We start from the raw sequence: 140948 nt of genomic DNA on the forward strand, positions 1-140948 counted from the left end.
ACTGTGAGTTAAATAAACCTCTTTTCTTTCTTTCTTCCCATTCCCCAGGGGATTGAACCCAGGGGTGCTCTACCACTAAACTATTCCTCAGACCTTTCTATTTTATTTTTGAAACAGGGTCTTACTATATTGCCATCAGTCCTTGAATTTGCAATCCTCCTGCCTCAGCCTCCTGAGTAGCTACCATTACAGGCATGTGCCACCTTATCCAGCTTCAACCTCTTTATAAAGTGCCCGGCCTCCGGTATTTTGTTATGAAAACATAAAACAAACTAAGATGCATAACTATACTAGAAAGGCGATCTGGCAAGAGCTTAAATCTTGGTCAAAGATGTGGTCAGTGTTGAACCATGACCTGGCTCCTACCCTTTGATCTACAGCATATGCATGCCACTGGCCAAATCCAACCTACCAATTCTTGGAAGGAGTGGAAAGAGAATCTAAAGATTCAAACAGAAAAAAAAATTATATATATATATATATATATATATATATATATATATATATATATATATATAAAATTCTCAACTTCAACTTGGCTTCTAAAAATTAGAGCAAGCTGGGTGTGGTGTCACACACCTATAATCCTAGTGACTCGGGAGGCTGAGACAGGAGGATTGCAAGTTCAAAGCTAGCCTCACCAACTTAGCAAGACCCTGTCTCAAAATAGAAAATGAAAAGGGCTGGGGATGTTGCTCAGTGTTTAAGCCCCCCTGGGTTCCAACCCTGATATCAAATAAATAAATAAATAAACAAACCAGTACAATTTATTACCTCATTGAGTAAGATTTCCTGACACAGGGCATACCCATGGCTGGTATATTCAGTGATGTTGTGGAGGACCCAGAGTCCTGTCTTTTTTCCTCTATATTCCCCAGACTAGATTCTGTCCCAGCCAGGAGAATGCTACTACAGCTCCAGGGACAACATTCAGACCCAACATTGATCAGAAAAAGAGAATGGGAGTCTGTTTATGGAAATGTAGGAGCTTTTCTTGGAAGCCTCACTATAAAATTGCTCTTGTATCTCATTGGCTAGAACCACATCACATGTCTAGGCTGGACTAATCCCTACCCAGGAGAGGGTGCCTATCCAATCCTTGCCTGGTGTCTCAAGCCTGTAATCCCAGCGGCTTCGGAGCCCGAGGCAGGAAGATTGTGAGTTCAAAACCAGCCTCAGCAATTTAGTGAGGTCGCAAATAACTCTGTGAGATCCTGTCTCTAAATAAAAATACCAAAAAGTGCTGGGGATGTAGCTCTGTGGTTAAAGTGCCCCAAGTTCAATCCCGGTACCAACAAAAAAAGACTTGCCCTTTAGCTGGGGATAGCCTCAGTTGGAGGTGGGAACATAGATGTCCAGGCAAAAATCAGGATTTTGTTAACAAAAAAGATGGGAATGTGGTGGCCTGTATGCCTGTCATCCCAGTGGCTCCCAGTGCTGAGGCAGGAGCATCACCAGTTCGAGGCCAGCATAGGCAATTTTGCTAGACCCTTTCTCAAAATAAAAAATTAAAATGGGCTGGGGATGTATCTCAGTGGTAGAGCACCCCTGGGTTTCATCCCCTTTCTCCCTCCCTCCCTCTCTTCCCTCCTTCTTTCTTTGCTTCCTTCCTCTTTCTCTCTTTCTCTCCGTCTCCCTCCCCTCCCCCAACAAAAGGGAGTAAGATATGTGAAAGCAGAAGTATACGAAAAAATCTGCAAAACAATTTTTAGGTTTTTAGTAAGTTGGCATTAGCAGTAAAGATGCTGGGCTTATCTGGTGCCTGCGTAGGATATTATTATCAGCAAAGATGAGTAAAATGCAATATTTATTTACTCAGTAGATAAGAATTGTGGTTTTGTTTTTTTTTAATTTTTGTTTTCTTTTTTTAATACATAAAAACATCATACAGTGCAAAGAAATACAAAATTTATCATAAGTTTTTTGATACTTGTCTGAAGGTAACTGACAGCAATGGCTAAGATAACCATGCTGCTAATTTACCTCTAAGTTTGTTTATCACATCAGTATGTTTTGATTTTTAGATGAAAAGATGTACTTAAGGTAAGCAGGCCCATTTAGAGGGGATCCAGGAAGAAAACTGAACTAATGGTAAGTGGACCAGGATAGATGTTTTCACCACAGAACATAGACTGAGGGCACAGCAGATGCTAAAAGGGCAAGTTACAAGGGGGTAATAGGGATTTGCTCTGTTAGTCTGGGTCTGTATGACCAAGGTCAATTAAAAAAATTTTTTTTTTGTTTTTGATATTGGGGATTGTTGAACCCAGGGGTGCTCTACCACTGAGCCCATTTTATTTTAGACAGGGTATCACTAAGTTGCTGACACTGGCCTTCAACTTGTGATCCTCCTGCCTCAGCCTCCCAAGTAGCTAGAATTACACCACCATGCCCAGCTCCTTTAAAAAAAATATATTTTTTAAGGCTGGGGCTGTAGCTCAGTGGTAGAGCACCTGTCGCACATGCTCACATGTGTGAGGCTCTGGGTTCAATCTCAGCATCACATAAAAGAAATAAAGATATTGTGTCCATCTACAACTAAAAAATATTTTTAAAGAAATATCTATTTATTTTTGTTGTTGTTGTTGTTGTTGGACACAATACCATTATTTTATTTATTTATTTATTTATTTATTTATTTATTTATTTTTATGTGGTGCTGAGGGTTAAACACAGGACTGCTGAGCCACAACTCCATCCCCGCCTTTTTTTTCCAACAGCAAAAAAGAACAAAGTCCTTTCTGTAATCAGGAATACCTACTGCTCAGATTGCAAGGACTTGTTAAAGTGAAGAAAAAACTTTTTAGGTTTTAAGACCAAGGCAATTATTTAATGCTGTTAGCTTGAGTTAAAATGTAATAGAGGTTTTGGGGCCGGGGTTGTGCCTCAGTGGTAGTAGCACTTGCCTAGCATGTGTGAGGCCCTGGGTTTGATCCCCAGCAACACACACACAAAAAATAAATAAATAAATAAATAAATAAAATAAAGACATTGTGTCCATTTACAACTAAAAAAAATTTATTTACTTACTCAGTAGATAAGAATTGAGGTCTTGTATTTGAAATTTTTAATATTGACTGTCAGCAAAGGCAAGGCATGTCCAAGAAGGTGAAATGCATTTGTGAAATTGTGGTGAGCCCAGGTCCTTTGAGTATATCTAGTTCCCTAGAAGAAAGTGAGTGTCTCTTTTTCACTGATTTATCATGTCCAAGTAATGGGCTTGGGACAAGCATAATTGTAATTTATTTTAGCAGCTTTGTGGCCCTTAAGGGCAAAGAAAGGCAGATTAAGAAATCTCTTTTGAGGCCTTTTAATGAGGGGGAGGCCAACAGAAGGCTGCTAACATATTGGATGAGAACAGTTTCCAGGGAATGTTATGTAAATCATTTTTAAGAATTAGGAAGTACAGGAGTTCCTTGCACATTAAACATGGACATCTAGATTGTTCCCTCCAAACCCCTGCTAAAGTAGTTTATAGTAAAGTATTTTTTTAAACTATAAATCTATTAGGATAAGAAGAGAAGGGATAACAATAATTAGTTTGGGGAAAGTTCAAGATCAAGAGGCCTATATATATGTTGAGTGCTTATCCTATGGCAGAAGGGAAAGAGGGCAAGAGGGAACAAGAGAGGGACAAATTCACTTATTTTCTTTTTTCTGGGGATTGAACCCAGGGGTGCTTTACCACTGAGCCACAACCCCAGCCCTATTTATTTATTTATCTTTGGTGCTAGAGATTGAACTCAGGGACCACTTAGCCCCCAGCCCTTTTTATTTTTTATTCTGAGACAGTGTATTGCTAAATTGCTTAGGGGCTCTCCAAGTTGTCCATGCTGGCCTTGAACTCCAGTCTCAGCCTCCCAAATTGCTGGGATTACTGACAGGCAACACAAGGACAGGCTCCAGATTAACTTTTATAACAAACCCATTTCCATGTTAATTAAACCACTTCTGTGATAATGCATCAATTTATTCATGAGGGCAAAGTCTGAGTCAGAATAATGAAGAAGTCCCTTCGGTTTTACCCTCACAAAAAGGAATCCAAATCAAGTGTGCTAGCCCATGCATGCCTGTAATCCCAGTGGTTTGGGAGACTGAAGCAGGAGGATCACAAATTCAAAGCCAGCCTCAGCAATTTATTGAGGCCCTAAGCCACTTAGTGAGACCCTGTCTCAAAAAATAAAAAGGGGGTTGAAGATACAGCTCAGTTGGTAGGGTGCTTGCCTAGCATGCACTAAATCCCTGGGTTCAACCCCAGCACCACCTAAATAAATAAATAAATAAATAGGACCGGGAAGTGGTTCAATGGGTAAGCACCAAGTTCCATTCCCAATACCAAAAAGTACAACAAGTAATCCAAAGTAACCTGATGTTAACCAATTATTTTTCTACTGTTCTCTTTCCTTGTTCCTACCTTACAAAACCTACCATTCTGCTGTTGCCCGGTGGGAGCCATCATTTAGTTCTGTAGAATGCTGCTTTATTTGTGAATTCTGAATTAAAAAGTCAATTAGGAAATTTGCTAATTTGTACAATTTTTTTTTTTTTTTTTTTTTTTTTTGCTACTGGGGATTGAACCCTGGGATATTTTCCCAGTGAGCTACATCTCTAACCCTCTTTTCTTATTTATTTATTTATTTGTTGGCTTATTTATTTATTTATAGTTGTAGATGGACATAATACTTTTATTTTCTTTATTTTTAATATGATATGGAGGATTGCCCAGTGCCTCACATGTGCTAGGCAAGTGCTCTACCACTGAGCTACAGCCCCAATCCTTAGTTTTTTTAGTTTGAAACATGCTTAGTGAGACCCATTAAATTGTTGAGGGTCATGCTAAGTTGCTGAGACTGGCCTCAAACTTGTGATTTTCCTGCCTCAGCCTCCCAGGTCTTTGGGATTTCAGGCATGTGTCATGTGTCATCATGGCTGGCTAATTTGTATGATTAATATTCAATTTATTTGTATTAATTTATTTGTATTAATATTCAATTAATTTGTATGATTAATTTTTTTTTTGTACTGGGGATTGAACCCAGGGGCACTTAAACACTGACCCACATCCCCAGCCCTTTTTTATATTTTATTTAGAGACAGGGTCTCGTTGAGTTGCTTAGGGCCTTACTATGTTGCTGAGGTTTGATTTGAACATGTGATCTTCCTGCCTCAGCCTCCTGAGCTACTGGGATTACAGGTATATGCCACGGTGTCTTGCTTAACAACTAATTTTTAAAAACCAATTAAAGTTAAAACTAAATTTGTCGTGTGTCTTTTGACAAAGCCAAATTGTCATCAAATGAGGCTACGGCATCATTGTTCTTTTGGATATAGAATGCTTTCCACTGAGGCTGCTTGAAACAAACTGGAGCTTATCAGGTAAATACTCAAAGGCAAGGCGAGGAAGAATTGGCTGGGGACAGACAGGAGACAAAAAGAAAAAAGTGACAGTTGATGGGGGGAATAAAAACTTTGGTTTTTATTCTAAAAGATTTTCTTTAAGGAGGGCTGGGGGTGTGGCTCAAGCGGTAGCGAGCTCGCCTGGCATGCTTGCGGCCCTGGGTTCGATCCTCAGCACCACATACAAACAAAGATGTTGTGTCTGCCGAAAACTGAAGAATAAATATTAAAATTCTCTCTCTCTCTTAAAAAAAATTTTTTTATTTAAGGACCTGTAGCTCAGTGGTGGAGCACTTGCCTCCCATGTGTGAGGCACTGGGTTCAATCCTTAGCACCACATAGAAAGAAAGATATTGTTTCCATCTACAACTAAAAAAATATTTTAAAAAATAGATTTTCTTTAAGACTAAAAAAAAAAAATGGAGGACAGAATACGTTGGTTGGAGATAGGGGCCACTTCAGGAGAAGCTGGCATCTTGTGGCTCCAGGCCCTTCCCCTCCCCTTTCCTCTTATCAGCTCGAGACAGAAACTAAAAACCATCCTGTCAGGCTGATAAAAGGCTAAGACAGGAAGAAAAAAAATGTTTGTGTGTGGGGGGTGCCCTATGTAGAGGAAGAGAAAATAAAAAGTAAAAAAATCATGTATGTATGGGCTGGGGATGTGGCTCAAGTGGTAGTGCACTCGCCTGGCATGCGTGCTGCCCGGGTTCGATCCTCAGCACCACGTACAAACAAAGATGCTGTGTCCGCCAAGTACTAAAAAATAAATATTAAAAAAAATTCTCTCTCTCTCTCCCTCTCTCTCTCCCTCTTTAAAAAAAAAATCATGTATGTATATAATATCTATTTTAACATAAACACAGAATAAATTATACATGACACATACTTGTAACCCACATGTATCACATATAATTTATCTCTCTATATGACATTGTTAAATAAAAATTACAGGAGACAGAGTAAATTCCTGCATTGGGCCCCAAAATGAAGTCACTCATGCTGAGGTTCTATGTCTGACTTTCCTGGAAATACAGAGAGCTAGAAAGAGAGAGAAAGAGAAACAGCCAAGTTTCCTAAACAGGCAAGTTTCAATTGGCATGAAACTTGCTTTCATCCTTTAATCCTTTAATCCTTACAAAAAATAATCTGAGGTAAACTGATGTTAAAATGAATCAGCTACTTTTCTATTGTTGTATTTCTTTGTTTGCCTTACAAGGAAATTTACTTTGAAAGGACCAATCCACTTTTTGTTGTTTGTTTCTGCTTTCTTCAGTCTTTCTCTGTCTATAAAGCCAACTTTTTATTTTTTTCCATATTTTATATCATATCAGTGCATTAATAGTTGTACATAATGGTGGAATTTATTATTACATATTCATACATGCACAAAATATTACAATGTAATTTGATCATTATCTTTCTCCAGTATTCCCCTTTCCCTCCCCTCCTCCCTTGTGTCTTTCCTCTACTAATCTCCCTTCTGTTTTCATGAGATCTCCCCAACTTTCTTTTCCTTTTTCTTCTCTAGCTTTCACATATGAGAGAAAACATACAAGCCTTGACCTTCTGAGTATAGCTTATTTCACTTAACATAATGTTCTCAAGTTCCATCCATTTTCCTACAAATGACATAATATTTGTCTTTATGGCTTAATAAAACTTAAGTGTATATTACCACATTTTCTTTATTCATTCATACACTGATGAATACATAGGCTGGTTCCATAGTTGGCTATTGTGAATTGTATGTTATAATCATGGGCTTGCATGTATCACTATAATATGATGACTTTAATTCTTTATCAAGGAGTGGTATAGCTGGATCATATAGTGGTTCCATTCTTAGTCTTCTCAAGAAAAAACAGCCTCTTCTGCTGGGCCCATTAGAACATTCTTTCAATTTTGGGGGGGAAGGCAGGAGTGCCAGATATTGAACTCAGGGGCCCTCAACCACTGAGCCACATCCCCAGCCCTATTTTGTATTTTATTTAGAGACAGGGTCTCACTGAGTTGCTTAGTGCCTCTCCATTGCTGAGGCTGGCTTTGAACTTGACATCCTCCTGCCTCAGTCTCCAGAGCTGCTGAGATTACAATCATTCAATTTTATAGAATTAAGTGTTGCTGGATCCTAGAATTGAAAAAAAAAGGCTAATTAAGATCTTTAAATTGTTGTAATTTTGTCATTTGACAACATATAACTACATTAAAATAGAGGCCCTTAATTTGATTCAATTGGAAATCAAAAATTCCTATAATAATATTTCTATACTGAATTTATACGATTTAAAAAGGGGACACTGTTTAGCTTTTGTTCCTCTACAACCTAGGTTCTAAGTTAACTTTAGCTTTCCTAAAAAGTACCAATTGACAAAACTTTATGGGCTAATCAATATTGGGGCACAAATTGCAGTGCCCCAATAATTATACATATTATACCTGTATGGGTATTTCACCGAATTTAAACATACGCCCCCTATAGTCTTAAAATACGTATGTAAGCCAGGCATGATGTCACACACCTGTAATACCAAAGACTCTGAAGACTGAGGCAGGAGAATCCCAAGTTTGAGGTCATCCTGTGCAATTTAGTGAGACCCCCATCTCAAAATAAAACAAACAGGAATTGGGATGTAGATCAGGGTGGAATGCCCCAAATTCAATTCCCAGTAATGCAGAAGAAAAATAAATTAAGCCTAAAAAACTTTAAAAGGTAACTTCATGTAAAGAATGGATGTACCTCACTTAAATTGTAGTGTTGCTTAAATTCCCCAGTCATGGTACCCAGTACCCTAAAAGAATCTTATATTAGGCTGGGGGTGTAGCTCAGTGGTAGAGTGCTTGCCGTCTGTGTGTAAGGTTCTGGGTTCCATTGCTAGCACTACAAAAGAGAGAGAGAGAAAGAGAGAGAGAGAGAGAAGGAAGGAGGGAATGAAGAAAAGAAATAGAGAAAGAAAGAAAAAGAAAGGAAGGAAGGAAGGAAGGTTCATTGATCTCTACCTTTGGTGCAGACTTAGGAGAAAAACAATCCTATCAGATTAGGGGTCCATTCTTATGACTTCACTTAACCTAATTACCTCCTCAAACGCCCTATCTTAAAAAAAAAATATCCACATTAGGTGCTAGGATTTTGACATATGAAATCGGGAAGACACGAACAGTTTGTTCATAGTGGGTGCTTTTTAATGGATCACTACATTCTCTCTCTCTCTCTCTCTCTTTCTTTCTCTCTCTCTCTTTCTCTCTCACTCTCTCTCTCTCTCTCTCTCTCTCTCTCTGTACTGGGATTTAACTCAGGAGCAATTTGCTACTGAGCTACATTCCCAACCCCCCTCTTTTTTTTTTTTTTTTTTTTTTTTGAGGCACAGGGTCTCATAAGTTGTTTAGGACCTCACTAAATTGCTGAGGCTGGCCTTGACCTTGACCTTGTGATTCTCCTGTCTCAGCCTTTTCCAAGCTGCTGGGATTACAGTTGTGTGCCACCATGCCTGGTTGATTACTATATTCTTCTTTCTGTGTTCCCATTCATTAGGACTCCTGCACCTGGTATCTAATATTACTAAAATTACTGAATCTAACCAATCAGCAACTTGTAAATAATTTGCTTTTATAGTTTTGGTTAGTATGATATGTTCAGGATCTATTTCGACAAGCTTTCAGCTGTAATTTGCCTTTGTCTCTGAAGGAACACAATGTCCATTTTCTAAGCTCAGGGTACAGTTTACCACCACATAGAGTTTGATCTTGTCTGCACTGGCTTTTCTCCAGGAGCACAGGTGTGACATTACACTGATGATGTTCTTCAAGGAAACTTATCTGACCCACCCATTATAGACATATAAATCCAACATCTTTTGGGGGTTCTCGTAGCAGCATATTGCTCATTTACAAGTTTCACTTTCAAATTAAAAATCATCAGGCAATCCCATTAGTACTGTCAGAAACTCTTGTACTGAAGAGGCTTTGGCAACCTCTTCTCAGGCCTCCTGCCATCTCCAAACCACATATGATGACCAGAAGTTGCCCCAGGGCTTCTGATGCAAGAAACTACTTACATTCTTTGCCTCCTGCTGTATATCATTAAATCAAAAATAAGTAGCTCCATACTGGGTTCTCCGGGAAATAGAGGCACTTGCAGACCTTGAGCCTGTGACCCTCCATACCTAGCTGCCTAGTATATTTCAGATCATGGAAACTGTACCTCACAAGCTCAGCACAGCCTCCTTAAGATTGAATGAAGCCCAACCTGGACCCTATAGTATTACATTCCACCTACATTAATCGGTGGCTTCCTCTGTCATTAGTCTCTTGCCAGATATAATGTTGCTGGAGAAACTCAGTCTCCTGCAGATCCCCTGGCTACCTGGAAGCCTCCTTGGGATTAAAGGATTGGACAGCAATTGAACTCATAGACAATATGAATCCCACTGCCAGGCGTCACATGTGGTAGAGCTCAGTGGAATGTTGCTGCTTTCCAATTCTTAACCAGGACATCCCTGATAAAGAGCAAGATGGAAGTATCATCACACTAGGCCAAACTTCTAGCAGTCCTCTTAGTATGGGATGATTTGGTCGGCAAATATGCCGTTTCACATTTATTAAAAACTGTTGGACCATTACCTTAAAATTGTCTCCTTCAAGGTAAAGGACACTGAGAACTCTTGTCTCACACTCTTGTAAATCAGAATCACAAGATGTCTCTGCATGTATTGAGGCCACAATACAAGCCCTTAACAAAACACTCCTTGTTCCATTTGGAGTTACTGGCATTACAGGGAGGAACCAAGATATTTGTTTCTCTTTTCAAAATTTACAATGTTGGGCTCTTGGAAAAGACATTCAATAGAATTTTTATGTCTCTAAGAGGTCCCAAATAGCTGGTTTCACTGAGAGACATAATAGTCTCTTCAAATAGCTTCTTTCAAAATTCCAGCCTGACAAATAAACCTCTAAATGAAACTCTGTTTTCTGCTGGCATTATCTTATTATTATTTTTTTCTTTTGGTACTGGGGATTGAACCCAGGGGCGCTTAAGCACTGAACCACATACTCAGTACTTTTTATTTTTTATTTTGGGAAAGGGTCTCACTAAGTCGTTTAGGGCCTTGTGAAGTTGCTGAGGCTGGCTTTAAACTCACAATCCTCCTCCACAGCCTCTTGAGTCGCTGGGATTATGGGTATATGCCACGGCACCCAGTATTAATTTATCTTTATACATTTTTTTCCACTCTTGAGGATTGAATCCAGTGGAGCTCTACCACTGAGCTACATCCCTACCTCTTTTTATTGTTATTTTGAGGCAGCATCTCACTAAGCTGCCCAGGTTGACCTCAAACTTGCAATCCTCCTGCCTCAGCCACTCAAATCACTGGACTTTTTATTCTTTTTGTAGATTGTCCATACCTTTACCTTGTCTATAGTCTGTTTCTTGCTTGGCTATTTTGCTATTAAAAATATGCTAATTTTAGCTAAGTGTAATGGCACATGCCTGTAATCCCAGCTACTTTGGAGGCTGAAGCAGGAGGCTTAAAAGTTTGAGGACACCCTAAAAAATAATATAAAGTAAAATAAAATAAAAGGTTTGGGGATGTGGCTTAGTGGTAGAATGCTTGACTAGGAAAAAGAAAAAGTAGAAAAAAAATTGACAGATTTCACATAGAAAATGTCCCTAATAAAGCAGAAACATATTTGTGGGGTTTTTTGTGGTACTGGGGATTGAACACAGGGTCTCACATGTGCTAGTCAAGTGCCCTACCACTGAGCTATTTCCTCCAATCTTTTTATTTTGAGATAGGGTCTAAGTTGCCCAGTCTGTCCTCAAACTTGCAATCCTCCTGCTTCAACCTCTTGTGTATTTGAAAGGATTATCAGGTTTTGTTTTATTTCTACCAGGGATTGAACCTAGGGGCGCTTGACCACTGAACCACATCCCCAGCCCTTTTTTTTTTTTTAATTTTTGAGACAGGGTCTACTAAATTGCTTAGGGATTTGCTATGTTTTTGAGGCTGGCTTAGTGATCCTCTTGCCTCAGCCTACCAAACCACTGGGATTACAGCGTGTGCCACTGCACTGGCTTTTTTTTTTTTAGTTGTAGTTGTTAATACCTTTTTATTTATTTATTTGTTTTTATGTGGTGCTGAGGATCGAACCCAGGGCCTCGGAAGCGCTAGGCGAATGTTCTATCGCTGAGCCACAACCCCAATCCCAGATCAGCTTTTTGAAAAATAAATTTCATTGTGTATATTTAAGGCATAATACATATATTTGTGTATATATACAGATAGTAAAAAGATTACTGTCGTCAAGAAAAAAACACATCCATCATTTCAGTTAACCCTTCTTTTTCTTTTTGCGATGAGAGGCTAAAAAACTACTAAGCATGAATGCAATATATGGAATATTTTTATTACTTATAGTGCTAATGTTGTACATGAGACCTCTAGATGTGTTCATTCTGTGTATCTGCATCTTTGAATCCTCTGAACTACCTACTACCTCTCTGCACTCCACCAGTGTTTTCTCTATATCTGTATATTTGAGCTTTTTTTAGTTTTTATATTTCTCATATAAGATCATGCAATATATATATTTTTAATATTTATTTTTCAGTTTTCGGCGGACACAACATCTTTGTTTGTATGTGGTGCTGAGGATCGAACCTGGGCGCACGCATGCCAGGCAAGCGCCCTACTACTTGAGCCACATCCCCTGCCCCAAGATCATGCAATATTTTTATTTTGAGGCAGGATCTCGCTAGTTGTTAAGGGCCTCACTAAGTTGCTGAGGCCGGCCTCAAACTTGTGATCGTTTTTTGCTGCAGCCTCCAGAGTCCTGGGATTTCAGGCGGGCGCCATTACATCCAGCCAACGCTGAGATTTGCAATCCTGTCACAGACCGGATCCCAGATGCTTGTTCCACATAAACCCTTCATCAATACTAAGCAATACAAAAAAAACATAGACTCCACAACCAGCCCTAGAGGCCCGGGATTTACTGTCACTTGACCTTCCTTTTTGGACTCTGATTGGGCTTCCTACAGTCATGCCCCCAGGGGCGGGAATAACTGCCAGTGGCAATGTTATTGGTCAACTGCCTCAGGACGTAGCCAATCAGAACCCTCCGACTTGTGGCGCGCAGTGGGCTGGCGCCCGGCGCGGAGGCCGTGGTGGCGGCGCGCGGAGTTTGGATTCTGGTTCGGCCCAGCAGTATCGTGCGTGAGGGGTGAGTGCCTTGAGCCGCTTGTGAAATTACGTGTGGACTCTCATGGGCCTAGTTCCTTTCCCGGCGGACCGGCTCAGAGCTAGAGGCCTCCCTGGTTCCCCTGTTGTTTACCGGTTCTCTTAGGCTCCCCGAGGCCTACCGAAACAGAGGCCCGGGGAAGAGGCCAACCTTGCCGGGTCCCTCCCGGCGTCGGTGGCAGAGCCGGGCCTACCACGCATCCTGTTGACCACGTACTCCCGTGGCTAACACAGTAATTGCGTAGAGTAACCGCGGCGGGATCTTGACCCCGAGTCTGGCACTGCCCCCATTTCCCTCCCGAGGGGAAATTCCAATGCTTTGCTCTGTTTGAGTGTCTATTGTGTGCCATGTGCCTCGCCCCGATTATCGTGCAATTGTAGCTTTACTGCACTCCTGCAAAGCGTTATGGTTAAGAACAGACAGCATCAGATTGCCAGGGTTTGAATCCTGGCTCTTGACGCACTAGCTCTATTCACATGTTACTTAGTTTCCGTCAGTCACAGGGAAAAAAAATGATCTTCCTGAAGTTTTATTAGGATTAAATGATTTAATACATGCAGTAAATGCTTCGAAGAGTTCCTGGAACACGGTAAGGGTTCTGTTATTACCCAGAAGTAGGGAAATTTGTCTTCATTTTAGGCATGAAGAATTTGAGCCACAAAGAGATGATCTCATAAATGATACAGATCTGAACTAAAAGCTGCCTGACCCCAAAGCATCAAACTCACATCATCAGACTTTCTTCCACACCCCTCTGCCTTTAAATCAGAAGGTTAAATGTTGGTATGCGATGAAGTAGGCACCTGAAAGCGCCTGATGCCACCAATTTAGATAAATAGGCACTCATGTACCACAGTCTAAGGGGCAGGAATGAGAGACTGGGTGAGAGATCAGAAAACAAAGGGTGCAGGTAGAACTTTGGAGAATAGATTCAGTTGAATCAACATTTTGTTAGATGGGCTGGTATACTGTCAGAAAGTTGCTTATAGTTTACTTGGAGGAAACGAGATTTCTAGGTCTTGAGTCTTTTTGAGGGGTGATGGTGGTACTGAGAATTGAACCCTCTGCCACTGAGCCACACCCCAGCCCTTTTTATTTTATTTTGAGAGGGTCTGAAAAGTTGCAGAGCCTGACCTGGAACTTGCTATCCTCTGCCTCAACCTCTGAATAGCTGGGATTACAAGTATGTACCACCATGCTCTAAGTCACTTTCAAGGCCGATCACCAAAACAGGCACCTTATCCATATAATTTGTAATCCTACCAGTAACCCAAAAAGGTAATTATTGCTTTCATTTTACTGATGAGGAATCAAGAGTTGAAAATTAGACAAAGACCATCATATTAATGTGTAGTAAAAGAACAATATGCAGGGGAATAATAAGAATAATCAGTATTAACTATGGGAGGTAAGGATGGGAAGGAGTGGGATTTCATAAAATCTGAAATGTTTTTTGCCTTTAAAAGAGGAATAGTGGGGCTGGGGTTGTGGCTCAGTGGTAAGAGCACTTGCCAAGCACATGTAAAGTATGAGGTTCAATCCTCAGCTCCACATATAAATAAATAAATAAGGGTATTGTGTCCATCTACAACTTAAAAAAGGAATAGGACAGAATTTAATTTCTTTTATATATATATATATATATATATATATATATATATATATATATATCTTATATATTTTAACTGTAGGTGGACACAATACCTTCACTAGTGCTTCGGATCAGACCCAGTGCCTCACACCTGCTAGGCAAGCACTTTACCACTGAGTCACAACCCCAGCCCGGAATTTAAGTTTGGTTGGAAGATACATGAATATCACTCTGTTTTTCATACTTTTGTATATGTATCTTTTTTAAGTTTTTTTTTTTTTTTTTTTTAGTTGTTGATGGACACAGTACCTTTATTTTATTTATTTATTTTTATGTGATGCTGAGGATTGAACCCAATGCCTCACACATATGAGGTAAAGGCTCTACCACTGAGCTACAACCCCAGCCCCTGTATATTTATTTTTTTCAAGGGAAGAAGGGATAGAATAAAAAGGTCCAAGGTAATTGAAAAATAATTGTGGGAACTTAGTGTTCAAAGCCTCTGGGGGGATCTCAATAACTTGTAGGATAAAATCTCAACTCCTTAGCATAGATTAGGCCTTTGAGCAGTCTGTTTCTCTAACCACATACTCTGCGATCTCCGTTTTAAGTGCACATAGTGCATAGACCACTCTTTACAAACTCAGTCCTGTCTGGAAGGTTCCACTTTTGTTTTAAGATCCTATTCAGTGTTCTTTGAAAAGCTTCCCTTCCCTATGATTTTTCTGTTTTTCCTTCCTCTGAGAAACCATAATGCTTTTAAAGACTTTATTGTCAGACTTATCCCATTACATTGTAATTACTTGTTGGCATGTCTGTTTCCACTAGTTTAAAAGCAGTAATTATGTCTTGCTCTTCTCTACTTCAATGCCTACTGGGCTGCCTGGCACCAAGAAGTTACTGGGTAAATATTAGCTGAATGAAAAATAAAAGTGAAGTGAATAGAAGTTCTTGGAGTCATGACGTATTTATGTTGTTCTCTAGAATGGCAAGGAAATATTTGAGTTTACTTTGTTTAAAAATTCTATGTTACTGAAACATTCTCGGTATCATTTCAGAAAAACATTTCTGGCCTAATCCAATCGTTCAGTCACTTTACCTGTTTTCATTTTTCATGAATCCTTTCTACATTTTAGCTATAAAATAAACTGTACATATTTTCTTAGGTAGCTATACTCATAGTGTACTCATAATTTGTTATTTTCCTTTTTTCAGTATTAAATTATTCTATGTAACTATTCAGTCTTTCTGGTTGTCATTTATCTTGTAAATTATCACAAAATTCTTCTTGGTGTGAAATGGTGCCTCATGCTATTAAAAAAAGTCAGACATTTTCCATCAGTTTATTTAATGTCTATATAATTCTGGTGAACTATGTGTTTATTTACTTATTTATTTTGATCATTTGTTCATAGATACTTGGATGATCTTAACATATTTTTATTTTTTGTGATGAGGATTGAACTCAAGGATTCACATATGCGAAGCAAGTGCTCTACCACTGAGCCACATCCCTAGCCCACATATTTAATATTAATCCTTTATTTGTTATTTGTATGTAATTTCTTTCTTTTTTTTTTTTTTTAAAGAGAGAGGGGGAGAGAGAGAGAGAGAGAATTTTTAGTATTTATTTTTTAGTTTTCGGTGGACACAACATCTTTGTATGTGGTGCTGAGGATCAAACCCGGGCCGCACGCATGCCAGGCGAGCACGCTACTGCTTGAGCCACATCCCCAGCCCAGGACTCATCTTCTTTTACTAAAACTTTATTCTCTGTGATTAGCAACTTCTTATTCCCTCATCCTCCTATAGCACACCTGGCAACCACCATTCTTCACCTCTCTGATTTTGACTATTTTAGATATCTTATACAAACAGAATCATGTAGGATTTGACCTGTGATTAGCTTATTTCAAATAGCAATATGACCTCAAGGTTCATCTGTGTTGTTTCATATTGCAGGATTTCCATCTTTTTATAAGGCTGTGTAATAGTCCATTGTAGCCAGGTATAGTGGTACACACTTGTCCTCCCAGCTACTTTGGGAGGCTGAGGCAAGAGGATCACAAGTTCAAGGCCAGCCTGGGCAACTTATGAGATCCTGTCTCAAAATTTAAAAAAGCTGCTGCTGTAGCTAAGTGGTGTAGTGTTTGCCTAGTATACGAGAGGCCCTCCGTTCAATTTCCAGTACTACAAACAAAAAACACCCCAGGGCTTGGGTTGTAGCTCGGTGGTAGGACACTTGACTAGCATGTGTGAAGCACTGGGCTCAATTCTCAGACTGACATATAAATAAATAAAATAATAATTTTAAAAAAGAAGTCACATTATTTATTGAAAAAAAAATTCTATTGTATGTGTATACTACTGCAAGGGAAATCCCATATCCTGGGTCTGGGCATACCTGTAATCCCAGTGATTTCAGAGGCTGAGGCACAAGTGTCATTCGATCAAGGCCAGCCTTGATAGATATGCTGGTTCAAAGTAAAGTTTTTAGAAAGGGCTGGGGATGAAGTTCTGGGTGAGAGAGAAATCCCATATCCTCTCTCCTCTATAACCACATAAAAGTTCATTTCTGACATAATGATTATGTTATGCATAGCAATGAACTTTTCCCCCACAACAATAATTCTTCATGTCTCCATCCGGTAACCACTGACCATCTACCATTTGACTCAGTTCTGTCACTGTAGACACCCCCTGCCCCCATATTAAGAGCTCATTCCCACCAGACTGTACCTCCTGCACTCTTTGCTTCTGCTTCAGACTTCAGTCATGAGTGGTGGATCCCCACATTATCCACAACTTCTGTCCAGATTGACTATAAATCAGAACCCCATTTGGGTTTCCATATTTTGCTAAAACAGGTCACAGAACTCCAGGGAGAACAGTTTGCTTTCTAGATTACAGCTTATTAGAAAAGAATACAACTCAGACAGCCAGATGGAAGAGGTAAGGAATGTGGGAAAGGGACATGAAGCTTTTATGCCCTCTCCAGGTGTACATCTTCACCAACCCAGAAGCTCTCGGAGTCTCATCCTTTTGGGTTTTTATGTAGGCTTTGTTGCCTAGGCATAATTGATTATGTAATTGGCCATTAGTAATTAAATCAATCTCTAGCACCTCCCTGCACGCCCCTCCCTAGAGGAAGTGTGTTTTAAATGTAAACTATTGACAACAAGAGTATGATGATGCATGTTTGCAGTCCCAGCTGCTTGGAAACTGAGGCAGGAGGATTGCAGAGTTTCACAAAGTTCCTTAGGGAAACACTAAATTGCTGAGGCTGGCTTTGAACTTGCAATCCTCCTGCCTCAGCCTCCTGAGTTCCATGCCCAGCAATACCTCAATGCTCATTTTTTTTTTTTTTTTTTAGTTTTAGGTGGACACAGTATTTTTATTTTTTATATTTATGTGGTGCTAAGGATCGAACCCAGTGCCTCATTCATGCTAGGCAAGCCCTCTACCACTGAGCCATGACCCTGGCATACCTCAATGTTTTTAAATGGTTTTTTCATTAGACTTTATATATAATCTTGCTTTTTGGTTGTTTTTTGAAATTTTGCATCTCCATATAAATCTGAACTTAGCAATTAAGTTCATGTAGGAATAAACGTTAGCATTTTGACTGGAATTGCATCAAGTCATACATCAACTTGGGAGAACTGCATTTTTTTTTTTTTTTTACCCTGGTATTGGGAATTGAATCCAGGGGTGCTCTACCATTGTACCACTTCCCCACCACTTTTTCTGTTTTTATTTTGAGACAAGGTCTTGGTAAGTTGCCCAGGCTGGCTTCAAAATTGCTATCCTTTTTTTTTTTTTTTTTTTTTTGTGGGGAGGGGTACCAGGGATTGAACTCAGGGGTACTCAACCACTGACCCGCATCCCCAGTCCTATTTTGTATTTTATTTAAAGACAGAGTTTCACTGAGTTTCTTAGTACCTTTCTTACTTTTGCTGAGGTTGTCTTTGAACTCATGATCCTCCTGCCTCAGCCTTCTGAGCTGCTAAGATTATAGGCATGGGCTGCCATGCCTGGCAAAAATTGCTAACCTTTTACTTTAATCTCCCAAGTCACTAGAATTACAGGCATATGCCACCCTCCCTGGTTAGAATTAACATCTTCACAGTATTGTTTTCCAATCATGAATATAGTTCATTTGTTTATTTGTTTCTTAATAAAAATAGTGATATACTGTTTTCTGAATAGATATAATGGCCATAGTTTTTATATATTTTGGGGAGTATTTAAATTTTGATTTTATTATACATAAGGTTTCTGAAGTTTTCTAGCTGTTTATTGCTGATATATAAAAATAGAATTAATGTTTGTATATTGATCTCATATCTAGCAGTTTTCATAAATAGTTGCTATATCAAATTACCACAGTTAGTGGCTTAAAAAGACACAGATTTATCTTACTGTTCTGTAGTTTAGAAACTGACTGTGTCTTTAGAAACTTACTGGCTAAAATTGAGGCGTTGGCAGGCTGCGTTCCTTTTTGAGGGCTTTAGGGGAGAATGCACTTTCTTTCCCTTTTCAGTTTCTGGAGGCTAATCACATCCCTTAGCTTGTCTTGTTCCCCCTGTTATTAGAGCCAGTTAACACTGGGCTGAATCCTTCTCAAGTTGCCATCTCTGATTCTGTCACATGATTCTCTTTCCCACTTAAAAGGGTACTTATGATTATATGGGGACCAACTGCATAATTCAGTATAGTTTTCCTGTTTTTCTTTCTTGCCTTGGTTTTATTTCATTTTGATCCTATTTAAATAAATATTTAAATACTTTTGCTATGCTTGACAAACTTCCCAAAATCAAATTCTTTTTTTTTTTTTTTTAAAGAGAGAGAGAGAGAGAATTTTTTAATATTTATTTTTTAGTTTTCGGTGGACACACATCTTTATTTTTTATTTTTATTTTTTATGTGGTGCTGAGGATCGAACCCAGTGCGTGTGCCAGGCGAGCGTGCTACCTACCGCTTGAGCCACATCCCCAGCCCCTAAAGTCAAATTCTAAATAAAGTCTTTTCATTCGAGAGCTAACTTTGAGATTTCCAGAGGGGCCCTGGAAGTACCAAAGGCATGTATTACACTTACATTCGTATGAGTACATTGGGTTTCTTTGGTATTGGGGATTGAACCCAGAGGCACTTAACCACCAAACCATATCCCTAGTCTTTTTTATTTTTTATTTTTATCTAGGTTCTTTTTTTTTTTTTAAGAGAGAGAGAATATGAATTTTTAAAATATTTATTGTTTAGTTTTCTGCGGACACAACATCTTTATTTTATTTGTATGTGGTGCTTAGGATGAACCCAGCGCCACGCGCATATCAGGCGAGCGCTACCGCTAGAGCTACATCCCTAGCCCCTGATCTAGGTTCTTTTTTTTTTTTTTTTAAAGAGAGTGAGACAGGGGGAGAGGGAGAGAGAGAGAGAATTTTAATATTTATTTATTTATTTATTTTTAGTTATCGGCAGACACAACATCTTTGTATGTGGTGCTGAGGATCGAACCAGGCTGCATGCATGCCAGGCGAGCGGGCTACCACTTGAGCCACATCCCCAGCCTTGAGCTAGGTTCTTGATAAGTTGCTGAAGCTAGCCAAACTTGTAATCCTCCTGCCTCAGTTTCCTGAGTTGCTGGAATTAAATGTGTACCACCCCTTTTGATTTTTTATTTTGAGACAGGTCTCTCTAAGTTGCTGAGACTGGCCTTGAACTTGGGATTCCTCTACTTTTGCCCCCTGAGTTGCTGGGATTATAGTCATGTGCCTCTACACCTGGCATGTATGAATGTATTATTATTAATATTTTTAACCATTATGTGGTGCTGAGGATCGAACCCAGTGCCTCACATGTGCTAGGCAAGTGCTCTATCATTGAGCTACAACTCCAGTCCCATATGAATGCATTGTTAATATGTATTTCAAAATTGTAGGAGAGTCCTAAAATTTTCATTTGTCTTGATACATGTTTTTGGTTTTCTTTTCAATACTGGGGATTGAACCCAGGAGGCATGCTATCTCTGAGCTACATTCTTAGCCCTTTTTATTTTATTTTGGGACAGGGTCCCCCTAAATTGCCCAGGCTGACCTGGAATTTGGGATGATCCTTTTGTCTCAGATACCTGTGTACCTGGGATTACAGATATGTTACCACCCCTGACTATCTTACTCTATGTTGTGTCATAATTGTAATGTTAAATTATTGTATGTTGCAGAAATAACGATTTCTTTATCCTTTGTGAATGGTCATTGGATCTTTAATCATGGCTGTTTTAGTCTTGCCACAGCTAAATTGCTTCATTCTGATGCCTTTCTGGAAGGTTTTGTAAATAGCTATCTTTTTTTTTGAGGAGGGTGGGTATCAGGAATCTCAGGGGCACTTGACCACTGAGCTACATCCCCAGCCTTATTTTATATTTTATTTAGAGACAGGTCTCACACTGAGTTGCTAAGTGCCTCGCTTTTGCTGAGGCTGGCTTTGAACTCTCGATCCTCCTGCCTCAGCCTCCTGAACTATTGGGATTATAGGTGTGTGCCGTTGCGCCTGGCACCAAAAGCTATATCTAAAAGTGCAGTGTCATCAAGGAGGTTCATAGAAACTGAAAAGTATTGTGACAAATACAGATTTCCAATGACTTTGGACTGGGTAAGAATTTTTCAAAACTCTAATGAAGAAACCGATGGGTTCAAGAAAATGCTAACCAAAATTTGAAGAAGAAAATTAATTACCATGAGTATAAATGAAGTGATAAAAAAGTATAATTTAAAAAATGAAAAAAATGTGTTATCTAGTCTTCCTATTTTAAGATCAGCTGTTTAGCAGCCTTAATTCCATCTGTGATAATAATTCGCTTTTATCACATAACCAAACTTATTCACGGCTTTTAATTGTTATTATGTAGACTTTGGATCATAGGCTCCAGGGCATTATTCAGCCATTTACACTCACTTAAGAATTTTAATAATTAGCCAGGCACAATGGCTCATGCCTGTAATCCTGGTGGCTCAGGAGGCTGAGGCAAGAGGATTGAGAGTTCAGAACCAGGCTTAGCAATTTAGTGAGTCCCTAAGTTACTTAGTGAGACCCTGTCTCCAAATAAAATATAAAAAGGGCTGGGGATGTGGCTCAGAGGTTAAGTACCCCTGGATTCAATCCCTGGTACACACACACAAACACAAAAGAATTTTAATAATTAAACTGAAGATTTTTCTAAAGCAACATTTTTTTTGAGAGAGAGAATTTATTTCTTGTTTTTTTTTTTAATATTTATTTATTTTTTTAGTTATCAGCAGACATAACATCTTTGTTGGTATGTGGTGCTGAGGATCGAACCTGGGCCACACGCATGCCAGACAAGCGCGCTATCGCTTGAGCCACATCCCCAGCCCTTATTTCTTGGTTTTCGGTGGACGCAACGTCTTTATTTGTATGTGGTGCTGAGGATCGAACCCAGGCCGCACGCATGCCAGGTGAGCATGCTACCGCTTGAGCCACATCTCCAGCCCCTGAAGATTCTTCTAGATCTCTCTATGTACAGTCATATCATATGTGACTCCTAATGGTTTTGCTTCTTTTCAATTATTGTACTCCCCCTCCCCCCTTTTTGGCACTGGGGATTGACACAGGGGCAGTTTACCACTGAGCTACATCCCCAGCCCTTTTCATTTTTTATTTTAAGACAAGATCTCACTGCCAAGGCTGGTCTCAAACTTGTGATCCTCCTGTCTCAGCCTCCCAAGTGGCTGGGATTATAGCTATGTGTCACCATGCCCAAAAGTTATTGTACCTTTTATTTGTTTTTCTTATTTACTGCTCTGGCTTGGATTCCCAGAGCATAAAAGTGGTGATAATGGGCATTCTTGATTCTTGTATTGAATTTTTTTTTTAACTTTCCTCTAGTCAGTTTTAATGAATGGTAGTTATTGTATAATTATACAAGTTCAGGGTGAAGATTTTCTAATAAATCTTCTCTAACACTAAAATTGCTTCTTTTTCATAGCATCCAAAGGCCTACTCTGAGATGGGAGAAGACTAGGCCCTGAGTTTCTTGGAAGAAATCTTTTATTTTTAGAAAATTTTTTAATATTTATTTTTTAGTTTTCGGCGGACATAACATATTTGTTTGTATGTGGTGCTGAGGATCGAACCCGGGCCGCACGCATGCCAGGCGAGCGCACTACCACTTGAGCCACATCTCCAGCCCAGAAATCTTACCTCTTTACAAAGAGATAGCACAGGGAGAGCCAGTTCTAGACCCAAAGAAGGTTTTATAGGCAATAAACATGCAGTTCTATTCTAAAAAATGAACTACTTTTTAATCCCCAGGTAATTTTCAAAAGTGCAGTGGTTTATGAGGTTTTTTGTTTGTGTGTGTGGCAGAGGGCCTTGGGCTCCTCTGGGAACCTTTCCTCTCCCTCTACCAACAATGGCAGTGAGCCAGGGCTCAGTTGGCCTTGGCCTTCTTGTACCAGTTGTGCTTCTTGATCACTGGGCCCTTGTTGTGAAAGGCCTGCAGAAGCCTGTGTGACAGCTTCTCCAGCATCAGCGCTTATTCTCTCCATCATTCAGTGATCATCCATTACATGGCTAGGAAGCAATAACGCTAGTTGGCTAGGGGCAAGGGGACCTGGTAGAATGGCAACCCTTAAGGATGGTACCAGCCCAGTCACAGACTCATTGTTTTTTAGTGCTTGATGGAAGATGGTTTAGGGGTCGTGTTTGATGTTTGCTTGTTCCTCTCCAGAAGTAGCATTGTACTTCTCAAACTGCTTGCTTTTTACAGATTCCAGAGTCTGGTTCATGAGGGATCTGGCCAGTACTTTGTTTCCTCTTTTTATCATCATATTGGTGAATTTACTGATCACTACATCTTCAAACACAGTTTGTTTTTGTCATTGGGGCAGTGTTGATGAGCTGAATTTTCTTGAGCTCCTGGTCATATTTCTCCTGCTCAGTGAGCTCAGTCACAGGCTTGTGGTAATGTTCTTTGTCAATTAGGGATTCCCCAAATTCAGGACCACAGTGGCTCCACATTACCTGGGTTTGCCTTAGAAGTGGACAGACAGTACACTGCATGCCTAGTGTCAGGCCCAATCAGCCTCACAGAGACTTCAGTGTGGGGCTCTTGTATTATTCTTTTTTTTGTTTGTTTGTTTGTTTTAAAGAGAGAGAGAGAGAATTTTTTAATATTTATTTTTCAGTTTTTTCGGCGGACACAACATCTTTGTTTGTACATGGTGCTGAGGATCGAACCTGGGCCGCACGCATGCCAGGCGAGCGCGCCACCGCTTGAGCCACATCCCCAGCCCTTGTATTATTCTTGATCTAAAAGGAAAAGCTTTCCAAAGTTCAATTTACTGCAGATTATTATATTTTAAAATATATATCCCTCTGTCAGGTTAGGGGAGTTCCCTTCTGTTTCTTGTTCAATAAGTGTTTTCGTCATGAATGGATTTCATTGTGAATGGATGTTTAATTATTCTGTTTATTTTGTAGATCTTGGAAGTGATATTTATATGACTTTCTGCTTTCATTTTATATTGTGATGAGTTTTATTAGTTGATTTTTTTCTAATGCTGAACCAACCTTGCATTACTGAGATAACAGAACTTGGTCATGGCTTATTTTATGTATGCTGGATTTGGTTTGCTAATTTAGTGTTTGAAATTTTTGCATCTATTTTTGTGAATAAGAATTAGCCTGGAATTTTTCACAGTTGAACTGCCCTTGAAGGATTCAGTTTCAAGATCATGCTAGCTTTGTAGATTGAGGTGGGAAGTTCCTTCTTCTATACTTTGGAGTGGTTTATGTAAAATTGGAATCTTTTATTGCCATAAATGTTCATAAAAATTAATATATATGGTCTTGATGTTATCCTTATGGGTAGAATTTTTTTTTTTACTGTAGATATAACTTCTTAAGTTTCTGTTTCTTTTTGTTTGTTTTGACAAGTTAATCTTTTAAAAATTTACCCATTTCATATAAACTTTAAAATTTATTGCCACAGTTGTTCATAACAACCAATTATTATGTGTTCATATCTATGCTGTATGCAAAGATTCTTTTCAGTCCTTAAATTATTTGTGTATGTCCTTGTTAGCTTTCTGCCACTATAACAAAGTAATTAAGATAATTAACTGCTGAAGCCTGGCCGGCTGGGCAAAATAACAGGGGTTGGGGGGGTGGGGGGGTGACGACGAGCAACTTGTGTAGACTGATACAGCAGGAGTAGGAGCCGTTTATTGTAGGACAGGAGCCGTATTTATACATTCCACACAGCTTATCTAATTAATATAAACTAGATACAGCAGTCAACCAATAAGGAATCTCCACACTTAATGGCTTGCTGGCCTTACTTCACAAACCACTCCTCTGGCATTTTGCCAGGCGCCATCCAGACTTGTTTACCAACTCTAACAATTCCCCCTTTTGTTTAATTTAAATAACGACCATAGTGGTTTTTACACAAACACCATAAATAATCTGCTACAAGCAGAAGGGGAGGAAACAAAATGCCACAATACCAAGCCAATTGACGGCTCCATGCAAGAAGCCCTTGGAAAAATTATACCAGCAATAACACCGTTAGCAAAGATACCGAGTTACAATTTGTTGTAGATTACAGTTTGTTGTCTCAGTCCAGGTAAAACAGTGTCTCAATAGATTAACTCACAGTCCAGGTAAATCACAATCCAGGTAAGTTCTGCAGGCAGCTAGCTTAAGTCACAGTCCAGGTAAGTTCTGCAGGCAGCTAGCCTAAGCTGTAGCAGCAGAAACAGCAACAGCTCTGAAGTCTCATCTGTTTCTCAACCGAAGTTTCGTTCGGTTCTCAGCAACACTGTAAATTCTTCCACCCTCGTCTTCACCGGCACTGGGATGAAGGCAGGAACTTCGAATGGCTAAAGAAAAATCCTGTAGTATTCCAGCAGGCACTAAGAAAACAACCTTCTGAACAATTTAGTACATTATCTCAAGGTTTTTTTTACATTTGAAATAAGCCTTAATAGTGCTCATTACTCATTAGCTTTCAGGTGTGGGAGAACCATTGTAGCTTAGTTATTGGAAATGATGAAACTTCAGGGATGCTGGTAGCTCTTCTGCTGGCTATAGCGTCCCGTCCAGGGCAGCTCCAGATGGCCCTGGGGAGTGTCCCGGACTCAAACTTCTTCCGAGCACAGGGAATAAGAGCCCGCGAGACTGTGCCTCCAGGTCAGGTCTAGTTTTGGGCTCGCGGCACTGGAAGAGCCGGCTTTCACTGCTTGAAAAGTCCTTACGCGGCAGACTCTAACAATTAACTTATGAAGAAAATAGGTTTATGGTGGCTGTTAATCTTAGAGGGTCCATCTATGATTGATTGGTCCTGTTTCTTTGGGCCTGTGGTGGTACATCATGGTGGGAATGTGGCAAAACAAAAGTGCTCGCTCATAGCCAGGAAGCAAAAACATGAAAGCAATTAGGTTCCCATGGTCCCCTTTAAGGCCATGTCCTGTGTGACCTTAAGACCTTCCACTAGATCCCACCTCTTAAATGCTATAACACCTCCCAATAGAATCAAACTGGGGAGTAAGGCTAAGCCACAGGGACAATTAGGGGATACTTATCCAAACCATACTAGTGTCTTTTCTGTTGGTTTTGATAAGTCTTCACAGAACAAACTTGGTTTATTAATCTCCTCTGTTATATGTTTATTATATTTTACTCTTTTTTCTATAAGTTCCTTTTTTTTCTATTTTCTTTAGGTGTATTTTTTCATTTTCTAATTTCATTAGTTTCTGCTCATTAATTTGAAAATTAATTTTTTTATACTGGGGATCAAACCCAGGATCACTTTACTACTGAACTATATGACATGCCCCACCCCCCAGCTTTTTTAAGTTTTATTTTTGTTTTGAGAGAGGGCCTCAGTGGCAGAGACTGGTCTCGAACTTGTGATTCTTCTGCCTCAGCCTCCTGAGTAGCTAGGGTTACAGGCAGGCATCACTGTGCCTGATTTGTTTATTTTTTTAAGCAGCTAACTTGATATAAATGTATAGTAAAGTATATACATTTTTAATGTGTACATTTTGATCCATTTTACACACATGCATTATCATCACCACTATAATCAAATTAATGAACACATTCATCACTCCCATAAGATTCCTCATATCTCTTTGTAATTCTCCTCTTTCCCCTGGTCATTAATCTGGTTTCTGTCACTACAGTTTTTGATAAATGAAATCATAGAAGATTTTTTAAAATTTGATTTCTTTTACACATAAATCACACTTCTTTTTAGCATAATTATTCCATCAGTTTTTGTGAACCAAGTATAAAATTATATACAAATTAGATAAAGATAGCACATACACAAAAAGAAAACTAAAGATACATCGTACTTATAAATATCTATGAAAAAGTTCTAAAATATTGCCAGATAAAATCCTGTATAACATTATAAAAATATTAGCTCATGACCAAGTAAGATTTATACCAGGAATGAAAAGATGGTTCATTATTAGAATCATTAATACTATTTGCCATGTTGACAAGTCTCACAAGACATGGTATATAATTACTGGAGACATTTTTATTAAGATCAAGGAAGAGGAAAAGATATCAATTTCAATCATTTGACATTGCACTGGAGGCTTAGCCAATGTAATTAGATAAGGGAAATCAATCAGAGGCATAAGATTTAGAGAATAAAAAGTAATATTGTCCCTGTTTGCAGATGATATAGTAATATATCTGGAATACTACACATGATCAATATGAAAAGCAACGCAAGAAAGAATGTCATAAACTAACAATAGGCAATTAACATTCAGAAGGCAGTAGTCTTAATATATACAGATAAACAATATATAATGATGGGGGAAATCCCATTACAGTGACAATTAAAAGAAATAAAATATTTAGGAATTTAAAATCATGTAGAACCTAAATGAAGAAATGTTTAAAATACTTCTAAGTAACACAAAAATTGCCTTAATTAAATAAAAAGACATCCACACTTCCAAGATAGGACAACACAACATCATAAAAATAACATTTCTAGAATCTCAGTAAAAATACCAGTATAGGGCTGGGGTTGTAGCTTAGTGGTAGAGTGCTTGCCTACCAAGTGTGAGCCCAGAGTTTGATCCTCAGCACCACATAAAGATAAATAAAATAAAGGTATTGTATCCATCTACAACTACAAAAAAAAAATTTTTTTTTAAATCAATATAAAATATTGGTACTAGATAAGTTGATTCCAAAGTTCATATAGGAAGAAGAAAACATGCAGCAGCTAGGGAAAATATTACAGAGATTAGACTTTTAGATGTTGAAATAAATTACAAAAACCCTTTTCATGAAAATATTTCCATTTCTTACCTATCAGATTTGTAGTAATTAGAATATTTAAGAACCAATGTGAGACTATGGGAAATGTAAACTGATAAAACCTTTTTTGGTTTTAGCAAAGAAATACAATTAAATTTGAACTATTCTTTGTAGTTTTTTTGTTTGTTGTGTAGTAATAAGAGTGTAATTTGGTAATATCTTACAAGTTACATATGCATATACACTTTGGCCTAGCAATTCCATTTGCAGGAATTTTCCATATATTATATATATATATATTTTTTTTTTTAATTAATTAACTTTTTTGCAGTACTGGGGATTGAACTCAGTGGTGCTCTACCACTTAGTTACATACCCAGCCCTTTTTATTTTTTTAGAGTACCAGGGATTGAACTCAGGGGCACTTGACCCCTGAGCCACATTGCTAGCCCTATTTTGTATTTTATTAGAGACAGAGTCTAACTGAATTGCTTAGTGCCTCCTAAATTGCTGAGGCTGGCTTTGAATTCATAATCCTCATGCCTTTGCCTCCCTGGTATTACAGATATGGGCCACCACGCCCGGACTTAATTTTATTTTAAGACAGGGTCTTGCTAAGTTGCTGAGACTAACCTCAAACTTGTGATCTCTCTTGCTTTAGTCTCAGGAATCCCTGGGTTTACAGGTGTGTACTTCTGCCCAGCTCCTAAAGATATATTTTAAACAGTAGGAAAGTATGAGTACACAAAGTTATTTATCACAGCATCTGTAATTGTAAAATATTGTGGAATCCTTAAATGTCCAAACAGAAAATTTGTTGAATAAACATCCATACAATAATGTACTGTATAGCTGCAAGAAGAATGAGGAAAATCTTTATAAATTGATATAAAGTGATTTCTAATACAATAGTAGAAAAGTATGTATATATATATTATACTGCCTTTTATGTAAGAAAGAAGGTGAAATGATAGATGTGAAGGCTAAACCAGAAATTAATGAAATTGATAGCCCTAAGGAGGTAGACAAGGAAAGAAATGGGGAGGCTGCTTCTCTGGAAAAAAAATCTGTTTATGTAGTTTTGAATTTTGAGAGTGTATCAGTGCTTTATGTATCAAAACGTTAAGTTAATCCAGTACCACACACACAGAAGTTAAATCCACAAGAAGGGTATAAACACAAACTAATAAATCTATTTCAAGTAGTTAACATAATCACACTGAAAATGGGTTGAAAGGACCAATCAAGTAACTTTTGAGTATAATAATTTGATTATATAACCACAATGTAAAGAAGAAATCTGGGCTAGGGTTGTGGCTCAGTTTAGAGCACTCACCTAGCATAAATAAAATATTGTGTCCAACTACAACTGAAAGTGTGTGTGTGTGTGTGTGTGTATGAAATTCAATTGAAATTAAACTATTCTTAGTAGGTTTTTTGGTTTATATAGTGATAAGAGTTTAGCAATTCTGAAATACTTCCTATAATTCAGGATTGTGCAAATGAGTAAATATGTGATAGTTTTTTCTTCTAAGGTTTTTTTTAATTTCTTTCTTTAATGTTCTGAATTTTCATTGTAGAGATCTTTCACCTCTTTCTTTAATTCCCAAATATTTTTTTTGCAGGGGGGTGGGGGTGGCTATTATAAATGGTGAGATTTTCCTCTTTTCTCTTTCAGAGGATTTGTTACTGATGTACAGAAATGCCTTTGATTTATAGGTGTTGATTTTATATTTTGCTACTTTGCCAAATTCATTTATTAGTTCCAGAAGTTTTCTTGTGTAATTTTTTTGGATCTTCTAGGTATAGAATTATGTCTTTTCCTATTCATATGTCTTTAATTTCTTTCATCTAATTACTTTGGCTAGAGTTTCAAGAACTGTGTTAAATAGTAATGATGAAAGAGGGCATCGCTGTCTTGTTCCAGTTTTTAGAGGGAATGCTTTCAATTTTTCTCCATTTAGAATGATGTTGGCCTGGGCTTACCATAGATAACTTTTATAATGTTGAGATATGTTTCTGTTACCCCTAGTTTTTCTAGTGTTTTGAACATGAAGGGGGCTATGTTTTGTCAAATGCTTTTTTCTGCATCTATTGAAATGGTCATATGATTCTTTAAGTCTATTGGTGTGATGAATTACATTTCTTGATTTCCTTATGTTGAACCAACCTTGCATCCCTGGGATGAACCCCACTTGATCATGGTGCACTATCTTTTTGATATGTTTTTGTATTTGATTTGCGAGAATTTTTTTTTTTAAAGAAAGAGAGAGAGAGGGAGAGGGAGAGAATTTTATTTTTTAGTTTTTGGCGGACAAAACATCATTGTTTGTATGTGGTGCTGAGGATCGAACCTGGGTCGCACGCATGCCAGGCGAGTGTGCTACCGCTTGAGCCACATCCCAGCCCTTTGCCAGATTTTATTGAGAATTTTTGCATCTATTTTCATTAGAGATATTGGTCTGAAGTTTTCTTTCTTTGAGGTATTTTTATCTGGTTTTGGAATCAGGATGATACTGGTCTCATAGAATGAGTTTGGAAGTGTTCCCTCTTTTTCTATTTTATGAAATAATTTGAGGAGTATTGGTATTAGTTCTTTGAAGGTCTTGTAGAACTCAGCTGTGTGTCCACCTGGTCCTTGGTTGGTAGGCTTCTGATGGTATCTTCTATTTCATTGCTTGAAATTGATTGTTTACAATTGTGTATATCATCCTGATTCAGTTTGGGCAAATCATCTGACTCTAGAAATTTGTCAATGCTTTTGATATTTTCTATTTTATTGGTGTACAAATTTTCAAAATAATTTCTAATTATCTTCTGAATTTCTGTAGTGTCCATTATGATATTTCCTTTTTCATCACAGATGTTAGTAATTTGAGTTTTCTCTCTTCTTTTTTTCATTAGCATGGCTAAGGGTTTATCAATTTTTTTCAAAGAACAAACTTTTTGTTTTGTCAATTTTTTCATTTGTTTCTTTTGTTTCAGTTTAATTGACTTCAGCTCTGATTTTAATTATTTCCTGTCTTCTGCTTTAATTATTTACTGCTTTTGGTGTTGATTTGTTTCTTCTTTTTCTAGGGCTTTAAGATGTAATGTTAGGTCATTTATATGTTGACCTTAGAAGAAAGAGTATTTGTTGCTACTTAAAAGAAAGTGTATTCACTCGTTGATGGATGAAATATTCTATATATGTCTGTTAAGTCTAAGTTTTCTATTGTATTATTGAGTTCTGTAGTTTCTTTGTTTAGCTTTTATATGGAAGATCTATTCAGGGTGAAAGAGGTGTGTTAAAGTTACCCAGAATTTTTTTTTAACTTTTTTTTTTTTTTAAAGAGAGAGGGAGAGAGAGAGAATTTTAATATTTATTTTTTAGTTATCAGCGGACACAACATCTTTGTTTGTAGGTGGTGCTGAGGATCGAACCCGGGCCGCATGCATGCCAGGCGAGTGCGCTACCACTTGAGCCACATCCCCAGCCCAAGTTACCCAGAATTTTTATGTTGTGGTCTATTTGACTCTTGAACTTGAGAAGAGTTTGATGAATGTAGATGTTCCATTGTTTGAGGCATATGTATTTATAATTGTTGATGTGTGGTTCCCTTAAGCAGTATGAAATGTCCTTCTGTATCCCTTTTGATTAATTTTGGCTTGATCTTTATTTGATAAGAGGATTTAAACCCCTGCTTATTTCCGCAGTCCATGTGAGTGGTATGTTTTTTCTCATCCTTTCACCTTCAGTCTGTGGGTGTCTTTTCCTATGAGATGAGTATCTTGAAGACAGCATATTGTTGGGTCTTTTTTTTTTTTTTTTTTTAATTTGCTAATCTATGTCTTTTGATTGGTGAATTTAGGCCATTAAACATTCAGAGTTATTATTGAGATGTGGTTTGTATTGTCATTTTTTGTTTATATTTCATATTTAATTTGACTTACTTTCTCCTTTGATTAGTTTTTCCTTTAGTGTAATACCTCCCTTTGCTGATTTTCATTGTTGTTTTTCATTTCCTCCTCATGGAATATTTTGCCGAGGATGTTCTGTAGTGCAGGCTTTCTAGTTGTAAATTCTTCTAACTTTTGTTTACTATGGAAGATTCTCATTTTTGTCATCAAATCTAAAGCTTAATTATCCTGGATATAAGATTCTTGGTTGGCATCCATTTTCTTTCAGAGCTTGATATATATTGTTCTAGGATCTTCTAGCTTTCAGGGTCTGGGTTGAAAAATCTGCAGATATTCTAATTGGTTTCCCCCCTATATGTTAATCTGATTCCTTTATCTTGTGGCTTTTAAAATTCTCTCCTTATTTTGTATGTTAGATGTTTTCATTATAATGTGCCTTGTGTGCATCATTGTGATTTTGTACATTTGGTGTCCTGTAAGCCTCTTGTATTTGATTTTCCAATTTATTCTTCATGTTTGGAAAATTTTCTGATATTATTTAATTGAATAGATTGTTCATTCCTTTGGTTTGGAACTCTGTGCCTTTCTCTATTCTAGTAATTCTTAAATTTGGTCTTTTTGTTAACCCATAATTAGTGTTGCTGGTTTGTTTTTTTTTGGTTAGACACACTACCTTTATTTTGTTTATTTATTTATTTTTATGTGGTGTTGAGGATCGAGCCCAGGGCCTCACGCATGGCAGGTGAGTGCTCTACCACTGAGCCACAACCCCAGCCCTGTTATCCCATAATTCTTGAATATTCTGCTCATAGTTTCATACCACATACCATTGTGTGGTCAATGTTATTTTCAAGAATATATATTTTGTCTTCATTGTCTGATGTCCTGTCTTCCAAATGATATCATCTGTTTGTGATGTTTTCTATTGAGCTTTTAATTTTGTTTATTGTCTCTTTCATTTCAAGGATTTCTGTTTTTTTTTTTCAGAACCTCTATTTCTTTATTGAAGTAATCTTTTGCTTCCTGTATTTGCTTATGTAGCACTTTATCGAAATGATCTCTTGCTACTTGTATTTTCTCTCTTATATCATCCTTTAATTCACAGAACATTTTAATTATGTACATCCTGAACTCCTTCTCTGTCATTTCTTCTATTGTGCTGGCCATGGATTCTAGTAATGTAATATCTCGGTTTGTTGGGGGCACTTTCTTCCCTTCTTATGTTGTTTGTGTATCTTCCCTACTATCACTGCAGATCCGAGACTTTACAGTTTTTACCCTATAGGCTTACAATGTCCCTGCAGATTTCCAATGCCTCTCCTTTAAGGAAGAGAACAATGTGAACAGATTCTAATTCAAACAGTATACAACCTTAAACCAAACAGCTGCTATTTAGATGTTTATAGTTTTGTCACAATATACAGAAATGGGGGGCTGGGGTTGTGGCTCAATGGTAGAGTGCTCGCTGAGCATGTGTGAGGCACTGGGTTCAATCCTCAGCACTACATAAAAATAAATAAAATTAAGATATTGTGTCCAACTACAACTAAAAAAAATTAAAAATAAATAAATAAATACAGAAATGGTAAGTTCAGTTATTACCTACAATATAAACAGTAGCTTTCCAAAAGAGTCTACAGTTTCTGATGGTGGACAAAGAATGGGGAGTGAGTTGTAGGATGAGATTTTTAAGGGGTAGGATCTAATATAGTTATTAGATCTTAGAAAGCATGAAGAGAATCTAAAGAAGTTGGTTAGTAGCAGGAGAAGAGAAAGTAATTTTGGGGAGATAAGTAAGTGTGAAGACGCAGAGTTAAAAAACAAACAAACAAACATAAATATTAAGAAAAGTAAAGAATGTAAAAATAGGAGATTAAAAAAATATACAATACCACTGTAATATACTATTCCAACATCTCCGTCCTCAGTAGCCTAATTCATGAAAAGTACTTGATTTCACAAATGTTGGGGATATGAGGGTGGGAGAAGAGAGTGAGAGGGGAAAAGAAAAATCTCAAGGAAGATACAAGGATTGTTTTTGTTGTCGATGAGTATCTTTCCAGGTTCCCTTCTCATCCAATAGATGAGGTTGTCTGTTTTCTGGTATCTCCACTGTCAGGATGCTGAAGGTTATTAGGATGGAAGGGTTCGTCTTGGGGGTATGGCTCCTGGAGGTGGGGTATAGTACTTGCCCATCACCAAAGGGCAATGTACTTTACAAGGATCTACTTTGAGGCCCACTTGTGTGATATGGGCGCCTGGCCTTATCTTCTTATAGACCTCGAAATTCCTGGTCCCTAATTTAGTCTCTAAACTATACTTCACTCACCCCCTCCCTTTCTACTTCCCAATCAAGAACATTTTTCTCCTGAGGTCTTGTGGGCTGCATTCTGGGGGATGCGCATCGGTCACGGAAAGCTATTTTATATTGGGCAGTTTAGGACCCAGTTTTGTGACCTGGTTTTGTGAGCTAATGACCGGACACGTAGCCGGAGGCACTGTGCAGAGTTACCGACTGCCAGGGAGAGAGGGGAGTTGGAGACTTTTGGTACCTTGATATTGTTTCTAATCCCCAGCCTATATTCCAAACTGGTAGTTGCCCCAACTAAAGATGGTGATGAAGGTGTCCCAAGATGGAGGTGACTGCTTTCAGCGTTGGGGTGTCATGTAGGATAGGGCCAGGCCGTGTTGTTGAGCAATGTGTTCAGAGATACAGCTCTATGGCATGCAGTATTGTGGCTGGTGGCTGTCACCGGACTCAGTGCAGTGCCCCCAGGTGCAGGCTACCATGTATAGGGGACTGTGGCAGTGTTTGCAGTGCCCCCAGAGGGAGCAACTAGAGGAGCCCCATGCTGGTAGATGGTGATCCATACGGGAGTGGCAGCTGGAGTTCCTTTGCCTGGGTTGCAGCTGTGTATCCTGCATGGTTGCTAATGCCGGTGGTCCTACTTGGGCACCTGGAGGACCCGCGTGGACAAGTGACCGATAGTCCTGTGCTGATGCTGAGGCCTGGAGACCTGCATGGGAGCAGCTGTCAGGGGTCCTCTAATCACAGAATAACAGTATTCCCACTACTTGAATCCCAGGTCTCAGAACGACACAGAATGCAGCCTCCCTTAGCCCACCATCTTGGATCTATAATATTTTTTTTAATACATAAAAATGTTTATAAGCTGGGCGCATTGGCGCACACCTGTAATCCCAGTGGCTCGGGAGGCTGAGGCAGGAAGATCGTGAGTTCAACCAAGCCTCTACAATTTAGTGAAGCCCTAAGCAACCCAGTAAGACCCTTTCTCCAAATAAAATATAAAAAAGTGCTGGGGATGTGGCTCAGTGATTAAGCACCCCTGGGTTCAATCCCTAGTGCCCCCAAAAAATAAAAAAATGTTTATAAGAGAACACTATGAGCATTTGTATACCAACTAGTATGATTTGAGGGTGTCCACTAAAGACCCTTATTCCTCAGCAGGGAATAGTAGGAGGTATTTGGGTCATAGGGACAGAGCTCTCATGCCTCTCTCATAGGACTTCTGCTCCATTTTCTCTCCTCTGCACATGTGCCCTTGCCCTTTCACCAAGAGGGCCTCATCTGAAACCTAGCAGATATTGGCTCTGTGCTTTTGTATGTTCCAGCTTCCAGAACTGTGTAAACTTTCCTTTAGGTGGGCTGGTTTGGCTTATGCCTGTAATCTCCATGACTTAGGAGGCTGAGGCAAGAGGATCACTAATTTGAGGCCAGCCTCAGCAATTTAGCAAGATCCTTAAGCAATTTAGTAGAACCCTGTCTCAAAATAAAATATTAAAAAAGTGCTGGGGATGTGACTCAGTGTCACCCCTGGGTTAAATACCCAGTACAAAACTTTACAAAAGACCTAGGCTCAAGTATCTTTTATAGTACAGACAATAGATACCACATATCCAAAACATTTGATAAAGAAGATAAAATGGATAAGTTCTAGAAACATAACCACCAAGTCTGAATCATGAAGAAACAAAATCTGAATGGACCCGTGACTTAAGGAGATTGAATCAGAAATCAGGAGCCTCCCAATGAAGAAAAGCTCAGAACCAAATGATTTCACTGATTTTTAACAACATTTAAAGGAGGCTTAAGCCAGGTATGGTGGCCCATGCCTGTAATTGCAGCAATTCAGGAGGCTGAGGCAAGAGGATGATCACAAGTTCAAAGCCAGCCTCAGCAATTTAGCAAGGCCATAAGCAACTAAGTGGGACCCTGTCTCAAAATATATTTTTTACAAAACGGCTGGATATGTGGCTCAATGGTTAAGCTCCCCTGTAATCCACCTACCCACCCTCACCCCTGCCAAAAATAAAGAAGATTTAACCTAATCCTCCTCAGATTCTTCCAACTAATCATATATGATAAGGGACTAATATATAGAATATATAAACAACTATAGCTCAACAAATAAAAAAAAATTGCCTTAAAAAGTGGGTAAAGATCTTAAACAGTCATTTTTTTTTTTTAGAGAATATATGCTATGGTCAATAAGCATACAAAAAGATGCCCATTTTTACTGATCATTAGTGAATTGCAAATCAATCAGGAGATACAACCTCACAGCCATTAAAAACAAAGTCAGGTGCAATAGTGCACACTTATAATCCCAGTATGTGCAAGCCTGAGGCAGGAGCATTGGAAGTTCAAAGCCAGCCTGAGCAAAATATTAAGACCTTATTTCACCAGGGATGTGGCTCAGTGGTATATACTAGCATGCACAAGTTCCTGAGTTCAATCCACAGTATCACAAACAAACAAAAAAACCAAAAAAGCAACCAGAAAATAATAAGTATTGCTAAGTATGTGGAAAAGTTGGAAGCCTTGTTTGCTATTGAAAGAATTGAAAAGAACTGAAAACCAGATCTAAAAAAAAAAAAAAAAACCACTATACCCACGTTTATAGCATTATTATTCACAGTAGCCAAAGGTAGAAGCAACCCAGACATCCTTTGATAGATGAAAAGATAAATAAGATGTAATATTAGTATACAATAGAATGTTACTGATCTTTAAAGGAGGGAAATTCTTTTTTTTGTACCAGGGATTGACCTGGGGGTGCTTCACTATTGAGCTACATCCTAGTCCCACCACCTTTTTTGTGGATGGACACAATACCTTTATTTTATTTATTTATTTTTATGTAGTGCTGAGGATTGAACCCAGTGCCTCACACATTCTAGATGAGTACTCTACCACTGAGCCACAACTCCAGCCCCTAGCTGGAGTTTTATTTTTTATTTTGAGACAGGGTTTCACTAAGTTAGTTGCTTAGGGCCTTGCTAAATTACTGAGGCTGGCTTTGAACTTGGGATCTTCCTGCCTCAGCCTCCTGAGCCACTGGAATTACAGGCGTCAGCCACCATGCCCGGCTTAAAAGGAGGGAAATTCTTACACTTGCTACAATATGGATGAACCTTGAAGATACTGTGCTAAGTAAAATAAGTCAGTTACAACAAGATAAATACTGTATGATTCCACTTATAAGAGGTGTCTAGAAAGTCTAACTCAGAAATTGAAAATAGAATGATAGTTGCTAGGGACTGAAAGGAGGTGGTAATGAGAACTACTTGTTTAATGGATATCGTTTCAGTGTCAAGAATGAAAAACTTCTGGGGTGAATATGACTATATGTAACACTTCAGACTTGGACCTTTAAAAATGATAATGATGAGAAATCATGTGTTATGTTATATTTACCACAATAAAAAAGGACTTGGGCAACCAGAAGAATGAGAAGTTATACCTCATTTATGTATGATGTGTCAAAATGCATTCTACTTTCATGTATAACTAATTAGTACAAAAGGTGGGGGGCATCTTGAAGGAACTGTATTTCCACTGGCCAAATAGGATGTTTTGAGCATCAAAATACAGCTTTCCCTTGGTACCTATTGGGGATTGTAGTTGGATACTCCTTAGATTCCAAAATCCAAGGATGTCCAAATTCTTTATATAAAATGGCCTGGTCTCTCAGTGGCAAGCTGTTGTTTTAATACTGAGAATGAACCCAGGGCTTCATTCATGCTGGGCAAGTGCTCTACCACTGAGCTGTTTTCCCAGCCCAAGGTACAGGTTTATGAGAATCTCAAAATGTCATTATTTCTCGTTACTTCTAAAATAATAGCTTTATGGAGACGTATTTCACATATCATAAAATTCACCCATTTTATGTGTACAGTTAAGTGTCTTTAGCCCAAAGAGAAACCCCACACCCTTTGCCATCTTCCCCAAATCCTCTCATCCTTCTGAACCCTAGGCAATCTTACTCTTTTTTCTGTCTCTGCAGATTTTCCTATTCTTGTTCATTCCACATAAATGGAATCGGAATCAATACATGGTTCTTTGAGACTGTCTTCTTTCACTTAGCATAATGTTTTCAAGGTTAATTATCATTTTGTATTTATTAGTACTATATTCCTTCATATGATCAAATGACACATTATGTACACATACACATTTAATTTATTCACATCAGTTGAGGGCTATTTGCCTTGTTTTCACTTTTGGGTTATTATGCATAATGTTCCTGGGAACGTTTGTGTATTTGTTTGAATACTTATGGTTTAGATCTGGAATGTCCCTCAAAGGCTCATGTGTTGAAGACTTGGGCCACAATGCAATAATCTTCAGAGGTAGGGATTAGGGAACTGATTGAATCATGAGGACTCTGATCTCATTGATGGATTGATATGTTTATGGGTTCATAATCAAATGGACTATTGAGGTGGTAGAAACTGTAGGAGGTGGGACCTAGTTGGAGGAAGTAGCTCACTGCTTGTGCCCTGGAAGGTTATAGCTTGTCTCTCTCCTTGCTTCCTGGCTGCTATGAAGTAACCAGCTTTGTGCTGCTACACCGCTCTGGCCATAATGTCCTGCTTAATCATAAGCCCATAGCAACAGGCCCAAATGGACTAAACCTCCGAAACCATGAACAGAAAATAAATCTATATTAGTCAGGGTTCTTTAGGCAAATAGAACCAATTATATATTAAAAGGGAATATATATCACATGATCAGAGGCTGGATAGTCCTACAATGGTGCCTATAACACTGGAGAGCAGGAGAAACCAGTAGTTGCTCAGTCTAAGAAGCTGGAAGCCTCAAAACCAGAGAGATTGATGATACAGTACCAGTCCCAGACTGAAAGCCTAGAAGCTCCCTGGAAAGTTTCTGGTTTGAGTCCATGTTGAAAGGCTGAAAAAGTTGAAGTCTGATGGGTTCATGGGTAATGACAGCCATGAAAGATGCACCTATGCAAGAAGAATTGAGTTTGTACTGCTGGCAAACGTCCTCCTTTCATTTTTGTTCCATCCAGGTCCCCAGCTTATTGGACAGAGCTGCTCACATTCAGGGTGTGTCTTTCTTCTTCCATTTGCTGTCTCACATGTTAGTCATCTCTGGAAGCACCCTTGAAAACACCCAACGTGGTGTTTTATTAATTTTCTAAGTATATTTCTCAATCTAATCAAATTGACAATCAAGATTAACTGTTACAGGGCTGGGGATGTGGCTCAAGCGGTAGCGTGCTTGCCTGGCATGCGTGCGGCCCGGGTTCAATCCTCAGCACCACATACAAACAAAGATGTTGTGTCCGCCGAAAAACTAAAAAATAAATATTAAAAACTCTCTCTCTCTCTTGGGCTGGGGATGTGGCTCAAGCGGTAGTGTGCTCGCCTGGCATGCGTGCGGCCCGGGTTCGATCCTCAGCACCACATACAAAGAAAGATGTTGTGTCTGCCGAGAACTAAAAAATAAATATTAAAAAATTCTTAAAAAAAAATAAATAAAAACTCTCTCTCTCTCTTAAAAAAAAAAAATAGATTAACTGTTACAGCTTGTCCCCCGCCCCCGCTTTTTTTTTTGGTGGTGTGCCGGGTACCAGGGATTGAATTTAGAGGCATTCGACCACTGAGCCACATCACCAGCCCTATTTTGTATTTTAGAGACAGGATCTCACTGAATTGCTTAGTACCTTGCTTTTGCTGAGGCTGGCTTTTTTTTTTTTTTTTTTTTTTTTTTAAACAGAGAGGAGAGAGAGACAGAGAGAATTTTTAATATTTATTTTTTAGTTTTTGGCATACACAACATCTTTGTTTGTATGTGGTGCTGAGGATCGAACCCGGGCTGCACGCATGCCAGGCGAGCACGCTACCGCTTGAGCCACATCCCCAGCCCAAGAGAGAGAGAGAGTTTTTAATATTTATTTTTCAGTTTTTCGGCGGACACAACATCTTTGTTTGTATGTGGTGCTGAGGATTGAACCCGGGCCGCACGCATGCCAGGCGAGCACGCTACCGCTTGAACCACATCCCCAGCCCCTGAGGCTGGCTTTGAACTTGCAATCCTCCTGCTTCAGCCTCCTGAGCCACTGGGCTTACAGGTATGCACAACCGTGCCCAGCTTGTTTTCCATTCTTTAGGTATATACTTAGGAGTAAAATTGCTCTGTCATATGGTAATCCTATATGTAGCCTCCTAGAGTACTACACAACTTCACCAAACTGGCTGAACCATTTTACATTCACACCAGCAAGGTGTAAGAGAGTTTTGATTTCTCCACATCTTCACTAACACTATCTGTTGATTTTGTTGTAGTTAGTTTTTTTTTTTAAGTTGTAGTTGGACATAATACCTTTATTTAATTTTATATTGTGCTGAGGATCCAACCCAGGGCCTCGCACGCATGTGCTAGGCAAGTACTCCACCGCTGAGCCATAACCCAGCCCCTGTAGTTAGTTTTTTAAAAAACAAAAGCTTCATTGAGATTGTTTATTCACCTTTTAAAAGTATACAGTTCAGCCAGTTACACTGGTGCATGCCTGTAATCCCAGTGACTCAGGAGGCTAAGATAGGAGGATCACAAGTTCAATGCCAGCCTCAACAATTTAGCAAGACCCTAAGTAACTTAGTGAGACCCTGTCACTAATAATAAAAATAAAAAGGGCTGGGGAATGTTGCTCAGTGGTAAAACACTCCTGGGTTTAATCAAGTACCATTTAGCAGGGCTGGGGATGTAACTCAGTGATAGAGCATTTGCCTAGCATGAAGGAGACCCTGGGTTTGACACTCAGCACCATGAAGAAAAAGTGTACAATTCAGTATTTTTTGAGGGGACTACCAGGGATTGAACCCAGGGCTGGAACTGAGCCACATCCCTATCTCTATTTTTATATTTTATTAGAGACAGGGTCTCACTGGGTTGCTTAGGGCCTAGCAAAATTGCTGAGGCTGCCTTTGAACTTTCAATCCTCCTGCCTCAGCCTCCCCGGCAGCTAGGATTACAGATATGAATCCTATACCTGGCTCTTCTTTTTTTTCTTGTACCAAGGATTGAACCCAGGGCCCCTCAACTACCGATCCATATCCCCAGCATTTTTTTTTTTTTTTTTTGAGACAAGGTTTTACTAAGTTTCTTAGGTCCTCACTAAGTTGTTGAGGCTGGCTTTGAACTTGTGATCCTCTTGCCTCGCCTTCCGCTGCTGGGATTACAGGTGTATGCTACCACGTCTGGCAATATCCTTATTTTTATTTATTTGTTTACTTTTGTCCCAAGAATTGAACCCAGGGGCTTAACCCCTGAGTCACATCCCCAGCCTTTTTATTTTGAGGCGAGACCTCACTAAGTTGCTTAGGACCTTGCTAAGTTGCTAAAGCTGGTTTTGAACTTTTGATCCTTCTGCCCTAGTCTCGAGTCAGTCACTGGGATTACAGGTATGCGCCACCAAGCCTGCCTTAATTTTTAAAGTAAATTTAAGGAGCATGCTGGGGATTCAACACAGGGCCTTACACATGCTAAGAACATGCTCTACCACTGAACTATTGCCCCAGGTGAGAAATCAATATTTTGCCCAAATGTCACACATGAAATTTGTCTCCTGCTTGGAATTTCTGAGCTTTCTTGAATCTGAGGACTTATATATTTAATTAGTTCTGAAAAAGTCCCAGACATATTCTCCAATATTAATTCTGCCCTGTTTTTTCTGTGGAACTTTTGCTAGATTTATGTTAGACTTTCTTACTCTACCAAGTCTCTTCTCATATTTTCTGTTGTCTTTGTGTCTCTGCATATGTCTCAATTAAATCAGAGACTATAAAAGGTCTGAATTGTATTCTACTTGTAAGATAGCAATTTAGCCTGCTACAATTTTTTACACACACACACACACACACACACATACACACACACACACTGACAAGACACAAGACTCCTGGTCAGATATAGATAAAAATGCAGTATCACACATCACTTTCCCTTGCCCCAGTTCCTACAAGGTTTTGTGATGAAGACTGAAGAATAGTGCAGATCCGGTTCAGTGCAGAACAGGAGAGACTCTGAACTTCTATGGAGTTGCTGGTCCATCTGCATGCCCTCCCCTTCAGAGAGACTACACATTACTCTGGAATGGAGACAGATCTCTCCTGATTCTGAAGGGGAAGGTACTTTGATATTTCCTCTCTGAAATGTAAGGAAATATCACCTGGGAGACATGAGAGAGCTTTGTCATTACTACTCAGGATGTCTTTGGGAATGCATGGCCCCAGATCTCTCTGGAGGGATTACTGTTATCTTCAGTTTTCAAAGTCATTTGCCACTAAACATGTCCTTTGCTCAGAAGTCTTGGACTACAATGTAGAAATGTGAGAAATCCACGAAGAGTGTTGTGGTTTGGATGCAAGGTGTCCTGCAAAAGCTCATTTATGATACAATGTAAGAAGAATGTTCAGAGATGAAATTAGTAGATTATGAGAGCTGTAAATAAATGGATTAATCCACTTGAATAGATTAACTGGGTGGGAACTGTAGGCAGATAGTATGTGGCTAGAGGAAGTAGATCATTGGGGGCATGCCTTTGGGGTTTTTGTCCCTGGTGAGGGGAATGTTCACTCACTGTCTTTGCTTCCCGGCTGTCATGAACTGAACAACTTCCCTCCATCGTACCCTTCTGCCATGATGTTCTGACTCATCTTGGGCCCAGAGCTATGGAGTTGGCTGGACATGACTTAACCCCTGAAAGCCAAAATAAACTTTTCCTCCTCTCTCTTTTTTTTTTTTTTTTTTTTGACACCAGGAATTGAACGCAAGACACTCAACCCCTGAGCCACATCCCCTTCCCTTTTTATTTTTATTTTGAGACAGGATCTTGCTAAGTTGCTAAGGCTGGCTTTGAACTTGCAATTCTCCTGCCTCAGACTTTGCTGCTGGGATTACAGGAGTGCATCACCGTGTCCAGATCTAAATTGTTCTAGTTGAGTATTGGTCACAGCAATACAAAACTAACAAAAAGAGGATCCTGAATGCTTTCATGTGACTTTTCTGCTAGCTTACTGTCTTTTTAGCTTTGTGTAATCTGGTTACTCTATCTATTAATTTTGGTTGTTTTTTAGCTTAGAAATTCTTTTGGCAAGGTAATTTTTTTTTGAATTTTAAAATATTTTTTAGTTTTTGGTGGACACAACATCTTTTTTTAATATATTTTTTAAAATTTGTTTTAATTAGTTACACATGACAGTACAATGATCTTGATATATCATACATTTGAAATAAAATGGGGTATAATTACTCCTTTTTCTGAGTATACAGGTTACTGAATCACATTGGTCGTACAGTCACGTATATACATACAGCAGTAGTAGTGTCTATTTTACTCTGCTATCCTTCCTATCCCTGAACACAACATCTTTATTTTATTTTATATGGTGCTGAGGATTGAACCAGCGCCCTGAGCATGCCAGGCGAGCGCGTTACCGTTTGAGCCACATCCCCAGCCCCAATTTTTCCTATTTTTCTATCTTGCATATTCTTCCTAGCTTGGCTTTCCTTCCTTTCTTCCTCTTCCCCACCCTGCTCTCTCTTTCTCACTGTACGGAGGATTGAACTCAGGGACCCTTGACCATTAAAGTACACCCCTATTCACTACCCAACCCTTTTTTTGACACAGGCTCTTTTTTTGACACTAGGTTCCTGAGGCTGGCCTTAACTTCCAGTCCTCCTGCCTTAGCCTCCAGAGTTGCTGGGATTACAGGCATGCATTACTGCATCTGGCCTTTGCCTTTTATTTCTCTCATAATGTATACAGTTGCTTTATATTCTTACACCTCAAAGTATTTCTCTATGTTTACTAGTTCTTTCTCATTCTTGGTACCTTGTTTCCATGCATGCTTGGCTATGCACTGTCCTTTAAAATTTTTTTGTGATAATTAATTAAGGCATAGGATAAAGGTATATTCCTCCAGAGACAGTTTTGCACTTGCCAAGTGCCTTGAGGTTAAACTCATTTTAATCTAAATTCATTGCTTGCTTTCTTTTTTTAATTGTGCAGGTGATGAAAATTGGTTTGAAAAGTTTTAGGAGTTTATGATTTCAGCATCTTCTGTAGTTAGTCCTTCAGGAACAAATAACTTTTTTATTTTGTCTTCCTTCCTTCCTTCCTTCCTTCCTTCCTCCCTCCCTCCCTTCCTCCCTCCCTTCCTCCCTCCCTCCCTTCCTCCCTCCCTTCCTCCCTCCCTTCCTCTCTCCCAGGCTGGCCTGGAACTTAATCCTCCTATCTCAGCCTCCTAGATAGCTGGGATTATAGGTGTATGCCACTGCACCTGATAGTAACTTTACTTTTTCTTCTAAATTCTTGGGAATGGAAGTAGGATTTGATTTTGGCCCCAAAGACATAGTTCTTTGGCATGCTGGTTTATATAGGAAGACTTCTCACAATAGGAAGACTCTAACTTCGATTTCTGTTCATCCTTTTCCACCAAGGCTATCAAAACTGATGTTCAGGTTCTCAGGATTAGACAGATATCCTCAGAACAGAAGCAACTTCTAGCTTAGCTTACTTTCCTGGGTTCTCAATTTCATTGAGATTTTGTCCTGAGCATTTTTTATTTAAATTGTCAAAAATTTGATGGCATTTAGGAATTTCTTTTTTTTTTCTAGCAATAGTCTAAGGCAATGGTCAAAAAGCCTTTTCTATAAAGGATCAGATTATAAATATTTTAGGCTTTGTATACCAGATAGTCTCTATTGTAACTACTCACTTGTTATGCAGAAGCAACCATTGGCAGTATGTGAATAAATGCAAAACTACAAAAATAGGTAGCAGTTCATATTTAATCTGTGAGTCATAGTTTGCACATTTCTGATCTAGGGTATATTGCTTACTTACTATCCTAAAGACATTCGTTAAATACTGATTCCTTTTCCTATTTTCTTCTTTCATTATACATTATATTTTGGGGACTAGGTTTTTGTTTTTCTTTTTTTAAAGATATATAACTTTTTTTTAAAAAAAATATATGTGTGTGTGTGTATATATATATATATATATATATATATATATATATATATATATATATATATTTCCCATTCCCGTGTTATTTAGAATTTTTGTCTCTTGTTTTTGTCAAAGGAAAGGATATCAGATAAAAGTCAAACCATTTTTGTTGAGTTTTATGAAAATTCTTATGGCATTTTAATTGGGATTTTGTTGTTCCAGAAATTAATTCTTGAAGAAATGTTATCTTTATGATATTTAGACCTTTCTTTCTTTTTCTTTTTGGAATATTGTTCTTTTTAGACATACATGACAGTGGAGTATATTTTGACATATTTATACAAACATGGAGTATATCTTATTCTAATTAGGATCCTAGTCTTGTAGTTGTACATGATGAAGACCTTTCATTTAAGAACATGAAATATTTCTCGGTTCACATCTTTATTTCTCTCAGTAATATTTGGTCACTTTCATTCAATTATGAATGTCTGTTGTTAGGTTAATTACTACTTGTTTAATATTTTTCTTTGCTATTGCTAGTTGAATGCCTTTAAAAAATTGCATTTTCTAGTTAGTTATTATTACTTCATGAGAATGCATTTAGCTTTTGAGAATTTATATTTATCTTTTATTTCACTTTCCTGAAGTTTTAATTAGCCATTGTTATGACTGATTTTCTTTGGATTTTGTTGGTATATAATCAAGTTGTCCACATGTAATGATAATCTTGTCTTTCCTAGTATTTTCTTTTTTGAACATTTTTGCATTGGCAAGAATGCTCAATTTGATAGTGAAAGTGAGAGAATAGTCTTGTTCCCAGTCTTGCCCCTGATTTTAATGAATTCACTCCCATTATAAAATATAAGATATTATATTGGTTCTTGATTTTAAGTACTTCTAATTCTGTGTTTTGATGTGTTTGCTTAAAATGGTCTGATTTTTATCTGATATCCTTTCAAAAATGCATTGGTGATAGATACTGTATGATTCCATATATGTGCAAGAATTTTAAGAAGAGTAAAGCAACTCTAACTAGGAAAGAGCACCTGGAAGCCTGCTTTGGTGCTGGAACATTCTTTGCTTTGATTTAACTGTTATTTATTCAGTTGTATATGTAAGTGAAACTATTGAGCCACACACTTAAGTGCCTTTTACTGCAGGGACATTATATTTTTAAATCAGTCGACCTGATTGTATTGATTTTTGTTCATTAAACTATTGAATTGATACATTATTAGTGATTTCACTTAATGTATCAGCTTTTCATCTCTTGGATAAGCCATAATTGACCACAGTTATAAAAACCTTGATATATTTTATATATTTTTTAACATTGTTTTTTAATTCTCATTCAATAAATGTCAAAATGCAATTACACTAGCTAGTACAATTGAAAACCATTATTGTAAGTGTATTATAGGGGAACTTTTCTTTATCAAACTCTTAATATTGCTTACTATCTTCCAAACACTATTCTTAGCACTTCATAAATATTAATTTAATTTATTTAATTTGTATAATAGTTATATAAGGTGGGTAGGCATTTTAGAGATGAGGAATAATTATATGTTCAAGGACACTTAGTAATGAGTGATAGATCCAGAATACAAACCCACATATTCTGCCTCAGAGCTCATGCTCATAACCACCATTACGCTACTGCCTAAATTGACAAGGAAGGAGGAGTAGAAATGAACTGTGAAGAGCATTTGAAAGAAGGCATGTGTTTCTGGGCTGGGGATGTGGCTCAAGTGGTAGCGTGCTCGCCTGGCATGCGTGCAGCCTGGGTTCGATCCTCAGCACCACATACAAAGATGTTGTGTCCGCCGAAAACTAAAAAATAAATGTTAAAAAATTCTCTCTCTTAAAAAAAAAAAAAAAAAAGCGTATGTTTCAAGAAGGGTGATGTAGTCAGTTGCTTTGTGTGCCAGGAGGTTAGGACATATAGGAATTGAAAGAGTATGTTGAATTAATTAAAATGGAAATCATATTGACCCTATTCAGGGTGTTAGAATTGTGATCAGGTTAAAGCCAGATTTATAATAGAAGAGTCATTGGGCTTAGAGAAATGGAGAGTGAAAGCCTCTCAAGAAGTTCAGCTGTGCAAGTAAAGAGAGATCAGTAAGTGTAGTAAGGAGTCTTGTAGGTATTGTGTTTTCTTATTTCCCCTAAAGAGTCTGTCATATATATACAATCTAAAAGGAAAACTAGTTGAGAAAGAGGACTAATTATGCAGAGTAAGAGTATTAAATGTAAGTAATAGATTACATTTTTTGAAAAGATGGGAGATCTGTATGGGTCCTAAAATTTCGGTAGAGAACTTGAGGTGGTCGAAGAGGGTCAAGGCTGGGTCCACATAAGGTGGTCTTGCATGTTTGGCAGCTGGAAGATGAAGGAGTTCCATGTGTTGGTTTCTGCTTCCTCTGTGTCATAGAAGGGAAGTCATCTGCTAAGAGTGAGGAATAGGAAATTTTGAGAAAGTGGTTATAGAAAGAGAGAAAATAAGTGGATCAGAGAAACATAGTTTTGCCAGGCAGAGCTGCAGGTTTCTTTGAGGTTGGCAAGCAAGAATTCATGTTTTTTATTTTGTTTTAATGAAGCTTTAAGGTCACGATCATGTTTATTTTATAGAATGAATTTTAGTACTTTTTTTAAAAACTATTTTTAAATTCTTCTGTTTTGACAGTTCATTTTGTTTTTGTCAATATTGATTTAAAAAAATCTATTTAATTTAGATTTTAAAATCATTAATATACTGTGGTATTTATGGTTCTGTTTTTCTTATATTTCATTTCTTTATGTTTCTTTCATCCTTTATATTTTATTTTACTATTTGCCATTTTATTATCTTCTTCATCTTTTCTACCATTTCTCTCAAAATTTTTTAAAATATATTTTTAGTTGTAGATGGACACAATACCTTTATTTTATCTATTTATTTTTATGTGGTGCTTAGGATCAAAATGTGGGCTGAGCCACAACACCAGCCCACATTTCTCTCAAATTTTGAATTGTTATTCTGTGCTCTAAGATCTGTAACTTATATAATTTATTCATTGCTTTCCTCTCCTTTGCCAGGAGAGGAAAAGGCCGAGGCAGGAAGACCACAAGTTGCAAGGCCAACCTAAGCAACTTTGTGAGAATCTGTCTCAATATAATAAATAAAAAGGGCTGGGGGTGTAGCGCAGTGGTTAGAGCACTTCAGATTCAATCCCCAGCACTGGGGGCTAGGTGCTGGGGAACAAATTAAACCTATGTGGAAAAAAAACCCTCTGAAAGATCCTTGGAAAATGGGCTTGGAGACCATATGATATCCAATAATTAATACATTTTCTTTTCTTGTGGGAAATAATGAGATAAATTTTGACAACAGTATGTCATACATAGTCTCCATTCATTCAAGTTTGTTAGTTTGTTTATTGTTTCAGGGGATTGAACACAGGGGACACTTAACTACTGAGCCATATCCCCAGCCCTTTTTTGGGGGGAGGGGGGGTTGTTTGTTTGTTTTGAGACAGGGTCTTGCTGAGTCTGGCTTTGAACTTGCAATCCTCCTGAGACAGCCTTCCAGCTGTTGGGATTATAGGCATGTGCCACCATGCTTGGCCCACCTGTATTGTTGTTCTTGTTGTTGTTGTTGTTGTTGCAGGGGATTAAATTTAGGAGTACTCAACCATTAAGCCACATCTCCAGCACTATTTTATATCTTATTTAGAGACAGGGTCTCACTGAGTTGCCTGCTGTTGCTGAGGCTGGCTTTGAACTCCTCCTGTCTCAGTCTCCTGGGTTGCTGGGATTACAGGCATGCACCCCTGCACCTGGCCCACCACTATTTTTTATTTTATTTATTTTTTTATTTATCTTTTTTAGAGAGAGAGAATTTTTTTTAATATTTATTTTTTAGTTTTTGGCGGACACAACATCTTTCTTTGTCTGTGGTGCTGAGGATCGAATCCAGGCGAGCGCGATACCACTTGAACCACATCCCCAGCCCCTACCACCACTATTTTTTAAAGGTTGTTTTATATCTTACTTTTTTTGTTATAATTATGTACTTCCTAGCAATAGTCCTTTTCCCATTAACAATTATTACAATGTGTTTAATAGATCCAGTTAATTCAGATCATATGACTTTTTAAAATTTTAGGGCACTGTTACTATTTGAACAATTCTTTTTTTATATATTTATTTTTTTAGCTGTAGTTGGACATAATACCTTTATTTTATTTTTATTTTTAGGTAGTGCTGAGGATCGAACCCAGGGCCTCACACGTGCTAGGCAAGCACTCTACTGCTGAGCCACAACCCCAGCCCTGAACAATTCTTAATAGCCAGTTTTAAAGATAACATTTGAAACCTACTATAACTAATGACTAAAGTCTTTTTTATCGCCTTTAAATTCCATAAAGATATTTCTCTTGAAAGTTGCCTGGGCCTTTTTTCCTGGTAGTCTTTTGTTGTTGTTTTGGTTTTGGTTTTTGATAATAGGGATTGAACCCAGGGGTGCTTTACTTCTGAGTTACATCCCCAGCACTTTTTTATTTTGAGATGGATCTTGATAAATTGCTGAGGCTGGCCTCAAACTTGTGATCTTTCTGCCTCAGCCTCCTTACTGGGATTGCAGGGGTATGCCACCACACTGCACTTTCTGATTATCTTTGTGTTAGACTTCTGTGTGTCACTGTGACCAAAATGCCTGACAAGAACAACTTAAATGAGTAAAAATTTATTTCGGTTCATGGTTCAAGAGGTTTAGTCTGTGGTTGGTCAGCCCACTAAGTTGAACTTCGTGGCAGAAAGGTGTGACCAGTGGAACCTAGAAAAGCTGATCAGCTTGTGGCAGCCAGGAAGCAGAGAAGGGAGTGAGGGAATGGAGGGAGGGAGAGAAAGCAAGAGAGAGATGGGGGCAAGGGGAGGAAAGGGCTTGGGACAGGGGTTGTCCAAGGCATACTAGTGGATTAATCCAGCGATTTGAATTGGTTCACTAATAAGGCCAGAGCCCTAATGATTGCCTAAAAACCCAACCTCTGAACCTTGTTGCATCAGGGATCATGCTTTCAAAACATGAACTTTTGATTGGGAGGACATTCCAGATCCAAACCATAACAATCCTATAAATGTTCTCTGTATTGCTCAGAAGTAGAAGTAATTCTGTTTGTTACTTTTATTCTGATTTTTTTCCTGCTTATAACTTCTTTTTTTTTTTTTAAGAGAGAGATGAGAGAGAGAGAGAGAGAGAGAAAATTTTTTTAATGTTTATTTATTTTTAGTTCTCGGCGGACACAACATCTTTGTTTATATGTGGTGCTGAGGATCGAACCCGGGCCGCACGCATGCCAGGCGAGCGCGCTACCGCTTGAGCCACATCCCTAGCCCCTGCTTATAACTTCTTGAGGATTTAATTTTTTTCCTTTTAGTTCAATGTCATAAGACTATCTCTTATTATCTTAATGTAGTTGTTAAATGTAGGTCCTCTCAACTTCTGGCCTAAGTTCTTTTTATTAATTCAAGACATTGTTCGAACAGAACTCCTTTAATCATTTATTCTTTGCCATTGGTTTCTTTTACTACTCCAAGGAGTCTTTTTGCTCTGTGTGTGTGTGTGTGTGTGTGTGTGTGTGTGTGTGTTGTGTATGTATTTAAATTCAAGCTCTGGATGATCTTTCTTTCATCCCATCTTTTACTGATTTTTTTTTTTTTTGGTATGGATATATTTTTTTAGCTTGGTTTGTTTTACTCATTATAGGGTTTGTATTGTTTAATCAGTTTTTTGCTTATTTATATTCTATTACAATGGCATAACTTCTTTTCTATATGTAAAGGAAAATTTTAATCATTTTCCAAGTTGTACTTATGATTCTTGTGTTGAGTTTAATTCAGATTTATTTGTTTTCAGTTAATTTTTCTCCCTTAATTTTATCATTGATTTTTATGTTTGAGGTAAAAAGCTTTTATGTGTTTCAAATAATTTTATTTATATTTTCATAGAATATGTAACCTGGACATACCCTATTGCAAAATTTGACCAGTGAGATTACATCAAACTAAAAAGTTTCTGTACAACAAAGGAAATAATCAACAGAGTGAAGATACAACATACTCAACCAACTTCATGAAAGCATTCTCACTGAAGGTTTCAGTGGGGAAATGCTATTTTTCACTACCATGACTTTGATTAGGACTTTGACTGGAGTAATGGCCAAAAAGTAGTGCATTATAAAACTTGGGAAAGGTACTCCTAGGATTAAGGTATAGTAATGAGATAATTAATAAACTGTTATATTACTGGGATGAGTAAATAGACATATAAAATCATGCTATGATATAATGTAGAAAATCTCTACTATTATAATACCATGGCTGACTTTGATCTGAAAATAATTAAGATATAGAAGGAATGTAGAAAACAGTAAGTAATGATGCCATGGACCATTTTGTTCTGCTTAGTGTCTTGAGGCTGAATGTATTTATTTGTATCTCTGCCTGTTTGTCAGCAGTGCTTGGCTGATGTTGAAACTCTGAGAGGGCTGTAGTCTGGGAAAGACTTTCACATTGGACAGGACTCTAGAGAGAGCACGCTTCAATAAAAGATCAGTGTTTTTAAGATGGAGAGGGGAGTTGGGCACAGTTTTGTGCACCTATAATCACAGTTACTCAGAAGTTTCATTTGGGAGGATTACTTGAGCCTAGGAATTAAAGTCCAGCCTGGAAACATAGCAAGTCACTACCTCTTGGGACACGGGGGTGTACAAAAAAGTGTTAGACCTCATGAATGAATTCACTAAAGTCACAGGATTTAAATAGTAGTTTTTTTTAATATATACCAATAACAAAATTGCTGATAAAGAAATAAAGAAAGCAGTCCCATTCATAAGTGCTCACACATATGCACAGGAGTAAATTTTATCATGGACGTTAATGATCTCTATAATGAAAATTACAGAGCACTTTAGAAAGAAATTTTGAGAACACCAAAAACTGGAAAAACATCCCATGTTCATATTATATACTTAATATTGTTAAAATGTCCATACTATTCAAAGTGATGAACAGATTCAGTGTAATACCTAGTAAAATACCAAGGGCATTCTTCACAGAGCTAGGGAAAAAAGAGTGGGGAGTCACAAAATTCATATGGAATCACAAAAGACCTTAAATACCCACAGCAACTACAAATAAAAAATAAATATTAAAAAAAAAGAACCTAGAAATTCACATACTTACTGATCAGCCAACTGATTTTTGACAAAGGTAGCAAGCATATATATTGGAAAAAAGAGTCTCTGCAATGGTGCTGGAAAAAACATAAATGGTACTGGGGAAACTGAATAGCCACTTACAGAAGAAAGAAATTAAATCCCTATTCCTTATCGTGTATGAAAATTAACTCAAATTGGATCAAAGACTTATATTTAAGACCTGAAACTTTGAAACTATTAGAAGAAAATATAGGGAAAACATTTCAGAACATTGGTGTGGACAAAGATTTTTTGGATATGACCCCCAAAAGCACAGTCAACAAAAGCAAAATTTGACCAGTGAGATTACATCAAACTAAAAAGTTTCTGTGCAACAAAGGAAATAATCAACAGAGTAAAGATACAACATACAGAATGGGAGAAAATATTTGCAAACTATCTGTCTAACAAGGGATTAATTTTCAGGATATATAAGGAGCTCCACAGCAAAGAAGGACAAATATTCCCTTTTTAAAATGGGCAAATCACCTAAACATACATTTTTCAAAAGAGGATATACAAATGGCCAACAAATGTCACCCTTTTTATAGGTGGGCTTCTAGAATGGTGGAGTGAGGACCTTGTGGTATGCATGTAGGGTTCGGTTGGCACATGCCTGTAATTCCAGCACTTGGGAGGCTGAGGCAGGAGGATCATGAGTTCAAAGCCAGCAGCAAAAGCGAGGAAGTAATAAGCAACTCAGTGACACCCTGTATCTAAATAAAATACAAAATAGGACTAGATATGTGACTCAGTGGTCCAGTGCCTCTGAGTTCAATCCCTGGTAACCCCCACCCCCTAGAAAAACAATATTGAATGTATTTGATAATTGATGCATCTGGGTGATAGGTATGTAGGAATTCATAATACTCTCCTGTCTACTTTTTAAAATTTTTAGTAATAACTTCATTGAGATATAATTCACATACCAAGCTGAATTATTCAGTGATTATTAAATAATTAGCTATATTACCTAAAACATCTTGAAGAAACAGTAGAAGAAATAATTCTTTCCTCTGGAGAAGTTAGGAGGAAATCTATACCATAGTCATCCTCATCCAACTAAATATGTGAGATTTCTCAAGTGAGTATTCAGTTTCTAAATTTTTCTTCTCACTACCATGGAAATTAAAACAGTTAATAAACATTGTTATTTATTTTTGGAAGTTGATACTAATGTATACATTTATAGGGTACAGTGATATTTGGATAAATATATACAGTGTACAATGATCAAACAGAGTAATTATAATTAGCATGTCCATCACCTTGAACATTTATCATTTCTTCGTAAACTTTGGTTATTTTAATAATTAATGAGTAAAATGAAATTTTTGTAAAACTTCATATTCCCATTAATGTCATCTAGTATTGTTTAATCCTTTTTCCTAAGATACATGGCATAAAAATAAAAGTAGATCTCTGGTAAAGATAGAGTGGGAAGGGCGAGGGTTTAACTCAATTTTAGAGTACTTGCCTAGGCCCTGGGGAAGGAAGGAAGTGAGGGAGGGAAAGAAAGAAGAGAAAAATAAGAGTGGGAAAAAGGGTTATAACTATCAGTTAAAATTAAAATGTCTTCCTATGCATAGATTACAACCCTTCCTTCCTTCCTCTCTTTCTTTCATCTGGGGTTTAAACCCTGGGTGCTTTACCACAGAGCCACATCTCTAGCCTTTTTAATTTTTTTTTTTTTTTTTTTTAAGAGAGAGTGAGAGAGGAGAGAGAGAGAGAGAGAGAGAGAGAGAGAGAATTTTTTTTTTAATATTTATTTTTTAGTTATTGGCGAACACAACATCTTTGTTTGTACATGGTGCTGAGAATCGAACCCGGGCCGCACGCATGCCAGGCAAGCACGGTACCATTTGAGCCACATCCCCAGCCCCTAATTTTTTATTTTGAGACAGGGTCTCACTGAGTTGCTTAAGGCCTTGCTAAGTTGCTGAGGTTGGCCTCGACCTTGTGATCCTCCTGCCTCAGAGGGATATAGGTATGCACCAGAACACCCAGCTAGGTGCCTTGAGCTGTACATTATCTTGGGAAATAATAGCTCAGTACCACTACAGTTTGTTACACAAGAATGGAAATGTGCTTGTAGGAGTATTTTTTCAGGTTGAAACCAGATGATTATAAAGCTAGTATCTTGCTGGTAAACTCATTGGTGGTGGTGTTTTGATATCTAGTGTGCTTATTTTAGTGTGTATGGAGGAAAAGAGGGGAAAATAGGTCATTTTTTTTCAAGTTGATTAAAGATTATATATTTCAAGTGTCACCAAATGTAAATATCAAAACATTGTTGACCAAAAAAAAAAAAAAAAAAGTCATTACTCTGGGTATAGGTGGAACAATGCCTTTTTGAATCAAGACATTCCTCTTGATAAATATCATGATTAATGTAAAATTCCTAACTTCACTGACATTTTTTCCCCCTCACCATTTAGGATCATGGCTGCTGTCCCTCTAAATAATCTACAGGAGCAACTAGAGCGTCACTCAGCTAGAAAACTTAATAGTAAATTAAGTCTTTCAAAACCCAAGTCTTCGTAAGTATTTTGGTTATTTTTCTGTCATAGGCACTAATTCATCGTGTCTTTTTTTTTTTTAATTGGTTACACATGACAGTACAATGATCTTGACAATTCATACATTTGAATCAAATGGGATATAATTTCTCATTTTTCTGATTGTACAGGTTGCAGAATCACATTGGTCATACAGTCACCTATATACATACAGCAATAATAATATCTATTTTATTCTGCTGTCCTTCCTATCCCCCTTCCCTCATCGAGTCTTACCAAGTAAGATCTCGTTTTTCAATTTTTTTTAAGAATTCTTTTTTTAGTTATAGATGGACACAATACCTTTATTTTGTTTATTTATTTATTTATTTTATATTTGGTGCTGAGGATCAAATCCAGTGCCTAACACTGCGAGGCTAGTGCTCTACCACTAAGCTACAACCCTAGCACTTCAATTTCTTTTTTTTTGTTTTTAATATTTATTTTTTAGCTTTAGGTGGACACAATATCTTTATTTTATACTTATGTGGTACTGAGAATCGAACCCAGTGCCTCGTGCATGTTAGGGGAGCACTTTACCACTGAGCCACAACCCCAGCCTCAATTTCTTAATTGTGCATATGAGGAAATGAAGCTGAGAGGTTCAATGATTTTTCCATTTTGCAAGTTAATGGTAGCATTTATTTACCAGTATCAAGTAATAATTGTGCAGCACCTTTACAGAGTTCCTGGCACATTATACTTTTTCAGTAAAGAAATAATGAATTTTTTTATGTGAATTTGTGATAGGTATATATAATATTTTAATATAATTTCTTTTCCTTTCCAAAAGAATGTATAATGAAACTACATCTCTTCAGTTTTGTAAGCTATAATCTACACTCCTAATGATAACTAACAATAATTTGTATTATGTATATGCTGTGCCTTTACCATTTTCAGACACTGTTCTGGGTGCTTGGCTTTAAAGCCAAGACTTTCATGCCATTAAACCTAGTAGATATTCAGGATTCCTGCCTCCTTTATTTCTCCTTCAGATCTCATCAGAGCTAGTAATTTATAATTCTTTTTCCCTCAAAATTTTTATCAGAGTAGCAAAAGGTAGCTACATTTGGTTCTCTTTACACAAATGTTATTCCTTCCTTTTGGAGGTGCTAGGGCTAGTAGCCCAAGAATAGAGTGTGGAAATGGCCTGGGGACTCTCAAAACCAAATAATTAGCCCCTGAATGAGAAGAATCAAAGCATACGAATTATAACTTGTTGTCTAATAAATTTTAAAATTACAGAGGGAAATAAATTTTTTGCCTACTTGTAATGCAATTAATATAACTTGTCATGAATTAGTAAAAAAAAAAAAGACTATTGTTGTGTGAGTGGGGTTTGTTAAAATGAATTCATCTGGGGGTTGGGGGTGTAGCTTAGTTGTAGAAAGCCTGCTAGCATATAAGAAGCCCTGGTTCAGTCCCCAGCACCACCAACCAATGAATTTATCTAATCCGTTTTTTTCCATTATTTTTCAGGGGTTTTACTTTTAAGAAGAAATCGTCTTCAGATAATGATGCATCTGTAGCTTCTGTAACTAGTGTGTCCGTAGCAAAAACACCTGTGTTAAGTGATAAAGACGTGAATGTGTCAGAGGCCTTTTCCTTCAATGAATCTCTGTCCCACAACCCAAATCAGCAGACCACGATCAATGACTTCTTTAAAAATGTTCCAGCAGGACAGCAAACCAAGCCTACTAATTCAAAATCATTATTGCCTAATATGTTGCAGATTCCACAGGAAGTTTTATATACTACCCAAAACACACCAGCAATAAAGACCCCCTGCAATGCTGTTTTCAAGAAATTAGAATTTAGTTCTTCACCAGATTCTTTCAGCGTTATGAATGATTGGGATGATATGGATGACTTTGATACTTCAAAAACATTTTCTACACCACCCGAAAATCACTTTGTTAGAGTAAGCACTGCTCAGAAATCAAAAAAGGCTAAGAGAAACTTTATAAAACCACAGCCTCATAAAACAAATACAGTAAAAACTGATTTGACTCCCTCATCCTCTGAAAGCCAGCAAATTGATTCGGCTAAGGACCAGAAGGATGACTCGGAATGGTTAAGTAGTGGTGTGATCTGCATCGATGATGACCCTGTTTCTGAAACGCTTATAAATGACAATACTCAGGAAAGTTACTCTTTGAAAACTCATTTGGGAGATGAAAGAGGTAAAAGTTATTTTATCAATTTATACTTACATTGACTTTTTTTTTTTTTTTTTTTAATTTAAAGCTAAGCATTGGGGAGGGATTGGGTTGTGGCCCAGCTGTAAAGTGCTCACCTAACACATGCAAGGCCCTGGGTTTGGTCCTCAGCACCATATAAAAATAAATAAATAAAATAAAAGTATTGTGTTCAACTACAACTAAAAAATAAACATTTAAAAAAAAAAAAAAAAAAGCTAAGCATTGGGAATACTAGTAAGAACAGATAGAGCTTTTATCCTTAAGGACTTTAGGACCTAGTGAGATGCTTGTTGAATAATCTGTTGGCTACATTCTTGAGGTAGGACATACTGATGAATTAGAAAGTTTTATTCTGCTAATATGATTTTCATATTAATACTGTCGACAGGTCTGTGATTTTATATATGAAGAAAATAAGGTCCACCAAGGTTAAAATGGCTAGTTACTGATAGAACTGGAAAGTGAGATTAAGCCTTCCTACTATATAATTCCTTAAGGGCTTGTTACCATAAATTATACACCAAATATTGATGTATAATATGATCTAATCATGCTACTGAAGTATAGCCAGGCCCACTTAATGACAATATATTCTAAGAAATGTGATATTAGACCATTTCATTGTTATGCAAACATCACAGAGGATACTTCCATAAACCCAAGGTACAGCCTTATACACACCTAGGTGTAGCTGTGGCTCCTAGGCACAAATCTGTACAGCATGCTACTGGACTGACTACTATAGATAATTGTAACTACAGTGCTAAATATCTATGTATCTAAAAATATATAAAATATAGAAAACGTTATAAAATATGATCTAGAAGATTTAAAGAAAAAAAAGCAGGTATTATATAGAACACTTAACATGAATGGAGCTTATAAGCCTGACAATGCTCTGGGTGAGTCACTAAGTGGCTAGTGATTATAAAGGCTTGGGACATTATAGTATCATTGACTTTATAAATTCTATACTCTTGGGTTTCACTAAATTTATTTAAATTTTTTTCTTCAATAATAAGTTAATCTTAGCACACTAATATTTTACTTTATTAACTTAATTTCTTAACTTTTTGACTCTTGTAGTCACACTTAAAACATAAGCACATAGTATAGTTGTACATAAATGTTTTCTTTGCTTTATCCTTACTCTGTAAGCTTTCTTTTTACTTTTTAAACATTTGTTGATAACTGAGGTGCAAATACATAGTAACTTACGTCTTCTACTTGCGTTTCTTGTCTCACTGGAAGGTATTCAGGGACAGTAACACAAATAGAATAAGTAGAGAGCATACACTCTAAAATAACAATAAAAAGAATAGTATAGTAGGCTGGGCACAGTGATGCACACCTGAAATCCCAGCTACTGAGGAGACTAAGGCAGGAGGATTATAAGTTTGAGTCCAGTATTTAGTGAAAACTTGTCTCAAAAAAAAAAAAAAAAAAAAGTATAACATAGTAAACACATTAACCAGTAACAGATGTTTGTTTACTATCATTACATCAAATATAATGCATAGTATTCATCGTCATAAACATGAGTAATAAGTTGCACCATTACACAATATATCCCATTTTAATCTTACAGGACCACTATCCTGTGTGTGGTCTGTTGTTGAACAAAACATCATGTGATATGTGGCTATATTATAAATTACGTTCAAAGTATTTTCTGGATAGGTCTTAGTTATTTGATGTCCAAAATGTCCTAAGATTAACCATGGAAGTAAGCCACCTTATGATATGGTTATAAATATTAGACTTTAAAAAATAACTTTTTAAAGAGAAAGGTCCTGCTATGTTGCCCAGACTGACCCCAAAACTCCTAGACTTAACTCTTCTGTCTTAACCTCCCTAGTAGCTAGAGCTACTGGTGTACCATTCACCAAGAGTAAAATTTCTTTTATATCAATCTCATCAAGGTTGCTGTAGGGTAAGAGAGAACTGAAAAGTAATAACAAGTAAAACAAAAGAGAATAAGTATCTTTTAGATTCAAATACATATCACATTAGTGCTCTCTAGTTTACCTATCAAAAAGTGTTTGAACACTTTCTGATAGGTAAATTAGAGAGCACTAATGTGATATGCATTTGAATCTAAAAGATACTTGAATAACTAGGAAAGCTCTGTGGTAAAGTAGAGGCAGTTTATCTATTAAGGCAACAGTGTTTGAGCTATTAGACTTTTCACTGCACATTATCCTTATTTAAATATGAGTGAAAAATAGAAACATGACAATGTTGATACTAAGCATGGCTTTCAAAATTTAACTGGAGATAGGCATGAAAATCCCTAAGCAAATCTTTGGCCTCAATCCAGCATTCATTGGACTTAATCCAGTGACTCACTAATTATTTATGAAGAAATCAGCAAATATTCCCGTGTGAAAGGAGAGGACTCCTGTACAGAGTGGTGTGATTATTTATGACTTGCCCAAAGCATTCACTTGTAAGTGCTCATGCCCAGTTCTTTCTGTCTCATTAATTATTAAAATAGCCTATGTTTATTAACTGTTCTACCTTAGGTAATGGTGAAAAGAAGAAAAATGTAGAAGAAGTTGAATTACGTTCAACTGAGAAGCTTCCACATATTGATTTTGATGATGATGACTACGACATAGATTTTGTTCCACCTTCTCCAGAAGAAGAAATTATTTCTGGTGCTTCTTCCTCTTTGAAAAGCTTTAGGTAAACTAGCTAATGATCAGAAACATTGTTTCTTTCTGGATGCTTTATTATCATTATTACATAAATGTATTTTTTGTTACTTGAGATCAAAGGGAGAGAGAGAGATCCAGGATTGTACAGAGCATGACAGAAGCATTATCAAGGGAGCAGCAGGACCAGTGGATCCCTACCATTTGAGTCAAAGAGGGCTCATATTGTGGTCAGGACAAACATGACTTTCAGCCAACTTGCAATGTGCTTGATTTATCTCAAGCTAAGATCAAAAAAGTGGGCATAGGGCTGGGTAGGTCAGTGGTAGAGTGCTTGCCTACCACGTGAGTCACTGGTTTCGATCCTCAGCACCACATAAAAAATAAATGTATTGTGTCCATCTACAACTGAAAAATATTTAAAAAAGAGGAGGTTGGGCACATTCCTGACACTGATGGTACCAGCATCCTGTGGTAAAGCTATACAGTGTGCTGGAAAAGTACATGGGGAGATAGATCAGGATTACTAAGCTACACATATCACTCTGATGGTTTTGTTGATTTATAGTGTGCTGGAAAAGTACATGGGGAGATAGGGTTACTAAGGAGCACTCATGGACAACAGGACTCAGAAGGCTAAAGCCATATCAAACTAAATCTACATCTTCCTTCCCTCCCCTCCAGCCAGAGACATATGCTATTATCTGGAGATATTTTGGAGAGGTGGTGCTGCTGCTATCTAGTGGGTAGAGACCAGGGTACCTAGCATTTTGTGACTCACTGGGTTCAGTTCTCAGAACCACATATAAATAAATAAAATAAAGGTCCATTGACATTAAAAAAATATTTTTTAAAAAAGGTAGGCACAGTGCCACACATCTGTAATCCCAGCAACTAAAGAGGCTGAGGCAGGAGGATCACAAGTTTGAGGCCAGACTCAGCAACTTAACAAGACCCTGTTTCCAAAAAAATAAATAAATAAATAAAGGGATATAACTCAGTGGTAAAGCACCACTGAATTTATTACTATACCTCAAGAAAATGAAAAAAAATAAAAAGTAGAGCTGAAAGGATTTGGGTTTGGACATGAAGAACAAGAGAAAGTAAGACCAAATGTGATTTTAAGAACTGGGTGCCTTGGCACATACTGGTAATCCCACTTACCCAGGAGGATCATAAATACAAGGCCAAAGCATCAGAAAATCTCCAGGTAAGTTATTAGTAGTCTTTTTCCGTGGGAAGTGGGTACTGAGGATTGAATCCAGAGGGCATGCTACCACTGAGCTGTATCCCCAGTCCTTTTTTTTTTTTTTTCAGAATTTTTCTTCAAAGCACCTTTATTCTATTTATTTATTTTTATGTGGTGCTGAGAATCGAATCCAGAGCCTTACACGTGCTAGGCAAGTACTCTACCACTGAGCTACAACCCCAGCTTCCCAGTCCTTTTTATTTTTTTATTTTGAGGCAGGCTATCACTAAGTTGCCAGGGCAGGCCTTAATTTTTTTTTTTTTTTTCTTTTTAAGGTGTAGGTGGACACAACACAATGCCTTTATTTTTATGTGGTGCTGAAGATTTAACCCAGGTCCCGGCCGTGCTTTACCGCTGAGCCACAATCCCAGCCCCCTGGTCTTAAATTTGTGATCCTCCTGTCTTAGCCTCATCACTGGGATTTTAGGTGTATAGCACCTTACCCAGCAATTAGTAGTGTTCTTAAATGTCAAGTCTCATTCTCACTAATTATATGGAACCTCCAAAAATATTTTATGTAGTTTGTTTGCTTTTAATTTTATGTCAGGGCCTTGATAAATTGCTGAGGCTGGCCTGGAACTTGTAATCCTCCTGCCTCAGCCTCCTAAGAGGCTGGGATTACAGGTATATGTTTGTATGTATGTAATCTGGCTATGCAGTTGATTTTGACATGAGAACTATATTCCAAAAAAATATATTTATGAACTCCTGGACTGAAATGACACTAAGTTAATGCATTATTTGAGAATGAGTCAGCATATAATATATTACTTTCTTTATCCTATAAGAGAGAATTGACCATTGTATTTGTCATTCACTGAATTTTAACAAATTAGTGACACAATTGCTCAGTAGCATAAATTACTAATTAACATTATTACCAACTTGCTCCTATTGAAATCTCAGTCCATTTGAGTAGTGGAGTATATACCATATTATTTAATCAATATTTTGGTGAGAAACAGATCCCTGTAGTATATCATCTTAGTTAGGGAAGGAATGAGATGTTTTATGTATGACCTAGGTTAGTTCTCCTGGTTTGTCTTTAACAGATGTGTTGGGATGTTTGAAGAGGAGGGAGAAATTTGTATGGTTACCATTTGATGACAAAACTAAAGAATCCTAAGAACTTCCCTCCTCTTTTCCTTTCTGATAAAAATTCATACAGAAGTATAGAAAGTTACAAAACTGAGCAAAAGTTCACATCGTATTAAAACTCAATAAAGTCATTAAAAGGACTAAAAATATGTAGCAATATGGAATATGCTTTAAAATAATCTTTTTACAACTTTTTAAAGTTTAAAAAACTTTTTTAAACTTTATTTTTAATTAAAATTAAAATTTTGATTATTTTATTTAATTTTAATTAAAAATTAAAATAAAATTTATAAAACAAAAGATTATTTTAAAAGCATATTCCATATTGCTACATATTTTTAGTCCTTTTAATGACTTTGTAATTTATTGAGTTGTAATGCTATAAATAGCTTCACCAAGACTTTTAACAATTGGAAAATGAGTATTTGCAAGGTTGATTGTCTCTACATTTTCCATTGTAACCTAGTATACATATTTGTATATTTTGTAAAACTGAAATAGAATTTCCTCAAATGATACTTTAGGTACAGTATACATTTAAATTTTATGTGCATTCTTTTTTTCCCTCTTTTATTTTTTAATGCTGATTATAACCTGAATTTTGAGGTTGAATGGACAGTGTGTAACAGTACAGAGGATCATGTATTATCTCCTCTATTTCAAAACCTCTTTAGCTGGCCCTCGAAATTCTTTATCTTCTGACCTCAAATTACCTTTTCTCAGCTATGTTTTTTTTTGTTTGTTTGTTTTCTTTTTTTAAAAAATATTTTTTTAGTTATTTATATATGGTACTGAGGATCAAACCCAGGGCCTCACACATGCTAGTTGAACACTCTACCACTAAGCCACAACTCCAGTTCTGTTTGTTTTCTTTTAAAGAGATAAGGTCTTACTATGTTGCCCAGGCTGACCTTTAATTCCTGAACTCAAGTAATCCTCTTGCCCAGACTAATCTTAGAGTGTCTGGGACTGCAGGCATGAGACCACTCCCTTCAGTTTTATCTCCAATTATGCTGTTGTAATAACCCAGAGTTCCATTGAGACTAATGAGTCAGGCCAATAAGAAAGAACTGCTAAAAATATGACCTTTTTAATTATATATTGTTATTTGAAAAGCAATATAAAAAGTTATTCATCACTGTTTTGATTTCGTTAGAAAATTGCATTTTGAAATCCTGCTTTAGGAAAACACAGTTGATTCCTGGATATCAAGTGAACAGATACTCTTTTTTTATCTTTCCTTCATAGTCTGAAGTTTTGCTCAGATCCCATCTCCTCAACAAAAACTTCTCAAACTCAAAAAATGTTAACTTTCCTTGGGTTTCCACAGTATCCTCTTCTTAACACTCAGTTCTAATTTATTTTGTTATTTTTCTATCCCATTAGACTGACCATGCTTATAGTTGATATATTTTTGGATATTCTATGTGAAATAATTATATATACAAAAACAGATACATACATACATATTGGCATTATATAAGAAGTCGAGATAAAGTGCTTTGGAATCTCAGAAGAGAGAAATGTTAGTAACCACTTGCTGGAGAAAACAGAAGTAACACTTGGGCTGGACCTATGAGAATAGATATTACTTGGTATAAAGAGTTCACTGGGCTGAGGTTGTGGCTCATTGGTAGCGCGCTTGCCTAGCATGCGTGAGGCACTGGGTTCAATTCTCAGCACCACATACAAACAAATAAAAAAAATAAAGGTCCATCAACAATTAAAAAATATTAAAAAGAAAAAGTGTTTACCATGGCAGGTTTTTTTTTTTTTTTTTAAATTGAGAGAAGAACAGAGGCAAAAACCTTAAAATAGACAATGCAGCATTTGTAAGGAATATAAATGGTGCAGTGTGATTGGAGCCTGGTGGTGTTACTGAAAGGGCATAATTGGAGATAAAAGTTGAAAAGTATCTTGGGACCAGATAAGAAAGACTTTGAGGAACATCTAAAGAGGCTTTAGAATAGAGGAGATATAAAATAATTTTTCTTATCTGTTGTATACTGTCTAACCAGTTGTAGAAAAATGTTAGGATAGCTGGGTGTGGTGGTACACACCTGTAATCCCAGTGGCTTGGGAAGCTGAGGCAGAAGGATCACAAGTTCAAAGCCAGCCTCAGCAATTTAGCGAGACCTTTAGCAACTTAGCAAGACCTTGTCTCAAAATAAAAACTAAAAAGGTCTGGGGATGTGGTTCAGTGGTTAAATGCCCCTAGGTTCAATTTTCAGTATCAAAAAAGAAAAAGGAAAACTGTTAGGGGAAAAATAATACATTTATTTGGTCAAGTCTACAGTATGATTGGTTTAACTTTTTTTTTTTTTAAAGTATGTTAAAGGATCTTGATGCCTCTGACAGAGAGAAGGATGTTCTCAGCACATCAAAAGATGTTTTATCAAAACCAGAGAAGATGACTACTCAGGAGCCCAATCCAGAAACTAATAAAGACTGCAATGGTACAAAAAGCATTAGAGACATATCACATATTTCAGCTACTTACTTTTGTTTATAAAGTTAAGATTTATATTTTCATCCTGTATAGTTAAAATGGCAAATTTTTTTGTGCCTTTTGTTCTAATATCATAGAATTCTTCTTCTTCATTGGTTAACTAGCATTTTCTTGAACATGCATAAGGTCATAGTTTCACAAGATTCATCTCTACCTTGAAAATACTGCTTGTTTAAAAAATCATCTCACATTTCCAGAATTTACCTTCCTATAACTTTAATCCTAGTGAGGTAAATACAGAGGGAATCTTAGAAGTCCCTCTCCCCAATCAAAATACTGTTGAATCTTTTTAACTCTTACACATATTGATTTCTAGACCTTTCATTCTCCTGGTTCTCCCTTGTTTGTATGTGCTCTGAGCCTGGTCTTGATGAAAATGTAGTACTTTTTGCTTGTTTGCTTCAATTATTTCTGAGGGGTTCTGTTTGTTTCTCTTTTTTCGGGGGGCCATGTGGTAGGGTCTGAGGATTTTTTTAACCCAGAACCTTGCATATACTAAGGAAATGTTATACTACTGAGCTACATCCCCAACTTTTTAAAATATTATTTTGTGACAGAGTCTGACTAAATTGCTGAGACTGGCCTTGAACTTGGAATCCTCCTGCCTCAGCCTCCCAAATGCTGGGATTATAACTGTACACTTCCACATCTGCCTTACTTTTTAAAATTTTTCTATTAAATATCTAGTATAAATAATCCAGTTGTTCATAAGTTGAAAAACAGCAGTCCCCTTTTCCACCCTTAATTTCTTCCCAAAGGCACTTTCTTTTTCTTTTCTTTTATTATTTTCATCTTTTAACTTTTTTGGGGGGTGGGGGATGGGTACTGGGGATTGAACTCAGGGGCACTTGACCCCTGAGCCACATCCCCAGCCCTGTTTTGTATTTTATTTAGAGACAGGGTCTCACCAAGTTGCTTAGTGCCTTGCTTTTGCTAAGATTGGCTTTGAACTCACAATCCTGTCTCAGCCTCCTGTTCCACTGCACCCACCTATTTTTTAGCTTTTTATAGGATAAAAGATGGAGAAAAGATCTTTTTTCTCCCCACATTTTTTTTATTGGTACATAATAGTTGTATATACTAATGGGGTATTTGATCATACACACCATACACAATACAACAATGTAATTTGGCCACTATCACTCCCCAGCACTTTCTCCTTCCCCACATCCCATCCATCTGTTTTATTTTTTAATTTTGAGACAAGGTTTTGCTAAATTACTGGGTCTGACCTTGATCCTCCTGCCTCAGCCTTCTGAGTCTCTAGGATTATAAGTGTGTGCCACTGTCCCCAGCTGCCAGAGGCACTTCGTTCTAGAAATTTGTGTACTTCTATTCTGTAAGTTTTTCTGGTATTATTTATTTTTTATTGTCTTTTTCTTCTCTTTGAATCTTCCTAGAATTTCTATTATTTGTATGTTAGACATCCATTAATTACCTTATCTTTCATCTCTTGCTTTTCTACTTTTTAGGAGATTTTCTCTGTTTTATCTAACTTTTCTATGAAATTTTTCATTTTTATCAGCTCAACTTCCCAGAGCTATTTTTATTCTCTGAATATTTCTGTGAAGCGCAATACTCTTGTTTAACAGATGCTGAACTTTTTCTTATGGGGGCTGTGTATGTGCATGTTTGTAGTGTTTTCTGTTCTGTCTGCTCGTGTCTTTTATTTTGGTCTCTGAATTTATTGTTAGGGATGTTCCTGAAACATCTGATCTCCTCAGCACTAATTCAGTCCTTACACCAGCCCTTGGAGATAGTTCTCTTATCTTCATCATACATGTAAGGAATCTAAGGTACAGAAGAGTTAAATAATTATATATGTTCACAGAATTAGATAGCAGCAGAGCTGGAATTTGAACCCAGCAATCTTGAGGCTCTTGAGCTCACACTGATAACCACTGTACTGTGTTTGTCTCTGTATCATTAAGTTTCACTGATAAAATCATTCTTAGGATAGGGGCATGGACAGAGCCCTACGGAATGCCACTAGAGGCCTCTGTCTTAGTTGACATTAGGCCATTCATCACCACTTCCTGTTCAACTAGTTACATATCTACCTTCCAATTATATTTTTCTTCCTTTTCCATGGAATGCAGAAGACAAGGTCTTAATCCAAAAAGGTCAAGGTCTGTGGCAGCAAGAGGGAATGGATGGGCATCAGCTCTAGAGTAGGTAGATATGTAATTTTATTTGAACTTACGTTAAGATCACCAGCCTGTAACTTTTGACAATCACCTTCAACATTTTTTTGAAAATTAGAATAATGTCTGCCTTAATTTTTCATCAACTCTTATTCACTAGATGCCTCTTATATCAGCAACAGGGTCTCTGAGATCTTACTTATGGATTTCCTATGTAGTCTGAGGTGTAGTGTGTCCACCAGGCATACCGAGCTCTTTCCCAACTGGGAAGGTATTTGTGTCTATCTTTGAGCCTATCTTGACTTTCACTATCTTCAGGCCAGTACACATTCTCCTTGCATAGAAAACAAAAGTTACATAGGAATTGAGCAGTTCTTCTTTTATCATCTCATACCTCACATCCCTACTTCCTCACAGTCACCAGTAGAAACCCAAATTTCCCACATCATTCTCATGCAGATGGTTGTCCCCACACTATTCTGTCCTCCCCTGTTCTTTTCTCTCTTCCTCTCCTCCTCTCCTTCCTGCCCTTTAAAGCCTTCGCCAACAGCTCCTGCTGTTGGTGGTAGCCTCTGTGGCCTCATTCTCTTTGAACATTTAATCTCTTTCTTTCCTCGTACCCGAAAATACCATTTCTCCTAAAGCCCCCAAACTGATTTTTTTTCCCTCCTACATATCACAAGCTCTTGAGGTGGAGCAGACATCTTCTTTGCTTCTTATTGCTACCCTAGACTATTTGTTTTCTTCCATTAACTCCTTTGAAATTCTATCTCCTAGTTATATGGCTTAATAAAAAAAATTGAAATTTATTTTTTAAAAAACAAAGCGCATGGAGCTTGCTGGTTGAATTCCAAACATTATCATCATGTTTTCTCCCATACACTTACTTGCCTTTTCTCTCCACTCTTCTGTCACATCTCTCCATCTCAGCCATATCTCATCTCATTTCATCTTTATTTTCTGCTTTCCCTTATGCAGGTTTTATTCTCAAGCTGTCTGTCCTTCCTGGGTGGTAGCAAAGATGGCCACCATCAGCATTTCAGGCTTGTTGAAAAGAGGTCCTCTTTCTCAGTGAAAGTTGAAAGATTTCCAGAGCTCATTCTCCTTGGGCTACCTTATAGCAGATGCTCACTGAAGGAGTAGGACAGAGGAGGCCTCCAAAAAAGTCCAGGTATCATGCTGTGAGCATTCAAGGAAAGCCTGGACCAATCAGGCAGGCCAAAACAAGTGGGGCTCTTGCCTGCCAGCCCTTACCTACATATAATGACATTTATATGTGTAATTAATCAAAAAATCATAGTGAATTGATAAACATTTGTATCTTCCAATGACCTTGCTACCCTAAGAGAAATATTATCATGAAATTAAATGAAAACAGTTATGAGCTCTCATTAGAGATAATCTGATCTCAATTCACAGGCAGATATTAGAACACTATATAGCTGTTTATGGTTTCACATTTTACATGTGTGACTTAAAAGTTTAAGTCTTTATTGTTTTTAAGAAAAAATATTAATAACATAATTGTTTTATAGCTAGACAGATAAATTTAAAGCAGCAGCTTATTCATGTGATGGACCACATCTGCAAATTAGTTGATATGATTCCTGTTGATGATCTGAAAGCCTTGAATTGTGGGAATGAGCTGCTTCAACAGAGGAATATAAGGTATCTTGATTTTTCTCATTCTGAAAAATACCAAATTCATTTCCACTACTCATCAAAAAAAAAAAAGCCGGGTGCAGTGGCACATGCCTGTAATCCAAGTGGCTTGGGAGGCTGAGACAAGAGAATTGCAGGTTCAAAGCCAGCCTCAGCAACAGTGAGGCACCAAGCAACTCAGTGAGACACTGTCTCTAATAAAAAAACATAGGGCTGGGGATGTGATTGAGTGTCCCTGAGTTCAATCCCGAGTACCAAAAAAAAAAAAAAAAAAGGATAGGGCCAGGCCAGCCTTTCTGACCTGGGAATTACATAAGAATAATTGTCATATTTCTGTGTTTTAAATTTGTTTGCTTTTCAAACTATTCCTTTTGCATTTGTATTCAAATTTTTGAGACTGGGAAAAATGAGATATTTTGCCACAATTTCTGTTTGGGTTGAAAACTAAAAATTATTTTGTGACCTACCATAGTAAACTACTTACATTGAATGGGTTGTTTTCTTTTCTCTCTTCAGAAGGAAACTCCTAGCTGAAGCAGATTTTAATGGAAATGATGTCAGTCTTTTTGGTTCAGTGTGGAGACACAGGCCTGCTTCAGTTGATAACCCAGTGGAGGGTGATTTCTGCCCAAGGGGGGATTCTGTTAAGGAGTTAAATTTTCCACACCTTCCCTCAAATTCTCTTTCCACTGGGAAATGTTTACTGACCACTACCCCAGAGAAGACAGAATCCTCAGACACCTTGAAGAATCTCTTTGAAAGACCGTTATTCACTTCCCATTTACAGAAGTCCTTTGTAAGTGGCAACTGGGCTGAAACACCAAGGATAGAAAAAAGAAATGAAAGAAATGTTCTTACAAGCACGGCTATAAAAAATCAGAATAAAAACATTGCTTCAAAAAATGACTTAGAAGGAGAAATCCAGGCTTCCTATGATATTGATAATTTTGACATAGATGACTTTGATGATGATGAGGACTGGGAAAATATAATGCATAATTTAACAGCCAGCAAATCCTCCACAGCTGCCTATCACCCTATCAAGGAAGGTAGACCAATTAAATCAGTATCAGAGAAGATTTCTTCAGCCAAGACAAACTGTCTTTCAGGGGCATCTACTGCTCAAAATAAAAGCTTTTCAGAATCAATTCAGAATCACACTGGTAAGTTTAAAATAAATTGAATGCTTAAATATTATAGGAAAACAAAACTGTCCAAAATAGGAATTGTATAAGAAAAAACATAGCAAAAGTCATCATTGCCTGAAAACTACATTGTTTCTATGCAAATTTCTACTGATAATATGCATTACAAATCGAAATTTCAAAAGCAAGATGCTCTTTTGTCTCTGTAGCAGCTGTAGTTTTATAAAATGTATAATTATAACCTATTGTAGTAAAGCCCCAAAATCATTTACAAATGTGCTTTGCCTTTAAATTAACATCTTTAGTCCCTAAAACAATAAAGCTCATCATGAAGGTCAAGTTTTATGGGCATAAAGAAAAAATTTATATGTTAAAATGTATGTGTATCTTAATTTTTTATTTGTTTTAATTAGTTACACATGACAGTATAATGACCTTGACATATCATACATTTGAATCAGATGGTATATAATTTCTCATTTTTCTGAGTGTACAGGTTGCAGAATCATATTGGTCATGCAGTCACATATATACACATAGTAATAATAATGTCTGTTTCATTCTACTATCCTTCCTATCCCCCCACAGAAATTTCTTAAAGCCATCAGATTACTTTCAGCCTAGAATCTTTTTCATTCATTCATTCATTCAACAAATACGTGTTAAGTGCTCACAATGTGCCATGTACTGTGCTGGGTCTGGTAATACTCTAAAGATAGATAACAAATATTTCCTCCCCTCTTGGAGCTAACAGTTTAATGAGTTTTTGGAGGAGTGAATTTAGCCACTTTAAAGATCCAGAATAAAGCCAAAATTAATTTTAAAACTTTACATCAGCCCTGTAAAGTTATTACATAGTGCTTTTTAACTGAACCAAGTATACATGGGCAGAGTTTTATAAACTACAGCTTTCCTATTTTTGCCATTGATGACTTAATACTCGGAGGTTGTACTTGCAGTTACGCCATTGACCTTTAAAATAGTCATTAATGGATTTATTTTGGTATGTTAGAATGTGTCATACTTGGTGTTTGCAATCATCTTTGAGACAGTTGAGTGTTGGGGTGAGGGTAGCTGCCAGAGCTGGCATGAGAACCTTTGTTCACTACTGAGCCAGAGTTGCCACAGAGAGGATGAAGAGCCAGGACTGGATGTGAGAGACGTTGTGAAAGAAGAATCTGAGAAGTTCAGATGACTCTGAGGTTTCAGACCCTCAAGACTGAAGTGACTGAGAAAACTATGACACCATTCACAGAAATAGGGGAATCAGGAAGCAGAGTCAGGTTGGAGAAAAGCTGAGGACGGCTATTTTTAAGATTGGTTGACCTTAAAGTGTTGTTAAGTCGTTCAGGTAGAAATGTCTTGCAGATGAGTGGAGATGTGTGCAGGATAGGAACTTAGTAAGGTATCAGAAGACATCCAGGCATTTTCTATGCATGTAGGTTATGTTTAAGATCACAGGACTAGGAAAATTCCAGGTACCTGGAAGCCTTCCAAATTTAAGAGATAAGAAGAGAAATTAGAGTCCGAAAAGGGAATGCAAATCCAGTAGAGGGGCTCAAGGTATATAACTCAGTTGAAGAGAGTGGCCTAACATGCTGAAGGACTGGCAATGTAGCTCAGTGGTAGAGTGTTAGCCTAGTGTACATGACCTCTGGGTTTAAGCCCCAGGACCACAAAACACAAAAATGAAGCAAGAGGAAAACTCATGATTACCTTAAAGGTCAAGAAAGAAGAGAAAGAGAATAAATAGTAGGGATAGACACTGTAGAAGTCAATAAAATAATTGATTTGTTCCCTTAAGAATTTTCTGAAAGCCAGGTGTGGTAGCATATACCTGTAATCCCAAGGATTTGGGAGGCTGAGGCAAGAGGATCACAAGTTCAAAGCCAGCCTCAGCAACTTAGAGAGGCCCTAAGCAACTCAATGAGACCCTGTCTCAAAATAAAACATAACAGGGCTGGGGTTGTGGCTCAGTGGCAAAGCACTTGCCTAGCATGCATGAGGCACTGGGTTCAATCCTTTGCACCACATATAAATAAATAAAATAAAAAATAAAGATACATCAACAACTAAAAATTATTTTTAAAAATTAAAAATAAAACAAAAAAAGAGGGCTAGGGATGTGGCTCACTGGTAAAGCACCCCTCAGTTAAATCCTCAGTACCAAAAAAAAAAAAAAAGCACCAGGGAGCACCCGGAGGTGTCAGGGGATTTTCTCACACTCTTTGGAAAGGAAACCATGTGAACAGTTAAGGTGTGCTGGACAGAACTAGGTGCACAGTGATCCTGCAGGGGGAATGGTAAATGCTAAAACTGTTATTACCTGAATGCACTGATTTTTCTTAACATTGTTTTTCTAGACAACTTGGCGCAGAATTTAGCATCTACAAATCTGAAACACGAGCGTTTCCAAGGTCTCAGTTTTTCTCATACAAAAGAAATGATGAAGATTTTTCATAAAAAATTTGGCCTGCATAATTTTAGAACTAATCAGCTAGAGGCGATCAATGCTACACTGCTTGGTGAAGACTGCTTTATCCTAATGCCCACTGGTATGTATTTTTAGATATAAATTGGCAGGAATCCATTGGCAGATGTTAAATGAAAGCCCTTTAATAGAAATAAAAAGAACACCTACACAGTATTTCTATCGTTCAGGGACCTCTTAAACCTCCCATGCCATAGTAAGAAAGTGTTTCACCTCCTATCTATTCTAGTTGTTGACAGGATAAAGTTTATAGCTCTTTAAGATCTTTTTTCTTTCTGAGTAGGAGGATGGGTGCTGGAGATTGAACCCAGGAGTGCTCTAACACTTAGCTACATCCCCAGCCCTTTTTATTTTTTTTTTTCTATTGATTGATTGATTAAGACAGGATCTCACTAAGTTGCCCAAGCTAGTCTTGAACTTGCAGTTCTCCTGCCTCAGCCTCCCAAATCACTGGGATTATACGCTTGTGTCACCATTTTTAACTTAAAATTTATTGTATTTGACTTGATCTAGAATTTTTCTTTTTTTCTAATCTAAATAAGACTTGAAAAGTGAACCAAAAAAAAAAAATCACCATCAAATACCAGAACTAGGGCTGGGGTTGTGGCTCAGTTGTAGAGCACTTGCCTGCTTAGCACGTGTGAGTCACTGGGTTCAATCCTGAGCACCACAAAAAATAAACAAAATAAAGATATTATGTTCATCTACAACTAAAAAAAAAAAAAAAAAATCAGAACCATTTGGGAGTTTATTTCATCAGGTTTGGTATAGTAGCCTGGGATTAAAGTGTAGCTCTTGCTTATGAACAGCATGACCATGGGCAAGACACTTCACCCCCTTTACCCATTTCCTTTGTATCCATAGGGATAAATAATAAAGTTCTTGCTTCACAGTGTCATGAAGATTAAATGTAAAGCGTTGAATGCTGTTTTTTCTTGGCTCCAGTTTTGAAAAGTCCAAGACTTTTCGTTATGTTAGTAAAGCTATAACAGCTGTCCTATGATTTATAGCCATATATATAAGAATATGAAATAAAGTGTTCGGTTAGGAAGTAGGGAGAATTTGGAGTTTCAGTCCCTACTTGTAGTCCTCTGTTTTTTGCTTGCCTTGTTTTATGAAATTTAAGTGATATAAGCTTAGTAATCAGCATTTCAAATTTTATTAACATGTTGTCACTCTACCTTCTATTTACTCTTAATTTAGTACTTGAAAACTCTATTACTGGAGGGCTGGGGATGTGGCTCAAGCGGTAGCGCGCTCGCCTGGCATGCATGCGGCCCAGGTTCGATCCTCAGCACCACATTCAAACAAAGATGTTGTGTCCGCTGAGAACTAAAAAATAAATATTTAAAAAAAAAAACAAAAACTCTATTACTGGAAAGTACCCTGGTATAAGTCACTGATTCTCAAAGGTTTTTATGGTCCTTTAAGGTTTTAAGGGGATGTTTTTTAAGTCCTCTCAGTGGACTGAAGGTGTAGCTCAGTGGAGGAATGCTTGCCTAGCACATGCAAGGTCCTGGGTTGGCCCTTTAGCACTGCAAAAAAAAAAAAAGTAAATTAAGGTCCTTCCTTAATTTCAACTTCTTCGCTTACATGTACATGTGCACACAAACGCGCACGCGCACACACACACACATTTCAGATAAGGTTTCTTTTAGACAAAAATAGTTTAAGTACTGATCTAGTACATTTTACACTTGATAAAATTGAGGGAGGACAAGTAAGATTAAATAGCATTTCATAGTCCTACAACTATGAACACACATACAACTATGATTATTAATAAATAATAAGCAGGTCTCTTTATTCTCAGTATCCTTTTGTTTCCTTGACATTTCTACATATATACCAAAATGAAATTCATATGGAAAAGAAGAAATATAATATATAGTTTGAAAAAAGCTAAGGTCCTAAAACTGCCTAGCTCCAGCCTCTGCCGTTAGTAGATAGGTAAAATTGAAAATTAATTGCTACGTAATCATTTTAGTCAGCTTGAAATGTGTACTTTGGGCTGGAATGCTTGCCTAGGGCAGGTGCCTTGTTATCATAATCTCCAGCACAGCAAGCAAAAACAAACAAATAATTTGGTTTACTGTCCTGTTGATTTGAATGAGAGTTACATAGCAACAATTGTCTTGGTCTTTTGAAATTTCTTTTCATCTTCTGCTCATACCTACAAATGTAGTTTCTCCTTTTATTTTATTTCAAAGGGAGATTGGGACTATTCTTACTGATGAGAGTACTGGGAGTTCAAGCTATGACAGTCAGTGTCAAAAGGCCCATAATGATTTTAAAAAGCTGAGATCTTGAAACTGACTTCTGGATCATAGAGACATACTGATCAATGTGTTTTTGATTTTCAGTTTTGTATATTTTATTATATTCTAGTTCTTAAAAAATAAATTTTAGAGGTGGGGATTGTGGCTTAGTGGTAGAGCACTCGCCTAGCATATGTGGGGCTCTGGGTTCAATCTTCAGCACTACATAAAAATAAATAAATAAAATAAAGGTATCATATCGAACTACAATTAAATGTGTGTGTGTGTTAAAAATAAATAAATAAATTTTATGGGGGTGGGGTTGTGGCTCAGCCTGCCTAGCACATGTGGGGCACTGAGTTCGATCCTCAGCATCACGATAGATAGATAGATAAATAAATAAATATGAAGTTTTTATATCCATCTGTAACTAAAAAATGTTTAATAAATAAATTAAGAAGAAATTATTTAATCCTAGGATCATAGTTTTTAGAGATCTCTTAGATTGTTAGAAATAAAAAAAACTTGCTATGTTTAAGTGTCCCAGGTAGACCTTTTAAGTAATTCCATTGTATTTAAGTATTTTTGCCCTGATTCATGCTTTTGCTGTTGCGTATAAAAAGTCCTAAAAGACATTTTTATGCTTTATTTAAATTGCTCATTCAAAGCCAGCCTCAGCAACTGAGCGAGGCCTTAAGCAACTTAATGAGACTCTGTCTCCAAATAGAAAAACAAAAAGGGATGAGGATGTGGCTCAGTGGTAAAGCATCCCTGGGTTCAGTCCCAGCACCAAAATTAATTAATTAATTAACTGCTTGAATAGTTTGGCTCAGGGGTATAGCAAATTGGACCATGAACAATATCACTTGATATCCTATCAACTATTTTGATTATTATATGTGGTTTCCCTTATAACTTTTACCTTCATTCTCTCAAGATAAAAGCTGACAGATGTTTTTTATATTAAAACACTTTATAAAACAATGTATATGTAGCATGATGGCATAGGATGTATTTTATTGGTACTGTACATGATCAGAAAAACTTCTCCAGTAACAAACTATAGAAATGACCCCTGAAAGTATGGTCTTGCTGACAAATTTTTTTTTTTCGTTTCTCTTTTAGGAGGTGGTAAAAGTTTGTGTTACCAGCTGCCTGCCTGTGTTTCTCCAGGAGTCACTATTGTCATTTCTCCCTTGAGATCACTAATAATAGATCAAGTCCAAAAGCTGACTTCCTTGGATGTAAGTTATAACATACGAATACTAATAAAAGTGTACCTTCTACTGAATTACGTTTCAGTGTACTAGATAACTTTTTTATTAAATAATTCATGAATTGTAATAATAAAGCATAACAGTTAAGTTGTACAGTTAAACACAAGCATTTGAAAATTCTGATACAGATAATGGTGTGTAATTCAATCTTTTATTCTTTTATGAGAATTATTTTAGTAAGAGCTTTTAGTCTATATTTTCTAGTATATATATATATATATATATATATATTTTTTTTACTAATATAAAGAGATTTCTCTTTTTATGGTGGCTGGATCAGCATGGTTCTCTTTCCAGTGTGTCTTGAAGTGCATGCATATGTGCATGCCCATATACATATATCCTTTTTCTTCAGGGCTCAGTTGACGGAAATATATGACTACATTCTACTATATTCTTCGTATTAATATACCCATACATAGGACTCAAATCTCTTGGACACTAAATTCATATTTATCTTATTTACAAATGTGAAAAGTAAATCAAAGAAAAGGTAATAAGCAGGGCTGGGGCTGAGGCTGGGGCTCAGCAGTAGAGCACTCAGTTAGCATTTGTGAGGCTCTGGGTTCGATCCTCAGCACCACATAAAAATAAATAAATAAATAATGGTATTATGTCCAACTACAACTATAAAATAAGTATTTAAAAAAAGTTAATAAGCAATGGGAAGGCTGTTGTAAGTTATACTTAATAAGGGTTTTTATAAAATGTGTGTCCTCATTATTATTGTAGTGAGATACATTTCCTTTGATAGATCTGATATGACTTATAAAATATTTATAAAACCTAAAAGTAAATAAACTCTTGTCAGATTAATGTATAAAATTTAAATGTTTGTTACTTTTACACTTAGATTCCAGCTACATATCTGACAGGTGATAAGACTGACTCAGAAGCTACAAGTATTTATCTCCAATTATCAAAAAAAGACCCAATTATAAAACTTCTATATGTTACTCCAGAGAAGGTTTGTGTATTTATATCATTATTTTTAAATATAATATTTAAAGCCACTAGAATTATATATTTTTAAAACTTTGACATCATTTTTGATGTATAGTATATTGCAAAGAATTCCTGTAGGGCTGGGGATGTGGCTCAAGCAGTAGCGCGCTCACCTGGCATGCATACGGCCCGGGTTCGATTCCTAGCACCACATACAAACAAAGATGTTGTGTCCGCCGAAAATTAAAAAATAAAATATTAAAATTCTCTCTCTCTTCTCTCTCTTTAAAAAAAAAAAAAAGAAAGAATTCCTGTAAACATTTCACCCAGAAACCTTAAAGGAAAACATTTCACTGTGATTACTTTATCATTCTTTCTATTTTTTTGCCTCAAACATTTGATTTAGAGTAAGTTGCAGGGCTAGAGATATAGGTTAGTTGGTAGAGTGCTTCCCTTACGTGCACAAGACATTGGGCTCAAACCCCAGCACCACCCAAAAAAAAAAAAAAAAGATAGTAAGTTGCAGCCGGGCACAGTTTTGCACACCTATAACCCCAGTGGTTTGGGAGGCTGAGGCAGAAGGATTGAGAGTTCAAAGCCAGCCTCAGCAACGTAGCAAGGCACTAAGCAACTCAGTGAGACCCTGTCTCTAAATAAAATACCAAAAAAGGGCTGGGATGTGGTTAGGTGCCCCTGAATTCAATCCCTGGTACCAAAAAAAAAAGTAAATTGCAGAGGTGGGGAGGGAAAAATAGAAGTTCATTGGATTAGACAAAGGGTAATGAAGGGAAGGGAGAAAAGATGGGTATAGGAAAGACAGTAGAATGAATCAGACGTGACTTTCCTATGTTCATATATGAATACATGACCAGTGAAACTCCAAATAATGTATAACCACAACAGTGGGAAGTTATACTTGATGTATGTATGTATGTATGTATGTATACATGTCAGAATACGTTCTACTATCAAGAATATCTAAAAAGAACAAATAAAAAAAAGCTGCAGACATAATATTCTTTTAACCCTAAATATTTTACTATGTATTTCCTAAATACAAGGAATTTTCTTATAAAACCTTAGAACAGTTATCAAAATCAAGACATGCACATTAGACCGGGAATATAGCCCATGTGCTTAATATGTGCAAGGCCTTCAAGAAAAAATGAGGAAATATACATTCATACAGTATTATCACTTTAGTTTTAAACCTTCTTCTAGTTTCACACATTGTCCCCAATATTGCTGTCCTTTGTAGCAAAAGAAAACCCAAGATTACTCTCCTTTAATCTAAAGAATTTCTCTCTTTTGTCTTTCATGAATTTGACATTTTGAAATCTAAAGTTGTGTTTTGAGAACTGCCCCTCAGTTGAGTTATCATGTGTTTCCTCATGATTAAATTTATGCCATTCACTGAGGCAGGGATAGCACAGATGTGACAGATTTTATGTGCCTATTGGGAGAGCTTTGATGTTGATCCATTCTATTACTGATGTTAGGTGACTGTTCACTTGGTTAAGGTGGCACCAGCCGGACTTCTCCATCATAGTTACTCCTCCCAGCCCTGCCCACCTTTGTAATTAGCAGATATCCTGTTATGGGATAGTTTGAGATTATGTATGTACCCTGCTAGACATCAAAGTTTTACCCACAAATCTTAGCATCCACTGATGACTCTTTCCAGGTCAGTTATTACTGTAATGGATGCCAAATTTTGATTTATAGTAGGTACTGTATCACAAGGAAAAGCTTTCCCTTTAATTGAACGTATTTATTTCTATCAGTATGAATTCATGGATTCTTAATTTATTCAGTGGGTTACAATCAATTATCATTCTGTATTTTGACATTCTCTTTGTCCTAGATTTGACCAGTGAGAGTGCTCCATCAAGCTGGCTTCTATGTCCTCTTCCTGTGTCCCTTTCAAGATGTGGGTGCTACATGTGCTTGTTGGTACTGGGATGTCATTTCTACTAGGCCTTGTCATGGACAAAGCTACAAAATACATACATACCTATATCTATATGTACAATATATACACACATGTGATTTTTTCCTCAAACAACATGCACAAACATAACACATATCTGTAACCCCATTAACAGTGTAAACATGTGTTGGACCATGTATTCAGGCAGAAAAATGTAACTTAATAAGTAAACTGTTGGCTAAACATGGGTGAATGTCTAAAATATCTGATTTCCTATTTTCTATTACTTCTGCTGTTCTCTTCATGAATTGAAATAAGAGCCAATTTTATGTCAGGGTTTTAATACTGCTTAACTGTAATGGAACTTAGCAAAACTATTCAAGTGCTGTGTTTAAATGTCTCGTGTATTTCTGGGCCAGGTCTGTGCCAGTAACCGGCTGATTTCCACTCTGGAGAATCTGTATGAGAGGAAGCTCTTGGCACGTTTTGTTATTGATGAAGCCCATTGTGTGAGTCAGGTAAATACTGTTTTTTTTGTTTGTTTGTTTTTTGTTTTTTGGGGTTTTTTTTGGTTTTTTTTTTTGCCAGTGGAGGGTGCCAGGGATTGAATTCCAGGCACTCAATCACTGAGCCACTTCCCCAGAACTATTTTTTTTTTCTGCCTTTTATTTTTTTTTATAATATTTATTGTTGGTTGTTCAGAACATTACATAGTTCTTGATATATCATATTTCACATTTTGATTCAAGTGGGTTATGAACTCCCATTTTTACCCCGCATACAGATTGCAGAATCACATCGGTTACACATCTACTGATTTACATATTGCCATACTAGTGTCTGTTGTATTCTGCTGCCTTTCCTATCTTTTACTATCCCCCCTCCCCTCCCCTCTTCTCTCTCTACCCCATCTACTGTAATTCATTTCTCCCCCTTGTTTGTTTGTTTTTTTTCCCTTTCCCCTCACTTCCTCTTGTATGTAATTTTGTATAACCCTGAGGGTCTCCTTCCATTTCCATGCAATTTCCCTTCTCTCTCTCTTTCCCTCCCACCTCTCATCCCTGTTTAATGTTAATCTTCTTCTCATGCTCTTCGTCCCTACTCTGTTCTTAGTTACTCTCCTTATATCAAAGAAGACATTTGGCATTTGTTTTTTAGGGATTGGCTAGCTTCACTTAGCATAATCTGCTCTAATGCCATCCATTTCCCTGCAAATTCTATGATTTTGTCATTTTTTAATGCAGAGTAATACTCCATTGTGTATAATGCCACATTTTTTTTATCCATTCATCTATTGAAGGGCATCTAGGTTTGTTCCACAGTCTTGCTATTGTGAATTGTGCTGCTATGAACATCGATGTAGCAGTGTCCCTGTAGTATGCTCTTTTTAGGTCTTTAGGGAATAGACCGAGAAGGGGAATAGCTGGGTCAAATGGTGGTTCCATTCCCAGCTTTCCAAAAAATCTCCATACTGCTTTCCAAATTGGCAGCACCAATTTGCAGTCCCACCAGCAATGTACAAGTGAACCCTTTTCCCCACATCCTCGCCAGCACTTGTTGTTGTTTGACTTCATAATGGCTGCCAATCTTACTGGAGTGAGATGGTATCTTAGGGTGGTTTTGATTTGCATTTCTCTGCTAGAGATGGTGAGCATATTTTCATCCAGAACTATTTTTATAATTTATTTAGAGATAGGATCTCACTGATATGCTTAGCACCTTGTTTTTGCTGAGACTGACTTTGCACTCATGATCTTCCTGCCTCAGCCTCCTGAGCTGCTGGGATTACTGGCCTGCACCGCCGTGCCTGGCTTACATACTGTTTTTATGTCTTAGAAAATCATTAAATTTGTGCTACCAATAGTATATATTTGTATATCTTCAGAATCGAAGAAAACCCCACATTGAGTGAACTGTTGTACTATTTCATTGAAGAATAAAGTGATTCTTTATATTCACTAGTGTTCTTTTTATATAAAGAAAAGCTAAATAATCTGAAAAGCAGTATTTTTTTCAACTAGTGGGGACATGATTTTCGTCAAGATTACAAAAGAATGAATATGCTTCGTCAGAAGTTTCCTTCTGTTCCAGTAATGGCTCTTACTGCCACAGCGAATCCCAGAGTACAGAAAGATATCCTCACTCAGCTGAAGATTGTGAGGCCTCAGGTGTAAGTAACAACTTAAAGTCATATATTTTTAAAACCTTAGGGCAGTGGTTAGCAGAGTTTCTGCACATTAGAATCACCTATGAAGCCCAAAGTCTCAGTACCCAGGTTGTACCCAGACCAGCTAAATCAGAATATTTGGCTCTGGGATCCAAGGTGGGATTTGTTTTGTTTGTATTTTGGGTTTTTTGGTTCATTTGTTTAATCCTCAAGTGATTCCGATGTGCAACAGTTTGGCAACTAGGGCCTAAGGGCTTTTCTTCACTTACCAAAAGTAAAACTCTATCCCAACACCAACTCTAGAAATGGGGGTAATTTGCATGTTGCACCTATGGACCCTGGTGTATCCCAGTAATAAAGTACCTTTAACTTTGTCTTCATCTGAGCCACAACATACTTCTTGTTGCCATCAAATCCATAATTATTTAATAACCAAAGCCACTATAAAAATTATTCCAGCAAGGAGGAGTGGCGTATGCCTCTAATCCAAGCAATTTATGAGGCTGAGGCAGGAGAATTGCAAGTTTGAGGCCAGCCTCAGTGATGCCTAGACAACTTAGCAAGACTTGGTTTCAAAGTAAAAAGGTCTGGGGATGTGGCTTAGGAGTTAAATTATTCCTGTGTGTGGATTCAAGTTGTACTGGATTATTTTGTACTTCTACCTGAGTTTGATGAGTCATGCATTCTTCATTAGGTTCTTTCACTCAGCAAATATTTTATTTAAAATGTGTTTGTGGTGCTGGGTTTAGTGGCGCCCTCCTTTAATCCCAGCAGCTCAGGAGGCTGAGGCAGAAGGATCGTAAGTTCAAAGCCAGACTGAGCAACTTAGCAAGGCTCTAAGCAACTTACTGAGACCCTATCTCAAAATAAAGGGTTGAGGATGTGGCTCGGTGGTAAGTGACTCTGGGTTCAATCCCTGGTACCAAAAAGAAAAAAAGTGTTAAATATTTTTTCCTTCTAATTTGTTAACATTGCTTTCAGTAAGGTATAGACATTAATGTGGAATGCCAAAAGAGGTAATGACAAAACAGAAAACAGCTTTTGTTCATTTGAAAATAGACAAATTGGACATGGTGGCACACATCTGTAATTTAGCTCCTTAGGGAGCCAAGACAAAAGGATCACTTGGGGTCATGAGTTTGAGATTCACCTGGGCAACATAGCAAGACCCTGTTTTTCAAAAAAGAAGATGGGGCTGTGGTTGTGGCTTAGTGGTAGAGTTGTTTGCCTAGCATATGTGAGGCACTGGGTTCAGTTCTTAGCACTACATATAAATAAGTGAATAAAATAAATGTCAATCAATGTCTAAAATATGTGTGTGTGTGTGTGTGTGTGTGTGTGTGTGTCTGTGTGTGTGTTGTGAGTGTATAACATTTTGATATGATGACATACTGCTACTCAAGAGACTGAGGCAGGAGGATTGCTTAAGCCCAGGAATTCAGGGCCAACCTGAGCAACATAGCATGACCTTCTCTCTTAAAAAAAAAGAAAAGACAGACCAGTTGGCTCTATCAATAGTGTAAAAAATAAAAATAACAACAATATCTCTCACAGAGTTAAGAGCAGAACTGAAAGTTCCATGTGAAGGATATGAAGTGGTTCATGAGATTAAGACACCTGCAAGAGCCTTTGCAGATTAAACTGGCAGCTTCTAAATTATCTGATCAAAAACAGGTACCAAAGCAATTTGGATTTCTTCCAGCCTTTAAGTTATTTGGTTCCAGCCTAAAACATTTTGTTTCTAATACCACTTTTATATAGTACATCATACTGAAGGGCAAGAATTTTAGAGTCCTCAGAATTGTGTGTATGTGATCACAAAATTTGGAATTCAGTATTTTAATTTACTCTCACTTGAAGAGAAGTGTTTGTATAAAATTTTGGGGGTATTTTGCTCCCATAATTTCTATGTATTATAGACTATATTTAAGATATAGTTGAGATTCTTTATTAGACCATATGCTAGAAATTTTTTATACGCTGATCTATAACATTTTTTCTTTTCTTTTCTTTTTTGTACCAGGATTGAACCCAGGGGCACTTAACCACTGAGCCACATCTCTAGTCTTTTTATATTTTGTTTGTTTGTTTTTTGAGACAGAGTCTCACTAAGTTGTTTAGGGCCTTGCTAAATTACTGAGGCTAGCTTTGAACTTGCAGTCCTCCTGCCTCAACCTCCTGAGTTGCTGGGATTACAGGTATATGCCACCATACCTGGCATTTTTTTCTTTTTCTAAGAGGCACTATTTTTAAGCTCTTTCTACCTGATTATGCCAAATGCAGTCTCTGGGTTTTCTTTTTTGTGGGGGCCATGGGCATTTTAAGCAAGTACTGTGCCACTAAGCTACATCCCCAACCCTGTTTTGTTTTATTCATTTTTAATCAGTTACATAAACCAAGTTTTCAGCGCTATATAGGACAAGGGGGAGAGAAGAAGAAGAAATAGGGAAGAAAAAAAAAAGTTTGCTGTTTATTTGTCAGGTATTTTACACTTTTCTAATTTTCTCTTTGAACTCATATTTTCCTTTTATTTTCCCCCACAGAATTTTTACTTACTCTGTCATTCTTAACTGTAAAAAAAAAATTATATATATATATATAAATTTGTCTTCTAATTTTATGCCAGAATTTTCATCTGGTTTGAATTATTAAAATCATTAGTCATGCTGAACATAACGGATCACACCTGTAATCTCAGTGACTTGAGAGGCTGAGGCAGGAGGATTTTGCAACTTCAAGGCCATCCTTGACAATTTACCCGACCCTGTCTCAAAATAAAAAGGACTGAGGATATAGCTCAGTTGTAATGCACCCCTAGGTTCAGTCCCTAGAGGTAAAATAAAATAAAATCATTCATCATACATAATTGATTGGATAACTTAAATATATTTTTAAGACAGTTCTTAAGGGCTGGGGTTGTGGCTCAGTAGTAGAGTGCTTGCTTGGCATGTGTGAGACACTGGGTTCGATTCTCAGAACCACATATAAATAAATAAAATACAGGTCCAATGACAACTAAAAAAAATCTTAAGCATAAAGTTTGATTGAGAATACGTTTCCTAATGAGACAGTATTTTTTTTATTTTCAGTTCACATATCTATGGATGAATTGAATCAGTTTTTATTTCTTATAAGGCTGAGAAATGTTGCTTACATAAACATGTGGATGGAAATGGAAGGCATTTTATGATAGCTCATCATGATGTCATCAAAAATTATTTCTAATGGTCTTCCAGCTGACCACTCAGTTAGGTCTGTCAAACTTCGTGGGAGGCAAAAAGTTGGAAGCTATTGGGCAAAATAAGCAAAATCATTAGTTATTCACTTTACTTTTTCCAGTAAATATACCCTTTAAAAAGTCTTTACTAGGAACTATCTAATGGCTATTAAGTATTTTTGTCAATCTTTCAATAAAAACCCTCTACTTATATCTAATATATTTGAAAGAGGGAAATCAAAATCCTGTTGGTTTCAGTATACCTTATAAAATGTGTTGTTGTTTTTTTTAATGCTTTTTTTTTTTTTTTAACTTCCCCTTCACTAGGAATTGAACCCAGGGATACTCTGCCACTGAACTGTATTCCCAGCCCTTTTGAAAAATTGAGACAGAGTGTCACTAAGTTGCTGAGGCTAGCCTCAAACTTGGAATCTTCCTCCCTGAGCCTCCCAAGTCACTGAGATTACATGATGTGCCACCATGCCTTGTGACACAATGGTTGATGTGCTGTTTTGTGTGTGTGTGCGTGCGCACTCGCGCACTAGGGGCTGAACCCAAGGCATTATATCTTCCAGGTAAATGCTGTACCACTGAGCCACATCCCCAGCTGTGATATGCTTTTTATTTTTTGGTACTAGAGATTGAACCCAGGGGCACTTGGCGCTTAACCACTGAGTCACATCCCCATTCTTTTTTTTCCCCCAGGTAAGGTCTCTCTAAGTTGAGCACTTGCCTACCATGCATGAGGTACTGGGTTTATTCCCCCCAGCACCACATAAAAAAATAAAATAAAGGTATTGTGTTACATCTATAACTAAAAAATATATTTTAAAAAATAAAAATAAACAACAAATAAAGGCATTCTGACCATCTGCAACTATCCAAAAACATTTTTTAATTTAATTCACATAAACTCTAAACAGCCCTATGACAACTGTCTCAGTTTCAAAAGCAACAACAGCTGAGCACAAGTTGACTGCATTTTCTCACACCTCACTTTCAAATGACACAAATTTGATACTCTGAACCTGATAATATTTAATTGCAATATTTAATACAATATAAACTTAGTCAAGATACAGTGGAATACAGATGGTTTTTAAAAAAATCTTTAATGTGATATAATTCACACATGATAAAATTCATCAATTTACAAGATATAATTTAGTGGATTTTTTGTATGTTCACAAAATTTTGCACCCATCCCCACAATCTAAATTAACTTAATTGTATTTTCAATTATGTCACAAATGGAAAAAAAATTCAAATTATGTTCCAGATCTTTTTTTAATAATGGTTTTATTGAGATATAATGCACATATCTTACCATCCACATGTTTACACAATCTAGTAGCATGTGGTATATTTGGAATTGTGCAGCATCACCACAGTTTTAAAACATTCTATCACCCCTCAAAAATACTGTTACCCACCAGGCACAGTAGCACATGCCTGTAATCCCAGCTGCTCTGGAAGCTGAGACTTTTTTTGTAAATTCAAGGCCATCCTCAGCAACTAAGCGTGACACTAAGCAACTTAGTGAGACCCTATCTGAAAAAATTGAACTTGTAGGATTGCAAGTTCAAGGCCAGCCTCAGCAATTTAGCAAGGCCCTACACAACTGTTTTGAGACCTGTCCCAAAATAAAAAGGGGCTGGGTTAATCACCCTTGTGTTCAATCTCTGATACAAAAAAACCCGTTACCCAAATGCAGTCCAATAACCTTGCCCCTCACATCTCCCTACCAGTCTTGGACAACCACTGATCTACCCTCTATGGGGAGATAGATGGTTTCTATAAACAGAATCACTCTATGTCATCTTTTGTGACTTTCTTCTTTTACTTAGCATAATATTTTCAAGGTTTGTTTCTAAATAATATTCTGTTGTATAGGTATATGACATTCTCTTCTGTCTATTTATCATTGATGGACATTAAGCTTATTTTTATGTTTTGACTATTATGAATAATGCTGTTATGAACATAAATGTACAAGTTCTTATGCAGACATGTGTTTTCATTTCTCTTGGGTATATTATATCCAGGAGTGGAATTGTTGGGTTCTATGATAACTCTGAGTTTTGCCTTTTTGTTTTGTTTGTTTGTTTGTTTGTTTGTTTGTTTGTTGCTAGGGATTAAAACCAGGGATCTTAAACCACTGAGATGCATCCCCAGTCTTTCATTTAGTTTTTTTATTTTGAGTTAGGATCTTGCAAAGCTGCTGAGTGTCTCACTAAATTGCTGACACTGGCCTTGAACTTGTGGTCCTCCTACCTCAGCCTTCCAAGTTACTGAGATTACAGGCATGCACCACTGTGCCTGGCTGTGTGTTTCACCTGTTAAAGAAACTGCCATGCTGTTTTCTAGAGCACCTGTACCATTTTACATTCCCATTAGCAGAGTATGAGAATTCTGATTCCACATCTTTCTGAATATGTCTTCTTTACTTTTATTTTTATTGATTTTATTTTTTAAATACATGACAATGGAATGCATTACAATTCTTATTACACAGATAGAGCACAATTTTTCTTATCTTTGTATATAAAGTATGTTCACACCAGTTCATGTCTTTATACATGTACTTTGTTTTTGTTTTTTGCATTGTAATTCTTATTACACATATATCGCAATTTTTCATATCTCTGTTTATATATAAAGTAGGTTGACACCCAATTCGTGTCTTCAGACATGTACTTTGGATAATGAGGTCCATCACATTCCACCATCCTTGCTAATCCCTGGCCTCCTCCCTTTCCTTCCCTCCCCTCTTCCCTATCTAGAATTCATTTTCCTCCCATGTTCCCCCTACCTACCCCACTATGAGTCAGCTTCTTTATATCAGAAAACATTCAGCATTTGTTTTTTTGGGATTGGCTAACTTCACTTAGCATTATCTTCTCCAGCGCCATCCATTTACCTGTAAATGCCATGATTTTATTCTCTTTTATTGCTGAGTAATATTCCATTGTGTATTTTTACCACATTTTTTTTATCCATTTATCCACTGAAGGGCATCTAGGTTGGCTCCACAGTTTAGCTATTGTGAATTGTGCTGCTATAAACATTGATGTGGCTGTGTCCCTATAGTATGCTGTTTTTAAATCCTTTGGGTATGGTCTGAGGAAAGGAATAGCTGGGTCAAATGGCAGTTCCTTTTCCAGATTTCCAAGGAATCTCCATACTGCTTTCCATATTGGCTGCACCAATTTGCAGTCCCACCAACAATGTATGAGTGTGCCTTTTTCCCCACATCCTTGCCAACTCTTATTGTTGTTTGTCTTCATAATGGCTGCCATTCTGACTAGAGTGAGATGAAATTAAGAGTAGTTTTGATTTGCATTTCTCTGATTGCTAAAAATAATGAGCATTTTTTCATATATTTGTTGATTGATTGTATGTATATCCTCTTCTGAGACGTGTCTGTTCAGGTCCTTGGCCCGTTTGTTGATTGGATTTTTTTTGTGTGTGTGTGCTTAGCTTTTTTATTTATTTATTTTTTTTAAAGAGAGAGAGAGAAAGAGAATTTTTAATATTTATTTTTTAGTTTTTGGCGGACACAGCATCTTTGTTTGTATGTGGTGCTGAAGATCGAACTCAGGCTGCACACATGCCAGGCGAGCGCGCTACTGCTTGAGCCACATCCCCAGCCCTGGTGCTTAGCTTTTTGAGTTCTTTATATACCCTAGAGATTAGTGCTCTATCTGATGTGTGCTAGGTAAAGATTTGCTCCCAGGATGTAGGCTCTCTTAAACATGTTTTCATCTCTCCTTTTGACCCAAACTATTTTTAATATTTTACTAAATAAAACACTTTTCTGAGATAAAACTATTTTTAAGTGCAGAGAAAGTCATCATCACTTCAATATTCATATGGACAGGAATACTTGTACACCATAGTCCAAATCAGCTCAAATAAATTTTAAGATTTTTCTTCATCATTTGTATTTGTTGTAAGGCAGGTCTTTTATGCCATAATTTTATCTGGACTGCAGTTTCCTTTGCTGTAATAGCAACTGTAAATAATTGCCTATGAATAATGAAAATAGTCCTAGAAAGAGCTGAGGGTGTATGTAGCTCAATGGTGGAACACATGCTTAGCATCCCTGAGGATCTGGGTTTAATCCCCAGAACAACAAAAAAAAATAGCCAATGAATGTATCATTCTTTTATCTATCATCTTTTTTTTGCCAGTCTGTACATAATCCTCTATCATTTGAAACACTAAAAGAATTCCAGCTGTTCTGTACATATAAATAAAAGCTGGTTTTGAATTATTGTTTAACGGTTAGTTTCAGAAGTCACAAAGTGACAGTGGTCAGGGATAAAACAGCATCCAAAGGTGGAGATCATCTTTACTTCACTACTTTACTCTCGGTCTATTTGAAATCAGAACTCCAATGAGGGCCAAAATGCTTCATTTCCAATGTTATTCTTTACCCTTAACAGAAATAGGTAAAACGTAAAGACAGAAGACTCACCAGATTTCTGGTACTTTGATTAAAGAAAATTTCACCCACATCTGTACTATATTTCATTTTGCTTTGTTTGGTGTCCTGGAAACAAGTCATGGTGGTAAAATTTAAAATGAGTAAAAAGTGGGGTTGGTTGGTTTGTATTTCAGATTTGGGAGGACAGTTATAAAAGGGAAGACTGGAAAAGGATGAGCCTGCAAGATGTCTGGTCTGGAAAAGCATTCTCAGATCAGTCTTAACTGCATGTAAAAACTGAGGCTCCAGGCCTGGGGATGTGGCTCAAGCGGTAGCGCGCTCGCCTGGCATGCGTGCGGCCCGGGTTCGATCCTCAGCACCACATACAAACAAAGATGTTGTGCCTGCCGAAAAACTAAAAAATAAATATTAAGAAAAAAAAATTCTCTCTCACTCTCTCTCTCTCTTCACTAAAAAAAAAAAAAAAAAAAAAAACTGAGGCTCCAGGGCTGAGGCTGTAGCTCAGTGATAGAGAACTTGCCTCACACATGTGAGGCACCCTAGGGTTTAGTCCTCAGCACCACAGAGAGAGAGAGAGATTGTATCCATCTACAATTAAAAAATATTAAAACAAAACCTGAGGCTCCAGATGCTTTAAAATTATCTTTGCTCATTTACCCTTAGAAAGTCTTTGTGTACTCCTAGGAGAATGCATGCTTCAATTTTAGATCATGGATCTAAAATCATATTGGAATATGGTTCAGAACTCTGAAAGGAGGTCTAAGTTGAGGGCAAGAGTTGGGACTCATTGAAATAACATTTGGGTGCAGTTTAAAATAGACTGCTGGGCTGGGGATGTGGCTCAAGCGGTAGCGTGCTCGTCTGGCATGCGTGCGGCCCGGGTTCAATCCTCAGCACCACATACCAACAAAGATGTTGTATCTGCCGATAACTAAAAAAAAATAAAGAAATATTAAAACAAAAAAAGATTTAAAAAATAAATAAATAAAATAAAATAGACTGCTGAAGGAGATATTGCAAAAAAGAAGAGAGCCAGGCATTGCAGGGTGGGAGGTGATTCTCACTTCAGGAGTAAGCATAAGGAGAAGAAGATGGAGAAGTCAGAGACATAAGCGTTGAAATTCCCACAGAAGGTGAAGTCATGAGTGCTAATAGAGGGTTTTCTGTAAGGCTAGCCAACAAGGTGGAGTAGGGAGAGATCAGAGAGAATAAGGCCTAAAGCAACCCCTACAAATGCCAAAAGTATTGCTGGCCAGGCACAGTGGCATCCACCTAAAATCCCAGCAACTCAGGATGCTGAGGCAGGAGAATTGCAAGTTCCAAAGCCAGCCTCAGCAACTTAGCAAGGCCTGTCTCAAAATAAAAAATAAAAAGAGCTAGGGATGTGGCTCAGTAGTTAAATGCCTCTGGGTTCAATCCCTGGTATCAAAAAAAGAAAGAAAGAAAAGTCAGCATGAAAGTGATGAGAATTGAAATTCAGTTTGTGGTTAGTTGGTTGGAGATATAAGTATCTTCTGAGAAATTTGCCTTAGGAAGAAAAGCAAAAGGAGAAATATAAGAGAGAAGGTAATGGAAAGAATGAGCTCCCTAAGGAAGCATGAGAGAGGAAATGGGGTGCCAAGAGTGGTAGGCCAGAAAAGAAGGAGCACTGGTGTCAGCCAGCCATGTTCCCTTTGGGATCCAGAGCTCCTTCTGTTGCCCTGCAATTAACTTTTCTTATAAGTGCATGAAGGTTACTTAGCATAAGTCAAAATTTAGGAACATTGGTAGCCTAAAAGTGTGTATTTCCTCTGTAATTTTCTTAATCACTTCAATATTTTTTTAATATTTATTTTTTAGGTGTAGATGGACACAACACAATACCTTTTATTTTTATGTGGTGCTGAGGATGGAACCTGGGTCCCGCCCATGCTAGGCAAGCGCTCTACCACTGAGCCACAATCCCAGCCCCACTTCAATGTTTTTTTAATTATCATCTCCATTTTTTGTCAGCCTCACCTTGGAGACTGGGCTTCTGACTTATCTTATGTTTCTCCATGTGTCTGACTTTGTGCGTGTACACATGTTGGGGGATTGAACCGAGGGCTTTGTGCATACTAAGCCTTTGCTATACCACTGAGGTACACTCCCACACTCCCACTCAGGTACACTCCTCTTCTATAATCCTAATTTTTTATCATCTAATGCCATAGAGCTTCCTTCCTTATCACTATTCTTTCTCCCTACTCCTGGTACTGGAGATTAAATCCGGGGCACTTTACTACTGAGCTACATCCTTAACCCTTTTTATATTTGAGATGTGGTCTCACTAAGTTGCCCAGGCTGGCCTAGAACTTGAGACTCTCCTGCCTCACTCTCCTGAATTGCTGGGATTGCAAGTGTGTGCCACCACACTCACCAACCATTCTTTTCTTTAACCTTTAATCTAACCTCCATTTCAGTGTTCTGTTATATAAGCTTCCAGTGGTAGTATTCACCTTAAGACAAACTGATAATTAGGCTTGGAATGTGGAAAATCAATATTTAATTTTTGAAGATGTTGGCCTTTGTTCATGCTAACTGAACAGAATATCATAGGCTAGGTAGCAGAGATAAGAGAAATTTATTTCTCATTGCTCTGTAGGTTGGGGAGTCCAGGATCAGTGTACTAGCAGATCCCATCTGGTGTGGTCCCTCTTTCTGGTTTGCAGATGATACTTTTCTCATTATAGCCACACCTAAAACTAGTGAGGTCTCTACTTTTATAAGGGCTCTCGTCTCATTCATGGTTTCACCCTCATAACCTAATTCTCTCCCAAATGCCCCATCTTCTAATAACATCTCATCTGGGTTAATGATTTTGAGGTATACTTTCAGTTCATGCCAATGGCTAGATCTATATTTTTCATAACAACTAAATTTTGTGTTTGGCATTTCTTTTAGGTTCAGCATGAGCTTTAACAGACATAATCTGAAATACTATGTATTACCAAAAAAACCTAAAAAGGTAGCATTTGATTGCTTAGAATGGATCCGAAAACATCACCCATGTGAGTACAGTTATGTGATATCTAAAAGTAATAGGTGTCTCTTTAGTACCACAATAGAATACATAAAATAGCAAATTAAACATTTCTTTTTGTTTAATGATGATACTTAACTTGTTATTTATAGACCAGAATATTGTAACTCTTTCAATTCTAGAATTTATAAAATTTCATTTGGTTAGATAACAATAAACTTTAACAAAAAAATATATTAAATATTTCCTCCTACACACTTATATTATCATTTTGGTTTCAGTGCTTTCTATGGCTTCTATCAGTCTATGAATATAATTCTTTATTGTAGTGCCTTCTCCCAAATGTGTTTGCCTTTGAGTTATATTAAATAAAATGAGATTCTGAAGTTCATAACAGTTTGCTCCATTTTTGTTTTTTAAGTTATAAAAGGCGGGGCTGGGGATGTGGCTCAAGTGGTAGCACGCTCGCCTGGCATACGTGTGACCCAGGTTCAATCCTCAGCACCACATGCAAAGATGTTGTGCCCACCAAAAACTAAAAAATAAATGTTAAAAAAATTTTTTTCTCTCTCTCTCTCTCTCTCTCTCTCTCTCTCTCTCTCTCTCTCTCTCTCTTTGTCTCTCACTCTCTCTTTTTAAAAAAAAAAGAGTTTAAAAAAAAGTTATAAAAGGCATTTTTGCATGCCTTTTATAACTCAGAAAACACTTTTTTTTTTTAAAGATGTTATAGGTCAATTTATCTTTTTTCTTAGAAAACACTTGATACAGGGAGTGGGGCTATAGCTCAATGGCAGAGCACTTGCCTCGCATGTGTGAAGCACTGGTTCGATCCTCAGCACCACATAAAAATTAAATTAATAAATAATGATATTGACATAAAAGGAAAAAAACACTTGATACAGTATATTTTATTTCACAACCTTATTCCCATAATGTTTCCCATTAAAATCTTTTTAATTTTTAAATTATAAACAAAACTTTTGGTGTGAGTCCATATATCACTTTATTTCCTAGGTTAGTTTCCTAGAAGGAAACTGGGTCAAAGGTATATATCTTTTTTTTTTTTTTTTAATTTGTTCTACATGACAGCAGAGTGCTTTTCAATTCACAGTATACAAATGGAGCACAGTTTTTATTTCTCTGGTTGTACACACAATAGAATCACATCATTTGTGTCTTCATGTACCAAGGGTAATAATGTCCATCTCATTCTACCATCTTTCCTACTCCCATTTCCCCTCCCTTTTCCACCCTCTCCTTTAGCCTATCCAAAGTTCCTCCATTCCTCCTCTCTCTTCCCACACCCCCATTATGGATCAGCATCCACTTATCAGAAAAAACATTCGGCCTTTGGATTTTGGGGATTGGCTTACTTCACTTAGCATAATATTCTCCAACTCTATCCATTTACCTGCAAATGCCTTAATTTTATTCTCTTTTATTGCTGAGTAATATTCAGTTGTGTATATATACCACAGTTTCTTTATCTATTTGTCTATCTTTTTATATTTATTTTTTAGTTGTAATTGAATACAATACCTTTATTTTATTTATTTTTTATGTGGTGCTGAGAATTGAACCCAGGACCTCACACGTGGTAGGTAAGCACTGTACCTCTGAGCCACAACCCCAGCCCTATCCATCTACTGAAGGTTGGTTCCACAATTTAGCTATTGTGAATTGTGCTGCTATAAACATTCATGTGGCTGCATCACTGTAGTTTGCTGGTCAGAGGTATTTTTAAGACTCTTTGATAAATATTGTCATGTGTTTCCTATAAGCTTGTATAAGGGAGCTTTCCCATTTTAGAGCCAATATGAAATAGAGCCTAGGATTAATCCAAGTTCATCTCATAAGGCATTAGCAGGGATAGAATTAAAAGTTGCATTTTGGGCTGGGGTTGTGGCTCAGTGGTAGAGCGCTCATGTAACATGTGTCAGGCACTGGATTCAATCCTCAGCACCACATAAAAAAATAAGAAAATAAAGGTATTGTGTCCATCTGCAACTAAAAAAAAAAAAATTTTTAAGTCGCATCTTATTTCTTTGTATGAATTTTTTTCCTGAGTTATTCTGTGTGATCATCCTGTGTTCTAAGTGCACTACAGAAATCTGTTTATGTTTCTTAACATTTCTAAAAACATAGTGTAAATCGTATTGTTATTTATGTTAGAAGTCCTCACTTCTCACTATCGTTTTGGTTTCTTGACAGATGACTCAGGGATAATCTACTGCCTCTCCAGGAGGGAATGTGACACAATGGCTGACACTTTACAGAAGAATGGTCTTGCTGCTCTTGCTTATCATGCTGGCCTCAGTGATTCTGCCAGAGATGAAGTGCAACACAAGTGGATTAATCAGGATGGCTGCCAGGTAACATTTTTTTAAATAAACAAACAAAAGGAATAATCTTTTCTGGTATATTAGCAAACTTGTGCATGTAGAATGCAAATTGTTTTTATCTTAAAGATAGAAAACATCAAAATAAGACTGAGAAGGAGCCAGACATGGTGGCCCACACCTATAATCCCAGCGGCTCAAGAGGCTAAGGCAGGAGAATCACAAGTTTGAGGCCAGCCTCAGCAATTTAGCAAGGCTCTGAGCAACTTTGTATGACCCTATCTCAAAATAAAAATAAAAAGGATGCCAGGCGTGGTGACACATACCTCTAATCCCAGCAGCTCAGGAGGCTGAGACAGGGGAGTCGCAGGTTCAAAGCCAGCCTCAGCAACTTAGTGAAGTTGTAAACAACCTAATGAGACCCTGTCTCAAAATAAAAAATTTATAAAGAGCTAGGGAAGGGCTGGGGATGTGGCTCAAACGGTAGCGCGCTTGCCTGGCGTGCGTGCGGCCCGGGTTCGATCCTCAGCACCACATACAAACAAAGATGTTGTGTCCACTGAGAACTAAAAAATAAATTAAAAAAAAAAAAAAGATTTAAAAAAAGGGGGGCCGGCTGGGGAAGTGGTTCAGTGGTTAAGCACCCTTGAGTTCAATCCCTGGTACCAATATATAAATAAATAAATAGGGCTGCAGATGTGGCCCAGTGGTTAAGAATCTCTGGGTTAGATGTCTGGTACAAAAAAAAAAAAACAAAAAACTGAGAAGCAATCAGGGATATAGTGAATAACTTTAACTTGAGAATGTTAGAGGGAATAAAAGACAAAAATTGAGGGAGAAAAAATTTTTAAATGTGATATATTAGCAACAAGGAATAGGGATCCAGCCTAAGAATATTAAATGTAGAGCCATACTGCTGCAGCCCTTCAGCACCATCAGAGTTCTGCATGCCAAATATAGGATCCACCCAGTGACAAACCTGACTGGCTAGAAATTGGGCCTATTTTGTCTACCATGGCTTCCTGTGGTTCTATCTTACCAAACAATATAATGAAGATGATTTAGAGTATAAAGGTGACTCAGGAGACTGAGGCAGGAAGATCACAGGTTCAAGGTCAGCCTCAGCAACTTAGCAGGGCCCTAAGCAACACAGTGAGACCCTATCTCAAAATAAAAATAAAAGGGCTAGGGGATTTACCTCAGTGGTAAAGTACCTCTGGGTTCAATCCCCAGTACCACAAAAAAAGGTGGCAGGGGAGAAATAGAAATCAAAAATATCAAAAACAGGAGGACAGTCTTCAGAATCAGAAGAGGGAAGAGTAGCTGGGCATGGTGGCTCATGCCTTTAATCTCTTGGGAGGCTGAATCTGGAGGGTTGCAAACTCAGACCAGCATGGGCAACTTAGTGAGACCCTGTCAAAAATTAAAAATAGAATAAAAGTCTAGAGCGCTATTGGGCTCAGTCCCCAATACGGGGCGGGGGGGGGGGGGGAGAGACTTGGACAAAAGTATTTCATACCCAGCTCACTGTCATATATGTTGAAAACAATAAAGGCATTTTCAGATATGTAAAAAGTTTAGAAAAACTGGTTTGTCTTCACTGAAATAATTACACATTTCAGTTTTTTTTCTTTGTATAAACTTTTTCTAAAGTTTGCATGGAAGACAGTCAAATGAAAAAAACTAAAAGAATTTGAAAAAAAAATAGCACATTACTGGTTTGTAGTACATTATATATAGATGAGTGGAACAGAAATCCAGAAATAGACTGAAAGATTTGAACAAACAATAAATGACAAGGGAGGAATTAAAAATTGGTGAGATCTATACTGGAGTGGTGACATGCTTCTATAATCCAGCAACTCAGGAGGCTGAGGCTGAAGGATTGCAAATTCAAGGGCAGACTGGGCAACTTAGACCCTGTCTAAAGCAGGGGATCAAATCCAGCACCTCACACATGCTAGGCAAACACTCTACCACTGAGCCACAACCTCAGCCCTAATTTTTAAAAATAAATAAAAATAGCTGAGGGGGACTAGGATTATGGCTCAGTGGTAGAGCACTCGCCTAGCACTCACAGGGCCCTGGGTTTGATCCTCAGCACCACACAAAAATAAATGAATGGAATAAAGGTATTGTGTCCAACTAAAAAAATAAATATAAAAAAAATAGCTGAGAATATAGCTACGTGGTAGAGCACCACTGGGTTCATCCCCAATATAGGGGAAAAAAGAATAAAAATAAAATTTAGTGTTTTTCTTTGAAAAGAATGAATGTAGCCTGGGGCGGGGTTGTAGCTCAGTGGTAGAGAGCTTGCCTCGCATGAGTGAGGCAGTGTGTTCAATCCTCAGCACCACATAAAAATAAATAAATTGTGTCCATCTACAATTAAAAATTTTTTAAAAAAGAATGAATCTAGCCTGAAGTTTAAAAACAACACCAAAATAAGGAAGGAAGTGTAATGTGTCAAAGCCAGTTTCCTAGTTAAAGAAATAAGAGCTTTCAGAAAGAGTCAGCATCACTGTGGCCTCACTCAGAGCCTTCAGGATGTGCTTCATAGCCATGTGCCCTCCTCGCAGTAGGAGAATCACCAGGCTTCGAGGTAAACAACATTTGCAGAGCTTTGGGCAGGCACATCTCACTGCGCAACTTCCCCGCCTGCTCTCCGTCACCAGAGGACACAATAGATTTTCACTTTTTGAGGAGATTTCCTTTTGATCAAAGCAGGCCACTGCCATTTCCAATGTTGATAAATGTGCCCATTTTCTGTCCACATACCCTATAGCTTACAGTTCCTTTCTGGTACCCACAGTTACTGAAATCATGTCATTAGCCTCAGTCTGGCTGCCAGATATTTTCATTGCTTTTGAAATACTGTTCTTGCAGTAGCAATTCATTTTTTTTTTTAAGTGCTAAAAAAAGACTTACAGCTTTATTTGTATAATGTAATTTTGCCTGGAGATATAGCATTTTGGTCTGGGTTAAATAGGTCCTAAATTTGCAACTGAAATGGATATTCTTGAAAACTGATTTGTCAACCTCCTAAAATTTAACCATCACCTTGCTTCCACTAAGTGATTTGTATGGGCCAAGAGCCATAGACCCTGGCCTTTTTTTTTTCCTTTTTTCCCCTCCTGTAAAGCTGCTCCGACTTTTATCCATATGAGATTTAATTAAAATTTCACAACCTTGACTTTGAAATCAACTGATGAATAAAAAGAGTCAGCGTATGTTTCAGCTGGTGACACAGGTAAAACTGAAGGTGAGAGCACTATTGTCCTGAATCATCAAGGAGCTAGCAGCAATGACCTCTGAGAGCCAGAGCCCTGGGAACAGCCTGGAGCCCCTGAGGATAGTATTACTTATGTACACAGGCCTGGATATCATGGCAATATGAACAGAACCCCCACACACCTCCATATCAGAAACAAAACAAACACTGACAAGACATTGAAGGGCTAATGAGTGCAATTAATCTCTCATGTAGTGAAACCAACTCACATAAGAAAGTGCCAACCACACTAAGCTTCTCTTTCTCTTCATGGGCTTAATAAAATTGCAAGTTATCAATATGAAAATCTTGTCTTAGTCATGCTAAATCGTGGAACCAAGTTAAGACATAAGTTTGTCAAGTAGAGTGCATTTTAAAGTAAAATAAGGGATAGAGCTTTCAGAAACATCCATTATTAAAATGTTCCTTTAAATGCATTATGAATCTAATGGGCCTTTGCTTTACATCAGGTTATCTGTGCAACAATTGCATTTGGAATGGGGATTGACAAACCTGATGTGCGATTTGTGATTCATGCATCTCTTCCTAAATCTGTGGAAGGTTACTACCAGGAATCCGGCAGAGCTGGACGAGATGGAGAAATATCTCACTGCCTGCTTTTCTATACCTATCATGATGTGACCAGACTGAAGAGGCTTATAATGAGTAAGCTGAGCTCTACTAGAGACATTCTGTCATGTTCTGTCATGTCATGAGATTAATCACTCCTACTATTGTGGTACTTTGGGTCCAGTTTTCCTTAAATAATCATGGAGAAATAGAGGTATTTATATAAATTGAAATTTTATTTTAGTTCACTTTTATTGTAAAAGTAATACATGCTTATTATGTAAAATGTCACAGACATGTGTAAGGCAGGAAATTGCTAAATCATGCCTGTGGTCTTGTCTCAAGAAACAACTTGAATTGTTGATTTCTTTTGTATCCTTCTAGACCCAATTTTTTCATTTAAACTTGCGTGTAAACATATTTCAAAGAAAGATAAAAAGGAGAAAATAATAAACTCTCATGAACTACCATCCAGTTTAAGAAATAAAACAAAACCAAGTATTGTGGCACGTAACTATAGTCCCAGCTACCGAGAAAGCCAAGGCAGGAGGATCACTTGAGCTCAGGAGTTGAGGCCAGCCTACACCACATAGTGAGAGATTCTCTCAAAAAAGGGGGGGGGAGGACAACCAATAGTCTCCTAGATATCCCTCTCCTCTCTCATCCCTCCTCCCCCATTAAAGGCAGGCAACATCTTGTATTTGTGTTTACCTTTCCCAGATGCTTGTATTTTAAAATATAAATGGAATTACATTATACATTCTCTCACGTGCGCGCGCGCGCACACACACACATATATGTATGTATGTATATATATAAAGATATATATAAATATGCCCTTTTTTCAGTCAATACTAGATTGTTATTATCCCTAGAATTAATATGAATAAATTAGCTACATAGAATTCCATAGTCTGGTAATTTCATGTTTATTAAGCCAGTCCCCTCTTATTAGATATTTAGATTATTTCTTGTTTTTTACTGCTGCCAACAATGCAGTATTGAATACCCTCGTACTGATATCTTTAGGCATTTTTGCAGTTATTTATGTAGGAAATATTTCTAGACCAAGTCTTTCTTGGGTCAAAATAAATACATATTTTAGAATTTTATTATATCCTGGGCCTATCTTTATACTCAGATGTGATAATTGAATATATTTTATAAATATCTATTTTTAAGATCACTTTCTCACTCTGGCAGAGATACTCAGCATGGTACATGCTATGCACTGTGTCAAACTCTATATCATCTTACCTTATTTACCCATAACAACTAGCTTTTTTTGGTATCAGGGATTAAACCCAGGGGTGCTTAACCACTGAGCTACATCCCCAGCCATTTTTATATTGTTTTGAGGCAGGATCTCTCTAAGGTGCTTAGGGCCTTGTTAAGTTGCTGAGACTGTCCTTGAATTTGTCATCCTCTTGCCTTAGCCTCCTGAACTGCTGGGATTATAAGCAACATCTAACTTTTTAGGTAGAGCTACTCATGAGAAAAGCAAGCTTCAGAAAGATTTTTTGACTTGCCCCCAAGGTCTCTGAGGCAGTAGCCAAAATAGTAGGAGCAGTGGGAGTAGTGGCTGTGGTGCAGGGATGGTAATTGTTGTAGATAATATACTGTTAGCACTTGCCACATGCTATTTTAAATGCTTTACACATATCAATTCATTTTTTTTTCTCACAACAACCTTAAAAGATAAGACTATTTTCTCATTATACAGAGAAGAAAAATGAGATACAGAACTAATAAATGCAGAACCCTAACTAAGCACGATTTCATCTGATGCCAAAGTTCAAGATTCTTACACTATACCAAAATGGGTATTAACCCAAAAAAATCCCTTGTTTACACTTGGTTTGCCCACTTGTATTTTTAGACAAAACCCATACAGTCTCCTACTTGTGATAGATTAAATGATAATTTTTCGATTTTGCAATGGTATGAAAGCTATATAAATTATTTACAATGGGTTTATCAAGATGTGACCTCTTCATAAGTCAGGGAGCATCTATATTGTTAAATTCAAATAGTTTAGTATAAATATTTAAATTGTAATTATTTTGACTCATAATTAGGACTTAAATTATTTGAAATATTATTTAATATTAAATATTAAATTATTTGAAGAATAATACTAATAAACTGGAAGAAATCAGATTTATTTTTTAGTTCTAGGTGGACACAGTATCTTCACTTTGTTTTTGGTTTTTTTTTTTTTTTTTTAATGTGTTATGTGGTGCTGAGAATCAAACCTAGTGCCTCACACCTGCTAGGCGAGCACACTACCACTTGAGCCACATCCCCAGCCCAAGAAATCTGATTTTTATTTTATTCTTAAGTAACTATATCACTTACTAATGGAAAGTATGTACTTGCTGTTTTTAAATTTTAGAATCAAATTGAGCACTACCACTCTCATTTTCTGTTTCACATTCATTTTCTTGAGTCAGGGATTTGACTTAGTGGCAGAACATTTGCCTAGCATGCACAAGGCCCTTGGTTCTGTCCTCAGCCCAGCATGGAGACAAAGAAAAACAAGATAACATTCATTTTTCTTGAGGTACTTGTTTTTATTAGAGCAACTGTCAAATTTTTAGCTTCACAAAGATAATGTTGTTATTGGAAAAAGTAAAGCAGAATCTAATGTTAAAACCATGAAGTACCTCAAATTGTTTGTGTGGTATTCGACAATGTCAGTTATTGTTGTTTGCCTTAAATCTAAAATAACCTACACCTAAGAGTTCACTACAGCACTCCAGGCTTCATTGCACAATGGTTTTGTTACATGTGGTGTTAGGAATTGAACCTGGGTCCTTGGGCACTCTGGACCAAAGCTCTGCCATTGAACTACACCTCTAGCCCTCGGCATATAGTTGTGGAGCCACTGGCTTAACTGCTTAGACCTCACAGACTCAGGAAGGTGTACAACCCACTGCCATAGTTCTATGCCATGCTTTCTTTGGATATTAACTTCAGTACATGCCTATCTGATAATATAGGAAATATAAGTCTAGCCTTCATCATTGGAAATAATGAAAATTTGAAAAAAAATCTTTCCATTTCAGGGTCTGAGGATATGGTTCAGTGGTAAGAACACGGACACCCTGTGTTCAGTCTCCACCACCAAAAAAATTTTTTAATTTGAAAACAAAAATCTAAAATGTAATTCTATAAAATTAAATTAAAATCTTGAGATAAACATAAATCCCAGTTAATTGTAATAAGAAATTGTTATACTAATAGAATGCCAATAATAACAATTTTCTTATTTAGTATTAAAGTTCTATAATTCTAAGTATTTCTGTGCTATTCTTTAAATTTCTAATGTAATAAGTATGTTTTACTATGCTTTTCATCCCTTTTAGTGGAAAAAGATGGAAACCATCATACAAGAGAGACTCATTTCAATAATTTGTATAGCATGGTACATTACTGTGAAAATATAACAGAATGCAGGAGAATACAGCTTTTAGCTTACTTCGGAGAAAATGGATTTAACCCTGATTTTTGTAAGAAATACCCGGATGTTTCTTGTGATAACTGCTGTAAAACAAAGGTAAAATGAGTTATTGTTTAGTTTTGTTTTGTTTTTAATTCTTTAATAATTAAGGAAATTGCCAGCTTTTTTTTTTTTTTTTATTTCTTTTTTTTCTCTTAAAACTTAAAAAAGGAAACACAAGTTAGATCCCAGAATATGGGCCACAAAAGACAAGAGAAAGGGCTTGTCCTCCATATCATAATTAGGAATAGAAAAATTCTTTATATACACACACATATTATATTATATTTATTTTTTAGTTGTAATTGGACACAATACCTTTATTTTATTTATTTTTATGTGGTGCTAAGGATTGTACCCAGGGCCTCCCACATGCTAGGCAAGCACTCTACCACTGAGCCACAACCCTAGCCCTCTTAAAATATTTTATAGAATATCATTTTTTAGAATTAGAAGACTATTAAGAAAATATACTAGACATCCACCTGTTCAAAATATTGAGGTTACATATGTGCACTGATATTTACAGAATATTTTAGAAATATCATTAATTCATAAACATGCCAAATGATCTAACATGGGCAGGTAGAATATTTTAAATCAACAATAACCTATATTTAAAGATCTCAGTCAGTTGGAAGACACACACCTGTAATCCCAGCTACTTGGGAGGCTGAGGCAGGCAACTTAGTGAGACCCTGCCTCAAAATAAAATTTTAAAATGCACCCGGCTATAGCATAGTTGTAGAGCACTTGCCTAGCATGTGTGAGGTCCTGGTTTCAACCTCCAGTCCACAAAAAAATACAATTAAAAAAAAAAAAATCTTGAAAGAGTAGCATTAGTAGGTACTGTGTTTATACTCAAGTACTTTAAATTACTCTTTTTTTTTTAACCCTCAAAGAATGGCACTGGCACAGTAGCACACACCTGTAATCCCAGAGAGGCTAAGACAAGAGAATCTCGAGTTCAAATCCAGTCTCAGCAATTTAATGAGACCCTATCTCAAAATAAAAAATGACTGGGGGCTGGAATTGTGGCTCAATGGTAGAGCACTTGCCTAGCATGCATGAGACACTGGGTTCCATCCCTGGTACCACATAAAAATAAAAACAAATAAAATAAAAGTATTATGTCCAGCTACAACTAAAAATAGATATATATATTTTTAAAAGGACTAAAGGTGTAACTCTGTGATAAAGCACCCCAGGTAATCCCCAGTACTAAAAACAATTATAATACTAATAATGGCAATGGCTTCTGAGTTCAGTATGATCTGTCCTCAAATAACCTTGGGAGGTTGTTAAATTCAATCATTAGGTACGTATTGTACCTATCATGGCAATTTTATGTTTTAATGTCTACAAGACTGGTTATAGAATATTTTCACATTTCATATCTTTTAAAATGTTTACAAAATGTTGGAGACTCCCAAATGAACACATTGTAGACCAGTTCATAGTCTGGAAGGGAGAGACATATGTGTTCATATAATTGTAATTGCTGCAATTGAGATTTGCAGCACTGACCAAAACAGGGGAGTTTACTCTCTCAGTGTAGAATCTGCAGATTCACAAGTCTCTTCCCACTCCACCCTATAAACAGCGCTAATCAGTTTACTCTATCAATAGATATTTGTTGAGGACCTGTTCTATAGCAGACACTTTTCTAAGAATTTAAGACACATTATTGAACAAAATAAATAAAAATACCTGCCCTGTAGAACTTGCATTCTAGTAGGGGAAGGCTGATAGCAAGTAATATACACAACAAGAATATGTTAAGGAAAAGAACTTTGGTGAAAAGTTCAGCAGAGTAAGAAGACAGGAACAATGGGTGGGGTCCAAAATGCAATATTAGATAAGTTGGCCCATTTGAGCAAAAACTTGAAATGAAAGTTAGCTGAGCAGCTCTCTGAATATGAGCATATTGGCAGAAGCATTAGCCAGAGCCAAGGCCCTGAGGTGGAGAGTAGTCCTGGAGCACTAGAGGGACCGCAGGAAGCCCCATGTCTGAGCAGGGTTGAGAGTCTGTGACAGGAAGAGGTATAATGGAGGGCCAGAACAGCAAAATGAAGGCTAAAGGACTGGAGGAACTACAAGAATGGAGTTACCTTTAGTCAAAATACAGAAGGCTATTTGACAAGGAAGATCAAGAGTTCAGTTTTGGACATGAATGACATAGGTCTGTTTGATTCAGGAATTTTATTAAGAGGTTGGTGATACATGTAAAGTTGGGAGTGGTTGGCATTAACTAATAGATGATACTTAAAGCCACGAGACTAATATCTTCATGAGTATAAACTTAGGCAGAAGGGCCAGGCAAAATGACACACACCTGTAATCCCAGCTACTCGGTAAACTGAAGGAGGAGAATCACAAGTTTGAGGCCAATCTAGGCGACTTAGTGAGACCCTGTCTCAAAATAAAAAAGGGCTAGGAATGTAGCTCAGTGGTAGAGTGCCCCTGGGTTCAATCCTCAGCACTTTAAAAAAAAAAAAAAAACAGGCAGAACATAAGAAAACCAAAGACTTACCATGGCTCCTAAGAGGTTGAGGAAAAGAGGAAGAACTATGAAAGGAAACCAAGAAAGAGCAGCAATAAGAGGAAAGCCAAGGAAACCAAGTACAGGAAGTGTTTCAAGAAGGAGGAAGTGCTAATCATGTCAAGTGCTGCTGCTAAGTCAAGTACAGGAAGGACTGAGAATTCAGCATAGGATTTAGCATTGCAGAAATCTTAATGACCTTGACTTGACTGTTTTCAGTAAAATGAGGCAAAAATTGGAGACTGAATATAGACAACTCTCCAAGTGACCTCGTATCCCCTGTTCTGAGGATTGAACCCAGGTGTGCTCTACCACTGAGCTATATCCCCAGAACTTTAAAAAAAATTTTTTTGAGACAGGATCTCTGAGTAGCTGGGATTACAGGTGTGCACCACCACGGCCAATAGCAAACTTTATATTAAGGGACAGAAAGTAAAATACTTTAGACTTTATGACTACCTGATTTCTGCTAGAACTATTCAACTCTGCCATTGTAACCCAAAAGCATCCATAATAAATATATCAATTTTCCAGTCATGTTCTATGACTGTGCCAGTTAAATTTTATTTTTAAAAATGCATCCAGGGGTTGGGATGTGGCTCAGTGGCAGAGCACTTGTATGTGTGAGGCACTGGGTTCGATCCTTAGCACCACATAAAAATAAACAAATAAAATAAATGCATGCTATCCATCCACAACTACCAAAAAATTTAAAAAAAAAAAAAACACAACACAACACACCTAGATGATATGCCATAGTTTGTGGGTTTCTATGGTTTAAAAAAATGGAGGTCTGGGCTGGAGTTTTGGCTCAGTGATAGAGTACTTTCCTAGCATGTGTGAGGCACTGAGTCCGATCCCCAGCATCACATTAAAAATAAAACAAATGAAATACAGGTATTTAAAAAAGAGTATTAGGGGCTGGGGTTGTGGCTCATGGGTAGAGTGCTCACCTGTCAAGCATGAGGCACTGGGTTCAATCCTCAGCACCACATAAAAATAAAGATATTGTGACCATGTATAATAAAAAATATTTTTAAAAAAATGGAGCTCCAGGCATGGTGGTGCACAGGAGGATGAGATAGGAGGATCGAAAATTCAAAGCCAGCCTCAGCAACATAGTGAAACCCTATCCAACTCAGAGAGAGCTTGTCTCTAAATAAAATACAAAATAGGCCTGGGGATGTGGCTCGGTGGTTGAGTGCCCCTGGGGTCAATACCTAGTACCAAAGGAAAAAAAGAAAAGAAAAAAAAAAATGAGGAATAATACACTAGGGATATATAATAATTACCTACAACATTAAAGGTCCAATTGAGATTTGTGGCCATATATGAAAATAAAGATATTCTACATAATTTATGTGTTTGTCCAGCTAAGTTCAGACACAGGTACAGGTGTGTTGGACCTAACGTGTATTGCCAAGTAATGCCATGAACTGACCAAAAAGCAGGTGGATGGACATGAGGTAATGATAATAAGAACTGTTGTGAAATTTAAGCTGAGTTTGGAGGACATCTGAGGTGGAGGATCATTGGCTAGGCAGCCCCAGTGGCTTGTTGGAGTCAGAGTGCTAGATGGCATGAGTTAAAAGATAGGATAGATAGTCTGAGAATGAAGAGTTGCCATTATTGGTGTGACATGAGAGCAAGTGGCTGATGTAGTTGGAAGACAGAATCATTGGAGCAGAGGAAATCCAGATACCTACGGCCAGAAATTGGAGAGTCATCTCTACATACTGAAGTCACCAAGAATTAAGGCAGGGATGATATTAGAGTGAGGGGTTTCTCTGGACTTTTCTGGATGGGACCTCAGAAAGACTACTGATTGTTGATATAACACAAGAAACTTGTTCAACTTCAGGTTGTCAGAAAGTAGCAAGTGAACAAGGGTTAAAGGGAGTGAGAGGACTAGGGCCTAGCTCAGTGGTACAGTGCTTGCCTAGAGCATGCATGAAGTCATGTATCCAAAGACAGTAGATTTTCAGAATTACAAGTGTGCTCAGTATTGCTAGTACAGAAAACTAGGATAAGTGGAAGTGAAAGATCATCAGTAATGGGGACTCAAAAAGTGGGCAAGGTTGGGGCACGTGAGGGAAATGAGACAGTGAACTGATGGGAAATAATAGAGCACTGTTTCAGGAGGTATGAAGGATTTTATATATTTATAATTTTTTTCTTACCCACAGAGTGCTGGCAGATAGTTGAAAGACAAGATATGTTTGTGAAACAGTAATAAAGTAGATAGAATACTAATTGTACTAGAACTTTGGCAAGAAGAAACATTTGAAACTTCCTTAATTTTTAGTCTTAGTTTTGGTCTAGAAATGAGTTACGAGTCTACTACAGTTAATATTAAACTGTAGTAATCTATCTGTCATTATATTAACTATAGCAGAAGGTAATCTTTTTATTCATAGGATTATAAAACAAGAGATGTGACTGATGATGTGAAAAATATTGTAAGTTTTGTTCAAGAGTATAGTTCATCACAAGGAACAAGAAATATAAAACATGTAGGTCCTTCTGGAAGATTTACTATGAACATGCTGGTTGATATTTTCCTGGGTAAGTCATCTGTTCTTTTTTAGTTAATTGAAATTAAACATCTAAAAAATTCAGATGGGCCTAGTGGTGCACATCTGTAATACCAGTGATTTGGAGACTGAGGCAGGAGGATTGAAAGTTTGAGGCGAATATTACTCTGCATTAAAAAATGACAAAATCATAGAATTTGGAGGGAAATGGATGGCATTAGAGCACATTATGCTAAGTGAAGCCAGCCAATCCCTGAAAAACAAATGCCAAATGTCTTCTTTGATATAAGTAGAGTAACTAAGAACAGAGTAGGGCCGAAGAGCATGAGAAGAAGATTAACATTAAACAGGGATGAGAGGTGGGAGGGAAAGGGAGGGAGAAGGGAAATTGCATGGAAATGGAAGGAGACCCTCAGGGTTATACAAAATTACATACAAGAGGAAGCGAGGAAAAAGGGAAAAATAATACAAGGGGGAGATATGAACTGCAGTAGAAGGGGTAGAGAGAGAAGAGGGAAGGGGAGGGGAGGGGAGGGGAGGGGAGGGGGGATAGTAAAGGATAGGAAAGGCAGCAGAATACAACAGACACTAGTATGGCAATATATAAATCAATGGAAGTGTAACTGATGTGATTCTGCAATCTGTATACGGGGTAAAAATGGGAGTTCATAACCCACTTGAATCAAAGTGTGAAATATGATATATCAAGAACTATGTAATGTTTTGAACAACCAACAATAAAAAAAATTTTAAAAAATAATAATAATTTTAAAAAATTTAAAAAAAAAAAGAAAGAAAGTTTGAGGCGAGCCTCAGCAATTTAGTGATGCCTGTCAAAATTAAAAAGGCTGGGATGTATCTCAGTGGTAGAGTAGCTCTGGGTTCAATCCCCAGTACAGAAGAGAGAGAGAGAGAGAGAAGGAAGGAAGAGGGAAATAAATAAGCAAAATAGTTCTCCCTGGGAGATAGAGATAATTTAGAAAATAGGCAGTAATTTAAGGAGAGAGAAGGGAAGATTCCAAATTAATATTACCACAAAGATTTAAATAGCAATTTAATATTATGGAAAAGAAAGCATAAGAAAGAGCTGTTAAACACTTAACAGAATTGACAAAGTAAATTTAAAAGAAAGGTTGGAAAATAAAGTCAAAAAAAATCTTCTAAGATCCAAGCAAAATGATTGGAAAACTGGGGGCTGAGGTTGTAGCTCAGTGGTAGAGCACTTGCCATACTAGTGTGAAGCACTGGGTTTGATTCTCAGCACCTCATATAAATAAAGAAATAAATATCAGCAACTAATAAAAAATGTAAAAAAATTAAAAAGGAGAGGTAAAAGGACCAGTGGCACACACCTTTAATCCCAGCAGCTCCATAGGCTGAGGCAGGAGGATATAGCAAGTTCAAAGCCAGCCTCAGCAACTTAGTGAAGCACTAAGGAACCTAGTGAGACCCTGTCCCAAAAAATAAAAAAGGCTGGGTATATGACTCAATGGTTAAGCACCCCTGGGTTCAGACCCTGGTACAAAGGAAAGAAGGTAGGTAAATGGGCCCTTCAGAGATTAGATGGGAGATAGGACATTTTCTGTGGCCATGTCTGTTTAAGTATGGTGTACAGACTTCTCATCTTTGCTTATAAGATCAACCTTCTCTGGTTTATCCCAGGGAGGGAATTGATGACAAGTGAGTTCTTTTGGGTTCTTTGGACAGACTCTTCTTTTTAGCAGATAAAAGATTTCAGGAACTCAAATGCCTTCTGCTCAAAATAATTTTTATGCCACGGTGGCATAATCTAAAACTCGTCAAAGACAATCTTAAGCTTTCAAAAGAAAAAACAGGAACTAAAACCAGACTAACATCAGATTAATATCAGCAATCATGGGAACTAAACAAAATGATCACACATCACAAGATGTTAGATAGTGGCACGGACCTGTGAGTCCACTGAGAAGAAATCCCATCATAACGGCTATGCTATACGGCCAGTAGCAATCTGTACAAATTGTAACAGAAGGTCAAGAATAACGAGTCTCCATCAGTATATAGAAAGAATTAAAAAAATTTTTTTATTGTTTATAGTGATTAACACAAACATTACTTCTTTTTTTTATAATAATAGTAGGAGAGTTCAATATCCCATTCTTATTTTTTTTTTAATATTTATTTTTTGATTTTACGGCGGACACAACATCTTTGTTTGTATGTGGTACTGAGGATTGAACCCGGGCCGCACGCATGCCAGGCGAGCACGCTACTGCTTGAGCCACATCCCCAGCCCCAAACATTACTTCTTGACCAACAAAAGAGAAGGGTCTGGAAACTCCAAGGGGGAGATTATATAAGAGCCAAGATCAGATATAAAACAAAAGAAATCATAACTTGATTTTGAATAATTGATAAAACTTATAAAAAATAATCCATTTGACATGGATGAAGTAAACATTTTCCTTTGGATTGCATAAGAGCCAGGACATTGTTCCAAATATGGAAGAAACTTGTCATAAAATAAGTAATTAGAATCCACATATAGACTTAACCATGGTTACAGACAGGCCAGCATGTAAATGCTAATCTCAACGTGTTAGAATAAAAGTAGGATAAAAGGAGTATGGAAGGGCTTCGTGTGCACATTACCTCTTATAGAGGGGAGGATGTTTGTGGGGAGTTCTTTCTAAAGGTACAGAAATAGTCAATCAATAGATGTCCAGGCATGCATGCCTCTAAACCCAGTGACTTGGGAGGTTGAGGCCGGAGAATCACAAGATCAAAGCCAGCCTCAGCAATTTAGTGCCCCTGGGTTCAAGCCCTGGTACCAAATAAAAAAGATGAACCGATAAATAGGATATAACTAACAAATTTTGGGGAAGGAGAAAGTGAAAGGAATAACATAAATGGTCTTTCATAGTGGGGATTCAGTAAATAAATTTCAAATGGTGACCCTGGCTGAAAATAAAAACATTTTAAGTGATAGCTGCCAAGCACAATGTCATATGCCTGTAATTCCAGTTCCTGGGAGGCTGAGGCAGGAAGATTGCAAGTTTGAGGTCAGCCTCTACCACTTAGCAAGTCCCTGTCTCAAAATAAAAAGAACTAGGGTGTAGTTCAGTAGCAGAGCACTTTCCTAGAATGTGCAAGGCCCTGGGTTCCATCCCTGGCACCAAAAATAAAAAGTACATGCAACCACAGAAATTTTAGAATTTCACTCAGATATTCTTATACAGAAATGAGTGTTGATTTGTACCACAGACTTTCCTATGAAATAGATGATCTATTGGTCAAACATGTTCATGAATGACTTTTTAAGCTTCTTATAAGCGTGTTGGTATACCTATATTTACTCATCTAACTTCTTCTGCCTTTAGGGAGTAAGAGTGCAAAAATTCAGTCAGGTATATTTGGAAAGGGATCTGCTTATTCACGTCACAATGCTGAAAGACTTTTTAAAAAGCTAATACTTGAGAAGATTTTGGATGAAGACTTATATATCAATGCCAATGACCAACCAATTGCCTATATAATGCTGGGAACAAAAGCCCAGAGTATACTAAATGGGCATTTAAAGGTAAGCCATTTTAAATGTTTGTTTTATTTTATTATCTCACAGTGAGTGGACCAAAGTATATTACTGCAAAGTGCAGTGTCTGTCCCAAGGCTTACCAATACCACATTTCTAGATGCTGTCCTATAGGAACATATTCTGAACTTCTTAATTGGAAAGAGCTTAAAATTGAATTCAAGTTATTTGACATCTGTCAAAATGAATTTAATGGGTTTTGGGGTCACTAAATCTTCCTATAATCATTTAATAAGCATTTTTTAAGAAACTATGCTATACCAGATCCTGGAGACAGAAAAATGGAGAATCCATAGCCCCTATTCCAAAGGGGCTTATTGTCTACTTAGAAGAACAGTAATGCAAAAATAAATAAATAAATGCAGTTAATCATTGAATAAAGCCCCTATTTGGGAGCAAGTGTTCATTTATCTACTCCTATGATTTCTTTCTCACAAAGGTAGATTTTATGGAAATGGAAAATTTCAGCAATTTGAAAAAACAAAAAGCTTTAGTGGCAAAAGTATCTGAGAGGGAAGAGATGGTTAAGAAATGTCTTGGAGAACTTACAGAAGTCTGCAAATCTCTGGGGAAAGTTTTTGGTGTCCATTACTTCAATATTTTTAATACTGCTACTCTCAAGAAGCTTGCAGGTAGGTGCATGTGTACCTTTCATTACATGGCACAGATTAATAAGGTAAAATTCACCTTACTAAGGAACTTCTTGAGTGATAAATATGTCCAGTCTATTTAATTATTTTATTTAATCTCTGTTTTGAAAGCTCTTTAACCATTTAAACTCATTCTTGAGATAAAATCATAATTCTTGAAGACATAAACAGTTCCACCAGGTGTAGTGGTGCATATCTGTGATCCTAGGGACCCATGAGGCTGAGGCAGGAGGATAATAAGTTTGGGGACAGCCTCAGCAACTTAGCAAAACCTTGTCTCAAAAAATATAAAAAGGACTAAGGATGTAGCTTAGTGGTTTTTTTAAAAAAAAAAAAAAAAAACCTGGATTCACACACACACACACACAAAATAGAGTTTTAAGGACTAGGGGATAGCTTAGTGGTCAGATTCTACCCACGGCACTGCCAAAAAAAATGTGTGTGTGTGTGTGTGTGTTTTGATATAAATATCATATTGTGTGTGGTATGATTTTAAATTTATATTTTGCTCTAATGCTAGATGTTAAAAGATGAGGTTAATTGTATTATGTAAAGTCAGGTGTCGATTATTTGTGCTGATTATTTACCTGCCTTATAATGTTTAGCTTCATTTCCATGTGCAAAAGTCAGTGTTGTGAAGAGCTAAGTTTTTTATAAAAAGAAATCATGCTTTATGCTTCTTTGAATCTGGATCTAGCATACTGATGTGTCTTTAGTTAAGAAGTACTTACTGATTGTTTCCATGGATTGAAATAGATCAACCTAGAATTTCAGTAGTAAAGTCTCTGAAAAATAAGTTGTTCATATAATTGACTGGTGCACATTTCTTCCTGCATTGAGTTTCTTAATCATCACCTCTCTCTTCCATTCTTACCCCTACTGCCAAATCACTCTTTCACTCAGGTGTCCAGGTCCTAATGTTTCTCATTCTGGTTTGTTTTGTTGTGTGCTATGGTACTGGGGGTTGTACCCAGGGTCTTGTCCATACTAAACACCTGCTCAACCACTGAGCTACACCCCAGCCCACCAAAAGGTATCAACAAAAGGTTGCACATCTTCTGGAAACAAAAATGTAATACTGCTTCGTCTGCTCTAGGCATTTTTTTTTCTTTTTCTTTTTTTTTTTTTTAACATTTATTTTTAGTTGTAGGTGAACACAGTACCTTTATTTTATTTTCATGTGGTGATGAGTGCCTCACACATGCTAGGCAAGCACTCTTCGTCTGAGCCACAACCCCAACCCCTAGGCATCTTCTTTTTTTAGGTCACATAAAAAAATTGAAAGAAACTGAAATTGTGGTCATTTCCTCAAAGACTCAGTAAATTAATGCCAAATTTATTCCCCATTACTGTGTCTCCAGCTTTTCTGCATTCATAGTTTTTTTTTTTAATAGTTGCTTTTTTAATGCTAATCACAGTACAAACTCTTTGAAGATGTTATGTAGCAAAGTTATATATGTAAGATACCAATAATAGAGTGACTTTGTTAACCTGTCAACAGTATTAATAGCTGGGACCAAGTTACCTGGACCAGCAACAACCAAAAGATAACTGCCAATGGCCATCAGCAATTGTAGGATGCATCTTGACTTCCGGAATGCTACTATGTGAAAAAATATGTGACTTAGAATCAATGAAGAACAGCATTTTTTCCCAAGATTATTAGTGTAGTTTCTCAACTGGTCTCCTTATGTCCAGATGTGAGCACTATGTACATCTTAATCTTTCCAAAAACCACTAAAACTACAACAGCTTTACAGATAAAATATAAATTCTATCAAGGGTCTACATTTTACTTGCCTTTCCCACTTCATCTTCCACTAGCCCCCTTCATAAACCTTCTGTTCTGTCCCACAGTCTATCGCTTTTCCTCTAAACATAGGAATGATGTGAAAATCACAGATTGGAAAGGATCTGAAATCCATCCTTTGCTCAAGTCAGATAAATAGGAATTATTACTCCCTTACTCCCCATAGCCACACAACAAATGCTACAGATTCAGCCTCCAAAACTTAACCAAGTCTCTCCTCTCTGACTCCACTCCTACATTCTAGATTGTTCTATCATTACTTGTTCGTGCACTGGCTCCCACCAGGCTCCTAGTTTCCATCTTTCCCTCACAGTCTATATTCCATACAGCAGCCAGAGTGACCTTTAAAATGACAGACTTGTCCAGTTGCAAGATGGATGTGCTGTCTGTCTGTAGAGGATTTTGAATTTTGAACTGCCTGCTCATTGCTGCATTCCACATGGGAAAGACTGGATGAAGAACAAATTTGGGCTGGGGGCAGTAGCATTTGGTTAGGTCTCTTGGGCAGGGTGTACAAGTCTGGAGTGCCAGAAAGAAGTCAGAGCTGGAAATAGAAATGTGGGTGTTCTCAGCAAATACAGGGGACATCAGTCTTGCAGCTGGGCAAATCTTGGCAGTGGGAATAGTGGCAAGAGCAGAGTCTGTTTAAAGTCTGAGTACATTGCCCAAAGCCCATGGCCCTCTCCCACTCACTGCCCTGGTTTATGTGTCCTCCCTGCTGGAATTGGATGATGGCTTCTGCCCTTTGGGCCTGTCTGCTGCCTCTGTGGTACTAACTTTGCCTAAAGCGGCCTGTGTGGGCTGGGGATATCACTCAGTTGGTAGAGTGCTTGCCTAGCATGCATAGGCCCTGAGTTCAATATCCAGCACCACAACAAGAAAACAGAAAATCGGGCCATGTGCTTTGTGCCCAGTGCTCTGCAGTTAGCGGGCATTTAGCAGACATGAACTGAAAGAGTGAATGAGCATGAATTCAGTGGATTTTCTATGGGTGGTAATTTAAATTCCTAATTTTATACCCATGCACAGAATCTTTATCTTCTGATCCTGAGGTTTTACTTCAAATTGATGGTGTTACTGAAGACAAGCTGGAAAAATATGGTGCAGAAGTGATTCCAATATTACAGAAATACTCTGAGTGGACATTGCCAGGTTCGGTATTCAGCAAATGTGTGTTTTATAAAAGCCTGTTTTAATGTTAAGCAATATATCTCTCTGGATTAGAATTATGTGGTTTCTGGGTTCTGTTGATGATTCTTACACCTTGTTACACTGAAGTTCAAATCCTCAGAACAGCCCCAGTGGTATAGAGGCACTTCTGAGAGAACACTAGTGTTTATTCAGTTATTAAACTTGCTAATAGGGCCCAAAAGGGAACATTAGGCCCAGTCATTGCTGGTTCTGGTAAAGTGAGTACCAAGAAATAGCAGCCCTGGGTGCCCATCTCATATCTGTCACTATCTTACTCTGTGATCCTTGGCAAACCACCAGCAACCTCTTTGTGCTTCAGTGTCCTTATCTGAGGAAGGAACATGTTATGTAACAAGTATATCTGGAGATAAAATGTAGAGGTTCAAATGCTTTGGAAAAAATGAACAAATCTTCAGAATGCTACTGTTATTAGTCATTGAAAGAACATGCCCTAGTGAGGGCATCATTAACAGATGCTCCCAAAAGTCGCTTTAGGCATGTCCTGTAGGGCCTCATCACTGGCTGTGGAATGTACTGACTAAAAAAAAAAACAGAGAACAAGGAAATATTTTGTTGCAGGAAATAGTAAAAGGGCAGATGTCTGCCCTCCACTAACATATTGCCATTCAATAAGACCTCACAGACCAGCCAAGTTCAACGTTTTCCTTTTTCTGTAATAAGCAAAGGAAAATCTTCTCCAGGCTAATGAAATGGTGAGCAAAAAGAGAAATAAATGAACATGTACTTTAAGCTTTCATTTTACAATGTTTTTTATCCATTAAAAAGTAGGTTCCTCATAAATTCCTTTATATGATAATTATTTCATTAAAAGCCACACTCTGGGGCCAGGGATGTAGCTCATTGGTACAGCACCGGCCTAACATGTGTGAGACCCTGGATTCCATCCCCACAAAAAAATAAAATAAAAGCCATGCTCTAATTATATTTGGTGATCCTTGGTAGAAGCTTCACATTTGTTTCATGTCATAACTAGTTTGGAAGGGGCTTTTGTGCACACAGACAGGGCTGCTTCAGGGAAACATCCCAACAGCGTGGTGACTATTACTCCCTCTTCTAAGCACTTTGTGACAAGAGCTTCACTGTCTTATACCATCTCATCCTTACAACCCCCATTTTACAGATGAGGAGAGTGAAACTTTTCATTTTTCCAGAGTCACACAACTAGTATGACAGTGCTCTTTCCCCTGTGCAGTATCTGTTTCCCATATGAACCAGGGTTGGAATCCCAAGCCCTCCATGCTACCCATCCGACTAGGCAGCAGGGTGGCCTGGAGGGCACACCAGAGCAGCTTCCTTTAAGGATGCCTTGCATTCAAATACAGATACCTATAGAAACTACCATAGGTATTCTTTGCAAATGTGTGCTTTCATACAGGCCCTTTTCCTGCAGAAGATGTGAAATATTCACAACAATTATGCAAAGAAGTAGCTTTTGTCTATGAAGAAATATGGTTTAGAATTTTCTGATACCCATTTATTAAGAAACTATTGTTCAAAGCCAAGGCAGAATATAATTTATGTTTCCCTTTTGTTGGGCTTATTTTTTCAGCATGTTTAAAATCATAGATAAAATTGTTTAACATTTATAGCAGGATTAACTGCCCAGTTCATCATAGGAGTGCAGGCTGCAAAAGGTAGAATATGAGCTAAACCTGATTGAACTGTTGAATCAATATGGCAGGAAGGTACCAGGAAAGCAGCTGGGGATTGACTGAACTGTGTATCTGTGTGTCTGAACTGTGAAGCTGTGTATCTTCATACAGACAGTAGAACACATGGGCCAGCTCCATATCACCTGTAAATGTCTGCATTTCCTGTTTGTAGCCAAGGACAGTTCTCCAGGGGTAAGCCTTCCAGGCAACAGAGGCCCCAGAAAGAATGATCCTGAGGAACTCGATGAGGAAGAACCTGTGTCTTCTCATTACTTTACAAATAAAACCAGAAATGAAAGAAAGAGGAAGAAGATGCCAATCTCCCAAAAGTCTAAGAGGAGAAAAAGTAGTTACGGTGGTTTCAAGCCAAAAGGGTATGTTCTTTGATGTCTTTTACAACATAGAGTATAAGGGAGAAAAGGACAAGTATATATAAATGCTTTGAAGCATTTATTAAAATTAGCCATTGTTAAATGTTGCCTTTCCAGCTAATGAACTGAGGGTTAAGGTCTGATCCAAAACAAAAACATTATTCCAGACTTTTTTTTTTTTTTTTTTTTTTTTTAAAGCTTGGTTCTTGTCCCCAATGTTAATTCAAGCCAATTTAATAATGAGGACACGTTTTTTTGTTTTTTTTTTTAAGAGGGAGAGAGAAAATTCTTTAATGTTTATTTTTTAGTTTTCAGCAGACACAACATCTTTGTTTGTATGTGGTGCTGAGAATCGAACTTGGGCCGCACGCATGCCAGGCGAGCGCGCTACCGCTTGAGCCACATCCCCAGCCCTATTCCAGACTTTTTAAACCATCTACTCCTAAATTGATTATGACTAATGTTTTCTAATTTATTTTTAAATAAATGACAGTGGAATGCATTACAATTCTTATTACACATATACAGCACAATTTTTCATCTCTCTGTTTGTATATAAAGTATGTTGACACCCAATGCGTGTCTTCATACATGTACTTTGGATAATGATGTCCATCACATTCCACCATCCTTGCTAATCCCCTGCCCCCTCCTTTTCCCTCCCATCCAGCTCCTCCAATTTGTTTGTTTTGTTTGATTGAACCCAGGGACACTCTACCAGTGAGCCACATCCTTAGCCCTTTTTTTTTTTTTTTTTAATATTTTTTTAGTGGTAGATGAACACAATATTTTTATTTATTTTCATGTGATACTGAGGATCGAACCCAGGGCCTCACACATGGGTGGCAGGTGCCCTACCACTGAGCCACAACCCCAGCCCTCTAGCCCTTTTTATTTTTTGAGACAGGGGCTTACTAAGTTGCCCAGACTGGCCTCCTGCCTCAGCCTCCCAAGCAGCTGGAGTTACAAGTATATACCACTGTGCCCAACAAAATTTCTCCAATTTTGACCTTGCCTTAGAAACCTTTTTTGTTTTTGGATAATTGCGCTTCTTAAGAGATTTTTCCACCAAAAGTACCATAAATCATGTTCCGGTTAAATAAATAGAAAAGGGTTTTGTGCCCTTCTGGCTTTTATGTTTCTGCCAGTACTTGTTACACTGCTTTTCATGGCAGCAGAACTCTATGAACCTCCACCTGGAGATATGCAGATGCTCCCTACTATTCATTAACTGCCATTCAATGAGCCACTGCAAGAGTTGCAGAGAAGAGACCACAGTGGAGAAACCAAAAGGTCAAGCAAGCCAGGCGTCTTGGGGGCGGGCCACATAAATGACTTCTATCTTCCCTTTCCCACTTTGCTCTGCTGGGATGTGTCTTCTCTGGGGGCTGTCTGTATACCAAGCAAAGAACAAAAGCTAGTATGGTCATATCTTGACAGCATGCTTATAATGCATAGTTTTTAGTAGCATCTTTCCTGACTTCTGCCAGGGCACCTCCACCTTCTGCCTTGTAGGTAAGGTCTGGCAGGATGAACAATTCCAATCAATCTGGCTGATTGTGGCTCCAAAATGACTGTATATTGTAACAGAATTGCTTGCAGAGAGAGAGGGCAACCAGTCTGCAGTCAACTTTTGCAATCTGTTGTGTTTGCTTTTGTGGTTTTTCTACCTCTTTTCCTTCTGGATAATAAAAAACAAAAGTGGAATGGGGGAAGAGAAAGGAAGGCAAACGTTACCAAATTGTCATTTCTTGTTAAGTTCATAAACAAACATCTTGTATGTGCTAATCCTTCTGCCAGAGTACAAAAATTGAAGGAATTAGTAAATGTTAGTTTAATTTTGTGGGTTTTAATGCGCAAGTGACCGGCAGATATCCTTTACTGAGGACATTTTCTTTTTTCCTTCATTTATTCCTCTGCCTTGGGAAATACTCATTTCCTCATTCACACAGAACAGAAGACCTTAAAAGGCCTCTGGTCCAACCCCAGCGGGTTTATGGTAGGGAAGCTGTGGCCTGGCTGACGTGGGAAGGGTTTGCCTGAGGCAGGCCCAGCCAGGTCTCAGTTTCAGAAGTAGGACCAGGCCAGCCTAGAGGACTTTCATTTCTGCACTTAGTCTATGGAAATTCCTCAAAAACATGCATGATCTCTTCTCTCAATTTTACTTATTGGAACAAAGCAAAACCCTGTTATATTATTCACCGCTGTTGACTCCCTTAATTAATTTTCACAACGTTTGTTTCTTAGAGTGAAGCATTTTACTCTGTCACCTCAAACCTAACTTAATAAGTAGTCAAACTCATACTTGTTCAAAAGCCAGTTCCAGTTTCCATGCCAGGTTCTAATTAGCCTGTGTGTTTAAGATGGGATTCTTTGTAATCCTCACTGGCTGACACCAGTGCGTTTTGTAACTCTCTTCCCCCTTGCCACAGCCTCTTTCTATCTGCACTCCACTCTCCTGGTTTCTACTGGCTTCTCTGAGAGGTGGTTTCCCAGCTCCCAGTCTGCTCACCTGGTTGAGAGTCCCTCCCTGCACAGAAAGAGAATAAACTTGGCTCTTTGCCAGAGATCTTAACTCTCCACCCTGCCCTCCAAGTCTTACATCTCCAGGATAACACACAATGAGCCAGTTGTGTTCCTGGATGTCTGAGTGGGAGGAAAATGGATGGCCCCAGTGAAATGGAGGCTGCTGTCGGCAGATTCATTCTGTAAATCAACATAAACAGCAGGTTTTTGCTCCGGGCTTAATTTCTCAGCAGGAAATCAGCATAGGAAAACTTCAGGCTGCTCTCTGCTGCCTTAGCAGATCTTTGCCAGATCTGCCCTAGAGGAAGAGTTAAAACGTTGAAAATCACTTTTCATCCAGCCCCATGAGAATGTCATCTCTTAGAGCCTGTGGCCCTGATTCTTGGCCCCCAAATCAGAGCTGGGAGCCCTACCGCCTGCCCTGGTGCCATGGAAGTAGTGGTGGGCCTAACTTGGCACTTGGGTGGGTTGCCGAGCAGCAGGAAGGGCTTCTCTAGATAATGCTGCTTGTGTTGCTCTGTTATTATGCAGGCCTCACCTCATAGTTGTTTGGTTTGGATTTTATTGGGGGGAAAGAAAGTTGTTATCAGCAAGAGAAGCAATGTGGTGGAAGGACTTTGTAATAGGCTATTTCAGGGGCTTCTTCCCAGGTTTTAAGGGGCAGTGGAGTGGGAGGAGAGACTGGCAGATCTTTAGGTGTAAGCAAGGTGGCTTCTGGTTTATGTGGTCCTAGCAGACACCACTGGGTGAGGCGATGCTTGCCCCTCCTCAGGGAACCACATCTTCAGCCTTCCTCTGGGCTAAGTCTGGTGAGAAGAGGCTTATCCCTGCTTCTCCTGGCCAACCAAGGGGCTGTGGTAGCAGGACCATGAACAGGAGCCCAGATCTGCTTCATCTCCACTCGCCCACAAAGCTGCCTTGGTCAAGACTGAACAAGTATGATAATTCCAGGATATCTCTTGGTCAGGGATTTTTAAAGTATTTTTATGTGCAAGGCATGGTGGCCCATACCTATAATCCCAGCTACTGTTGTGGAGGCTGAAGCAGGAGGATCAGAGATTCAAAGCTAGCCGGGTAACGTATTGAGACCCTGTCTCAAAAAATAAAAAGCAGGGCTGGGGATGTGGCTCAAGCGGTAGCGCGCTCGCCTGGCATGCATGCGACCCGGGCTCAAACCTCAGCACCACATACAAACAACGATGTTGTGTCTGCCAAAAACTGAAAAATAAATATTAGTTTTAAAAAATAAAATAAATAAATAAAAAGCACAGGCTGGGGTTGTAGCTCTGTGGTAGAGCACTTGCCTCGAATGTATGAGGCACTGGGTTCAATTCTCAGCACACATATAAATAAGTGATTAAAATAAAGGTCCATCAACAACTAAAATATATATATATATATATATATATATATATTTTTTTTTTTTTTTTTTTTTTAACATTTATTCTTTAGTTGTAACTGGACACAATATCTATTTTATTTACTTATTTTTACGTGGTGCTGAAGATTGAACCCAGGGCCTTGCAGGTGCTAGGTGAGCATTCAACCGCTGAGCCACAATCCCAGCCCCTAAAAAATTATTTTTTAAAAAAATAAATAAAAAGGGCTAGGGGATGTGGCTCAGTGATAGACCACCCCTGGGATCGGGTACCACCAAAAAAAAAAAAAAAAAGATTTCTTTTATTTGATCAGAATAGATCTGGGTGTATGGATCTCAACTCTGTTCTCTGCAGAGTGGCTCTGATTGTAGGCAGAAGAAGGAGTAGGCAGAGAGAGGGTCTGAGGCCTGGTCACAAATCACAGAATTAAAAAAGAATCCTTGATATTTAGAAGGACAAATTTAGGATAAATTTATATGGTGGGCAGTGGTCCTTTCTTCCTTCAAGAAATTGAGGATGTGTTTTTACTCCTAGCTACAATAGTAGTAAAAACACATCCTCAATTTTCTGTATATTTAATAAAGGAAATTTACCTTACCCAGGGTTACAGAAACATGAGCCAAGGAAAATCATGGATCACGGCTCCAAGCAGGTTAAGAAAAAAACTGGTCACTTTTGTTTTTGTTTACCATTTTAATTTTCTTTTTCTTTTTTTTTCCTTTGTCACATTTTTAGTAAATCCTCCAACATAATGGGATCCAGTTCAGCCTTGCATGGTTCTCAGGCAGCATCAGGGGCCAGAAGAAAATTGGGAATTATGGCGCCACCAAAGCCTATAAATAGACCATTTCTTAGGCCTTCATATGCATTCTCATAACAACCAAGTCTTGATGTACATAGATCTTGTTTGTCAGCATCTGACCATCTGTGAATATAGAGCTGTTAGTCTTATTATGCCATTTTGAAATTTTTACTTATATATTAATATTTAAATAAATGCTTAGGGGAGATCATTCTTATTTTTTGAATAATTTTTTTTTTTTTTTTTTTTTTTTTAATTGGAGAGTGAACTCAGGGGTGCTCAACCACTGAGCCACATCCCCGGCCCTAATTTGTATTTTATTTAGAGACAGGATCTCACCGAGTTGCTTAGCACCTCGCCATTGCTAAGGCTGGCTTTGAACTTATGATTCTGTCTCAGCCTCCCAAGCCACTGGGATTACAGGCGTGCTCCACTGAACCTGGCTTAAATAAATAATTTCTTTTGAATAGCATGTTTTTCTGCCACTGGAAGTGTTGTGGCCATTTTTTCTCAGAATGTCTAAGCAGCAGCTGAATCATCTCTCAGATAAATCCTAAGTATAACATGAAACACAGAAGTCAAAGGAAGAGACACCCATGGGACATTGTGAAATCATACAACAAAATTAAAAGACAAATGACAGAGAAAATACATTACAAAGGATTAATGTTCACAATATACAAAGAGTATCTATAAATCATTGAGAAAAGCTTAATACAGAAGACAACTAACAAAGAATGTGAAAGGCCTGGTTCCAGAAGAAGAAATACTAATGTCTCACAAATATGTGAAAAATCCTACATTTTTCTAATTAAAAATATGAATTTAAACCATGAGATGCCATTCTTTTGCCTGTCAAATTTTCAACACTGGAGCTAGGTTCAGTAATGCATGCCTGTAATCTTAGCTATTGAGAGGCTGAGGCAGAAGGATTAAAAGTTCAAGGCCAGCCTGGGCAATTTTATTTATTTATGTGCAGTGCCAAGAATCTAACCCAGTGCCTCACACTTGCTAGGCAAGTGCTCTACCAATGAGCCACAACCCCAGCCCTAAGCCTGGGCAATTTAGTGAGATCTGGTCTCAAAAATAAAAAGGGTTGTAGGTATAGCTCAGTAGTAAAGTGTTTGCCTAGTATGCATGAGGCCCTGAGACCAATCCCCAGTACTAGAGGAAAAAAATTTGTTTTGTCAACATTGAATGGAGATGGCCAAATTCTATTAATAAGAATGTATTAAATATTGACTTGGCTCTTGGTTTGCCCTTTGTTTGATGTCCCACCCCTTGACCTCATTCAGGAGAGGACTTCCATGCTACAGGTGTTGAAAGGCTTGGCTGGAAGCCTTCAGAGCCACAGCCTGTGGCCTCAGGACTGAGGTGGACCCTGCACCCACTGGGAGGAGCTGCTTATTTACTGCCTCCTTAACTGCCACCTGAGGATTTTGGCTCTGTATTGACGGCTAGGGACTGGCCAAATGAGTTTGTGGAGGGCTGAGCTCCATACCCCAAAACGTCTTTCATAATTAACTGTTTCAGAGAAACCACTTTTCTGGCAAACCCTGACTTAAATTGCAGGTAGAAGCTTCTCTAGGGGTAAAGAGAAGGAATGGAGGACCAAGAAGCCAGTAGTTGAGGCCCTAGATAATGTCTCAGCACAAGGTCTCCCTGAGCCACAGCATCACTTTCCACTTGCTGCAGCATCGTGGGCCTTTGCAGAGCACACTGAGCAGAAGTGAAGCCACATCCTTTAGTTTCCTGCACACCTCTGTACTAGGCTCTGGAGATGCAGTTCAGCCTCTCGTGAGTGCACACTCTGCCTTCAGGGGCTTCCAGGGCTACAAGGGAACAGAAGCAGGCAACACTACATGGGAACCCAAATGGTAGAGAGCTGAGGCCATGTATGTGCAGGGCCAGCACTGCCCTCTGCCCTTGCCTTATACCTCTCAGCTGCAGCTTCAAGAATAGGGTGGCTCACCCCACCTCCCAGCAGGAGTCTGAGGCCTGGAGACCTTTGACTTAAAAAGTCTGACCATAAGTGGCAGAGCCTGGCCCCAGACCCAGTTCTGGAAAAGTTGTAGGTTGGAATGAGCTCCCTTCAGTTCATCTGGCCCCAGGAGGGGGCACAGTAAATGCAAGCTGCCTAACTCCAGCTTGGCCTCTAGCCTTCCCAGATACCCCCAGGAATGCAAGTGCTCCTCCCCTCACAGGGTAACCCCAAAAGAGCAGAATCAGGCAAGCCAAGACAAGTGACAGCAAAGCTGCTCCAGGCTGGGCCGTAATGGGGACCTTCTGTGGACACCACCAAGGGGCAGGCAGGGTACAAGTCCACAAGGGAATTCCATCCCAGAACCATCACTGGCCCTCCTTCCCCGAGCATAGGAAGGCCATAAGGAACACCTGACTCCCACCTTCGCCATCACCCCTCTGGAGGTCACAGGAAGAATCGCAGGCATAGGAAGAATCGGAATCTGTCTCTAGAGCTGTGTACACACCCTCCTGAGACCCTTTCACTTCAGTACAGTCAGGTGGGTCCTTGTTTACTTCCTCAGAGGAAGAAAATAAACATTGAGAGCCTGGTCTATGCCAAGGGCTGTTCCAGGAACTCCCACGTAATGTAGTCCACCACTTTCATCCCCTAACAGCCCTGGGAGGCAGGCACATCATAGTATCCTTTTTTATACAGAAAGCAGAATTCAGAGAGGTTATATAACTTGCCCAAACCCACACAGCTAGGAAGTGGTAATAAGTAGGGTAACATACATCTCAATTTGCCCTGAGTCCCAGTTTGTTGTCCTGGTGTCATAATTAACACAGCCCCTTTCATTCTCAAAAGTGTTCCACACAGGACAGTAAATTAGATGGAATCCAGGTCTGTGCTCTCAAGAATCTGCGTTCTTTCCCTGTAAGCCAACCTCCTCTCCCAACCCTGTTTTTCCAAAGTCTCGGGAGCCGCCTGCTCTGACCTACTCTGCTCAATACTGCAGGCTCCGGGGACAGAGGCTGCAGAACTGGCCCCCAGCACAGCTGAGCTGCCGTTTTCTCCAGAAGAGGAAGTGGAGGCTGTGATCCAGGCCCCCTTACTTTTCTTGAGAAATTGTTTCTCTTCCTCCCACCTCCCACAATGCCTGGAGCTGCTCTGAGCCCTGGAGGCCTTCTATATCCTTGGGGCTCCCAGAGGCTCAGCCCCAGCTCTTCCTTCAGCTCTGAGCAGCTGCCTGGGTGAGGTAACAGCCGCCAGCTCCACACAGTCCCCACACAGTCCAGGACTTCCACCCTGGCAGAGGGCTCTGGGCAGAGGGACATTGGCCTGTGGGTGCTCTGTGGTAGCCAGGGTAGAGTCCCCTCGGGTCCTGCAGTCTCTTCAGTGCAGCTGTCACAGCCCCTCATGGCCTTGCAACCAGGGTTCAGAGAAGCAGGCTGGGCCCCAAGCTCTGCCCACACCCTGCGAGGTGCTGCAATCCTGGGTGCTCTGAGGCCAGGGCTCAATTTCTGCAGAACTTAGCTGCAAGGACCCACACCCTTGGCCTTGCACATGCCCTCCTGCTCTTCCCCTGACTAAGGCTCTCAGCCAGACCGTGTTCACCGTTGGAAGGAGAGGGGGGAGGATGGAAGCAAGACACTGCAGTGGTTGAAGGGACCTTCCAGCCTGTTCTGTTAGCCACTAGAAGACAGGACAGGACAAGAAGCTAGAACTTAATTCTGTGAGGGTGAGTCATCCCCAGAGCAGGGCCTGCGGCTGGGTCTTTGACCAGGTGTAGTGACTTCACTGCTCCACAGCATGGTTCCATGATCCCAAAGGTTTGGCCACCAAGCCAAAACAGTACTCTGATGGCCCCTAAGCTGAGATCTACTCAGGATGTGGGAGTTCACTCCAGAGGGCCTCTGACCCCATGGGTCCCCCACTTAGAGCCTGCCATGCACAAAGTCTACTGGTATCACCCATTTCCTCAATCCCTGCCAATCGCCACGTAACCCCAGGAAAGATCAGGCAGGCCCTGACTCTGCCCAGACCTGGTTTGGAGTGGAATACAAAGGGAAGACTTCCTCCGCAGGGGATGACACAGGGCAATGACCCTCGGGTTGCAGAGGTGGTTTGCTGGGAACTCCTGATGGGGAGCTCCTCACCATCTTCAGGAAGGCCCTGCAGAGCCTCCATTAGCAGACTCTGGCCTCCCAGCCTGGACATCAGGCTCCAAGACTTGCAGGCAGAGTCCTGCTCAGACCAAGCACCTCTCGGGAAGGCCTTTGAATCTCCTGTGACAGGAGAAGCAGAACCCCACTAATAACACGGAGGAACAACTGTCTGCAGTGGCCCTGCTGAGCGGCTGGGGGAAATAGCACCAGACACATGCCCAAATGGAGCCCAGACACAGCCTGCACAACTGCATATGCATGGCACAGGATGGGCACTTGTACACCTAGCATTGCCACAGGTCCAGAGTTGGCAGACCTGTCCCTTCCTCAGCAGTCCATGACCTCTGCAAGCTCTACGGTCTCAATTTTTCGTGCATGCACAATAAGAATAACACCTGATTCCAGTCTCCCAAGTCTGTTGTGGGCATCCATCCTTTTGGTCATATATTCCACAAACATTTTTTTTTCCTTTCTCCCCACTTCCTGCCCCAGAACTAGGGATTAAATCTGGGGATGCTCTACTACTGAACTATATTCCCAGCCCTTTTTATATTTTATTTTATATTGAAACAGGGTCTCACCAACTTGCCCAGGCTGGCCTCCAATTTTTGATCCTCCTGCCTCAGTCTCCCGAATAGCTGGGATTACAGGCATGCTCTACCATGCCCAGCTTTCCACAGACATTTTCAGGCCAAAACACACAGCTATGGGTACAGCCCTGCCACCCTTTAGTAAGGTCACAGGCAGTGAGGGAAACACCCCAGGAAAAGAATGAGAACCCATGTAGTATCAGAGCCTAAGGGACAGGGCACCACAGGGCCAGCCCCAGTCCGAGTAGATGTGGGAAAGAGTACACAGGATTCTGGAGCAGCCACGGGGTCTCCAGGCCAGGGATCCCAAGCCTGGCCATCCCCACTGGGAACACCCTGTGCTTTCTCCTGGCCCCCTCTCTTCACTTCCTAGAAGAAGCAGAAGGAACATTAAGCCTACCATCTAGGGACCCCCTTCAGAGCTGAAAGTAACCCTTCCCAGCCTGACCCACCCCTCACTTTAAGGTGATGAACACCTGGCCAGGTCACCTGCCTGAGCAGCCACATGACATGACAGGAGCACAGCAAGAGCTCTGGTTCAGGGAGAGGACCCTAAGGTGGGGGACCCCAGCTCATCTGCAAGGACCCTTCTGTAGTCTGAACATGATTTGTCACCTCAGAAACTCCCATTGAATGTCATTACCATTGTGGTGGTGCTGGGAATTGGAGCCTTCAAGAGGTGAGGTCCTTACTATGGGACTAGATTCATTTGTGCAGGACTGCACTGGTTTCCTCAAGCATGGTCTATGCTGGGCATAGTGACACAGGCCTATAATCCCAGTAATTTAGGAGACTGAGGCAAGAGGATCACAAGTTCAAGGCCGGTCTAGGCAACTTAGTGAGACCCTGTCTCAAAATAAAAAATGAGTGGGGATGTTGTTCAATGGTAAAGCCCCCTGGGTTCAATCCCTAGCACCCAGAACTGTGAGCTAAATAAACTTTTTACCTTTATAAATTTCCCAGGCTCCAATATTCTATTAGAGTAACAGAAAACTGACTGAGTTGGACCCCCACCCATAGGACCTGTCACACCCCCTATCTTCCAAAGCTTAGGCATCTTTGTTCCCAGATCTAAATTATGCCCCAAGGGGACTGATGCACAGAAAATGTCTGATAACCAGTTGTTTGATAGATGAATGGATGATGGGCAGATCGGTGGGTGATTGGGAGAGTAGATGGATGGGTGATGGATGGGTGAAGAGACAGTTATGAGGGCCACTTCCTAGACTGCCCTCCAGGGGAAGATTAGACAGAAGGCTGGGACAGGGGTCTGCAGTCTGTGGGGTGATGGCATAGGACACTGTCATCCTCCCTCACTGCTTCTGCTGGCTTCTCCAAGACAGGTGAAAGTTGCCTGCTGGTCGGCCTGAGCATTCACCTGGAATTTCGTTTTTTTGTGTGTATTTTGATGTTTTGGGTTAGTGAGTGTCTTATTTGTTCTTAGATAGCTAGTCAGTTTCCCCCATTTATTGATTTAGAGCTGTATTGGTTATCACGGGCTAAGACTTTTAGCCCAGCTAAGCTTCCCCAGCATCTGCTTCCAGTCCCTTTTCTGTCCTGCGCACCTGCAGTTTACCTGATGTGGGAAGGCTTTTGTGAGAACCGCAAACTTTGTAATTGGATCCTTCCTGTGCAGAGTTCCGGATCCCAGCTGAGAAAGACAGGACCCAGGCCAGTGGTCCTCACACTTACCCAGCATTGCACCAGGGGCCATGGTGGAAAGAGTCTGACTCAGCAAATCTGGGAGAGGCTTGATGGTCTGCTTTTCTTCATTCAATTTATTTTTCTTTCATTTTTTTATTTTATTTATTTACTTCTTTCGCTACCCAGGATTGAACATAGGGCCTTGCATGTGCAGGCAAGCACAGCACCACTGACCTACAACCCTCCGAGGGGTCTGCACTTCTAACAAGCTTCCTGGTGCTACTGATGCCTCCTAGGCCCACATTTGGAGAACTACTGGCCTCCTGCATAGAAAAGGGCACCAGGGGGCAGCCCTCAGGGTGAACACAGATCACAGCACTTTTAGCTTCTTGCCAGCCTGCCTTCCTTCCTTCCTAAAATGGGGACTCCCTAGGCTGAGCAGGCTGGCTCAAGCAATCCTGCTCCAGCCTCCCTACAAGTTACAGACCCACATCACCATGCCCAGTTCTTACTTCTCTTCCATCCTTGGTTTCTAAACAATAAGAATTAAGGTATGTAGCGCATACCACTAATCCCAGCTACTCAGAAGGCTCAAGAGTTAGAGGCCAGCCTGGGCAACTTAGCAAGACCCTATCTCAAAAGAAAAATAAAAATGGCTGGGGATGTGGCTCAGTGATAAACTACCTTGGATTCAACCCCCAATATAAAAAAAAAAATTAATAAAAAATAAAATAGAGAAGAAGAAGGCATACATGTGGTCCCCTGATGGCTAGGTTATCTCCATCCTCAATGTTGGAGTGGCCTGGCAAAGGAGGCTGGGGAGAGGAAGAGGAGTGTGGAAGTGGAACAGTGGAACCACCTTGCACAGAAGAGATGATTTTCAGCAGACTCATCTCCTGAGAAAGACAGGGCTGTAAGCCCCTTCCAGCTCCAAAGTGCATCTTCAAGAGTCTTTGCAACAAGAAGGAACAGCAACGCCATTCCCAGCAGGCACTTTTCAGGGTGTGCTAAAGGCAAAGGAAAAACAGACTGTGAGCAGACATTTCCCAGGGCTTGCCAGCCTCTGGGGTCAAATGAGGTCATCTTACAGCCTAAATCTGCCTGAGAGCAGTGTTCTGTCTCCCTGTTGGGCCAGGCAAAGGACGCTTCATAATGAGCCTGTTGAGGACTCCTAGACAGTGGCCTTAGGCACCAATGTGTGACCTATACTTTCTAGAAAAACACAATTTAAATGTTTGCTTACAGCTTGCTCTCTTTGCCTAAGCCCCAACAGGATTCAACCAGCTGAGTTAGGAACAGACTCAAGTCTCGGGACAGGAGGGGGTCCAGGCTCCCCATCCACATTCATGAGAAGGAAGACTTATCAAATGGCTGTAGTGTCAGATTGTTTGGTGTCAAAGGCCAATTTTACCACTTACTGTGTGACTTTGAGTAAGTTACTTAACTTATCTGGGCCTCAGAGGAATCATAACTGCAAAATTCTATGATTCTGATTTTTAGGAAGACTGACAAGATAATGTGAACTCAGCATCAAGTAGTGTGGCACCTCGACCCTCCCTGAACATGAGCTATTGTTATTATAGCACAGTGGGACACATGCTGTGTATATAGTTATTTGTTGTATAGATTTGTACAGATGTTAATTAGCAAGTGAACTGGACATAGTTCTTAGTTGACTCAGCCATTCAGCCATTCTCAATTTAGTCCTTTTATGAAATTGCTGTTAAAAAAAAAAAAAAAAGAAGAAGCAGCAGCAGCAGCCTCAGGCTAGGAGTGTAACTCAGTTGTAGAATGTATGTTTCGCATGTGCAAGGCCCTGGGTTCAATCCCCAGCATCAGAAAGTAAGTAAATAAATAAAGCCTCCTTCAGGCATGGCCATATCCATCTACCCAGCCATAATAAGCACCCAGATTCCAGAATTCTGGAGATGGGCAGAACAAGTAGGCAGTACCCCATAACCCAAGAGTTCTCAATCCAGACTCTAGGAATCCCTGGAAGACCCAGGGAATGGACACCTCTAAAATCCTCAATTGTGTGACTATTTTTAGGCTGTGCAAATTTGCACAGCCACTCCCAGGCCTCTCTGAAGCAGACCCGGGGAAAAAGATGGGGGCAACTCCTTCCCTGAGAGCCAGGCATTCTCCAAAGTGAGGAGACAGTTCAGCAAAAGAAGATGCCAGAGCAAACTAAAGAACGTGAAACCCCCCCGGGGTAAGGGGACATTATTTCCAAAAAGAGAATAAAAGCAAGGTGCCTGTAAGTTGTTGGGAGATAAGCCCGGGAGACTTGCCTAGACGAGCAGCAAGGCCCTCAGCGGGCTGCGGGTCCCACAGTGTGAATAGGTGGAGGGGTAGACAGGGTCCTGGGTGTTTCAGCCAGGGTAGGGGCAGTGTGGGACTGTGTCTGGTTCCCTGAACCTTCGGCCCCTCTAAGCTTGGCTTCCTTGCCTGCCAAATGGAATCCCAAGGGACAGCAGTGGCCCCTGGTCTGTCAGCCCCTGAGGTTGCTGTGAAAAGCAGAGAAACCAGCGCATGTGGATGATGTCTTCAAGGTCCACTTAGGGGGGCTGGGGATGTGGCTCAAGCGGTAGCGCGCTTGCCTGGCATGCATGCGGCCCGGGTTCGATCCTCAGCACCACATACAAACAAAGATGTTGTGTCCGCCAAATACTAAAAAATAAATATTAAAATTCTCTCTCCCTCTCTCTCACTCTTTCTTTAAAAAAAAAAAAAAAAAAAAAAAAAGGTCCACTTAGGGGCATGGGGGCCCCGCAGCCTATGTGCAAGTCCAGCGCAGTGCTCCTACATCTAGCCAGGTCTTCGCAGCCACCACCGCGTGACTGCCAGGAGTCTACCAAAGTCCAAGCATGCTTCACGTACCTCCCAGAGCAAGGTCACTGGTGCAAGCTGGGGCGCTGTCATGACTCACACTCCCCGGGGCACACTGGGGGAAAGGGGACGCTCTCATCTTCCATTTTTGGTACATGCTATCCAAACAGAGGGCTGGGACTGAGCAATAGAGGTGACCCTGTGGGGTCACCACACCTGTAATCCAGTAACTTGGGAGACCAAGGCAGAAGGATTGCAATTTCAAGGCCAGTTCAGCAATTTAGTGAGACCCTGAGCAACTTAGCATGACCTTGTCTAAAAGTAAAAAGGCCTGGGATGTAGCTCAGGGGCAGAGCAACCCGGGGTTCAATCCCCAGTACCCACCCCCACACCCACCCCCCAAAAAAGAAAAATGAGGACCTTGGGGGATAGGTGTCGAGAATGAAATTTAGCAGGCAAAGATCAGAAATGACCCAGAGAGAAATTAAATGGCAGCTTTGTGGTGACAGTGAGGTGCTTTCCCCCCTCAACTCAAAAAAAAAAAAAAAAAAAAAAACTCCAATAAAATGTTACCTGATGGAGTGGGTCTATTTTGAGCTCAGCAGTTTTGTCGCTGAGTTCCTGCGCTGACTGGCCGGGCTCTGTTCTCAGCCCGTCACATGCTCTCATCCTCAGGGGATCTCTCGCTGTGCAGAGAGCCCTGTTCTTCCCCCTTTTCACAATGGGGCCACTGAACCACCAGGGCCACAAAAAAGTCAAGGGTGGACCAGGATTCTTCTGGGCTGCCTGACATCACCAGGCTGGCCCAGCTGGGTTACCTCAAGGTGGGGCAGGATGAAAAGGGAGCCAGCGTGGGGTGACAATATGCAGGACACCTCAGCCCAACTGCCCAGTCAAGCTTTGCTACCCTGCTGTGGCCCAGACTTCTCTGGCAGCTCCTTCTCTGGGCAGCTGAAGACCCTCCCGAAAAACCTGACCGACCCCATCTCCAATCCCAATTCCAAATTTCCCACCTTTTCTGATGCTGCTTGCTCACCTGGGTCATTCAACAAGAAGCCTGGTCCAAGGTCACTCGCAGGTTCCTAGCTTAAAGCACTGCTGGGGGAGGGAACGTGGGGGTCATTCTCCCTGGAGGGGCTGGGATTGGGAATGGGACTTCCTGTCTGGCTACCTTCCCCAATAACCCCAGACCCAGAAATAGGAATGGGGCTCCCCAGGCCTTAGACAAAAAGACCTTCCTGCTCTAAGAGGTAGGCTGCCATAAAAGGTAACACACTAACCCTGGTCCCCAGATCAGGAATCAGCATTTCCAGTTCTTCAACCCTGCCTGTTACTGACTTCCTGTATGACCCTGGGCAAGTCACTTCCCCTCTCTGGACCTCAGAGTCCTCACCAGTAGAATGGAGGCTAATAATCAGATTGGCCCACCCACTAGGACATTCCAAGCCTGTTCAGTGTTCAGCACTAGGAGGATTTACATAAGCAGAGCTGCATTCCTTTAATTTGACTAAAAGATAAATGCCCCTGGTCAATGAGTCAGCAGTTCTCGGCCCAGGCCAGCATATCCGTGTCACCTGGGTGGGGAGGGCAAGGTTCTGCCCAGACCCACAGAACCAGGTCTTTGGGGCACAGTCCTGGGAATTTACTTTTGGAAGAGGCTGCTAAGGAAGTCCAGACTGTAAAAGGAAGACGGAGGGAAGAGTACAAACTCTCCTGCCCTGTGCCTGACAAAATTTGAGTGTTGACAAAAAAAAAAGAATGAGTTACCTGGTGTCCACCTGTAAGCCCAGCAACTGGGGAGGCTGAGGCAGGAGGATCACAAGTTGAAGGTCAGCATCAGCACAAAGCAAGAGCCTTTCTCAAAATATAAAATAAAAAGAGCCAGGATGGAGCTCAGTGATAGAGTGCCCCTAGGTTCAAAAAGAGCCCCCTAACCAAGACAGACAGACAGCTTTTAGAGAAATGGTGTCCAGTCTCCTCCATCTTCATTCATGGAGACGGGATGGTACTAGCCTGGGAGTGGGACACACACACTCAGACAGGAAGAGGACAAGGCAGTTAAGGAATAGCAGGAAGGAGACCTGGAGCCCCAGTGAGGGTGGCCTCAGTCAGGGGCTGAAAAGCAGAAAACCTCACAGTCCCCCAAACTGTCTTTGTAAGGGGCAGCCTGGTTCTGCTGCCAGAACAAGCTAAATGCCTGGAGGATGAGCCGAGAGGGAGCGAGATAAGAACTTGAAGGCAACGGACACTCAACTGCCAGGAAAGGGAGGGTGATCACAGGAGGCCACAAACTGAGAGGAAACATGTGTCCAGGGGTGAAGGCAATTCTTAGACACTAGTGGCTTCATGCTTGAGAAAAGTTAATGAGAATATGAATTGGACAGGAAAAGAGCACAGAGAAGAGAAGGCAGAAAGCATTATCAGGAAGCTGGATGCCGTGCGCGCACGCCTGTAACTCGGGAGGCTGAGGCAGGAGGATCACAAACTTGAGGCCAGCTTCAGCAACTTAATGAAAACCTGTCTCAAAATGAAAAGGGCCAGAGAGGTAGCTCAGGCAGAGGGCCTCTGGATTCAATCCCCAGTGCTGAAAAGAAAAGCAAACAATAGCATGGGAGAGAAACTTTTTTTTTTTTTTCCTCAAGAAACTGCAGAGACGGAAGGACCTGCTGTAGGAATTGAAAGGACACAAGAAAACTAGGGGGACAGATTTAGAATGATCAGCATTGGGCCCTACTGACTGAGTTACTGAACTTTTTAAGGATAAAGGACAAAAACCTTCAGGCACCCAGGAGGAGGAAAAAAAAAAACAATCTAGCCTCAAAATTTTCCACAGCAACATTGAATGCCAGAAGACAAGGGAGCCGAGTCTTCAAAGTTGTGTGGAAAAGAGAAAGCCAAGAATACTTCACCCAGTGAAGTTGTTCAGATTTATAGAGAACATGGAAAAGGTCAGAGATAATAGCACCCATGAGCCCTTTGGGGAAGTAAGACCAAAACTCCTCCGTAATGAAATCTAGCTAACCGTTTAAAAGGGTACTTTTTTTTTAGAGGTAAAATCATGATTCTCGTGCAAAATATAAAATGAACACATGTCAACATTTTTATTTAACTCATTAAGTAATTAGAGAATAAGTAATATGTGACAGCTGGCTCAAGGGAAAATTGGAACACATATATAGATAAGCAAAGAAGGAATGCTGGGATTTACACACACACACACACACACACACACACACACACACACACACACATGCAAAGTTGATCAACAGACAGGGGCTGAGATCAACCGAAATCCACTGGGCATAATCCTTGAGCATTTATTTTCTTTCTTCCTTGCCATACTGGGATTTAACCCAGGGGTGCTCTATCACTGAGACACATCCCCAGCCCTTTTTATTTCATATTTTGGGACAGTGTCTCCCTAAATTGCCCAGGCTAGCCTCAAACTTTTGATTCTCCTGCCTCAAACTTCTGAGTAGCTGGGATTATAGAGGGTGCACCACACCCATAATTTTGCATTTTGATGACAACAATCATTTGCATTGCTGTTTACTAAAATTTAGATTGGCTGAAGGACAAAGGTGCCCTAAAGAATTAGGTAACCAGGATACAGTGCTTGCCAAGCATATATGAAGACCTGGATTTGATACCCAGCACCACAGGAAAAATGAAAAACAATTTTAGGCAACTCGGAGATTGAGGATGTAGCTCAGTGCATGCTTAGCATGTATGAAGTCCCAAGTTGAATCCCCAGTGCAAAAAAAAAAAAAAAAAAAAAAGAGGTGACCCAGAAAGGTGTGCTGCAGGACATCATTTTGCAGGGGGGTGGGGTTCATTTCAAAGTCTTTGATAATTTTTTCTTACACAACCAAAAGATTACTCAAATGCAAAACTCAGGGACTAAATGTGGTTGAAAAATAGAATGGAATTTATTTAAATACAGGACTAAGACTAAATACTGGAAGTATTATGGTCGCAACAGAGTGTGTTATAAATCTTGACAAAGTGAAAATATTAGCATCAAAATCAGGAACAGGGCCAGGTGTGGTGGTGTCTGCCTGTAATCCCAGTTAACTAGGGAGGCAGAGGCAGGAGAATCACAAGGTCAAGGCCAACTTGAGCAATTAGGTCAGACCCTGTGTCAAAATAAAAATAAAAAGGGTTGAGGATTAGCTCAATGGTAGAGCACCCTTGGGTTAATTCTCAGCTGAGTACCACATATAATTGATTCATTGATTAAAACCGAGCAGGTATGGTAGAATCCCCCCCTTAACCCCGTTCCCTGGCAGTGCTGGGGATGGAACCCAGTGCCTCACAAATGCTACGCATGCACTCTACCACTGAGCTACGCCCTCAGCCCCAAGCCCATCTTTCAAAGTTATTTAACTCTATTTACCTCTCTCTCTCTCTTCTCTCTCTCTCTCTCCCTCCCTCTCTCTCCCCCTCCCTCCCTCTCCAACCCACTCCCTACACTTCTCTGTGTACATATGACATTTGTCAAATGCTAACACAGGGGAATGCACTGTAGAAAATATTACTCTCTTCTGGAAAGTCTAGGTGTTGGGAATACAGAGAGAGCAGAATAGAAAACCCTGCCCTCGTGAAGCTGGCATTCTACTGGGGGAAATTTGTCACTTCCTTCTTTGTACTTTTCTGCATTGCTTGTTGTGTTTTGTTTGAGAATGAGCATATATTATTTTTATAAAAACAATGGTCAGCCAGGCGTGGTGGTGCACGCCTGTGAGCCCAGCTACTCAGGAGGCTGAGGAAGGAGAGCAAGCATGAGGCCAGCCCAGCAACGCAGTGAGATCTGCTCAAAATAGAAAATAAAAAGGGGTGGTGATGTAGCACGGTGACCAAGACTCCAAGGTGGAAAAAGAAAAAAACACCGAATGGTCATCTCCTTCACATACATAACCCCTTGGATGATTCTTTTGAATAGGCAGAGTTGAGAACCATTACATTTCAAGCTATATAAGTCTTTGACACTTTAATGTAAATAAGGTTTTCAGGAAGACAGTGTAAGGACCCAGAGTTTTTGAAAGTCCTAGATAAAGGTAAGATTTCCTGCCAAGCTACTCGGAGGTTAAAGCAGGCAGGATCAGGAGTTTGAGGCTAGCATAGGCAACATAGCAAGACCCTATCTCAAAAAATAAATAAAATAAGCAAATAAATGAATAAAAATTCCTTGTTTGGGTAACTGAGTCCAGGGAAAGAGCTGAAAAAGGCCTGCTGGTTCCCGGGTGTTTAGCCCCCCTAGGAAGGAAGAACATGGAGCACCTCTTGCCAGCAGTGCTTGTCCCAGTCCTGGGATCCTAAGCCCCTGAGACAGGTGCTACCTGAACTGCCTGGAGAACTGGGTTTGACTCACCTGGCCAAGGTTGTCCTCCCTGCAGCCCTGGAGAGCATCCTGACTCCATGGACCTCTTTCACTTTCACCCGCCTTGACCTCTAAGAGCACAGCCCTGACCCATATTCTCTCCACCTGCACCCTCACTCCCTCCATTCTGGAGCTCCCCCTCCCCAGACTGCCTGTTTGTTTTGCTTGTGACTGAAGAGCATATGTCATTTTTCTTTTCTCTCTCTCTCTCTCTCTTTTCTTTTTTTGGTACCGGGTTTTGAACTCAGGGCCACATCCCCAGCCCTATTTTGTATTTTATTTAGAAACAGGGTCTCACTGAGTTGCTTAGTGCCTCGCCTTTGCTGAGACTGGCTTTGAACTTGCAATCTTCCTGCCTCAACTCCCAAGCTGCTGGGATTACAGGCAGAATAGGTCATTTTTATATAAACAGTGGTCAGCTAGGTACTATGATGCCTGCCTATAATCCCAGCAACTCAGGAGACTAGGACAGGAGAATTGCAAGTTCGAGGCCAACCTCAGCAACTTAGTGAGATCTTGTCTCAAAATTTAAAATAAAAGAGACTGGGGATGCACATGGCTTTTGTCCTACCATGATTCCCCCTCTACCTTCTGCCCCAGATTCTAAGGCCCCCTCCCCAGAAGCATTCCCTGGCATCTCCCACTCACAGCCCAGACCCCCTGTTGGTGCCCACAGAACCCCTCTGGTTGAGCCTGGGGGCCCTGCCTGGCTCTGTCTCACCTTCGTAGCTCAGAGCCCATGGGGACTCCTGCTCTGGAGGCAGGAAGGCACGTGGGGCCTCTTAATAGCTGAGCGACCTCTGCCAAGTTCTTGGCCTTCGAGGACTCTATTTCCTCATCAGGAAAACAGGAACACAATAAGCTCCTTGATAGGAATAAAGAAGATAATGTGTGAAATGTTAGCTATTTTTAGTTTAAGATTTGTTGAAAGAATGATAATGAGATATGAGCTTAAAGAAGGAAAGGGGAGTCACTGAGTCAGTAAGGGAAGAAAGTGACACAAACTTTAAATGGAGATGCACAGAGCTTTCCTGGGAGGATGGGGCTTCCTGGGGAGCTGGCTGAGGGTCTGCAGTTGGCCATGGGGCACCATTGGACACCATGGAGGGTCTTGGCCAGGACTGGGCCCACACTGCGAGCTTCCAGCCCCTCTCTTACTCAGTCCCCTCTCTTCCAGCTCAGTCCCCCATGCCCAGATGGGGAGCATCATCCTGCATAATCTCCACCAGCTCCTCCCAGGTCTCCCAAAATCACACCCTCTAGCACCACAGCAAGCTCCCTTAGCACGTGCAGCTCACAGAGAGCGCCCAGCACAACGCCACCCCTTCCAAAGGGACCAGAGGGTGAACTGAGGTCACCTCCCACCCCCAGCAAGACAGGGTGAATCTCAGGGCAGGTGGGGGAGAGCGGGGGCTGCCATCACCTTGTCCCAGAGGAGGCATCAGCTTCCTCCCCCACCCCTCCGCTCTGTCTCAGGAAACAGTGTCCTGAACTCTTCTCTGGAAACACTGTCTACTGTGAGGGTGGCATGGTGCCCTCCACACACACACAAAGATGATGGGCAGGACCCAGAGACCTGGAGCCAGTGTGCCTCCCCACAGATTGACAAGGCATCTCTACAGACCCTGGCCCTGCTCTGGTCTCCAAAGCTTGCCGTCTTCCATCTCACTCCTTTGCTTCAGCCAGAGTGTCAGGCAAGGACTGGAGCCACGCAAAGCAGGGAGGCTTCGTCTTTGAGGCATGTGGGACAGTCCAGCTAAGGCATTTGTGGCAACACCTAGGGGCATAGAACCAGAAAGTCCCCATGTGGGGGTGTAAGAGCTCCCTCTGCCATATGAGCATGCTCTAAAGAACTTCATTCTTTTTAAGGGTTCACAGCCCAGCATCCCTCCCTGTTGGACACATGGGTTACTTCTAGTCTTTTGGTAAGATGAGCATTGCTGTGATGACTACCCTTCCCTATATCCCTTTACATGTGGGTATGTGCAGGATAAATTCTTTGGGGATCAGGCTGTAGCAAGCCCCATGGAAAAAACTCTGGGTCTTATGCCAGGAGGAGGCAGTTTCAAAGAGGGTTTCTCATCTGGAACTGACCCAAACTTACCCCAGAATCAGCAGGTCCCCAAGGACTGATTTCCTGCCAAAGACTGTCTAGGAGGCACCAGTAGCCTTTCTTATTATGAGAGTTTCCCCAACCCCCACTGCTTTGACAGAGGCCAGTACTGGGCTCCAGCCCTGGGTGCAGAGGCCACAGCTGGCCTGAGCAGATTGTTATACAAATCAAACAAGGAAGCAGAGCTGAGGGATCAGAAGGGTTCCTGCAGGGCTGCCCTTCAGGAGGCCTAGGGAACAGAGGAGTATCCCCTGACTATCCAATTCCAGGAAAATGGGTCCAGCTCTTGCTACCACCCCTGAGCTCCACCCGCTGCATTCCTGTGAGTCCAGCATATCTGAATCCAGTCCCAACTGGTACTCTGTGGGGATGGCTACTTTTTTTCCCCTTCACCAGTTTTGGATACAGGGACATCCCCTGGGGATTCTTCTGTGCCCACAGCTCCTGGGGCACTTCCTCCTAGCCCTGACCCCTCCCTATTGTATTGTCTCCTTAAACATGAGTTTCATGAGAGCAGTGTCTGGGTCACCCTTGTCTCCTAGCACCCAGCCCAAGTGGACAAGAAGGAGGAAGAAGAGAAATGGGAAGCTTCCCAGAGGAGCCCGAGGCTAACCCAGGCCATACGGCTGCAGGCCACCTGCTCCAGGACAGGCTGGAGGAGCCTCAGTTCAATTTCCTTCACGTGCTGCATATATTATCAACATTCTCATATGGAGAGTTCAGTTCCTTTTGCTTGTGTGCACGTGTGCTTTTCAGGATCTTTTTTTGGGGGGTGGGGGGTGGGGGGTACAGGGATTGAACCCAGGAATGCTTAACCACTGAGCCACTGAGCTCCAGCTCCAGCCCTTTTTATTTTTTATTTTGAGACAGGGTCTTACTAAGTTATTTAGGGCCTCACTAAGTTTCTGAGGCTGTCCTTGAACTTGTGATCTTCCTGCCTCAACCTCCCAAATTGATGGGATTACAAGCTTCTGCCACTGAACTTGTCTCTAGAAATAGCAATTCTAATAAGCATATGGAGTCTCCTGGTGTGAAACAAAATTATGGGAGACCATTGTTTTAGACTGAGCTTCTGCCCTAGGCCCAACAGACCAGAACAAACCAAAATGGTGTCACTCATGCTACATAAAATATAACTTCTAAGGAAGCAGACAGATTCCAAAACAGACCAGTTTTTCCTAAAAACTAGATTCCAGTCTGCCTGAGTCAGTGTAATAAGGAAGTCCCCTTTGTCTGAACCATTACAAAAAGCAACCTGAGCTGGGCACCTGTAATCCCAGCTACTCAGAAGTCTGAGGCTGGAGGATTGCAAGTTTAAAATCAGCCTAGGCAACTCAGAGAGAACCTGTCTCAAAATAAAATAAATAGGAGCTGGGATTGTGGCTCTGCGGTAGAGCGCTTGCCTAGCGTGGGTGGGACCCAGGTTCGATCCTCAACACCACATAAAAATAAAGGCATCCATCTACACCTAAAATAAGTAAATAAAAATTTAAAAAATAAATAAATAAATAAATAGGGCTGAGGATGCAGCTCAATGGTAGAGAGCTTGTTTAGCATGTCTGAGGACTTGGGTTTAATCCCCAATAAAACACACATACACACACAGGCAGACATAAAGTAACCTGATAATCTGGTATTACCCAGTTATTTTTCTATTGTTCTGTTCCTGTTCCCACCTTATTAAACCCACTGTTCTGTTATTGCCCAGGGAGCTCTGATTCTGTCTTATTGGAGGGAGGTTGCCCTGATTAGATCTACACCTAAATTTGTTCTAATTTTGCCTTTTGACACTGGTTTCATACACAAGACTGCAAATGTCCCACTCACCTCTGCTATTGGTGGGTTTTGCCTGCATTTGTGAGATGAACTCATTAAACAAAATGGCCCATGACCACTGGCTGGCTCCCTGACTGGCCAGGAAGGACCACTTCCTTTGCACCTTCAAAAGCTTCAATGGATTCCACTGCAGAGGTGCATTTAATGCCACTTCAGACATACCAAATAGAGGTGACGGCAAGTTGTATGTGCATACAATGCCTGGCAATTGATTATTAGCATTTTTTCAGTTTTCTTAAGCCCCCTCCACCCTTCATGACTAAGTGCTGAAAAATTAGTGTGTTTCAGTGTCACCTGATGGTTCACTCCTCTAGGGTCAGGTCAGGCTACCTGCTTGATCAATGTCTGTACCGAGAGCGAGCCTACAGGCCTCAGCACATATGCCCTCTGCTTGGGTGGGGCTCTCATTGTCATTTTTTTTTTTTTTTCCCAAAAAGAAACAACATTCCCAGTGGTGTTGCATACTTGTAATTCCAGCCAGCAACTCAGGAGTCTGAGGCTGGAGGATTGCAAGTTGAAAGCCAGCCCTAAGCACCTTAGTGAAACCCTGTCTCAAAATTAAAAATAAAGAAAGAGAGAGAGAGAGAGACAGAGACAGAGACAGAGATGGACAATATCATGACTGTAACATATAGATTTATTTTTTTAAGTAAACATAGTTAAAGATTGTTTTCTATTCCTAATTCAATTTAAGGGAACCAGGCAGTTGTAACCAGTTCAAGTAAAATCTGAGTGACACATTTACTGATCGGGAATATAGAAATCAATGTGCAAATGGAACAGAGCTGGGGAGGGGAGGCAACTTGTCCAGGGACAGTGTGGAATCTGCAGGCCTGGAAACAAGGACTCTGACAGGCACAGTAGTTCACATCTGTAATCCCAGCAAATCAGGAGGCTGAGGCAAGAGGACTGCAAGTTTGAAGCCAAGTCTGGGCAACTTGGTGAGACCCTGTCTCAAAATAAATTTAAAAAAATAAAATAAGTCTGGGGATGTGACTCAGTGGTAAAACATCCCTAGTTTCAGTCCCCGGTACTGGAAAAAATATAAAGATTCTGCATTGTCTCTCAGTTACCCACAACTTATAGAGTTGTAAAATAGCCTTCATAGGATTCAATTAGATCAGCCAAGGGATTTTCTGTAGACTCTAGATAAAGCATGGTTTTCCACAAATGTACAAATATTTACCTTCAATTCTGACCACCTCAAGACCCTCACCTGCTCGACTTCGCTCTCACTTTATCCATGAAGGCTTCCCTGGCTCTCAGACTATGCCAGGAGTCACCCAGTGGGCTCCCCAGGCCCTTCAAGTTCTGAAATTCACATTGTTCCACCCTTATCAGGCTTCTAAAGATTTTTTTTTTTTTTTTTTTTTTTTGGTACTAGGGATTGAACTCATGGGCATTGACCCTCAGGACCACTGAGCCACATCCCCAGCCCTATTTTGTACTTTTATTTAGAGACAGGGTCTCACTGAGTTGCTTAGTATCTTGCTTTTGCTGAGGCTGGCTTTGAACTCAAAATCCTCCTGCCTCAGCCTCCTGAGCCTCTGGGCTGGAAGTCTTAAAACAGAAAACCTTACCCACCTTTCACTGTACCTTTGAGATCGAGCCTAAGGAACAAAGGGGTCCTAAAAGCAAGATGGTCCATGGGGCTTCCCCATGAGACTGTAAAAATCATCTGCGGGTGATGGTGCATGCCTGTAATTCCAGCGATTTGGAAGGCTGAGGAAGAAGGATTGCAAGTTTGAGGTCAGCCTGGGCAGCTTGGCAAGACCCTGTTTCAAAATAAAAAAGGCTGGAGATGTAGCTCAGTGGTAGAGCATCTCTAAGTTCAATCCCCAGTACTGAGGAGGGAAAAAATGACCAAAATCCCTTGACCCAGCAAAAGTGACTTGTTTGATCCTGTAGGCTTCAAACTCCATCTTAAAAAGGACTCCTTAGAGGGCTGGGGTTATGGCTCAGTGGTAGAGCACTTGTTTCACATATGTGAGGCACTGGGTTCGATCCTTAGCACCACATAAATATAAATAAACAAAATAAAGATATTATGTCCATGTATAACTAAAAAAAAAAAATTTTTTTTTAATATTTTTAAAAAAGCACTCCTTAGAAATAAGGCTTGAAGTCAGGCCCATGCCTGTAATCCCAGTAGCTCAGGAGGTTGAGGCAGGAAAATCAATGAGTTCAAAGCCAGCCTCAGCAAAAGTGAGTTGCTAAGCAACTCAGTGAGACCCTGTCTCTAAATAAAATAAAAAATAGGACTGGGGATGTGACTCAGTGGTTGAGTGCCCTTGAGTTCAATTCCTGGTACCAAAAAAAAAAAAAAAAAAAAAAAAAAGAAAGAAAGAAAAGAAAAGAAAAAGAAAAAGAAAGAAAGAAGACTCGGAGAGTAAACAAGTTTGTGAAATGCTGGGTTAAACACAATCAGGATGTTTTTGCTTTTACCCCTTTTAACCATAGAACTTCTGATGGCCTTTTACTGTACTCAAGTGCCCTGTGAATCTCCCATGAGTGAAAGGCAATGTTCCAAGTCTTTCTATGTTCATCTGATTGGGAAACAATTTTTTTAAACAATTCTAACCTTATTTAAAAAAAAAAAAAAAATTTAACAGTTCTGGGGATTGATGCCAGGAAATCCCACATGCTAGGCAAGTGCTCTACCACTGAACTACATTCCCAGTTCTTTTTGTTCTTTGAGACAGAGGGGTCTGTCTAAGTTGTACAGGCTGTGCTTGAACTTGCAGTCCTCCTGCCTCAGACTCCC

General features: G+C 39.0%; 1 protein-coding gene and 2 pseudogenes across 1 annotated transcript; 1 reads left to right on the plus strand and 2 right to left on the minus strand.

Moving 5' to 3' along the window:
• Positions 1-22649: 22649 nt before the first annotated feature.
• Positions 22650-23326, minus strand: LOC143394811 (small ribosomal subunit protein uS7m pseudogene; annotated as a pseudogene).
• A 31084-nt stretch (positions 23327-54410) lies between these two features.
• Blm (BLM RecQ like helicase) lies at positions 54411-119736 on the plus strand. Its single transcript, XM_076849423.1, has 21 exons — positions 54411-54508; positions 56009-56712; positions 59256-59418; positions 64063-64190; positions 67923-68055; positions 68566-69212; positions 71558-71749; positions 75069-75187; positions 76074-76187; positions 78515-78613; positions 80117-80265; positions 90852-90958; positions 93142-93302; positions 97011-97206; positions 100479-100669; positions 105572-105719; positions 109048-109247; positions 109699-109891; positions 112749-112871; positions 114756-114957; positions 119595-119736. The coding sequence occupies exons 1-21, from the start codon at positions 54411-54413 to the stop codon at positions 119734-119736; spliced, it is 4209 nt and encodes a 1402-aa protein (XP_076705538.1).
• LOC143396228 (small nucleolar RNA U3) lies at positions 74957-75034 on the minus strand (annotated as a pseudogene).
• Positions 119737-140948: the final 21212 nt, after the last annotated feature.

This window comes from Callospermophilus lateralis, chromosome 3 (assembly GCF_048772815.1).
Source record: "Callospermophilus lateralis isolate mCalLat2 chromosome 3, mCalLat2.hap1, whole genome shotgun sequence".
NCBI classification, from domain to species: Eukaryota; Metazoa; Chordata; class Mammalia; order Rodentia; family Sciuridae; genus Callospermophilus; species Callospermophilus lateralis.

Coding starts and splice junctions, on each gene's coding strand:
- Blm (XM_076849423.1), top strand. CDS start 54,411: ATGGCTGCTGTCCCTCTAAATAATCTACAGGAGCAACTAGAGCGTCAC. Junction 97,207..100,478: donor ACTGAAGAGGCTTATAATGA/GTAAGCTGAGCT, acceptor CATCCCTTTTAG/TGGAAAAAGATGGAAACCAT. Junction 112,872..114,755: donor CTCTGAGTGGACATTGCCAG/GTTCGGTATTCA, acceptor TCCTGTTTGTAG/CCAAGGACAGTTCTCCAGGG.